Here is a 138009-nt window from a genome sequence, read left to right as displayed (position 1 = left end):
AGATTTGAACAAGGTGCAATCGGCAATGGCAATGTACTACAATATGTCTATTGAGGAATGTAATGGTAAATTGCAATTTGTTATAAAATTAGATGAAGGTGAGGTCGTCAAAGGAGTAAAGCTTGAAAGAGTTAGTGTAAATCTGATGAATAGAGCTTTACAATTCGACAAGAACAACCCAGGGAACTTTAGTGTTCAATCTGAGCGCCATGTGTGGTGGCTCGCTGCATTTGAAGTTCTTAAGGAAACATTTGAGGTGTTGCAGCTATTCTTTATGCACACAAGCATTCCAAGCATCATCGATTGTTAGGAACATGGTGAGATGCTCTCGGTTGAAGGGTATGGTCAATACTTGGTTGAATGGCGTCTTGTAGGAGACTTGAAAACTTTAAAATGCATGTGTGGAATCTCCAATAGTGCAAATACAAAGAATCCATGCCTATATTTCTTGACAGAGAGGGTGGAAGGAAAGGATGGAAAGAAGAACTGGCGAAAGGTGACAAGTGCTGCATCGACGCGCAATAGAGAAGATCCCACTTGGAAGCCCATCTTCAACATTCCCTTGGATCGTATTCACATTTGTTCATTGCATTCTTTTGTCAGAATCATGAAGAAACTTGTATATGAAGAATCATTTCTAACCAATTTATTTATGTAGCTGAAGACTGCTAGGTATTCACTTTTGTCGGTTTAATTGTATTATTTTTTTAATAATTGTGAATGCTTCAGTTGATGTGTAGAGAAAGCAGCGGTGGCATTGGGAAGCATTGGAGAATAGAGTGTATCCAAATTATCGTCAATTTTTGATGGGCGCATATCTTAGGCATGGCGCCTGTATTTTGTCACGCTTATTTATTAAAGCGCGTGATATTTATTTATTATTTTTGTATGCGCATGGGCATACGATTTAAATACTTGTATTGGACATTGTATTTGTGTACCGCTTGACTTCTTGGGCGCCCATTAGCTTTAATTATTTATTGGCACAAAAGCAAACTCAAAAGCTAAAGCGTGCTATTTTGTAAACTGGGCTATTATTTGAGCTTGAAGATGAATAATATATTAAATACATGCTTTGTGGAGCGCTCACACAAGGCATGGGGGGAGATTGCACCCAATTGGTCTCTTGTTCATGTCGTGCAAGCTTTCTTCATTGGTTTTTGTGTAAAAAGTAGAGTTTTTTTGTCCTTGGGGACCTTCTGACGCTCACTACGCGCGCATATGGCGACCGATCTGTGCACCAGTTATGGATTTACGATCACATGATGGACAGTGTGTATGAAGCTGCATTAACTCGGTTTTGAGGTTTAAATGGGTTAAAAGTTCATTCTTCTTCTCATTTTCACATCTTGATTTCTTTGTTTCCTCCATTTTCACATCCCCAACCTCTGTCTCTTCTCCTCTTGCCCTCCTTGAGCTTGCAGGGCAAGCACCAAGCAAGCATGTTGCCGTTTTGGCCCCAGAAAGACATCATGCCAAGGCCTACCACTTGGAGCACAAGGTGGAGCCTCCTCGAGTGCAGCAACATGTGCTCCCCGTAGAGCACAAGGACCACCACAGAAGAAGAGGAGATGGAAATCGGGCACTGTCGCCCTTCAAGAGATAAGGAGAATCCAATGCGGATACGAGCTTCTCATCCCGAAAAGTTCTTTTCATAAAGTTGTTCGAGAAGTCATGCAAGACTTGGAGTTGAAAGGGATGGGAAGATTTTGCGCATGAGTGCGGGATAGCCTACTAGCAGGAAGATGGACTGCTGTAGCCATGGAGGCCCTACAAACAGCTGCAAAGGGGTTTCTCATCGACTTGTTCGATGATACACAGCTTGCGGCCATCCATGCAAAGCGTGTCACAATCACAGATAATGACATGAACTTTATCATTCGGCTTCAACATGGCAAGGGGACTCTGCCATAGTTTACTAGATTAATGATGCAAGGTTTATAATGAGTGTTACAGTGCCATGACATCTTGAAAGCCCAAAAAAGTTTGTATCCTCTGCCACATTGGAATATTTATATATATATATATATAATATCTCATGCAATGTGTACTGAATTCACGTACCACACATTATCGTCACACTTATATGAACCACACATTTATTTAATAAATATTTATTTGTAGGGACAAAGTAAACTATCTTATATTCATCAAGTAAAATACTTGTGATGGCTGTTAGTGATGGTAGATACAAAAAGCCGATAGCCAACAAGAACTCTCAATTGTTCCTTGACTTTTTCATCGGTGGAGAGGAGGGGCCACCTTCCCATGAAAATATAAGTTCCTTCTTTGCTTCAAAAATGATGCGCTCCCCCTTCAGCTCTTTCTCTAGGAGAAGCGGATCTGACACTTTAGCGAGGTCGCCTAATGTTGCAAGCACACACATTGCTCCACCACGCGTTTGGTCAAACAAGTAAAGAAGCTTTGATCGCTTGATTCGCACCACCTTCTCCAAGCTAGATGTCACAGGTATCGCTTGAAAAGGTCCAAACTTGGTCAATCAAACTTGGTCAAAGCTCGCATTTTCATGATTATTTCTTGCCCTCTTGGTGAGCACTTCTTATGGAAGACCACCAAATCTGCAACAAGGTTACTGATATACTCCTTAAGAGCTGAATCCTTGCGTCGATCCGCATGTCGAGCTCCTCCTTGCATTGATGCAAACTCATCTATATATAGTATGTCCTGAATGACAAAGTCAAATCAAATAATATATTTAGCAACTAACCTAGAGTTATCGGAAAGCGATGAAACTTGATGGTAGGGTGTGTCGAGTCCCCTGGAGTCCATCGGTGAAATATTGGCAAAAAATGATGCCTGCAGCTGTCCTGTTCGAAGTCTGCTGTCCGAAGTCTGGCATCTGGGGCCACTTGCTGCGGGGGACCCAATGCACTATACCATCAAGTTTCATTGCATAAAAATATATGGTAGTTAGAAATCTCACCTTCTCCAGATCATCTTGTATCTTCATTTCCTCGTGTGTCAGGGAGGCACCTCTTTGGGCAGAGGGATCTACAAACTCCTTGGTAGGAAGTTGGGGCGTTGGTCTGAACAAATCATGCTGTAGTGCTTCAAATTCAACATTGGGCACAAGGTAATCTTTTTCAACCGAGGTAATATGCTGCTGTGTTGCTATGATCGCACTCACAATATCTAAGATTGTGCCATCATATCTTCCAATCTCTGCTGCCATTGTTGGATACACATCCATGTAATCATAATCGATCAGGTCTTCCATTGAATCCTTGACTAGGATAGAAAAAAACTCTTCCTCTTTCATTTCCAAGTATTGTAGTACATCTGATAGAAGCAAGTATTGTACACCATCTATTTCAATGGGTGTTAAGGAGGCAAGGTTGGGTTTGTCAACTTGTGGCTGTTCTGAAGAAGATGGCACCATGAGAGCCAACCCTTACTCTGCCACCACTCAATGTTCCTCTTCAACATTTATGAGCTCTTCAATCGGTTCTTCTCCTGTGTATGTGATAGAAACAACCAGTGGAGTTGTATCTTCATCGCTATCCTCCTCTAGGGGTGTATCCAATGCAAGGAGGTAAATTGCCAATGCGCAATCACACTCCACGAGATCCAAAGGTGATGTACCTGGTGCACTTTCCATGGGAACAGTGCATACTCTATGCAAAGGATCCACAGGGCCAGACACCTATTCACTACTTTTTGGTGATTCTTTCCTGCCTGAAATATCATGGTACCCAAGTCATGTTGGATCCCTCGATGGAGTATGTGCATGTAGCAATGGTGCTCACAAAGTCTTCCAAAACTTGAAGGGAGGGATCCAGCGATGAGAGCACGCTTTCAAGGTTGAAGTTCTTAGAGAAAACCTGGAATATCTCGTCACCCTGGTTGGCAAAGATAGTCTCGTGGATCCACTCATCAAAGTGTGCGCGAGCATCCATCGTAGTAGGTAGGAGGGATGTGGTGGATATAAAGAGATGAAGAGAGAAAGTATGAAATGAAACAATGAAACAAGAACTAAACTAGTTCTACATTAAAAACCTTAAGTTTTAAATCATTAAGGGTTGTTCGCATACAATATTTAGTTATAGCTTTACTTACATCTTTGTAAAGTTTACATGCATATGTAAATGTGTTGATGTGGAAAGTGTATAACAAGTGTATGATTTTGCATAAATACCATAATTTTTAAATATTGCAAGTTTGTAAGTGAAAATATTCTATTGGCCAAAAAAATAAAAAAATTTACAGGTGTTGGATATTACAACTTGTGGTGTTGGGATTTTTAGGGAGACTCTATAATTTATAAAATATGTGGAGCCATACACTTTCCGCTGGTAACAGTATGCTCAGCTCGTCTTCGAATTTTCCTACCATCTAGTTTAAAATAGAAGCTAACAGGTGGATTCTGCATTAACATTGTAATTTCTTGGCGCATTATACTCAAGGGTCAATCATCCTCCATTTGCAACTCTTGGGGCTCGCGGCCCTCACAAATGACAATAACATCCACAACTGCACTTTCACGCATGTCTTGATCAAGACAACCATTTACCCTTGAGTATCCTCCATCTACGATACTTGAACACTAGGCATAAAGTTTGTCGTGTGACAAAGTACCTATAATTGGAAAGGAAAGTTAGCCGATTCATCCCAAAGTAAGATAATAGTCAACTAAGAGAGAAATTTTTTACCTGAAAGCCATGTCCCTTGTTGTGACTCGACACTCCACTGTGTTAGGACTGTGAGTTATTTTTGATGTCCAAGTTTTGCCTAGAATCCTTGTTACATAATCCTCTGATGTATTTTTTATGACGTACGTGCTTTTCATACGTCTCCAACCCTTACATTCCTTGAACATGTGTGCAAAAATTGCAATCGGTATGAACCAGCTTAGATGTACATTCTTTGAGCCGGTGCTTGGCTTCATAGAATTCAATATGTTTGTTGAAATTTTTGTGCTACACATGTACAAAATGTCGCTACTACACAATGGCCATTCTATGCTATTGAGATTCAATATGTGTATAGACTCAAGGGTTCCATATTCTCGACTCCCCTTGGGTAATATGTACTCAGAGTCATAAAAAAAAACAAGGTCCTCTGCGAGTTGCTTAGCTGTACTCCCCTCAAAGAGCAATCTACCAATTTCGAGGTGGTAACACTTAAAATAACCAGTGAAACTCTCAACATTTTACCACTCATAGCAATCCGAAGGGTTTACTTTTGTAAATACGAGACAAGTTGTTACATAGGTATCATGAAATTTCTCATTCTCAATGAGTTGCAAATACTTACTATTTGCAATGTTTTGTTGAAAGGGCACAATGGGCGCAATATGCATTTGTTTTTGCATGAATACATGTTATACAAACGCCTCTGTTACAAGGTGAGAATCAACATTCCTTTATTTGAGAGCTAAAATTTTACCCTTCCAGTGTTTTGATACATCTACGATTGCAGATGCTTTTACCCTGAAAGCTCCCTTCATACTTGGATGCATATGTACCCAAGACGAGCAATGATATGTATCAGTGATCCAATTCCCTTCTTCATCTTTTTTGTTACGTGCTTCTATCGAGAGAATGCTTGTTCTTCTCTCAAGCATTATAACCTATGCATTAGATGTAAAGAATTATGTATTAACCCCTAAATAATAAGCATTTTAAGTTTGTCCAGTAATCACCAATATGCCATACAAATCAACATGGCATTAAGAGATGTTTACACTTTTGTAAATAGACATAAACATCGATATCGGAACGCATGTGGATATATACATCAACACAAAGTAAAGATTTAATTTCAAGACATCACTTCAATCATACCATTTACATGAAATATAATGAAAAGAATAGCACAAGAACACTCAGAGAATTTCGCCCAAAATAATTTTTATTATAATGAAGAGGAGTCTGATTTGACCCAATACATTGTATGAAATGTGGGTATTATAGAGTAGTTGTTACAAGGATAGCAACCACATGGCATGCAAATCTTAATAGGCACATTGGATTGACACGTGAGATATTCTAAGACTCAATACATTATGTGTTATATGGATGATATGATACAAGAGTTTCATGGATCATTGCCAATTGGCATGGAGATCCAAATTGGACACATAGGACCAATAAAGCAGAGGATTTTTGAACCATCGAAATCAGCAGATCCATATCATCCAACACAAAGGAATCACTCACCACATCAAAATAGTTGATTGAGAATTATATGCTTCACCTAAACCTTGTACAATACCTGCATGTACAAAAAAACATCTGCATGAATCTCTTTTAATAAAAATACTTGCATGAATCCCTTTTAACAAAAAATATCTAGATAACTACATGAATAGAAGCAATACAAAACAGGGCCAATTTTACATATAAGCTGATCTGCTGAAGATAAGATTGAATCATTGCTAATCAAAGCCCATTGTAAATAATGGACATAAGAAAACATCAATCCCATCAAACATAAAAGTCACTAATTAAATGAATAAATTTTGGCACCACAAAATATGGCAAATTTACCTGTAAATTGAGCTATAGAATCTCTACTCTACCTTGTGTGTTAAGTGCTGCAACAACAATTGATCCTTAAGTTAGAACTAGCATCAAACCCTATTGTAAAGATAGTAGAAAAGGGATAATGCAGAGAGAAAGAAAGAGAGAGTGTGTGAGTACTAGGGAGAGAGAAAGAAATGATCACCTATCCAATCTTGCTCAAATTGATCTCTGCAAAAGACAATTTTGCAAGAGTTAGTATTTACATGAAGGTATACTGAAAAAACAATAGAAAAGAGGAAACATAGAGAGAGAAAGAGAGAGGGAGAGAGAGATCTCTGCAATAAAACAACAACAAGGGTTAGAACTAACATTGTGTTGTATTGAAAAGATATTAGCAAAAAAAAAAACCCAAACAGAGAGAGAGATTAACACCTTTGTCTCTTGCTCCAAATAAACTCTGCAAGAAAACAACAATTAGAACCAACATCAAATTCTATTGAAAACACAACATAAAAGAGAAACAACACATAGAGAGAGGGGGGAAAGAAAGAAGAGAGAGATACACCTCTGTCTCCTGCCCCAAACAACCTCTGCAATAAAACAACAATAGCAGTAAGAAATGATATCAAACCCTATTGAAAAAATAGCAAACAAGAGAAAATGCAAAGAGAGATGGGCACCTGTGTTTTGCCCAAAATCTGGAGCTACGTGGAGAAGAAAGTGCAGAGGTAAGCAGAATGCTCAAAACCCTAATTACTCTTAGCAGGGAGCTTCAATGGAGACAAAAATTCATGAGTATAGAGAAGAGAGGGAAAATGGTATTTTGCTCAACTTTTGGGTCAAACTGATTTCATGAGAGGGAAAAAAACCGAAACTGAAAATTCTCCAAAAAAAGGGGGGAAGAGGTGAGAGAAACTCAAATTTTGTGTACTATTCATTCTCCCATTTTTTAATCCCCCACTACCCCTTTTTTTAATAAAAAACCCAAGATTTGGAGAGAGAAGATTCACCCTCCATGGATGTCAACATCTAGCCTTTCTATTGGACAATCCAAAAGGCCCACATCTTAAACTATATTATTTTTAAGGGCCCATTTGTGAGTTCATTTTTTTCCTAATGAGAGAGAGAGAGAGAGAGAGAGAGAGAGAGAGAGAGAGAGAGAGAGAGAGAGAGAGAGAGAGAGAGAGAGAGAGAGAGAGAGAGAGAGATCTCCTCCCTTATCCTTATCTTCTATCTTCTTCTTCTTCTTCAGCTCCTTCTTCTTTCTACTCAACTTCTCCTACTATCTTGTCTTCCTAATTCACTCTCTTCTTTTTCTTTTCTTCTACCTTCTCTTCTTTCTATACCTCTTCTTACACTTATCTTCTCCTTCTTCTTCACTCCATCTTATTCTCTTCTTCTACCTTCTTCTTCTTCTCTCTTTCTCCTTCTACTCCTTTCTCCTCTTTCTTCTTCTTCTCTTCTTCCTTCTCCTTCCTACTCTTCTACTTCTTTTTCTACCTCTTCTCGTTCTTATTTTCCCCTTCACTTCCTATCTAGGATTTATGCCCTCTTTGAGCATCCTACCCACATTGTGGGATCTAGGCCAATCAATCCCCATAGCATGCTTATACCTTAGTCTAAATTGACAAAGTCTATACTAATCCAATCACAAATACATGTGCACAACCCACACAACACTTGCGATTGTGAAAAATACAACTCTGGGGGTGATAAATACAACATGCGCAGGAGTGACCTTGATTCTCACAAAATAATAAATACATGATAACCTGATATCCATGAAGTACAAAAATAATACACAAGTGCCCATAATAATACAATGAAGCTCCATAAAATTATAATCCTTTCAAAAAACAGTATTCGACACTTGCACTGTGACTTTGCTTTGATCTTAGCCTTCACAAAATATCGTTAACATCCACTTTTCTCTAAAATTAGTTGTTTGAAAGTAAGAGAGAGTGTATGTTATTGATTGATTTTCTATGAGAAAATATTGGGAGGAAAAAAGTCAAATTTTGAGGACAAAAGTAGTACTCAATGTTGCTGATATGCTACTTTTGGGAGAAGTAGTGGATCATCGAGTATTCATGTAACTCTCTCCATGGACGTGAAGTATGTATGGACTATGAAAAAGATAACTTAGTTTGGAGTCTCTATAGTATGAAACTGAGTAAAAAATGTGATTGTATTGATATGCAATGCCATTACATAAGATTTTGGATTTAAAAAATATTTTTAATGAGAAATAAACAAGAATTCATTTTCTAGGATAAAAATAAACCTACCCTATTGATTTGATACTTTTAAGAGGGTACCGAGCACTACATGTGTGGAGCATAAAGTGGTTAGGTAATTGCCTTTGGAGGATCCCAATCACACCAGACATGTAGAGATTAAGAAAGGTAAGTTGCTTTAGATATATTGTAGTGCAAATAGAGAATACAAAATGGGGATTTTAATTGGGAATACAATTGGATAGATAAATAAATTTTAGGAATAAAGTAAATAAAACTTGTTGATATGGCACTTTTGGAAGAGTGGTAGATCCCATCTTAGAGAGGAGAAGGGTTGTTACTAAGGTGAAAAGAAAGGAAGTTTCCCGTCAATTTAAGTCGGATTTACCACAAAAAGTAGAGTGGAGTCCAAGAATCAAGGGGAGCTAGGGGATTAAAAAATATGCAATAATGACCATGAAAAAGGAATTAAGTTTAAGGTTTCCTAAAATTAAGTCCTTGCGAGGCTATTTTTGAGTCCATATTCTCCCTATTGAAGCTATTGTTAGTATAAGTGTGGTTGGCTCGAGCCACAATTTTGAGTAATTCTATAACTAGTAGCTCTATATTATGGTTTTTTACCTATACAGAGGACATTTATTTTTGCATATGATAGAGGATGAAAATTATAGGTGGAGTGTGCGACTTTAGTCAAAACGTGGGTGGAGGGAATCACATCTCCCCTTCTAAGGAGGTCACCCATCCCAATATTGTCCATGACAATGCACAATGAATTAGAAGTTTTCCATAATTGGATTAGCCATCTTGGCCCCAAAATCTTAATTTGATGGATGAGCTTTGGCTAATCCAATTATGAAAATCGTTTTTTATTTGGCCTAGGATTAAAATCCAATCTCAATACATCATCATTGCATTGGTAGTGAGTTGGTTTTCTCTAACAAGTATGGATTGGATTTTCAACACATCCCCCTTTCCCCTATAGAAATTACACAATGCAAGACATAATTTGAGTAAGGAGAATATATAGAAAATATGAAAAGAATAAATATTGCAATAATTTCAAATGAGCTATGGTGGCTTTGTCCACCCGTGCACTTCCACTATGAAGCTTAAATGACAATCTAAACAAATGATAGATGAAGAGCTTAAGGCTAGCTGGAAGAACTTTGACTATGTGAAATATAGATTGATGATGGCTTTGAAAGGGTCTTCATTTTATAGCCACGAGAGGTAGTTTGGTCTGTATGTTTGACCATATTATGAACCTTCCCTAGTCAGCCAAAGAATATGCCCTTTATTGTCGAGCCAAGGGCATTGCGAGGCCACTATTCTTCTTGAGTTTCCCTAGCTAGTGGCCACTTCTATAGGCCTCAAACCCTAAAATAGGGGTCTAGGATAACTCCCATACCTTGCAATTCGATACATTGTGCCCTTGAATTACTATCAAAATAACTACTTTATCTAACCCAAAGGCTAGATCCAAAAATGTCACTTTTTGCCATTTGGTCACATAGACTTCATCTAACTTACAAGTCAGGACCCAACTCGGGCTCACATAGGGCTTCTCCTCATAATGGGGCCTTATAACTTAGAGCACCATGGGTCATTGATGGTATCTTACGAGGGTGGGGCATTGAACATATTTAACACCCCCCCTTAATGTCCCACTCATAGGTTCAATGCCGAGTCTCTAAAGATGAACTTGAAGCAAATCCTTTGCACGAGCTTCAGTGAAGGTATCTACTTCATTCTCCTTGGTTGGACTGAGCTCTACTATCCCATCCTCCATCAAGTCGTGCACATAGTGATACTAGATCTTAATGTGTTTGATGCATACATGAAAAATTGGATTTTTGGTCATGGTGATGCAACTTTGATTTTCACATCTTAGTATTGTTGGATCTTTATCTTGTCCTATTATATGCCATAGGGTACTCCTTAATCATACTATTTCACATGCAACAAAACAAGTTATCTTGTACTTTACAGTGGTAGAAGATAGTATCCTAGTTGACTGCTTCTTATTGATCCAAGAGAAGATTCTTAAACCCAAAGAGTCAAGGGTTGAAATGACTTGTTTTTTGCCTTTTTAAAAATTGTTTTCTAGTGCTAAATGGTTGCTTGATTGATTTTTGGATGGTTTAGAAGCATACTTTTGTGTTAGATTGAGTAGGTTTGAGAAGCTCATGATGGTTTTTAATTGAGTTATGATATGCTTTTTGGTTCTATTATGTTTGTTTGGTTCTAATGGGTTTGTTTTGCTCCTATTTTAATATGTTTTCTTTTTTTATGAGAGGTAATGATTGAGAATGAGTGGTTTGAAGAATGATTGAGAGTGTATAGGATGATTTTTGATGTATTGGATTAGTTTTGATTTGAGCTATATAGTTTTTATGCTTTTTGTTGGGTTGATGGTTTGTTAAGCTTCTGTCGCTCTTTTGTTGTATTCTGTATACTTCTATGAGTGTTCTATTTGATGGATGTTTAGCTTGGGGAAGTTTTCTAATCTTAGAAATGGAATAACATTAGCTTAAAAGAGTTTGAAAAAGTGAAGATGTAGCTAATGAAGACTTTAAGTGAAGATTGAAGTGATAGTGATAGTAGCAAGCCTTGAGAGGTCACTATAGTGTCTCTAGTGTCTCCTTATATTAGACATATCTCTTGGGAGATGGATCCACAACCAAGAGAGGATTATTGAGAGTTATTCTTTGTTATTCTCATGTATTATTAAGAGAGAGCATATGGGAGAGAGATAGTGTATGAGAGATAGCCAATTTCTATGAAAAAACATTGTATCTACATGAGAGAGATGAAGAGAAAGACTATGAATATGATGAAATATAAATACTATGTGATGAATTCCATTCAAAATTGAGAATTTAATTGTGTTCTTTTAGTTATTTTGTGGTTTCTATGAAGAATATGTTAAAAACTTGTAGTGATAAATTTGTGGGAGATTCACTATATGATACTGCGTGAAGATTTGTTGTTCTTAGTGTCCTTTTTCTTCCTATGGTTGATTAAAGTATAAAGAACAAGCTTGTTACTGTGACAATATAGATTTTCTTGTAGTAGTTTCCATGTTATCTTGGTGTTCCTCTTGGAGCTCCATGTTTTCGGTGTGCAGCTCTTGTGAAAATTGCCATTAACAAGCACCTATAGCAAGCTAGAAATGAAGGAAACGTCACTATTAAAGAGGAAAAGAGCTATAATAGGTTGTAAGATTCCAAGCACTACAAAAGAATTGGTGGCATCCATAGGTAAAGCCACTTTCTTCAAGATATTCATTCCCTAATGGTGAGAGCATAATGCTATCTTGATGTGGGCCTTGTGTGATATGGAATGTTTCCCCTCTCTATTAAAGCAATAGAGACGTGCATTTTTGAGTCAACTTATTTAGGAGAAAACTAAAGAAATAGAAATAGAAATAGAAAGAATGAGCATCAATGGAAGATTTGAAGTTCATTGAAGAAATTATAAACATAATCAAGTGGGAGATTTTAAAAAAGCTTCAGGAGTCATAGTCAATAGAGATTCACAAGAATAAGAGGGAAAAGAGCTGGGACTTGTTCGTAAATGCACAATAGTAAGATACACGGGACACTTAGTACATAGATAATCTTCTGTTTTTTCAATTGGCAACTCACTCGAAGTTGGTAGATAGAGTGTTCTTTACAATATAAACTATGGAGACACTCCGGAGTTGATACTATTAAGACATTGTCACTATGACAATCCTTAGAAGAATAAAATTTAATACCTTAACCGAATATCTTCCTCTCTGGTGGCATGAAAGAAGAATTTAGAGGCATTGAAAAGAAAGAAGTAGAAGAAATATTGGCGAGAGAGTCCTCTAGAGACTGAAGCCCTTTGATTTCCTTGTGTTGAGCACATACAAAATAGATGGAGCTAGCTCCCTGATGAGTGATGCGATAAAAAGGCAAGCACGTCTATAATGAATCTAGAGATATGTGATAAGAAAAAAGGCAAAAGTTAAAGCTAAGAATGAGATAGTAACAAAAGTGTCCTTTAACGCCCTTTTGACACTCTTTACAAAAGTCCCAATGGTGAACCAAGGTCCTCTATCAAGCTAGATCCATCGTGGAAATATTGATGACAAGCCAACGAATGTATTTCCGTTGCTAATTTTTAAGGAGAATACAATGAAGACCTTGATCTCCATGCATCAGAATTCATGGTAGCATGTGTGGCCAACAATGCTAAAACCCTTGAGCATTGGTTGACAATATTCCCCACCACTTTCAAAGGTGGGAATTTCAATGGTATGAGAGATAAGTAGTAGGAACTTTTGACACATGGGACGACTTGAAAGTGGCCTTTCTCACCAAATTCAGGCATGAGGGTTTTGAAGAGTAGATGTGAGAGTTCATGACTTTGAATCAGTCCTCTAGAGAATGGGTGGAAGCATACATCTTTGATTAATGGAGTACATATTGAAGTGATGGACCGACCATAACTTAGATGAAGGCATCAAGAAGGGAGTAATAATAAATGTTATTATTATAATGTATTATCATATATTATATATTTATTATTGTATTCTGATTAAAATCATTGCCAAACAAAATAAGGTAATGCTATTCCTTATATTACTATAAAAATTTTTGGCCCAAAACTATAGACGAGAGGATGAGAAATAATAAAAATCTCACAATCACACATATGCACATAAGGTAAGACAAGCAACCCCTTCATCTTTCTTTGTATACCATGTTCAATCAACAACTATTATATCATGTGGGTCTTAAAACATAACCTTGCTTGAATACACTTTGTAATGCTTGAATGCACATAAGGTAAGACAAGCAACCCCTTCATCTTTCTTTGTGTACCATGTTCAATCAACAACTATTATATCATGTGGGTCTTAAAACATAACCTTGCTTTAATACACTTTGTAATGCTTGATATTTTGAGTTGTAATTGTAGAATCATGGAGCCTATTTCTATTACACATATCTTGCAAAATTTTGCTTTGGTGTAGTTTGTTTTCTATTACTTTGTTGCAACACACACACACACACACACACACACTCTCTCTCTCTCTCTCTCTCTCTCTATGTGTGTGTCTATTGTGTGTGTGTGTGTGAATATATAATGTGTGCTTGAATTTCTAGCACATTAAAATATGTTTAGTTGTAGAGTGTGTATATAGTAGAAATCTCATCTTTAGAATGACACCTTGCAAGGTTATGACAAATACTAACATTGAGAAGCATTTGGATAACCTAGCCATGGAGCACGTGATAGATTGTTATTGAAGTGGCTACGTATAGCAACACATCAAGGCTCCCTTCTTATTACCACCTATTTAATTCTCAAGTGGTTACAAGCATCATTTATGTACTATTTAATGCTCGAGGTCTAAAGGTTCAGCTATTCACATCCTTTCCATGCCCCTTTGAAGACTAAATCAAAAGGAAGTAGAAACAACGAGTGAGAAGAATGGCAACAAATTTGGAATTTTGACTTTTTCATTTTTTGTCACTTAAAAGTTGTCCATGTCTCCCTTTCGGTTTGTGAACTTTTCACAATTGAATTAAAGAGAGCTAAGAAGGCTATTGAATTTTAATGTGTTAGACAAAGATTTCTTAGGCCATGCTCATGGTTTATTATTGATCAACTGGCTATTTCACATCAAGGCTCCTTTCTTATTACTTTTTCCAATTCATCAAATCTCGAGTGGTCACAAACACAATTTACCTAGATGTCTTACAAGTTCATTTCTTCACATCCTTTCCAGACCCCTTTGAACACCGATGTAAAAGCAACTCGAAACAATAAGCAAGAAAAATGGCAACAAAATTAGTATGCTTGACTTTTTTACTTTTTGTCTCTTATATGTTGTCCACGTGTCTCTTTCGGTCCATGACTTTTTCCCAACAACTGAATTAAAACATGGAGAGGACAATACTAACTCTCTTTCAATTTTTCTTTCTATGTGTTATGAGTCAAGACTCAATCAACATTTTGACTCATGCTAGAGAGAGAGAGAGAGAGAGAGAGAGAGAGAGAGAGAGAGAGAGAGAGAGAGAGAGAGAGAGAGAGAGAGAGAGAGAGAGAGAGAGAGAGAGAGAGAGAGAGAGAGAGAGAGAGAGAGAGAGAGAGAGAGAGAGAGAGAGAGAGAGAGAGAGAGAGAGCAAAAAGATTTCAAACGACACATCCCAAACACCACAACACTGGGGTCCTTGGTAAAACTAAGGGTGGGAATTCCAACGCGTCTCAACACCATAATAAGTGTGTGTAGTGTTAGAATCGGTTGAGTACAACAACTAGCGTATGACTAGATTAGGGTGGTTGATCAATTTAGCGGTTGTGCCTTAAATGACTACTTCATATCTATCCTCAATTGTGCATGAGATAAGATAACTGCACAAGAAGAGGCAATTAAATTATAGAGTAAATATTGAAGTAGTTGCCTAAGGTAGTGGATGACCATGACCAAGGTGGGCAAACCCACCCGGGTGCGAAAAACTCTACCCTTCAAAGGAAGACTTCGTACGTCTGCAGACAAGTTGTTATGGGTTTGAACTTTGAAGACCTTTTGAATCCTTCTTAAGGGACAAAAAGTGAAAAGGTCAAGAAGTTCAAATTTTTTGCCATTATTCTCATTTGTCTGTTCTACTTGCTTTTGATTTAGACTTCAAAAGGGAATGGAAAGGATGTGAAGAAAGGATCTTATAAGACCTCGAAGGATCTTGTAAGACCCCGAGAATTAAATAGTTGGTAAATTACGCTTGTAACCACTCAAGATTTAAAGAGTTGGTAATAAGAAAGGAGCCTTCATGTGTTACAATACATAGCCACTTGAAAAACAATCTACTAGATGCTCCATGCCTAGATTCTCTTATTACTTCACACCAGTATCAATATTTGTCATGCTCTTGCAAGGTGAAATTGTAAAGATGAGATTAACCCTATGTACACACTCTATACCTAAATGTCTTTTAATGTGATAGATGTTCAAGTACACATGATATATTCATGAGAGAGAGAGGAGTGTGTGTATGTGTGTGTGTATGTGTGTTTTACTACAAAGTAGAAGAGAACAAACCACACCAAAGTAAAGATTTACATGCTATGTATATAGAAATGGGTTCCACACTTCTACTATTACATTTCAAACTATTGAGCATTACAATGAGTGTACAGGTAGGGTTGTGGATTAAGACCCATAAGGTTTAATAGTTGTTGATTGAACATGCTACAAAAAAAGAGATGAAGGGGTTGCACTTGGTATCGTGTGCATGAGTGAGTGACTTTATGTGTGTATGTGCGATTTCAAGGATTTTAATATTTCTCATCATCTCATCTATAGTTTTGGGCTAGAGAACTTTTATAATTTAATTACACAAGAAAATAGCATCAAGAGAACTATTTGAAAAAGTGATGGAGGGCACATGGTTTGCTAGACAAGAGAGCCATTGTATCCATACATGCACTTACAATTTGTGAGAGGCAAGAGGGAAATAATGGCACATCTCTGTAGGAAAAAAACCTATTGATAATTGATAGAAATGATATTTTAGGCTAGTGCTCTACACCAGTTTTAGGTCAATGCTTCACATCAATGTGCTTACTCAAGGTTTTAATAGTTGTCCCATCTAGATCTACCAATTTGCTACCAAGATTACTGATCACATGGCAAGAAAAAATGAAAGAGAATTGTCTATTGTCCTCTTATTTCAATTCAATTGAGAAAAGTTATAGACCGAAATAGAGACATGTGCAACATATCAAAGACAAAAAGTGAAAAAGTCAAGTATTCCTATTTAGTTGACACTTTTCTTGCCTTTTAATTTCCCCTTGCTTTTAATTGTGTGTTCAAAAGCATTTGGAAAGGATGTGATGAAAGGAACATCTAGGTGAACTATGTTCATAGCCACTCGAGAATTGATGAGTTGGAAAAATGTTAAAAAAAATGAACATTGATAGGTTGTTACATAATATCTAGTTTAATAACAAACCATGAGCATTACCCAAGCAATCTTTGTCTAACATATCAAAACTTACTAACATTCTTAGCTCTCTTCATTCAATTGTGAAAAGTTCACAAATAGAAAGGGATACATGGACTACTTTTAAGCGACAAAAAGTGAAAAACTCAAGAAGTCCAATTGTTGCCATTCTTCTTAGTGTTTGTTCTTACTTGCTTTTGATTTAGTATTGAAAGGCACATGGAAAATAAGTGAAGAAAGAAGCTTGTAAGACCTCTAGAATTAAAGAGTTTGCACAATGATACTCCTAACCACTAAAGAATTAAATAGTTGGTAATAATAAGGGAGCCTTGATATATTGCTACACATAGCCACTTCAATAGCAATCTCCTAAATGCTCCATGCCTAGATTCTCTCAGTGCTTCACACCAATGTTAGTATTTGTCACACTCTTGCAAGGTGACATTCCAAAGATTAACCCAATGCACACACTCTACACCTAAACATACTATAATGTGATGGATGTTCAAGTGCACAAACGCACACACACACACACGCACACAGAGAGAGAGAGAGAGAGAGAGAGAGAGAGAGAGAGAGAGAGAGAGAGAGAGAGAGAGAGAGAGAGAGAGAGAGAGAGAGAGAGAGAGAGAGAGAGAGAGAGAGAGAGAGAGAGAGAGAGAGAGAGAGAGAGAGAGAGAGAGAGAGAGAGAGTGTGTGTGTGTGTGTGTGCATGTGTGTGCGTACTTTACAACAAAGCAGAAGAGAACAAACTATACCAAAGCAAAATTTTGCAAGGCCTACATAATAAAAATGGATTTCATGCTTCTACTATTAAATCTCAAAATATAAAGTATTACAAGGTGTATAGAAGCACGATCATGAATTAAGACCCAAAAAATTTAATAGTTGTTGATTGAACATAATACATAAAAGCATATGAAGGGGTTGTACCTCATACCTTCTGTGTGAGTGAGTAACTCTGTGTATGCGTGTATGCGTGTGTGTGTGTGTGTGTTGTTTATTATTTTTCATAATCTTGTCTATAGTTTTGGGCCAAAAAACTTTTATATAAGGTAATAGCATTATCTTATTATGTTTTACAAGATTTTAATAAGAATAAAGTAATACATATATAATACATAATAATAAATAATAATGATAAACTTTACTAGTATAGTAAGATTGAACAAATAGAGAACTCTGATAAAAACCTATTAAAATTTATTTGTTGAATGTATGTGACAAAAAGAGAGAGAATTATTTGAAACATTGATCACTAGAGGACAACCAGTAGGTGGGAGGGCCATGCCATGAATATGCATGCCTACATTTTGTGAGAGGAGAGAGGCAAACACATGGCACATCTTTCCTAGAAAAATAACATTTCACTAATACATAGAAAGTATATTTTAGGCTCGTCCTCTGAACCAATTTTAAGTTGATAGTTTGCATTGATACTTTGACTCAAAGCCCTTTATAGTTGTAACATCCACATAGTCGTAAGAGATTGCAAAAAAAAGGGGAAAGAAATTTTACTATTTTCCTCTCATTTCAATTCAATCTCAAAAAATTTGTAGACCAAAATAGAGCCATGGACAACATATAAGTGACAAAAAATGAAAAAGTCAAGCAATCCTATTTATTTACCATTTTTTTGGCTTATCATTTCTAGTTGCTTTTAATTCAATGTTCAAAAGGGTGTGGAAAGGATGTGAAGAAAGAAACTTGTAAGACATTTGGGTAAATTATGTTTGTATCTACTTGAGAATTGATCACTTGGAAAAAAGTAATAAGAATGGAGCCTTGATATGTTGTTGTAGAATATCTAGCTAAATAACAAACCATTAGCATGACCCAAACAATCTTTGTCTAACACATTAAAAAATACTAGCCTTTGTAGCTCTATTTAATTATTCATTATAAAAAGTTTGCAGACCGAAAGAGAGACATGGACAACTATGAAGGGACAAAAAGTGAAAAATTCTTCGTATTTATGACTCATTAAAGTGAATTAAGATAATTAAAGTAGATCACTAAATTTGTTGAATACAAGTACCCTCTTTAATAGAGAAATTCTAATTGTTATTAATTAAATCATAATTATTATTTATGAGATTTGTTGAATACAAGTACCCTCTTTAATAGAGAAAATCTAATTTTTATTAATTAAATCATACTTATTATTTATGAGTCTAGTGATTATCTTAATTCACTTTACATGACTCATATAATTTTTAAATACCAATAGTTTTTTTTAAATATTTACATGATTTGTAAATGCTAAGACATATTTCTCTATGTTTATATACTTTATAAATGTCGGGATCATCTAGATGCTTTGATGATAATATGCATTAGAACTCCACCAAAGGTAGGTATTGTATCCACCACTTAGGTTTCCTACAACAGTAAGCTCTAATTATTTCTTCAATGACTTGGTTAACCCGTTCAGTTCTTGTAGTTGGTTTTAACTAGCATAAGGTGAGCAACCCTAGTTAGCATATCTAGAATAACTAAGATTAAATTGAATTCTCCTTGGACACAAGGTAATCCAACTACAAAATCCATATGATAAATTCCCACTTCATTTCCCAAATATCAAGTGGTTGAAGCTTTCCTGGCATCTTAACATGCTCAACCTTTAGTGGTTGGCAGTTTAGGCACTCAATGAAATATTTAAGCACACCTCCTTTAATCTTTTTCCAATGGAATGTTCTTCTTATAAAATTTAGTCTTTGCATAGGCAGGATGTCATCAAAGAAGACAAGGAAAAAGTCATCAAGATAGGACCAAAAGATGTCTCACATTAGTATGTTAAAGATTGCAAGTGCATTGGTTAATCTAAAAGCCATCCCAATGAATTCTTAATGGTCATATCTTGTGTTAAATGCAATTTTTGGAATGTCTTCTTCTTTGATCATTATTTGATAATAGCTTGATCTTAGATCAATCTTTGAGAATATATTTGCACCTTAAGACGGTTAAGTAATTCATCTATTCTTGGAATTGGAAACTTATTCTTGATTGTCATCTGGTTTAGTCCACGGTAGTTGATGTAGAGATGAAGGGTTCTATCCTTCTTCTTTTGGTTGGAACAACACCGAGGCTCCCCATGGTGAATGACTTGGTCTGATGTGCCATTGGTCCCAAAGTTGCTTGAGTTGTTCTTTCAACTCAATGACTTCTAGAATGTACATATGATAGGGTCGCTTTGCTACTGGAGCAGCTCTTGGTGTTAGCTTAATGTCATGATCAACTTCTCTTGGTGGGGGAAGTTCTGTCACCTCTTTAGGGAATATATCTATGTATTCCTTTAACCAAGATGCTTCTTCTTTAGCTTCCTTTCCTTTCTTAATCTTATTAAATTTGATTAGGTAGATAGGTATAGTCCTTTCTTAGCCTCTTCACAAGTTGAGGAGCTTTTGCTAGTTGGATTCTAGGGTTTTGCAGCTTCTCCCTGAGTGGTTACTAACTCTCCTTTTTGACCTTGGAATATGATTTGACATTTTGTGCAATGAATATGAGTGTCATTGGGGATTATCCAATCCATCCCTATCAAATACTCATAAGCTCTTGGATTCATAACCAACAATTCATAAGCTCGTGGAGTTGAGAAGGCCAATTAACTTGCAAGCCGTAGTGGAAGATGCGAGATTGTATGATGAAGTTGAAGCAAGGCTGTTCTGATGACCTCAAGAAGAGGAGTCTTACCTCTTCCTATGCGAGGAATGGTATAACCACCAAATGTAGTCACGAGGATTGTTCCCTACCCCTACCCTCAGATGCAAATAATACGGCACTATAGTGTATCGAATCCATAGTGGCACCGTAGATTGCACTACCTCAAATGATGGTTCAACCACAAGAACAATGGTCTCAAATAGTTCCCTCAATGGCAATGCAACAACATTGGAATCTTACTAACTGGAACCAACCACCAATCTTAACAGGAGCTCTAAATCAGAATCAAAATAAGAGACCTCTCGACCAACTCAACTAGTCTATGCAGTGATTACAAAGATTTTCCAAAACCCTATTGCAAGTACTCTAGGATGAGAAAATTTGAAGGACTATTTATCCAATTCAGTTGTAAGTATTAAGAAAGAGTTGATGGATGTGATTACAAAACCGTTGCAGACACACTGAAGGTGAATACTGCCAACATATCCAGTCCTGTAGGAGGTGAAAGAGATGTGATACAATGTAATACATGGTTGTGTGAAAAGTTCCATCAGGCGGAATATTTAGCCACTGAATATATTCGAAAACCAACTATCCCTGGAGCCTTATATTCATACTATTTAAGGAAGAATCACATAGAGGATACATGCTCTCTGAAGGAGATGCATGAAGCAAGGAAGAAATATAAGCAAGATTGAACCTATTGGAATCCAAGATGACTACCCAAATATCGGATCAAAGCCTAGAGAGTTCGGTCCTAATTTCGGCCCAAGGAGGTTTCCCTCTCAAAGTTACAAAGGACGACAGTTTGGCGGTGGCTAGAGATCAGAAGTGGAGTGTTATAGATGTGGAGAAAAGGGACATGTCTCTCCAAATTGTCGAAAAGCTAGATGATCCATGGACTATAAGCATTTATGTAGTTGATGCAAGGGAGAAGGCCACACTGCAAAAGATTGTCCCAGTCTGGATCTTGCGAAAGCCAATACCACTGATAATCAATAGAAGACCCAAGAACCTGCCTCCAACTTGGTGAAATTGAAAGTTGCCACAATAACATGTGCCAAGGAAAGATAACCCAAGAACTTGTCTCCAGCTTGGTGAAATTGAAAGTTGCCACAATAACATGTGCCAAGAAAAGAGAACCCACAGTTCCAAAAGAGAACGTTCTCTCAACCAAAACTATGAAGTTCAATCTTCCAAAAGAGAGGCAGAACAGTACAGAAAAAAACAATCCAGTGCTACAAAAGGATACAAAGACACTTACAGGATTAGAACTAGAGGTCCAGGAGATAGAGGATGCATGACCCCTAGTAATAGAAGAAAGTGGGTGTTACCCCATTCCCTAGCCGGCTCAAGAAGCCCATAGATTCCATATGAGAGTATGACTTGGTCAAAGACCTAGACATCTTCAAACCAAACATAACATTTTGACAGCTGCTAATGTTATTTCTCAGCTCTATCAAAAGAAATTCAAAAGCATACTGACAAGAAGACGTGGCCTAAGGATTGCACCTACAAGTGCCACTAAGTCTAATAAAGCCCCAGAGCTTGTGAAAGAAGTAGATGTGGCTAATGCCTTCTTGGATCCGAATACCCTAGAGATTGGCATTTGGATTGAAGGATGTCTTATTATAGATACATGATTTGATGGAGGCTCATTAGTAAACATAATGACGGATGTGATAATGAAGGATCTAGGTCTACAAGACATGCAACCTACACATTGGCTTACTAGACTAGTAGACTAAAACAAAATTAAGCCTTTAGCATTCTCCCATATATGAAGACAACTCTCGCTAGAATAGACTATTGGCTGACCTATCTAGTGGTGAAACCAAATTCCAATGGGACCTCATATCCTCTGCTACTAGAAAGACCATGGTTCTTTGAAGCAAGAGCACAAACATATTGGTTCAAGGGAACCTTGACCTTGGGCAGCAGAGGACCCAACAAGGTGGTAGTAAAGTTATATGGCTTGCAAAAAGGTAATGAATCCACCTCCATCAAAGTCTTAATAGACTAGCATACAAAGAAGCTATTAAACAAATCTTTTCCAAGAAAACATAGGCATGGTCCTTGACAATGGGTGCTATAGGCTAACTTCCAAAAGAAGAAAAGTTATTGTTGATGGGTAAATACTTGTTGCCTGAATTAGAAATGAATTTTAAAATTACCTCCAATAGTGAGATAGAGGTATGGATGTACTGTTCTCCTTATTACATGGCCACAACACACCTAGAGACAAAAGTAGAGACAGAGACAGACACAGTAGTAGAGCTAGAGACAGAAGCAAAAGCTGAAGATACAACAGAGAGTTTGTTTTTCTCCTAGAGAGGTAGAGCTAGCATTAGGGGAGTTTTGAGGTCTTGAAAATGCCTTTTAGGAGATAGAGATAGAGAGAGCTCTAGATCAATAGGAGCAAAGCTATCGTGGTAATAAATGTTTTATTTTAAAAATACAAAAAATCATATATATATATATATATATATATATATATATATATATATATATATATATATATATATATATATATATATATATAATATCATGACTTTGTATTATCAATATCTATTTTTAGCCTCTTATAGTCGTGATTATGACATTCTTTGTATTAATGATATATAGTCTTGACCATTTTTATTTAATGATATGTTTGAATTAATGATAATGACATGTTTAATCTAAATTCAAATTGATAAAAATCTTGGCACTTTATTTTTTCCTCCTTTCTTTTATCCCTCTTGTGTTTTTCCCTCCTTTGTGGTAGCCTAATCCTCACACACACACACACACACACACACACACACACACACACATACACACACACACACACACACACACACACACACACACACTCTCTCTCTCTCTCTCTCTCTCTCTCTCTCTCTCTCTCTCTCTCTCTCTCTCTCTCTCTCTCTCTCTCTCTCTGTGCCATGGATATAGAAATTTGACCTTCAACAAGGTGTTCAAGCTCCCAAATCACATCCAGATTAGTGTTTAACTTATTCCAAAAAGATGGAAGATGGACTTCTACAATCATTAGCAAAGGTAGTTGGATCACTATGCAAAGGTAGTTCATTTCTTCACATCCTTTCCACGCCCCTTTGAACACCGATGTAAAAGCAACTCGAAACAATAAGTAAGAATAATGGCAACAAAATTAGTATGCTTGACTTTTTTACTTTTTGTCTCTTATATGTTGTCAACGTGTCTCTTTCGGTCCATGACTTTTTCCCAACAACTGAATTAAAACATGGAGAGGACAATACTAACTCTCTTTCAATTTTTCTTTCTATGTGTTAAGAGTCAAGACTCAATCAACATTTTGACTCATGGCGAGAGAGAGAGAGAGAGAGAGAGAGAGAGAGAGAGAGAGAGAGAGCAAAAAGATTTCAAACGACACATCCTAAACACCGCAACACTAGAGTCCTTGGTAAAACTAAGGGTGGGAATTCCAACGCGTCTCAACACCATAATAAGTGTGTGTAGTGTTAGAATCGGTTGAGTACAACAACTAGCGTATGACTAGATTAGGGTGGTTGATCAATTTAGCGGTTGTGCCTTAAATGACTACTTCATATCTATCCTCAATTGTGCATGAGATAAGATAACTGCACAAGAAGAGGCAATTTAATTATAGAGTAAATATTGAAGTAGTTGCCTAAGGTAGTGGATGACCATGACCAAGGTGGGCAAACCCACCCAGGTGCGAAAAACTCTACCTTTCAAAAGAAGACTTCGTACGTTATGGGTTTGGACTTTGAAGACCTTTTGAATCCTTCTTAAGGGATTTTACTGCTTAACATGGGAAGGGCGGGGCGATTCGACACTGCGAACCCGGCCCCAGCTTGTATATATAAATGAGTGTAACGCAGCTAGTATCATCAGCAGCCATAACCATACCTCGGCCACCCTGTAACACAGAGTATGGCTTACTCAGTCTTTATTTGAGTACTTGATGTGTCTGCAGCCTTCGCCGCCTTACTAGCTTCTTAGCAGCCCCTCAGATCACCACCGGCGTGCCCTAATTGCTCTATAGATCATCGACCAATCAATTATCGATAGCTGATTCGACGTTTTGCCATTGGCTTGCTTACCAGCTCTTGTTTCTTGCGCACAGCAGACTTAGCACAGAAACTAATTATATCAGCCAGACATTGCCTAGTTGATTCTTATTCCCTCAAATAAAGCCCTGATCATCAACGCTGTACTAATCCTTAATTGGCTGCACTCGAGACCATGATGAATATGCAGGCGAAGCAGGAGAACGGCTCCAGGATCACTGCAGTATGGCAATTTGTTAATGCCATGATGTTGCTGCTGGCCGTGTGCCTAAACGTAGCTGATCAAGGTGCCTTCCGTTTTCCTTTTTGACATCATTCGTGGCCGCTGATATTAATGTTTCTTGAACTTAAATCGAAATAGTTGTCTGCTAGATCATTCTTGCTTATCATGATTAATTACTATAAAATTTTTTCCCCTCCATCTCCCTCCCGCATCAGGAACTTTTGCACCCAATTGCTCCAATATATTGATCACTCTCTGATTATGTTGGGTATGGCATGAAACCCAACGTCAAACCAATTGCTTGAATACATTGATCACTCTGTACTCATTCTGTTGGAAATGTCCTGAAACCTAACAGACTTGAGGCCAGTTGGTTACCATGAATTCCTTTTCCCTCTTTATATTAAGATCCTGAATCCTATATTATTAAGTACTGTGCTCTCGGATTTGAGGATCAATGTAAGGGCATTATTGATCTTTTGCATGCCTCTACAGACCTAAACTCCATGATATTGTCATTCAAGAATAAGTCAACAGATTTCTCAATTGATTACACGCAGCTCTGATCAGCTCATCTGGCAAGTTTCAATCAGGCCTGAGCTTCTGTTCATGTCCCAAAAGCATGCACAATATTGGAATATACGTGAGGTTGTATACTTTAATTTCGTCCTACTCGCAGAATTTCGTCTGCTTAGATAATTCTTCTTCCTTTGTGGCCCATTTTTGATGATACCCATATAAGTCACTATGCAATACTATTCTTCCTTTGCGGTACATTTTAGATGTTATCCCATGTTATAAGTCACTATACAATACTAAAAATAAATCATCCTTTGTGAGTTGTAATCCATGTCGAATATGATCCACATTAAGATGATGATGGCTCGTAGCTTGTATGGTGATTGGAATCATGCCAAAATTTGTGCATCTTGCCTATTCTCATTTCCTTGGAGAATTTCAAAGAGAGCCTAGTCCTTTTCAATGAATCATTCTAGTTCTGGATGTGTGTAATTGGTGTCACAGTACTAACCGTAAACATTGTTCGTGTCACAACTACTGTTGTAGTTTTAGTTATTCAAATTTGCTTTATATGATTGGAAGATATGGAACACTTGCAATCACATGTCTTCCTACGTACTGCAAGCAACCTCCTAGGCTAATTCAATGTGTGTACTTGATGTCCTTGAATTGATCAGCATCTGCGGTAGGAGTGGCGTATGGTGGGATGCGTGACAACCTTCCCTCGCCCCAACAAGTGGTGACACTTCTACAATCCAATGGCTTCAAGGATGTGATGATCTATGACACAGACTCGTAGGTCCTTCAAGCCTTCATGGACTCAGGCAATGGCATCAGTCTGATTGTGCAGGCAACCAACCCAGAGCTGCAGGGCCTTGCAGCAAGCTAGGACACGGCAACCCAATGGGTGCAAGGCAGGATTGTGCCATATTTCTCCATCATCAAGTACATCTCAGTGGGCAATGAGGTCCTGACAGGGAGCCCAAGCAACTCCCAGTACCTTTGCTGCCAGCCATGAACAACATAAATCAGGCCCTGGCATCTGCAGGCCTACAAGGGAGCATCAAGGTCTCGACCACGCACTCGTTCGGTGTGGTGAGCGTGTCGTACCCTCCATCGCAGGGGCAATTCGGAGGCTCGGTGCAGGCAGATATGGCATCTATTCTGCAGTTCTTGAGGGTGAATGGGGCGCCATTCATGGCAAATGTGTACCCCTTTCTAGCCTACATAGGGAGTAGTGATATAGAACTGGGATATGCATTGGGTAATCCAGGAAGCACCACAGTGCAAGACAATGGGCTGCAGTACAAAAGTCTATTCGATGCGCAGGTGGACGCGCTCGTGAGAACCATGGCGGCCTTAGGCGGGTATGGCGATATAAGCATAATGGTGATATAGAGTGGGTGGCCCTCCACGGGGGACGCCGCTGCAACCGTGGAGAATGCGAAGACCTACATTGGCAACCTCATAGCCCACCAGGGCACCCCCAAGAGACCTAGTCCCCCACTCCAGGCCTACATCTTTGCTCTCTTCAATGAGGATCAGAAGACTGGCACCGAGTATGAGCGCCACTTTGGCCTCTTTAATCCTGATCAAACCAAGGTCTATGACTTTACCATCGGCTAACATCATTATCGAGATTGGGAGTTGTCTTAACACGAGCTCGTGTATCTATCCAATCATAATAAGAATAAGGTATTGACTCATGTTGTATTAATCCAATAATCATATTGTATTATCACCATCTAGATCAATCCAATCATCATAATTGTAAGGACCATATTGAGTTAGCCATTTAGGCCTCTTGCCTCCTCTAGTTGGATGATCGACTGTCATTATTAGAGTTTGATTGGGTTGTATTATCATAGGCTGTATCGATCTAATAATCATCTTGCATTGTGATGTGTATGGTGTTCTTGGTTTGGACTTGTTAGATGCAACTCTTGCTATTACTATAAGTACAACCACCCACTCCCAAGGTAATTTGGTTCCTCTCTCTCTCTCTCTCTCTCTCTCTCTACCATTTTGGGCACATTAGGGAGGGTTCATCAAACATTTCCAAACACGCACTTCATGTAGGAGTGTGTGTCTGACATGTCAAAACTAGATTTGCAATGCAAAAGGTGGACATACATAAAACTTGTTCGTCACTCTTAAGATAATAATCACTTGGGCACACTTGCACACCTATATGACTGAAGGTGATATATCTTTCAACTAGCTAATGATAAATCATTGAAAGATAACATGAAAAAGAGTTATTAATATATGTTCGCCAGTGTGTGCACCTAAGGAGAACGGACATGCTTTTTGCAAATATTTTCACTCCTTGATTCTTGCCATCTTCTGTTCTCTCTAAAACCATGGCATGGTAAATCGATAGCTCCCTCTCTTACTCAACCCACCCATGAAACCTTGAGCTCGAGATGCCATAGTTTGTAAATACAATTTTCTCCATGCTTGTCCAAGGAAGACAAAATGGCAAACCCTCCTTTTGCTATAGTAGACCTATTTTGCGGTAGCCATCTCCATCTTGTTGCACTTTTGGATGGGATTCCTCTATATCCTCACTATCAGTGTGCATGTTTGCTCACCCACTGCTGCTATGCTTTTCTATTCATGCTCTCTACCTTGGTCATATTCTTAAAGTCCGATGCTAGTTCTATTGTAGGCTTTCTCCTTTCTTATTGCTTCATTGGCTACGTCCCAAGCATGAATGTTTCCAAGCATAGATTGAAGTTTCTTTTCTTGCCCAAAAGAATGAAAATCTTGAAGATGTGCTAGTCACAATAGTAATGCATACATGTCCCAAAGTCTACAAGCCCTTAGCAAACTCATTGCTATGGAGCAACAAGGCATTAGATGCCCTGAATCGGATTGAAAAGGATGCAACGAATTATAGAACTTTTACCCCATGCTTGCACCATGTTTTTATAGAAGCTACATACAACATCAATAAATTCTTGATTGTCTCCAATTGTCAATGCACAAAGAACATTAACTGAGCTGGAAAACTTAATAAAGTGTGATGTTGCCAAGAACCCTCTTCCATTTGGTGTAGCTCATCCAATGACCTAGTATGTCACCAATTATATAAGAATGCTTTCTTACTTCCCAAGCACACTCTTTGAGATTATAGGAGAATAGAGGACACTTGCATCAAGATGTAAAAATGGTAGGAACCCTTTGAATTCTGTGGGTGAAAAAATACGGGCGCTTGAAGCTGAATCACCTCTTCCAGTCCAAACACTCACTTTGCCAGATTGACTTGAAGGTAACATAAAAGGAAGAGCACGACTTTACAAGGTTTTTTCTTCTTTGTATTAGAGTTCTAAATCTGTGTACAAGGCTGCACGCTGTCCAAAAGACCCCATCTACTCTAAAACACACATATTTTCTTCCATGAATTTCTATGATGCAAAAAAGGAATATAACATGCTATTAGAGCCTTGCCCTATTATCTTTCTAGTCACAAAAAATGTTCCAAATCCTATAGCAAATATTACAATTATCCTATATCTAAGATAGATAACTCACAAACAGGAAATGAAACTTTTGAGCAACTAGAAATGCTACTAATGAAAGAAGTAAAGTAAAAATCAGTAAGCATCATGCCACCTTCATTTTCAAGCAAATACTTACACTAATCCACTTCTTGGGAATGATGTGTGACAAAATAATAATGTCATTGAGATCTAGCCACTACAAGCTCATGAAGTCTACTTCAAATTGTCAAATATATTGGGATAGCGACCTAGTATATTTCCAACCTTGGGATGCTTGCCATGCTTAGAAGTGATTTGTGCAAATGGATTAGGCACCATATTTTGCCACACATCTAAATTCAGCATGTTGTTGGACCCTTTCAGTCGTGTTCAAGTTGTTTCAGACCCCAAGTTGAGTAATTTGAGATCATACAATGTAATGGCCTTTCCCCCACATGAGGCATTGGAAGTGATCAAGTCGAAATTGTGTCCAAGTTCAAAGTAAAAAAGACATCCATCTTTTTTCCCTTAAGAGGAGAGGTGACATGTATGGTGTTCTTGGTGTGGACCCCTTAGATGCAATTGGTTCTATCACTATAAGTAAAACCACCCACTCACAGTTGAGGGAAACTCAAATTGCTCTCTCTCTCTCTCTCTCTCTCTCTCTCTCTCTCCCATTTTGTGCACATTACAGTATTTTGAATCACTTGTTCAACCTCTCAAAATCATATAATTCAAACTAAAATGTTACTTATATCATTGCATAACCACTATTTGATAATTAAACATCATCATTAATTGGAGGTATATAACTACCCATCAATGCAATCAACATTAGGGTCATTGAATCAGCCATTTTGGCATCATAATGACCCCTCTTCAAATCAAGCTGGTCTAGCTATATGATTGCACTAATTGATCATAAAACAATATGGTTAATTCAACAACTAAAAATTGACAATAGTCATTGAAATAATGATCAATTTTGGCTGCTTTTATCATATTCAAACTTCGAACCAAAATTTGAATTTTCCACCTACTTAGGAAATGCCACAAATTGGAGCTGTAAAAGTCCCATATTTATAAGAATTCCAAAAGCCAACAATTTCTTTATTGTATTTTGGATCCTCATGACTCATGACTTAGGAGTCTCCATAGCTTTCACCTTATCAAACACGTTGATGTTGCATAAAGGACTAAGTGGCATAATAATAGCTTGTCTATCAATACCAAGTCTCAATGCTCATGGAAATGCTAAGTTGTATTAAATAAAAATACATTTATATATCTCAAACCTTCTTTTAAAAGAATATCTAACCTTGGCCGTATCTAGCATAGTCTTAGACCTTATATAACTTATCATCGAGGCTCTACATATAGGAGTAAAAAAATATTTATTTCCACATTAGCTAAGTATAGCTCTTTGGTGTAGACTATTGAAGATTTCTATGTGTGGAGAAGCAAAGACTTTTTTCGAAAAGGCTTCCCTTCTCTCCATATACACCTTCTCTCTTGGTGGGCTTGAAACTTCTTAAATTCCTAGTTTTCTTCATCATCTTGATCTCCCTTTGTTTCCTTCTTCATCTTCTTCTCTTTCGTTGTGATCTTGTTCTCTCTTCACCTCCACTAACTTAACATGCATCAAAAGCTTAGAATTAAAAATATGTAATAGATTAATAATAACCCATTGACTTTTGTCACATTGCTCTTATAGATCCAAACATTCAGGATATAAATACTTCTTAGCCAATTCCATATAGGGGGAGGAATTCGACACATTTCCTATAACAAAAGTTCCTTCTAGGATATTGTTCTTGGGTGAAAGGGGAAAATTAAAACTTGCAAAGTGTTAGTATATTAGTGTTTTCTTGGTAGTTCAAAAACATATGAGGAATTGTTTCTACCTCTTTCTCACACCTTGGATAGAGATTATTACCGATCCCAAATTTTTGTGCTATTTTATAGAGACCTTCTTATACTATTTGCAAAAGGTAGGATGCTTTAGGTTGGATACTATTGCTTCATATCAGTTGAAATTAATAGACCATTGTTTGTGATTCTAGTTTAGTTTCCACCTAGTTTTGAGCTTATTGATTAGACAAATTATTGACTACCATCACATATCCCCTATCGTTTAGCTCCTTTTGCATCCCCGTGTTCCATAGCCCTTGGCCATTATAAAACTAACTATGCTCAATCATCATTGGCATTGATAATAACACATTGATTGATACCATGGTATTAAATAGCTCATAGGGCAAAATGATACTAGGATTCATACATAATTAAACCACTATCATGCAATGATGACCAAACCATAGCAAGTGTATTGAAAAAGAATATTTATTGTATAAGTATTAATAAATAGTATTACATGTCTAGAAAAATGACTTTAGTTCCATTCATCCCTTACAGACCCAAGGATTTTCATATCCCCATGCATAGTGGCTACACCCCTGGCATAGATTACACAAAGAGATGTATCTTCGAAGAAAGAAACTAAGTAAGCTTTGGCTACTTCTTAGACGGCCTCTAGAGTTTATTCATTTCTCTCATCCATACTTCTGATCTTGTGGTGCAAGCAAAAGGTGTCCATTGAATCAATAGATCCATGCGCTTTCCATACTTCATCTCTCATAGAGAAAATACATGGTCGTTTCTTCTACTTCAAATACTTTGCTTATGAACATGCATTGTCGGAGGCCATTATTGCTAAGAGGCTTGCTATAGATGTGTGTTAGAACCCTAACTCTATGCAGAATGCATAACATGATTGCATTGTTGTATGAGGAAATATAGTAAACTCCTACAAGCATTACGGTAAACCACCATTCTTATTCAAGAAATCAGCATAGAAATCAAAGAGAACACCGTAGAATCATAAGGAAATACTACATAATGACTATGACAATAGTAGGAAACAAATAAAGTGAGGATATTACTAAAGTGAAGCATTGAGATAAGGAAAAATTAGGGCACAATCTATTATGGCTGTATTCCATCATCAAAATCTCATCCTTTATAACAACATGATTATCAAGATAGAAGAAGCATAATGCCCTTTTAGGCCACGCATGATCAAAATTTCCTAAACTACAAATCACATGATCTTTTAAGTCCATTTACATGAAAGACTACATAAACTAAAGTAAAGACTAAGGCTATTACAAAATACTAATCTCATAGTTAAATATGATGTGTCAAACCTTGGCTAACACTTGGCATAGTCCAGTGGTTCACTATAGCCAAGAGCCAAACCCTTACTCGAATAACTTATCCAAAATTTGGACAAATATAGAGAGATATAGTTATACCTCACCCAAAGCCTTGCACTTGAATGTGAGCCACCCAGAGAAATCATGGACATAGCCTCTCTAGTAGGATATTCATAACCCTCTAATGCACTTGTGTAACCCACTCTAAAAATAGCCATCAAAACCAAAGGTATACATATGTGATGATGAACTAAACAATAATTATCCAAGCATTTCATGAGCTAGAATGCTCATGAACACCATGAGAATCAGAAACCAAACACGTATGAGGCTGCTCATCTACATGTACCTCATGAGCAACCAATGGTGCACCATCCATATCATTTATTTTTTAAGGAGTAAGATCCCTTATCTTTACTTGTTGATTGATATCCATCAATACCTGATCAATATCTAATATATAACATATTTAAGCATCCAATAAAACTTTTGATTCATATCTAATATAGAACATATATTAAGCATCAATATCCACTTCTCTAATGTACCAATGATTCAATCCTAGCATCCAATAAAACTCTATCTGCCCTTAAGTGAGCATTGTCCTAAGCCACCAATTGAATTTCCTATTGAAAATTATATTGCACATTACTCATCCATTATTCAAAGACACTTGAGGATACCTTGCATTTTTGAAGCATGGATCCATATTCATCAACTTGTATTTTGAGAGCGTTAATTTTAGTCTTATGCACTTCTTTCATATTTTTCATATCCATAAGCAATGCATCCCTTTTTACCCTTTCTTCATTGAGTTGTTGTGGCACAATTTGGACCACATCTAGTTTGACTACCCCACTTATCTACAAATCAACAAGAAATGTGTGAAGACCATCAACCCATCTACATGTTGCATCCAAACTACTAGGCATATGAAATAGATGGCTTTCCCCCCTTTAAGGACACTTGTCAAAACATCCATAAACTTATCCTTCTTAGCATGGTAGCATCCAACTTTGCCTTGGAAAAGCGAACTTTTTTTTGCATTCCAAGAATCAACACACCTTGTTTTTCAACCTATTTAGGTTCCATGTTTAGCCACTCTATGAAATCCAAATGCATAGAGCTATCCAAATCCTCATGAGAAGCATTATGAGCTTCAAGACTCATATTAAAACAAGTAAGCTACTTTTGTGCATCATCTCCTTCATGACCCAAACATTCATCCTACATTGACCTTGTCACAACTTATAATATGCATTGAGAGACAAACCATCAATGTTCTTAAGTTTCTTAGAAGGATTATGCATAATAACCTTTGACTTATCCAATAAAGAACTCTTAATATTTGGGCATACATTAAGAAAATGGGCATACAAAGTTGCGAACATCAGGCCAATCTTGCTCTTTTGCTCCATCTTGGTATTGTGAGTACATAACTTTCTTCCATTACCACATTGTACAACTTGCATGCCCAATTTGGTTCTGCATTATTCTTTGCATACCACAATAGCTTATACATGTCACGTGTGATTGAGTTCATATTTATGAATAATAAAAATATTTCCTCAAACCACTTTGGGTGGTGTCTCCATGGTGGATCTACCTAATGAAGCATATATTGCTTCATGTACCTGTGGGGTTTCCAAACTTAGCTTGGTTGGCTTCCTCAATACATCTCCAATGCTTTACATCGTCATTACAAAAACACCTCAAAAACAAGAGAAGGAGTAAATTCAAGGCGGCCTTCAACTTTGCCTATCTTTCTAATAAACTCAATTTTCATATTAGCATGAAAGTTGTTTTCCCCCATGGCAACTCACAAACTTCAAGAGTCTAGTTTGTGAAAGCCATCCTCTTATATTGGCATTGTTGGTATCCAAATGCAAAAGAGAATACATAAATAGTGTGGGTTTCTCACCTTCTCCTTGTGACACTTTGTTGGGCAATTTTGGTGTTGACACATCTCTTCTACATGGCATAGCATTAGGGGGTTTATTCAACCACATAGGATCATCATCATCTTCCCCAACTAGACATTGACTAGTACTCACCTTCAAGTGATGTTCAGTACCATATGTATCCACAAAAGTTAATTGCTTTTCCCCTTCCACTTTGCGAATGAAGGTCCTACGGACTATTTTTTGGCATAGATTTGACTACTTCAAGGGAGTGGCATCCTCATCTGATGCTTTGCTAGAAGCGACATCATCTTTCCATGGGGACTTGGCTAGCTCCTTGGAATGCTGAAATGGTATCATGGATGTTTCAAGTTTTACAAGAGAGTTCATTATCTCTTGACGTGAAGACTCATCCTTTGAGGATGCCTCTAGGAATGTCACATAACATGAACCATCTAAGTTTTTTTGGGCTATAAAACTCGTGTTTGTTGGCAAGGTGCATTGTCGTCATCCTCTCTTGAGAAGGGTAAATTAGGGTGACAAGATCCACTACTAAAAGAGGGCTTATTTTTCTAATCCATTTCTTAAAGAGGTTTTGCATATGATGTGATTCATTTACTAGGTTAAAGGGTATTAGAGTCATTCTATCCCACAACATGGGATCTTCAGCTTCAAAAGCTTTTGGGAGTTCCTCCTAATTAGTATCCTCTTCAGGCTAGATAGATTCTTCCATGTCACTTTCATTATATGTATCTTGACTTTCATTATCATCCTCTTCAAACTTAGGCTTTACCTCTATAGGGGCTGTATAGGAGAAAAAAAAACTCTCTATTGTATCTTCTACTTCTGCTTCTACTTTTGCTTCTACTTCTGCCTCTAGCTCTATTTCTACCTCTACCTCTGTCTCTGCTTCTGCCTTTGGCTCTCTTGCTGTAGCCATGTAACAAGGAGAATAGTATATCCATGCCTCTATCTCAATGTTAGAGGTAATTTTGGAATTCATTTTTAATTTGGGCATTAGGTATTCACCCATCGACAATAACTTTACTTCTTTTGGGAGTTGTTCTATAGTGCCCATGTCAGGAACCATGCCTCTATTTTCTTCCCTTGGAGGAGTTTGTTAAGACTTTGATGGAGGTGGATCCATTACCTTTTTGCGAGCCATATAACTTTACTACCACCTTGTTGGATCCTTTTCCTAGGGTTAGGATTCCTTTGAACCAATGTGTTCATGCTCTTGGTTAATTTTTCTTTGGTCTGCTAGTCTAATAAGTCACTATGTAGGTCACATGCCTTGTAGGCCTAAATCCTTCATTATCACACATCCGTCATGATGTTTACTGATGAGCCTCCATCAATCAATGCATTTGCAATAAAACATCATTAAATCCAAATGCCAATCTTTGGGGTGTCGAGATAATGTGTTAGCCGCATCCGCTTCTTTCATAAGCTTTAGGGCTTTATTGGACTTAATGGCAATAGTGGGAGCAATCCTTAGGCCACATGTTCTTGTCAATATGCTTTTAAATTTCTTTTAGTAGTAGCTGGGGGATAACATTAGCAACTGTTAGAATGTTAGGTTTGGTTTGAAGATGTCTATGTCTTTGACCAAGTCATACTCTCTGATGGGATCCACAGGCTTCTCCAGCCGGCTAGGGAACGGGGCAACACCCACTTTCATCTTTCATCTTTCCTCTTTCTTCTAGAAGTGGCAACACTTGAACATCTTCTATTACTGGAGGTCATTTTGCATCCTCTATCTCTTGGATCTCTAGTTTTGATTCTATAACTCTCTTTGTATCCTCTCGTGGCAGTCGACTGTTTTGTTCTATACTATTCTGCCTCTCTTTTGAAAGATTGAACTTCATAGTTTTGGCTGAGTGAACGTTCTCTTTTAGAATTGTGGATCTCTCTCTTGGCACAAGTTATTGTGGCAAGTTTTAACTCCACCAAGTTGAAGGTAGGTTCTTGATTATCAGTGGTGTTGGCTTTCACAAGAGCTCATTTCTAGGATAATATTTTGCAATGTGACCTTCTCCCTTACATTGACTGCATAAGTGCTTGTAGTCCATGGACCACCTCTCCATATTGGTAACACTCTACTTTTAATCTCTAGCCACGGCTAGACTATCATCCTTTGTAACTTTAAGAAGGAAACCTCATTGGGCTGAAATTAGGCCCGAACTCTCTAGGCTTTGGTCCAATATCTTGGATAGTTATCTTGGATTCCAATATGTTGAATCTTGCTTCCTCATATTTCTTCCTTCTTTTGTGTATCTCCTTTAGAGAGCAGATATCATCTGCGAGGTTCTTCCTTAAATAGTATGAATATAAGGCTCTTAAACATTTGGTTATCAGTGCACCAAGCATCCCATGTATTTTGCTATTGAGCATCCATAGATAAATTCCAACTCTTTTCCTTCTTATTCTTGTGAACTTATATTGACCAGGACTCCTGAAGCTTCTTCACAATCTTCCACTTGATGATGTTTGGAAATTCTTAAACGAAGGCCAAATCTCCCATAGATGGTCATTCCCTCTATTTCTACTTTGCTTTTTAGTTTTGTGGGAAACAATTGGCTATAGTGATCCAACTTTCCGTGGCTTCAAAAGATAGTGGGACCAGTATATCACGTATAACCGGCATCTAGATAGTGACATGCTTTTGCCATTGAGAGGAATGCCCTTCTTGTAGAAAGTGGCTTTGGTAATTAAGATCTCCAATTCTTTAATAGTGGAAATATTTGAAAGGTGAGAAGGATTGAAGCTTGCTTGGAAGAGCTATGGCGGGAGAGCAAGAGCAAGAAAGAGAGAGAGAGAGCAAATGGGAACTTCAATAGTCACAATGTAAGACTACGCCTTCCTTTATTCAAACTGTCACTAAAAGAATAAAGAATAAAGTGACGGTGACGCGCGCCCGCCACCTACAATGTGTAGTGGCGGGTACTATTAGTATAGTAATACATGGGCAACTAGATAGAGGTGCCTTTACCCCCAGCACCTCCAGCATACGTGAATACATAGTCGGAAGTGGACTTCCTCCTATCTGCATGTCCTACATTATCGGAGTCTGTGTAGCCCAAAACTCTTATATCCTAGCTGCCATAGCAAATACACATATCTATTGTGCCCTTCAGGTATCGCATGATACCCTTCACGACATCCCAATGTTTCTTGCCATGAGTAGCCATATAGCGTGCCACAACACCAACTGCAAAGGCAATATCTAGACAAGTGGCTATCATGGCATATATCAAACTGCCCACGGCTGATGCATATGGGATCTTGGCCATCTCGGTCCTCTGCTCATCTGTCTGTGGACAATCGGCCTGTGAGACATTCACATAAGAAGGTAATAGATAGCCAATAGGGTTTACGTCTTGCATGTGAAAATACTCAAGGACTTTATGAATGTACTCCCTCTATGAGAGGTAAAGTAGTCCCTGATGCCTGTCGTGCTTAATGCACATACTAAGAATGTGAGAGGCATGTCCCAAATCCTTCATCTCAAAGCTCTTCTTCAGCTAAGATTTAAGAGCATCCAGCTCAGCATGAGCTTTCCTTGCTATCAGCATATCATCCACATAGAGTACCAAAATAAGCAATGAGCCATCACGGACGTTCTTTGTATAAAGACATGGATTTATAGCACTCCTGCTATAGCCCTGTGACTGAAAAAAGGCATCAAACTTATGATACCATTCCCCAGGAGCTTGCTTCAAGCCATAAAGACTTTTCTTCAACTTGCACACTAGGTGCTCCCTGCTAGGTTATGCAAAGCCCTTAGGCTGCTCCATGTATATCTCATCATGCAAATCCCCATGCAAGAATGTAGTCTTGACATCCATTTGATACATGTCCAAGTCAAGCTGTGCGACTAAGGCCAAAACCAAGCGTAGGGTGGTCATCATGATCACATGAGAAAATACTTCATCAAAGTCAACTCCATGCTTCTGTTTAAAACCCTTAGCAACAAGTCTTGCCTTATAAGATGTCTTGGGGTTTCTAGGGGTACTTTTCAGCTTGTACACCCATTTTCACGGCAAAGCCTTCTTGCCCTGAGGCAATGCAACCAAATTCCAAGTCATATTCTTATGCAAGGAGTCCATCTCAGACTGCATAGCCCTCTCCCACTAGGGGTGACTATCACCCCTGCGTATAGCCCTTTCCCACCAGGAGTGACTATCACCCCTGCGCATAGCCTGATCATAGGTGAGAGGCTCTCCTGCATCTATAACCAAGACATAATGCATCGTGTGCTCAAATCTATCAGGTGGATGTCTAGCTCTAGTAGACTGTCTCACTGCAGGCTCTGTTGCATGTCTAGCATCTTGTCGAACACCCTGGCCATGTGTATCAACTGTTGCTACTGCAGGTTGTCCAACTGGTTGTGTAGGAGCATAAGGCGAGAAGGATCGAAGCTTGGACTCGAGAGCTATGGCGGGAGAGCAAGAGCAAGAAAGAGAGAGACAAGAAATGGGAACTCCAACAATCACAATGTGTAACCGGGCCTTCCTTTATTCAAACTGTCACTAAAAGAATAAAGAATAAAGTGATGGTGATGGGCACCCGCCACCTGCAGTGTGCAGTGGTGGTGACTGTTAGTGTAGTAATACACAGGCGGCTAGGCGGACGCGGCTTTACCCCCAACAACCTCCCACTTAAAGGAGAATCTGCCCTAGTGAGGAGTGAAAAGCAAAAGAGAAAAGACAGTACAACATGTACACATGTACAACAGGATGAGGAAATTCATCATCTTATCCCACGCCCATGAACCTCTTGAGGAAGGCAAAGGGCTCTGTAGAGAGGCTTTTCATGAGAAGATCTGTAGGATTCTGGTCAGTGGAGATCTTGACAAGATCAATAGACTTGTCCTCAACGACCCCACGTATGAAGTGATACCTCACCTCAATGTGTTTCATCTTCGCATGGAAGACCAGATTCTTGGCTAACTGAATAGCACTCATAGAATCCGAATGCAGTGCATGGATAGCATCAATACCAATCTCAGCAAAAGCGACCCAACCAAATGGCCTCCTTGCAAGCCTCAGTGCTGCAACATACTCGGCCTCTATGTAGTAGAAAGGGTCATGCATTTCTATACCCTGGACATCCAAGAAACAACACCTCTAGCATATGTGAATACATAGCCGGAAGTGGACTTCCTACTATCTGCATGTCTTGGATAATTAGAGTCAGTGTACCCCATGACTCTTGTATCCTGGCTGCCATATCATATGCCCATATCTATAGTGCCCTTCAGGTACCTCATGATACCCTTCACGATATCCCAATGCTTCTTGCCAGGTGTATCCATATAGCATGCCACAACACCAACTACAAAGGCAATATCTGGACGAGTGGCTATCATGGCATACATAAGACTGCCCACGGTGGGATGGGTGACAACCTTCCCTCGCCCCAACAAGTGGTGACACTTCTACAATCCAATGGCTTCAAGGATGTGATGATCTATGACATAGAATCGCAGGTCCTTCAAGCCTTCATGGACTCAAGCAATGGCATCAGCCTGATTGTGCAGGCAACCAACCCAGAGCTGCAGGGCCTTGCAGCAAGCCAGGACACGGCAACCCAATGGGTGCAAGGCAGGATTGTGCCATATTCCTCCATCATCAAGTACATCTCAGCGGGCAATGAGGTCCTGACAGGGAGCCTAGACAACTCCCAGTACCTGCTACCAGCCATGAACAACATAAATCAGGCCCTGGCATCTGCAGGCCTACAAGGGAGCATCAAGGTCTCGACCACGCACTCGTTCGATGTGGTGAGCGTGTCGTACCCTCCATCGCAGGGGCAATTCGGAGGCTCGGTGCAGGCAGATATGGCATCTATTCTGCAGTTCTCAAGGGCGAATGGGGCCCCATTCATGGCAAATGTGTACCCCTTTCTAGCCTACATAGGGAGCAGTGATATAGACCTTGGATATGCATTGGGTAATCCAGGCAGCACCACAATGCAAGACAATGGGCTGCAGTACAAAAGTCTATTCGATGCGTGGGTGGACGCGCTCGTGAGCGCCATGGAGGCCTTAGGCGGGTATGGCGATATAAGCATAATGGTGACAGAGAGTGGGTGGCCCTCCGTGGGGGACACCGTTGCAACCGTGGAGAATGCGAAGACCTACATTGGCAACCTCATAGCGCACCAGGGCACCCCCAAGAGACCCAGTCCCCCACTCTAGGCCTACATCTTTGCTCTCTTCAATGAGGATAAGAAGACTGGTGCCGAGTATGAGCGCCACTTTGGCCTCTTTAATCCTGATCGAACCAAGGTCTATGACTTTACCATCGGCTAACATCATTATCGAGATTGGGAGTTGTCTTAACACGAGCTCGTGTATCTATCCAATCATAATAAGAATAAGGTATTGACACCTGCTGTATCAATCCAATAATCATATTGTATTATCACCATCTAGATCAATCCAATCATAATAATTGTAAGGACCATATTGAGTTAGCCATTTAGGCCTATTGCCTCCTCTAGTTGGATGATCGACTGTCATTATTAGAGTTTGATCGGGTTGTATTATCATAGGCTGTATCAATCTAACAATCATCTTGCATTGTGATGTGTATGGTGTTCTTGGTTTGGACTTGTTAGATGCAACTCTTGCTATTACTATAAGTACAACCACCCACTCCCAAGGTAATTTGGTTCCTCTCTCTCTCTCTCTCTCTCTCTCTCTCTACCATTTTGGCCAAGCACATTAGGGAGGGCTCATCAAACATTTCCAAACATGCACTTCATGTAGGAGTGTGTGTTTGACATGTCAAAACTAGATTTGCAATGCAAAAGGTGGACATACATAAAACTTGTTCGTCACTCTTAAGATAATAATCACTTGGGCACACTTGCACACCTATATGACTGAAGGTGATATATCTTTCAACTAGCTAATGATAAATCATTGAAAGATAACATGCAAAAGAGTTATTAATATATGTTCGCCAGTGTGTGCACCTAAGCAGAACGGACATGCCTTTTGCAAATATTTTCACTCCTCAATTCTTGACTTCTTCTGTTCTCTCTAAAACCATGGCATGGTTCATCTTCGAGACACAAAATAGTCTAAATCAGTAGCTCCCTCTCTTACTCAACCCACCCATGAATCCTTGAGCTCGAGATGCCATAGTTTGTAAATACCTCTTTTCTCCATGCTTGTCCAAGGAAGACAAAATAGCAAACCCTCCTTTTGCTATAGTAGACCTATTTTGCGGTAGCCATCTCCATCTCGTTGCACTTTTGGATGGGATTCCTCTATATCCTCACTATCAGTGTGCATGTTTGCTCACCCACTACTGCTATGCTTTTCTATTCATGCTCTCTACCTTGGTCATATTCTTAAAGTCCGATGCTAGTTCTATTGTAGGATTTCTCCTTTCTTATTGCTTCATTGGCTAATGTTGCCAAGCATAGTTGAAGTTTCTTTTCTTGCCCAAAAGAATGAAAATCATGAAGATGTGCTAGTCACAATAGTAATGCATACGTCCCAAAGTATACAAGCCCTTAGCAAACTCATTGCTATGGAGCAACAAGGCATTAGATTCTCTGAATCAGATTGAAAAGGATGCAACGAGTTATAGAACTTTTACCCCATGCTTGCACCATGTTTTTATAGAAGCTACATACAACATCAATAAATTCTTGCTTGTCTCCAATTGTCAATGCACAAAGAACATTAACTGAGCTGGAAAACTTAATAAAGTGTGATGTTGCCAAGAACCCTCTTCCATTTGGTGTAGCTCATCCAATGACCTAGTATGTCACCAATTATATAAGAATTCTTTCTTACTTCCCAAGCACACTCTTTGAGATTATAGGAGAATAGAGGACACTTGCATCAAGATGTAAAAATGGTAGGAACCCTTTGAATTCTGTGGGTGAAACAGTACGAGCGCATGAAGATGAATCACCTCTTTGAGTCCAAACACTCACTTTGCTAGATTGTCTTGAAGGTAATATAAAAGGAAGAGCACGACTTTACAAGGTTTTTTCTTCTTTGTATCAGAGTTCTAAATCTTTGTACAAGACTGCCCGCTGTCCAAAAGACCCCATCTACTCTAAAACACACATATTTTCTTCCATGAATTTCTATGATGCAAAAAAGGAATATAACATGCTATCAAAGCCTTGCCCTATCATCTTTCTAGTCACAAGAAATGTTCCAAATCCTATAGCAAACATTACAATTATCCTATACCTAAGATAGCTAACTCACAAATAGGAAATGAAACTTTTGAGCAACTAGAAATGCTACTAATGAAAGAAGTAAAGTAAAAATCAGTAAGCATCATGCCACCGTCATTTTCAAGCAAATGCATTGTTGATGCATGAATAAAAGCCCAATACTTACACTAATCCACTTCTTGGGAATGATGTGTGACAAAATAATAATGTCATTGAGATCTAGCCACTACAAGCTCATGAAGTCTACTTCAAATTGTCAAATGTATTGGGATAACGACCTAGTATATTTCCAACCTTAGGATGCTTGCCATGCTTAGAAGTGATTTTTGCAAATGGATTAGGCACCATATTTTTCCACACATCTAAATTCAGCATGTTTTAGACCCTTTCAGCTGTGTTCAAGTTGTTTCAGACCCCAAATTGAGTAATTTGAGCTCATACAATGCAATGGCCTTTCCCCCACATGAGGCATTGGAAGTGATCAAGTCGAAATTGTGTCCAAGTTCAAAGTAAAAAAGACATCTATATTTTTTCCCTTAAGAGAGGTGACATGTATGGTGTTCTTGGTGTGGACCCCTTAGATGCAATTGGTTCTATCACTATAAGTAAAACCACCCACTCACAGTTGAGGGAAACTCAAATTGCTCTCTCTCTCTCCCATTTTGGGCACATTACAGTATTTTGAATCACTTGTTCAACCTCTCAAAATCATATAATTCAAACTAAAATGTTACTTATATCATTGCATAACCACTATTTGATAATTAAACATCATCATTAATTGGAGATATATAACTACCCATCAATCCAATCGACATTAGGGTCATTGAATCAGTCATTTTGGCATCATAATGATCCCGTCTTCAAATCAAGCTGGTCTAGCTATATGATTGCACTAATTGATCATAAAACAATATGGTTAATTCAACAACTAAAAATTGACAATAGTCATTGAAATAATGATCAATTTTGGCTGCTTTTATCATATTCAAACTTCGAACCAAAATTTGAATTTTCCACCTACTCAGGAAATGCCACAAATTTGAGTTGTAAAAGTCCCATATTTATAAACATTCCAAAAGCCAACAATTTCTTTATTGTATTTTGAATCCTCACGACTCATGACTTAGGAGTCTCCATAGCTTTCACCTTATCAAACATGTTGATGTTGCATAAAGGACGAAGTGGCATAATAATAGCTTGTCTATCCATACCAAGCCTCAATGCTCATGGAAATGCTAAGTTGTATTAAATAAAAATACATTTATATATCTCGAACCTTCTTTTAAAATAATATCTAACCTTGGGCGTATCTAGCATAGTCTTAGACGTTATATAACTTATCATCGAGGTTCTACATATAGGAGTGAAAAAAGCTTTATTTCCACATTAGCTAAGTATAGCTCTTTGGTGTAGACTACTGAAGATTTCTATGCGTGGAGAAGCAAAGAATTTTTTCGAAAAGGCTTCCCTTCTCTCCATATACACCTTCTCTCTTGGTGGGCTTGAAACTTCTTAAATTCCTAGTTTTCTTCATCATCTTTATCTCCATTTGTTTCCTTCTTCTTCTTCTCTCTGGTTGTGATCTTGTTCTCTCTTCACCTCCACTAACTTAACATGCATCCAAGGATTAGAATTAGAAATACGTAATAGATTAATAATAACCCATTGACTTTTTCACCTTGCTCCTATAGATCCAAACATTCAGGATATAAATACTTCTTAGGCAATTCCATATAGGGGGAGGAATTCGACACATTTTCTATAACAAAAGTTCCTTCTAGGATATTGTTCTTGGGTGAAAGGGGAAAACTAAAACTTGCAAAGTGTTAGTATATTAGTGTTTTCTTGGTAGTTCAAAAACATATGAGGAATTGTTTCTACCTCTTTCTCACACCTTGGATAGAGATTATTACCGATCCCAAATTTTTGTGCTATTTTATAGAGAACTTTTAATAGTATTAATAAATAGTATCACATGTATAGAAAAATGACTTTAGTTCCATTCATCCCTTACAGACCCAATGATTTTCATATCCCCATGCATAATGGCTACACCCTTGGCGTAGATTACACAAAGAGATGTATCTTCAAAGAAAGAAACTAAGTAAGCTTTGGCTACTTCTTAGACGGCCTCTAGAGTTTATTCATTTCTCACATCCATACTTCTGCTTTTGTGGTGCAAGAAAAAGGTGTCCATTGAATCAATAGATCCATGCTCTTTCCATACTTCATCTCTCATAGAGAAAATACATGGTCGTTTCTTCGACTTCAAATACTTTGCTTATGAACATGCATTGTCAGAGGCCATTATTGCTAAGAGGCTTGCTATAGATGTGTGTTACAACCTTGACTCTATGCAGAATGTATAACAAGATTGCATTGTTGTATGAGGAAATATAGTAAACTCATGCAAGCATTATGGTAAACAACCATTCTTATTCAAGAAATCAGCATAGAAATCAAAGAGAACACCGTAGAATCATAAGGAAATACTACATAATGACTATGATGATAGTAGGAAACAAATAAAGTGAGGATATTACTAAAGTGAAGCATTGAGATAAGAAAAAATTAGGGCACAATCTATTATGGCTGTATTCCATCATCAAAATCTCATCCTTTATAACAACATGATTATAAAGATAGAAGAAGCATAGTGCCCTTTTAGGCCATCCATGATCAAAATTTCCTAAACTACAAATCACATGATCTTTTAAGTCCATTTACATGAAATACTACATAAACTAAAGTAAAGACTAAGGCTATTACAAAATACTATGATGTGTCAAACCTTGGCTAACACTTGGCATAGCCCAGTGGTTCACTATAGCCAAGAGCCAAACCCTTACTCGAATAACTTATCCAAAATTTGGACAAATATAGAGAGATATAGTTATACCTCACCCAAAGCCTTGCATTTGAATGTGAGCCACCCAGAGAAATCATGGACATAGCCTCTCTAGTAGGATATTCATAACCCTCTAATGCACTTGTGTAACCCACTCTAAAGATAGCCATCAAAACCAAAGGTACACATATGTGATGATGAACTAAACAATCATTATCCAAGCATTTCATGAGCTAGAATGCTCATGAACACCATGAGAATCAGAAATCAAACATGTATGAGGCTGTTCATCTACATGTACCTCATGAGCAACCAATGGTGCACCATCCATATCATTTATTTTTTAAGGAATAAGATCCCTTATCTTTACTTGCTGATTGATATCCATCAATACCTCATCAATATCTAATATAGAACATATTTAAGCATCCAATAAAACTTTTGATTCATATCTAATATAGAACATATATTAAGCATCAATATCTACTTCTCTAATGTACCAATGGTTCAATCCTAGCATCCAATAAAACTCTATCTGCCCTTAAGTGAGCATTGTCCTAAGCCACCAATTGAATTTCCTATTGAAAATTATATTGCACATTACTCATCCATTATTCAAAGACACTTGAGGATACCTTGCATTTTTGAAGCATGGATCCATATTCATCAACTTGTATTTTGAGAGCATTAATTTTAGTATTATGAACTTCTTGCATATTTTCCATATCGATAAGCAATGCATCCCTTTTTACCCTTTCTTCATTGAGTTGTTGTGGCACAATTTGGACCACATCTAGTTTGACTACCCCACTTATCTACAAATCAATAAGAAATGTGTGAAGACCATCAACCCATCTACATGTTACATCCAAACTACTAGGCATATGAAATAGATGTCTTTTCCCCCTTTAGGCACAGTTGTCAAAACATCCATAAACTTATCCTTCTTAGCATGGTAGCATCCAACTTTGCCTTCGAAAAGCCAACTTTTGTCTGCATTCCAAGAATTAACACACCTTGTTTTTCAACCTATTTAGGTTCCATGTTTAGCCACTCTATGAAATCCAAATGCATAGAGCTATCCAAATCCTCATGAGAAGCATTATGAGCTTCAAGACTCATATTAAAACAAGTAAGCTACTTTCGTGCATCATCTCCTTCATGACCCAAGCATTCATCCTACATTGACCTTGTGCACAACTTATAATATGCATTTAGAGGCAAACCATGAATGTTCTTAAGTTTCTAATTAGAAGCATTATGCAAAATAACCTTTGACTTATCCAACAAAGAACTCTTAATATTTGGGCATACATTAAGAAAATGGGCATACAAAGTTGCGAACATCAGGCCAATCTTGCTCTTTTGCTCCATCTTGGTATTGTGAGTACATAACTTTCTTCCATTACCACATTGTACAACTTGCATGCCCAATTTGGTTCTGCATTATTCTTTGCATACCACAATAGCTTATACATGTCACGTGTGATTGAGTTCATATTTATGAATAATAAAAATATTTCCTCAAACCACTTTGGGTGGTGTCTCCATGGTGGATCTACCTAATGAAGCATATATTGCTTCATGTACCTGTGGGGTTTCCAAACTTAGCTTGGTTGGCTTCCTCAATACATCTCCAATGCTTTACATCGTCATTACAAAAACACCTAAAAAACAAGAGAAGGAGTAAATTCAAGGCGGCCTTCAACTTTTCCTATCTTTCTAATAAACTCAATTTTTACTAGACATTGTCTAGTACTCACCTTCAAGTGATGTTCAATACCATATGTATCCACAAAAGTTAATTGCTTTTCCCCTTCCACTTTGCGAATGAAGGTCCTATCGATTGTTTTTTGGCATAGATTTGACTACTTCAAGGGAGTGGCATCCTCATCTGATGCTTTGCTAGAAGCGACTTCATCTTTCCATGGGGACTTGGCTAGCTCCTTGGAATGCTAAAATGGTATCATGGATGTTTCAACTTTTACAAGAGAGTTCATTATCTCTTGACTTGAAGACTTATCTTTTGAGGATGCCTCTAGGAATGTCACATAACATGAACCATCTAAGTTTTTTTGGGCTATAAAACTGGTGTTTGTTGGCAAGGTGCATTGTCGTCATCCTCTCTTGAGAAGGGTAAATTAGGGTGATAAGATCCACTACTAAAAGAGGGCTTATTTTTCTTAATCCATTTCTTAAAGAGGTTTTGCATATGATGTGATTCATTTACTAGGTTAAAGGGTATTAGAGTCATTCTATCCCACAACATGGGATCTTTAGCGTGAAAAGCTTTTGGGAGCTCCTCCTAATTAGTATCCTCTTCAGGCTAGATAGATTCTTCCATGTCTGTATCTTGACTTTCATCATCATCCTCTTCAAACTCAGGCTTTACCTCTGTAGGGGCTCTATAGGAGAAAAAAAAACTCTCTATTGTATCTTCTACTTCTGCTTCTACTTTTGCTTCTACTTCTGCCTCTAGCTCTACTTCTACCTCTATCTCTGTCTCTGCTTCTGCCTTTGGCTCTCTTCATGTAGCCATGTAACAAGGAGAATAGTATATCCATGCCTCTATCTCAATGTTAGAGGTAATTTTAGAATTCATTTTCAATTTAGGCAGTAGGTATTCACCCATAGACAATAACTTTACTTCTTTTGCGAGTTGTTCTATAGTGCCCATGTCAGGGACCATGCCTCTGTTTTCTTCCCTTGGAAAAATTTGTTAAGACTTCGATGGAGGTGGATCCATTACCTTTTTGCGAGCCATATAACTTTACTACCACCTTGTTTGATCCTTTTCCTAGGGTCAGGATTCCTTTGAACCAATTTGTTCATGCTCTTGGTTAATTTTTCTTTGGTCTGCTAGTCTAATAAGTCACTATGTAGGCCGCATGCCTTGTAGGCCTAAATCCTTCATTATCACATCCGTCATTATGTTTACTGATGAGCCTCCATCAATCAATGCATTTGCAATAAAACATCATTAAATCCAAATGCCAATCTTTGGGGTGTCGAGATCTAGGAATGTGTTAGCCGTATCCACTTCTTTCATAAGATCTAGGGCTTTATTGGACTTAATGGCAATAGTGGGAGCAATCCTTAGGCCACATCTTCTTATCAATATGCTTTTAAATTTCTTTTAGTAGTAGCTGGGGGATAACATTAGCAACTATCAAAATGTTAGGTTTGTTTTAAATATGTCTATGTCTTTGACCAAGTCATACTCTCTGATGGGATCCACAGGCTTCTCCAGACGGCTAGGGAACGGGGCAATACCCACTTTCATCTTTTATCTTTCCTCTTTCTTCTAGAAGTGGCAACACTTGAACATATTCTATTACTGGGGGTCATTTTGCATCCTCTATCTCTTGGATCTCTAGTTTTGATTCTGTAACTCTCTTTGTATCCTCTGGTGGCAGTTGACTGTTTTGTTTTATACTATTCTGCCTCTCTTTTGAAAGATTGAACTTCATAGTTTTGGCTGAGGGAACGTTCTCTTTTAGAAATTTGGATCTCTCTTCTTGGCACAAGTTATTGTGGCAACTTTTAATTCCACCAAGTTGAAGGTAGATTCTTGATTATTAGTGGTGTTGGCTTTCACAAGAGCTCATATCTAGGATAATATTTTGCAATGTGACCTTCTCCCTTACATTGACTGCATAAGTGCTTGTAGTCCATGGACCGTCTACTATGGAAAACTTGGTGAGATACGTCTTTTTCTCCACATTGGTAACACTCCACTTTTAATCTCTGGCCACTGCTAGACTATCATCCTTTGTAACTTTAAGAGGGAAACCTCATTGGGCTGAAATTAGGACCGAACTCTCTAGGCTTTGGTCCAATATCTTGGGTAGTTATCTTGGATTCCAATATGTTGAATCTTGCTTCCTCATATTTCTTCATTCTTTTGTGCATCTCGTTTAGAGAGCAGATATCATCTGCGAGGTTCTTCCTTAAATAGTATGAATATAAGGCTCTTAAACATTTGGTTATCAGTGCACCAAGCATCCCATGTATCTTGCTATTGAGCATCCATGGATAAATTCCAATTCTTTTCCTTCTTATTCTTGTGAACTTATATTAACCATGACTCTTGAAGCTTCTTCACAATCTTCCACTTGATGATGTTTGGAAATTCTTAAACGAAGGCCAAATCTCCCATACATGGTCATTCCCTCTATTTCTACTTTGCTTTTTAGTTTTGTGGAAAACAATTGGCTATAGTGATCCAACTTTCTGTGGCTTCAAAAGATAGTGGGATCAGTATATCACGTATAGCCCGCATGGAGATAGTGACATGTTTTTGCCATTGAGAGGAATGCCCTTCTTGTAGAAAGTAGCTTTGGTAATTAAGATCTCCAATTCTTCAATAGTGGCAAGAATTGAAAGGTGAGAAGGATCAAACCTTGCTTGGAAGAGCTATGGTGGGAGAGCAAGAGCAAGAAAGAGAGAGAGAGAGAGCAAATGGGAACTTCAACAGTCACAATGTGTGACTACGCCTTTCTTTATTCAAACTGTCACTAAAAGAATAAAGAATAAAGTGACGGTGACGCATGCCCACCACCTGCAGTGTGTAGTGGTGGGTACTGTTAGTGTAGTAATACACGGGTGGCTAGATAGAGGTGCCTTTACCCCTAGCACCTCCAGCATAGGTGAATACATAGCTGGAAGTGGACTTCCTCCTATCTGCATGTCCTACATAATCGAAGTCTATGTAGCCCAAAACTCTTGTATCCTAGCTATTATAGCAAATACACATATCTGCTGTGCCCTTTAGGTATCGCATGATACCCTTCATGACATCCCAATGTTTCTTGCCAGGAGTTGCCATATAGCATGCCACAACACCAACTGCAAAGGAAATATCTGGACAACTGGCTATAATGGCATACATCGAAGTGCCCACGGCTGATGCATAAGGGATCTTGGCCATCTCGGCCCTCTACTCATCTGTCTATGGACAATCGGCCTGTGAGACGTTCACATAAGAAGGTAATGGACAACCAATAGGCTTTACGTCTTGCATGTGAAAATACTCAAGGAGTTTATGAATGTACTCCCTCTATGAGAGGTAAAGTAGTCCCTGATGCCTGTCGCGCTTAATGCGCATACTAAGAATGTGAGAGGCATGTCCCAAATCCTTCATCTCAAAGCTCTTTTTTAGCTGAGATTTAAGAGCATCCAGCTCATCATGAGCTTTCCTTGCTATCAGCATATCATCCACATAGAGTACCAAAATAAGCAATGAGTCATCACGGGCGTTCTTTGTATAAAGACATGGATTTATAGCACTCCTGCTATAGCTCAGTGACTGCAAAAAGGCATCAAACTTATGATACCATTCCCCAGGTGCTTGCTTCAAGCCATAAAGACTTTTCTTTAACTTACACACTAGGTGCTCCCTGCCAGGTTCTGCAAAGCCCTTAGGCTGCTCCATGTATATCTCATCATGCAAATCCCCATGCAAGAATGTAGTCTTGACATCCATTTGATATATGTCCAAGTCAAGCTGTGCGACTAAGGCCAAAACCAAGCGTAGGGTGGTCATCTTGATCACATGAGAAAAGACTTCATCAAATTCAACTCCATGCTTCTGTTAAAAACCCTTAGCAACAAGTCTTGCCTTATAAGAAGTCTTGGGGTTTCAGGGGGTACTTTTCATCTTGTACACCTATTTTCACGGCAAAGCCTTCTTGCCTTGAGGCAATGCAACCAAATCCCAAGTCATATTCTTATGCAAGGAGTCCATCTCAGACTGCATAGCCCTCTCCCACCAAGAGTGACTATCACCCCTGCACATAGCTTGATCATAGGTGAGAGGCTCTCCTGCATCTGTAACCAAGAAATAATGCATCGTGGGCTCAAATCTATCAGGTGGATGTCTAGCTCTAGTAGACTGTCTCACTGCAGGCTCTGTTGCATGTCTAGCATCTTGTCCAACACCCTGGCCATGTGTATCAACTATTGCTATTGCAGGTTGTCCAACTGGTTGTGTAGGAGCATGAGGTGAGAAGGATCGAAGCTTGGACTCGAGAGCTATGGTGGGAGAGCAAGAGCAAGAAAGAGAGAGACAAGAAATGGGAACTCCAACAATCACAATGTGTGACCGGGCCTTCCTTTATTCAAACTGTCACTAAAAGAATAAAGAATAAAGTGATGGTGACCACCGGCACCCGCCATCTGCAGTGTGCAGTGGTGGTGACTGTCAGTGTAGTAATACACAAGCAGCTAGGCGGAGGCGCCTTTACCCCCAACAACCTCCCACTTAAAGGAGAATCTGCCCTAGTAAGGAGTGAAAAGCAAAAGAGAAAAAACAGTACAACATGTACACATATACAACAGGATGAGGAAAGACATCATCTCATCCCATGCCCATCAACCTCCTGAGGAAGACAAAGCACTTTGTAGAGAGGCTTTTCATGAGCAGATCTGTAGGATTTTGGTCAGTTGAGATCTTAACAAGATCAATATACTTGTCCTCAACGACCCCACGTATGAAGTGATACCTCACCTCAATGTGTTTCGTCTTCGCATGCAAGACCAGATTCTTGGCTAACTGAATAGCACTCATAGAATCCGAATGCAGTGCAGGGATAGCATCAATACCAAGGTCAGTAACCAAATGACCCAACCAAATGGCCTCCTTGCAAGCCTCAGTGGCTGCAACATACTCGGGCTCTGTGTAGTAGAAAGGGCCATGCATTTCTGTACCGTGGACATCCAAGAAACAACACCTCCAACATATGTGAATACATAGCCGGAAGTGGACTTCCTATTATCTACATGTCCTGCATAATTAGAGTCAGTGTACCCCACGACTCCTATATCCTGGCTGCCATATCATATGCACATATCTGTAGTGCCCTTCAGGTACGTCATGATACCCTTCACGGCATCCCAATGCATCTTGCTAGGTGTAGCCATATAGCATGCCACAACACCAACTGCAAAGGCAATATCTGGACGAGTGGCTATCATGGCATACATAAGATTGCCCACTGTGGATGCATAGGGGATCTTGGCCATCTCTGCCCTCTGCTCATCTGTCTATGGACAATCAGCCTGTGATATCTTCACATAAGAAGGCAATGGACAGCCAATAGGCTTTATGTCTTGCATACGGAAGCGCTCAAGGACTTTATGAATGTACTCCCTCTGTGACAAGTAGAGAAGTCCCTAATGTTTGTCGTTGCATCTAATGTGCATACCAAGTATGTGAGCCTGTGATATCTTCACATAAGAAGGCAATGGACAGCCAATAGGCTTTACGTCTTGCATACGGAAGCACTCAAGGACTTTATGAATGTACTCCCTCTGTGACAAGTAGAGGAGTCCCTGATGTTTGTCGTTGCATCTAATGTGCATACCAAGTATGTGAGCCTGTGATATCTTCACATAAGAAGGCAATGGATAGCCAATAGGCTTTACGTCTTGCATGCAGAAGCACTCAAGGACTTTATGAATGTACTCCCTCTGTGACAAGTAGAGGAGTCCTTGATGTTTGTCATCGCATCTAATGTGCATACCAAGTATATGAGTGGCATGTCCCAGATCTTTCATCTCAAAGCTCTTCTTGAGCTGAGCATTAAGAGCATCTAGCTCATCATGAGCTTTCCCTGCTATCAGCATATCATCCACATAGAGGACCAAAATCAATAAAGAACCATCACGGGATTTCTTCTTGTAAAGACACGGATCCATAGCACTCCTACTGTAGCCCTATGGCTGCATAAAGGCATCAAACTTATGATACCACTCCTTAAGTGCCTGTTTCAAGCCATAAATACTTTTCTTCAATTTGCACACTAGGTGCTCCCTGCCAGGTTTTGCAAAGCCGTTAGGCTGCTCCATATAAATTTCATCATGCAAGTCCCCATGTAAGAAAGCCATCTTGACATCCAAGCTGAGCAACCAAAGCCAAGACTAAGCGCAGGTTGGTCATCTTAACCATAAGAGAAAAGACCTCATCAAAGTCCACACCATGCTCTTGCTTAAAACCCTTTGCTACCAATCTAGCCTTGTATGCTGGCTTGGGGTGTCCAAGGGTACTTTTAAGCTTGTACACCCATTTGCATGGCAAAGCCTTCTTGCCCGTAGGCAAGGAAACCAAATCCCAAGTGTCATTCTTATGCAAGGACTCTATCTCAGAATGCATAGCCCTCTCCCAGGAGTGACTGTCACCCCCTGTGCATAGCCTTATCATAAGTGAAAGGCTCTCCTACATCTGTAACCAAGACATAATGCATTGAGGGCTGAAATTTATTAGGTGGATGTTTGTCTCTAGTAGACGGTCTCACGGCAGGCTCTGCTGCTTGCCCAACTAGCTGCCCAACACCCTGACCATGAGCATCTGCTGCAGCCGTAGGCTGTCCAACTGGCTGTGTGGGAGCTCTCAGCCCCTCTTGAAATATGACCCTGCGGATCTCAACAACTCTCTCAGGATGCCGATTCATTTTGTCTTCATGGAAGACTACATCATGACTATGGATGACTTTCCGCGCCTGCAGATCCTAGAGACGGTAACCCATCTTGCTTGCATCCCCATAACCAAGGAAAATGCATTTGACACTTTTAGGATCCAGCTTACTTCTCTTGTCCCTGGGCACATAGCAAAATGCCTCACATCCAAAGACACGGAGATGCGCATAAGAGGGAGGTTTTCCAGTCCATACCTCCTCTGCAACCTAGAAATCCAAATCACTAGAAGGTGATCTGTTTATGACATGCAGAGCTGTACTAACTGCCTCAACCCAAAAGCTTCGTGGTAGGCCTGCATGGCTAAGCATACTGCGTACACGCTCCTGGATGGTTCTATTCATCCGCTCAGCTAAACCATTCTAGGAGGGGGTGTAGGGGGCAATCAACTGACGCTTAATACCCCTCTCATCACAAAATTGCTCAAAAGCACGTGAGACATACTCACCCCATTATCAGTCCTTAGGTATTTTAGCCTATACCCAGACTGGTTCTCAACCAATGCAAGCCATCTCTGAAACATAGCCAAGACATCGGATTTCAGCTTAATGGGATAAGCCCAAACTTTCCGTGAAAAATCGTCTATGAACGTAACAAAATACTTTGCACCACCCATAGACTGATAAGGCATGGGCCGACAAATATCCGAATGTACCAATGCCAAGGGCTCACTCATGCGTGGCCTACCAGACTTCTTATGCGTAGACCTAGTCTGCCTACCATAAAGACAATGCTCACATGAATCAAAATATGCATAAAGTACTGCAAACCAGAAAGAATTTTCATTCCCTTCAAAGACATATGGCCCAAATGGGCATGCCAAAGAGATACACGGGATAGAACCCACATACAAAACATGATCAAGGGAAGAAGTTGATACAATCAAGGGATAGAGGCTGCCAGTCTTGGCAGCTCTCGCAATCACAAGTCTGCCACGAGTGATCTTCCATGCAGAGTCTCCAAAACATACATGATATCATGCATCATCAAGTTGTAAAGCTGACATGAGACTGTGTATCAAGGCAGGTACATGACGTACATCGTGCATAACAAAACTGCTGCCAGAAGGAAACTGCAGCCTAACATCACCAATGCCCACAATATCAAGAGAGCTGTCATCACCCAAGTGCACAGAACCCAAAACAGTATGGTAGGAATGAAACCACTCTCGGCAAGGTGTCACATGAAAGGATGCACCTAAGTCCAAGAGCCAACACTGTGCATACATAGAGTATATCTCTGTCATCTGCGAAGCACTAGAAGAAGCTGCTAGGATATAATCATCATCATCAACATCCTCAGGCTGCATAACATTGATCTCTTCAATTTTAACATTGGACTTTACAGGCACTATGCTGCAATCAGAAGAATTATCCTACACTTTGTCTTTCCCCTTATCTTTGAGCCTTTCATTGCACAATTCATGGCATTGTGGCCTAATATGGTCCTTTTTCCCACAATGGTGACAAGTAACATCTGCATTCTTGCCACGGGATTTGCTACGTGACTTCTCACGAGACTTGGATCGAGATTTCTGAGAATCCCATCCACGGCCATTGCCACTGCCATGCTTTCCATATCCATCATTCTTGCCTCTAATTGTCATAGCATGCAACACACGAGAGGCATCCAAATTATTACGGTTAACCTCTTCCTATAGAAGAGCACTCTCAACATCAGATAATTGCAAGGTAGCAGTAGAGGCACTTAATGTAGTGCAGAATACATCCCATGACTCATTAAGAGTACCAAACAAGAAAAGATGAGTGACATCCTCTACAAAATTGATGTCCTGTGAAGTGAAGTTCTTGAGAATAGCATGGAACTGGCTCAAGTGAGCAGACATAGTCACATTCTCCTTCATGCACAGATCCATAAGCTACTTCAGCATACATCTGACTTGCTGGACTTTTCTTGTCATAGAGATTCTTGATTTTATTCCACAACTTCCATGCACTCTGTTCTTCCTCAAAAACATTGTAGTGAACCTATTTTGTGAGAAATAATACAATAGTGGACTTGCATAACTCATCAAGCTCTTTCAAAAGCATCCGGAATGAAATCCAAGCTCAAAGTCGTACCCCAAAGATCAATACTTCATGGCATATATCCAAGACATAATCCAAAACCAATAGGCATAACCCAAAGCATGTAGAATACCTTCAGCCCGATTTTATTATAGAAGTGATTTACTATTCCAGTCTGAGTATTTGCAGGCCCAAATCATCACCAAAATGATGGCAAAGCATTACCATAACACCCAACAAGCATATGTAGTCATCTGATAGCATACATGCATTATGGGGTGTATGTATGAGCTTCAATGTACCTGTAGAAGTCTACCCAGACCTGTGAACAACAGGTCTTCTGTGTATTCTAGCAAAGAAGAGCTTGAAGATGAGTGCTTCTAGCCTTCCCAAGGGTTTAGAACATACCAAGCATCAAGAGTGTGCCCCTAAGTGTATAAGCCACCAATCATGAAGTATGGCTGTCAAATGCTGATAAAAAGGTCTGCACAGCTGGCACAAATAGTGTGAATGTTCCTGGAGGGGCTACTGCAAAACGTGGTAGCTAAGGGTTGAGGAGGGGCTTGAGTAAGGCCTATAGAAGGCCTATGTAGGGCCACAAGTAGCCACAAGGGATATAGAATGGCATATGAAGCATTAGAGCTTCAATGGTGGCTGCCCATTCCTCTTCTCAGACCTGCAAAGTGAAAACTGAAGTAAAACCCTTGTGGAGAATGAAGCAATACCTTTGATGTAATGCCTTGAAGGTGCCCAACAATGCCGGGAAGGTGCTCGGAAAGCTAGGGAGTGATGGGAGCTCGAAGGAGTCGGATATGGCTGCCAGGAAGGAGACCCAATGTGAGTGGGGAGTCGATGGGAAGCTGAGAATGCCACGAACCAAGCTCAAGAGTCGGGAAGTCGTGCTCTGATACCAGTTGAAAGGTGAGAAGGATCGAAGCTTGGACTCGAGAGCTATGACGGGAGAGTAAGAGTAAGAAAGAGAGAGACAAGAAATGGGAACTCCAACAGTCACAATGTGTGACCGCACCTTCCTTTATTCAAACTGTCACTAAAATAATAAATAATAAAGTGATGGTGATGGGCGCCTGCCACCTGCAGTGTGCAATGGCGGTGACTGTCAGTGTAGTAATACACAGGCGGCTAGGCGGAGGTGCCTTTACCTGCAACACCTCCTGGAATATAACCATGTGTATCTTGACCACCTTCTCAGGTTGCTTATGCATCTTGTCTTCATGGAAGACTATATCATGGCTGCGAATGACTTTCCACGCTTGCGGATCCCAGAGGTGATAACCCATCTTGCCTACATCTCCATAGCCAAGGAAAATGCATTTGACACTCTTAGGATCCAGCTGAATATATTTGTCTTTGAGCACATGGCAGAATGCCTCACATCCAAAGACACGTAGATGCGTATAAGATGGAGGTTTCCCAGTCCATACCTCCTCTGCAACCTGGAAATCCAAACCATTGGAAAGGTGATCTATTTATGACATGCACAGCTATACTAACTGCCTCAATCCAAAAGCTCTGTGGTGGTAGGCCTGCATGGCTAAGCATATTGTGTACACGCTCTTGGATGATTCTATTCATCTGCTCAGCCAAACCATTCTAGGGTGGGGTATAGGGGGCAGCCAACTGATGCTTAATACCCCTCTTGTCACATAGCTACTCAAAGGCACGTGACACATATTCTCCCCCATTGTCAGTCATAAGGCATTTCAGCCTATGCCCAATTTGGTTCTCAACCAATGCAAGCCATCTCTGAAACAAAACAAAGATATCTAACTTAAGCTTAATGGGGTAAGTCTAGATTTTACGCGAAAAATCGTCAATGAACGTCACAAAATACTTTGCACCACGCATAGACTGACAGGGCATGGGTCCAGAGATATCCGAATGTACAAATGTCAGGGGCTCACTCATGCATGTCCTATCAAAATTCTTATGGATATTCCTAGTATGTGTGGCATAAAGACAATGCTCACATGAATCAAAACATGCATAGTCAAGGGGTGGTAAGCATTGCAAAACTAGAAAGCATTTTCATTCCCTTCAAGTACATATGGCCCAAACGGGCATGCCAAAGAGATACATGTGGGATGGAATTGACTGACAAAACATGGTCAAGAGAGGACCGATCAACTACAAGAGGATAGAGGCTGTTAGCCTTAGCACCTCTAGCAAAAGCACAAGTCTGCCCCATGGGTGATCTTCCAGCTCTTTTTCTCTTTTATAGTGTCGTTTCCTTCGTTTTTAGCCTGTTATAGGTGCTTGTTAATTGCAATTTCTCGAGAGCTGCACATCAAAAACATGGAGCTCCAAGAGGAACACCGAGATAATAGGGAAAATACTATAAGAAAATATATCTTGTCACAGTAACAAGCTTGTTCTTCATACTTTAATCAACCATAAGAAGAAAAAGGACACTAAGAACAACAAATCTTCACGTAGTATCATATAGTGAATCTCCCACAAATTTATCACAACAAGTCTTTAACATATTCTTCATAGAAAATACCAAATAACTAAAAGAACACAAATAAATTCTCAACTTTGAATGAAATTCATCACATAGTATTTATATTTCATCATCTTCATAGTCTTTCTCCTAATCTCTCTCATGTAGATACAATGTTTCTTCATAGAATTGGCTATCTCTCATACACTATCGCTCTCCCATATGCTCTCTCTTAATAATACATGATAATAACAAATAATAAATCTCAATAATCCTCTCTTGGTTGTGGATCCATCTCCCAAAAGATATGTCTAATATAAAGAGACACCAGAGACACTACAGTGACTTGTCGAGGCTTGCTACTATCACTATCACTTCAATCTTCACTTGAAGTCTGAATCAACTACATCTTCACTTTTTCAAACTCTTTTAAGCCCAATATTATTCCATTTCTAATATTAGAAAACTTCCCCAAGCTAAACATCCATTAAATAGAACACTCATAGAAGTATACAGAATACAACAAAAGAGTGACAAAAGCTCAACAAAGCATCAACCCAACAATAGCACATAAGGGAGTACAGAATACATCCCATGACTCACTCAAAGTCCCAAGCAGAAATAATGGAGTAACCTCATCATTCAAGATAATGCCCTGCAAAGTTAAGTTCTTGAGAATAGCATGGAACTGGCTCAAGTGAGCAAACATCGTCATATTCTCCTTCATCCGCAAGACTATAAGTTGCTTCAACCAATACATTTGACTTGTTGGACTTTTCTTATCATAGAGGTTTTTGATCTTATCCCAAAGCTGCCAAGCACTTTGTGCTTCCTCAACTACATTGTAATGCACCTGTTCAGTGAGAGATAAGATGAGGGTAGACATGCATAACTCATTAAGCTCATCCCATTCATAATCAGTCATAGTTTCAAGCTGCTTGCCATGCATCCTTAGTGGTTTTATCTGCGATTTCTGCATTAGGCATAATTCATACCATCAAGCTTAGTGATGTTGAAGATAGCACTATCAATAGAAGAATATGCCATACTGTAGTCCAAAACGGTGCAGACAATTCAAAACTACTTGCTGTTTTCTGTTGTAAATAGCCAAAATACCACCAAAACCAAGGCAAAATGACTAGACTGATAGCTAATGATGCTGCCCACCAAGTACCATCAAAAGTACATAAAATCAGGATGATTCAACATGAAAATTGCATGCCACTCCATGCATAACTTCTTGCTGTAATAAATTACAGCCAGGTACAATGAGAGAAAACTGTAGGCAAAATGAATGCACCAAGTCAACAACTGACTGTCAAAGCATAACCAGCATCAAGCGGGCATAAATCGGCATGTGACAGTTATATGGACATCAAGCAAACACCCAAGCATGTCAAATGAACCCGTTAGTAAGCTGGCACACCCCTTGTGTAATGGGGCAAAGTACACACAACACTGATAAGACCTGACAAAAAGAGGTGTATGCTCAGGGAGTGCAAAGACCAAATTAGCCCAAGTACATCTGTGCGGACCACCACATATCAACCATGCAACATCCAAGTGAAGATCCCAGTCTCAAGTATGCAAATGCTCAAGTAGCATAAACCACCTGCTTAATTCCTGTCAAGCGTATCAAGATTCTCGCACTGGCACAAAAGCTATAAATATCAAGCAAAGAAGCTCAACAGCTAGAACATCCAAGATCAAGCATCAATAAGACCTCATGAGCATATAGGCCGTGTAGCATCCGTACATAGCATCCATAGACATCAGGTACATCCAAACTGTAACTTTGGCAAGCCGAGAAATAGCCAAAGTAAGCTCAGAGCAATCAAATGTCAAGCCAAAGCAAGGCTCAGTAGCATCCAACTCCAAACAATGTAACTGGCATGTAGTAGTGGCATAGGCCAAGCATGTCAAGACCGGTCAGACATAAGCAAAGTACATGCCATAAGTACATCAGAGATGAAGATCCAAATGCTATGCAAAGCAAGCTCAAGCTCAACCAATGATTCAAGAGCAAATCCAAGCTCTATGTTGATCCCCGAGAGTCACTACATCAATGTATACATCCAAGACATAGCTTCAATCCTAAATATTCCAGTAGCAAATAAATGTCCAAAACTGAGCAATCAGTGGCTCAATCCAAGCTCAAAACCATAGAAAAACAATAGGCATACTTTCCCATATGTATAGGCACCAACCGAGCATAATTGGGCATCAAATGACTATGTAGCATAAGCATAAAGTGTGATGACAGGGGGTAGCCCTATTTTGGGCTACCTATGGGCTGTGTAAAATAGTATAGGTACCGAATTCAAAAGATATTTCAGCTCATTGAAGCTTTTGTTAGCTATGGAGTCTCAAAAGAAAGCCTCTTTTTTAAGCCTATCTATCAATGGACCCACCACATGAGCATAATTCTTGATGAACCTCCTATAGAAAGTAGATAATCCAAGGAAGCCTCTCAAAGATGTCGCATTCATAGGCATTCATAGGAGTAGGCCATTCTTTGATACATTTCACTTTGTTGGGATCCACTCTAATGCTTTGCTCTCCCACCATATGACCTAAGTATTTCACTTGATCTTCCATGAATGAATACTTTGTCATCTTGGCAAAGAGTATTTGCCTTCTTAATGTGTCAAAGACCTCTCATACATGCTTTAAATGCTCATCCTTGGATTTTCTATAGATAAGGATATCATTGAAGAAAAAAAGGACTGTTTTGAACAATATGGGATATAATATTTTGTTCATGAGATCTTGAAAAGTAGCAGGTGCATTGGAAAGCCCAAATGGCATAACCAAGAAGTGGTATAACCCCCTTTCAATCCTGAATGCTGTTTTGAACTCATCTCCTTTCTTCATTAAAATTTGATGATAACTCGAACGAAGATCTATTTTGGTAAAGACCTTTGCATCTTTAAGTTTGTCCAAAAAAGATAATCAATTTGGAGAATAGGATACCTATTCTTGACAGTTGACTTCTTCAAATCCCTATAATCAATGCACATGCAAAATGATCCATCCTTCTTAACTAAGAGCACAGGAGAGGCAAATGGTGATTGACTTGCTGAATTAAGCCCATTTGTAGCAACTCTTTGACTTGTCACTCTATCTCTTCCCTCTCAAACTTGGACAAGCGATAGGCATGTTTGTTGGTGGGCTTTATATTGGACAACAAGTTAATAGGATTGTCAACCCCTCACGTTGGAGGCAATGGTAATGGTGGCTTAAACAAATCCTTGTATTCCTCCAATAGCTCTTCCAATCTTGGATCTCTTTTCTTTGGAGAAAAAGATGACTGATTTGGTGGATACTCTTCATCTACTCTCACAAGTAAAAGAGTGAAGATGCATGACTTGGCATTGATTTCTTTACGTAATTTCTTCATGGATATGAGCTCTATGTGTTTGTGGTCTATGCCTTTCAATTCAATGTGCTACCCTTGCCAATTAAATTTCATTTGCATTTGTTCCAAATCCAAAGTAAAATTTCCAAGGATTTTCAGCCAATTACAATGGATAACAATGCCAATCAGCCCCATATTCAAAGTGATCAAATTCACTTGTATTGTATAAGAGGACGATAGTTCAATTAGAGTACATAGGCATACTTTTTTACTAGACTCATATGCACCATTGGAAACATGTATTCGCAATGATAATTCCATGTCAATGGGTAGTAAATTCATTTTGCTCAAAGATTTGTGTCGACAAAGCTATGAGTGCTGCATGTATCTACTAGAATATGTGGAACCTTGCTATTAATAATACCTTTGATGTCTCAGTATACTTTTCTCTTCGCATCCCATTCATGCATCATCTAAAATAGCACATAAGGAAGAATAAGAATCATTGATACCACCCAGATAAAATGGAAACTCATCCATAGGATCATAGAATCCTTCATTAGTGGCATCCTCTTCTTCATGAATTTCTTTCACCATTGGATGAGTATGAATATGTAGTAAATTGCCCTCTTATTCCTCTTATTCTTCAATTTCCATATCTTGAGTGATTACCATATTGATTTTGAAATTTTTGGCTTTTCACTTCAGCTTATGGCTTTGGGACCACTTTTTCCCACATTTGAAACATAATCCTTTGGTGTGCATTTCTCTAAGCTTATCGTGAGGAAGAAAGTTGTTTTTAGAACTGTTTTGGGATAGCTTAGAAGTACTTTTAGCCCTTGAAAATTTATCTTTTGTCTCAGTCATATTTCTAAAATTTTACACTTGATTTTGTGCATAATTCCCACCCTATTTTGAGACATAAACAGTAGGAAAAGTTGGCACTTTGCTATTATAACTGTTATGACTATTGTAAGCCTTGCTTTCTTGCTTGAAAGTGTCTCTTGACTGGCTAAGAACTTGCCCATATTTTGTCGACTCATTGGAAAAGTTCTTGCCCGAACGCCTTTGTTGGAAATTTTTTACATCTCTATTGTACTTCAAAGAATACCTTTCAACCAATTGTATGCCCTCATGCAAGGTTTTTGGTTGTTGAGCTCCTACCTCCGATGATAATATAGGGTCAAGACCAAAAATATATTTTTTCAGCTTCTCAAAATCTGAAATACCTTTAACATATATAGAGAGATTCAAGTAGTTTTTTGAGTAGTCTCTAATGGACATCCCTCTTTGAGTACATGTATACCATCTTCTTTAAAGACTTTCTTTTTCCAAAGGAAAACCAAAAACATCAATCATTGCTTGCTTGAACTCCTCCCAAGTGAGAAAGTCTTGCCCAATCTTGCACATGCAACGCTACCAAGTATGGGTGTAACCTTTAAGATGAAGAGTCATAAGATAAAACTTGGCTTCATCTCACTTTGAGGATAAAGGGTGAAATACAATTCAAGCTTGTTGATCAATTCCTCCTATTTTGAAGGTGAAGCATTATCCCCCTTGAAATTATTGATGTTGATCTTTTCTTTATACTCCTTTTCATTGTGAAATGGCTGCCCATAAGAATGTTGCTTCCATAAATCTTTATTCCAAAAGTGTTTCCTAAAAGTAGGCTACCCAAAACTATGAGATGAGGGTTGACTGTTTGAAACATGCTCTTTATTTGAGAGATCATGGGATGATATCGTCCCATCATTCCTTCCACCTTCATAAACTTGATTGTCAACTACATTTTCTTTTTTCATATTAGAGCGCTAGTGGTAAAAAGACTTGTAGAAGGGGTTGCATCCATGATAATCATCATCCCATCTATTTTTATCTTATTCCCCTTCATGTCTAAGACAAACTTTTGGGCTATTGAACTAAGGCCTCATTGTATGATTGCCGTGAATTTGTGAAGAGTAGTAGTTACCCCTCATCCTTGATAGTTCACCTCTTTCAAAAGTATGCATAATTAGCAGAGAACTTTCTTTGTTTGGATGGGATAAATTGTCAACAAGAGGGATTGCATGTGGTTCTCCAATAGGTTGAGGTTCCCTTTGTGGATTACTGCCAATTTCTCTTATGGCTGAAATGAGCTCTCAAAATAAAGATTTGTTGCTTTTCTAAAGATTAGGTGATACCCTTATTTACTTGTGCCATGCCTTGCAAAAAATCTTGATTCATATGTATTAAAACTTCATTCAATGTCTTCAGATCCTTGGAAATACCATCATTCATATGTCCCAGCTCTTTAGCCATGAACAACATAAACCAGGCCTTGGCATCTGCAAGCCTACAAGGGAGCATCAAGGTCTCGACCACACACTCGTTCGGTGTGGTGACCGTGTCTACCCTCCATTGCAAGGGCAATTCGGAGGCTCGGTGCAGGCAGATATGGCATCTATTCTGCAGTTCTTGAGGGTGAATGGGGCGCCATTCATGGAAAATGTGTACCCCTTTCTAGCCTACATAGGGAGTAGTGATATAGACTTGGGATATGCATTGGGTAATCCAGGCAGCACCACAGTGCAAGACAATGAGCTGCAGTACAAAAGTCTATTCGATGCGCAAGTGGACACGCTCATGAGCGCCATGGAGGCCTTAGGCGGGTATGGCGATGTAAGCATAATAGTGACAGAGAGTGGGTGGCCCTCCGCGGGCGACGCCACTGCAACCGTGGAGAATGCGAAGACCTACATTGGCAACCTCATAGCCCACCAGGGCACCCCTAAGAGACCTAGTCCCCCACTCCAGGCCTACATCTTTGCTCTCTTCAATGAGGATCAGAAGACTGACGCCGAGTATGAGTGCCACTTTGGCCTCTTTAATCTTGATCAAACCAAGGTCTATGACTTTACCATCGGCTAACATCATTATCTAGATTGGGAGTTGTCTTAACACGAGCTCGTGTATCTATCCAATCATAATAAGAATAAGGTCCAATCTTGAATATTCAACCATTGATTCAGCTTGTTCATTGCTACCGGTCACATCATTGACTACCATCATTAGGTTGGAGTTGTATTGTCGCTTGTTGTATCAATCCAATAATCATATTGTATTATCACCATCTAGATCAATCCAATCATCATAATTGTAAGGACCATATTGAGTTAGCCATTTAGGCCTCTTGCCTCCTCTAGTTGGATGATTGACTGTCATTATTAGAGTTTGATCGGGTTGTATTATCATAGGCTGTATCAATCTAATAATCATCTTGCATTGTGATGTGTATGGTGTTCTTGGTTTGGACTTGTTAGATGCAACTCTTGCTATTACTATAAGTACAACCACCCAGTCCCAAGGTAGTTTGGTTCCTCTCTCTCTCTCTCTCTCTCTCTCTCTCTACCATTTTGGGCACATTAGGGAGGGTTCATCAAACATTTCCAAACATGCACTTCATGTAGAAGTGTGTGTCTGACATGTCAAAACTAGATTTGCAATGCAAAAGGTGGACATACATAAAACTTGTTCGTCACTCTTAAGATAATAATCACTTGGGCACACTTGCACACCTATATGACTGAAGGTGATATATCTTTCCAAGTAGCTAATGATAATTCATTGAAAGATAACATGCAAAAGAGTTATTAATATATGTTCACCAGTGTGTGCACCTAAGCAGAATGGACATGCTTTTTGCAAAGATTTTCACTCCTCAATTCTTGCCATCTTCTGTTCTCTCTAAAACCATGGCATGGTTCATCTTCGAGACACAAGATAGTCTAAATCCGTAGCTCCCTCTCTTACTCAACCACCCATGAATCCTTGAGCTCGAGATGCCATAGTTTGTAAATACCTCTTTTCCCCATGCTTGTCTAAGGAAGACAAAATGGCAAACCCTCCTTTTGCTATAGTAGACCTATTTTGCGGTAGCCATCTCCATCTTGTTGCACTTTTGGATGGGATTCCTCTATATCCTCACTATTAGTGTGCATGTTTGCTCACCCACTACTGCTATGCTTTTCTATTCATGCTCTCTCACTTGGTCATATTCTTAAAGTCCAATGCTAGTTCTATTGCAGGCTTTCTCCTTTCTTATTGCTTCATTGGCTTCTTCCCAAGCATGAATTTTGCCAAGCATAGATTGAAGTTTCGTTTCTTGCCCAAAAGAATGAAAATCATGAAGATGTGCTAGTCACAATAGTAATGCATACATGTCCCAAAGACTACAAGCCCTTAGCAAACTCATTGCTATGGAGCAAAAAGGCATTAGATGCCCTGAATCGGATTGAAAAGGATGCAACAAGTTATAGAACTTTTACCCCATGCTAGCACCATGTTTTTATAGAAGCTACATACAACATCAATAAATTCTTGATTGTCTCCAATTGTCAATGCACAAAGAACATTAACTGAGCTGGAAAACTTAATAAAGCGTGATGTTGCCAAGAACCCTCTTCCATTTGGTGTAGCTCATCCAATGACCTAGTATGTCACCAATTATATAAGAATGCTTTCTTACTTCCCAAGCACACTCTTTGAGATTATAGGAGAATAGAGGACACTTGCATCAAGATGTAAAAATGGTAGGAACCCTTTAAATTTTGTGGGTGAAAAAGTACGAGCGCATGAAGCTGAATCACCTCTTTGAGTCCAAACACTCACTTTGCTAGATTGACTTGAGGTAATATAAAAGGAAGAGCACGACTTTACAAGGTTTTTGCTTCTTTGTATCAGAGTTCTAAATCTTTGTACAAGGTTGCCCGCGCTGTCGAAGGGTTTTTGAAAGCAAAGTCGCATCTACAGAAGACCTTGACAAATTTCAAGATAGAAGATCAAACTATCGAGATCAGATTGAATTTAAAAGCTCAATTTCAGATAATATGAGACATACAGCCAGCTACATCTGATTGGGAGCAAAGTGAAGGCAGAGAGTTTACCTTCTCTTCTTACGAGTTTCTTTTGTATTTATCTTTCACAAAAGATATTCTTGCTTACAAGAGAAGATATATTGTCATTGATAAACATGAAGTGGGGTAATAGAAGTAATGGGTCTTCCAAATATGATCCCAATAGAGGTGTTTCATTTGAATACCTTTAGAATAAGGCTCACGATGTAAGAATTGCCATAATATTATAGATTAAGATATCAACCTCGTTATGTGCTCGTTTGAATTCCATCTTCTTAGTTCACCGCTGCAAGATGTTCATTAATAATGAGTATGAGCTGAATGATCATCCTTACTCGGCTAGCTTGCAATGGGTTTGTCATTGTTGCTGCCCTCTTCCGATTTCAGAATAACCCGCGACACGTCAAATACCACGTATAATCTTCGTTCGTCGTCGCTATCTTGCATCCTTCAGCAGATCAAATAAACGTTGCCAGTTTCTCTCCCACCCCTCAGCTACGTTGTATTTTGTGTGCCATCCTTCATATAATTCTTCAGTTCTCCTTCGTCGTCGTTTTAGGATACACACAAACCTAGTCTAAGGTAATATGGTTCAGTGCAGGCTCTCCAAGTTGGTGCAGTCGAAGATGCATCGGAGCCCTTCAATTGTCAGGCTATCAGATGCTAAGATCAGGTGTGCCTCATCGTTGATAGGCGACAGCTCGAATGCTCTGCTAAGGAAATTGTACGACCTGCCAGAACAAGGGCCCCCGGCAACATGCCTCTTAAATGCTAGATTTGGCACATGTTGGAGCACTGTCAAAGATGATACGGGCAAAGACGGAATGAGTGTTAGCCTTGTACTTCACCATTATAGATTCTCGAAGAACCTGGCATTTACGAATGGTGTCGTAGCCTAAATTCACAACAGTCTAGCTTGAACAACCTGCTGTCTTCTCTCTGGGCCTTTTCTAGAAAGCATTATCATCAATGCATTCACGATCAGATGATGGTGCCTATCTTCCTCTCTATCGCAGCAGCAATCGTTTTCTGCCTCGAGCTTTCATCCTCCTTGACCGCTTCTTCTGCTGCATCGCGGCCTTATCCTAGACTTCTATGTCCCCTTCCTCCCTCTCCTTGTCAACTCGCTGCCCACCATACATAGTTTTTCGTTCTTTTTCTGATTACGATTGCTTTCCGTGTTCTTCCCTACACAATACTCTAGAGTCTCTAAAAGACAAGGCGACGATTCCCCCCTCCTCCAGAATATCAACCTCCTTTTTCCGCACGAGGACCCGCAGCGTCCAAACAGGAACTCTCTGGATGTCCTGCTTTTTCTTCTCCAAGCCGGTAAAGCTCCTCTCCCTTTGCCCAGAAAAGCAGCCCCTCCCACGCTAATATTGCAGCGCATACCAGAACCTTATTAGGCCAATTGAAAATATTCTCTTTGTAAGGTTTCCGTCAGATCGGAACATGCCAGCATGGTGTATCCCAAATCCAGAGCTGAAAAGTTCACCCAGCTCACGATTTCTTGATTTCACAATTGTTTTTCTTATTGATCCCATATTGAGCATGATCTTCTGCAGTAAAATACCCAATCTCTCCATTCCTCTATGCCATTTCAACCAGTATGCAAGCAACCTTGCCAGTATCCTTTCTGGAGTGCACAAAGACCATTGCTTGTTTCTCACACTTTATTGAATCCAAAACCTTATTGTAGCACACTTCATTCATCAGAGTATTACGAGTCAAAAAATTTGTTTCAGTTATGCCAATGTACTGCTGAGTAAGTAGCACAGGTCTATAGCTACTATCAAAGAAGAAAAGCCCTTTGCCTTCAACAATGTCTCCCAATAGCATATTGCAGTTGTTTACCCATCACATAGATCTCCACATATCTCCAACTGTATAGCCTAACCAAATTTTCAACCTCATTTGAAGATGACTGGCTTTCTCAGACCATGTGGCTAGTTTAAGTAAACTCGCTATAATATGCTGCAAACCCATGTCAAGAGAGGTTTAGAAACCATGATTAACTCAGCTCGTATCATGCATTTAGCACTTGATTTTGAAAAACATCCCAACTTGATAAAAATGCCAAGGGAGTAAAATGTGGAGATCCATTCCTTCTTTTCACCCAGGAATTGGAAGCCAAGAAAAGCCATAGAAGACATCGCATGCCCATCATTGTTGAAGAAGGATCTATTAGGTGTAACCCCAGTTGAAAGAAAATGCATCAAAAGACCCCTCTCTCTACTATACTGCCCATGCAAAACAAAATGCAAACACAACAACTAAGAATATACAAAGTAACAAATGTCACACACACAACTTTTTGGTGGAGTTCACACCTCGGATGCGCAGCAGTACGACATCCACTCCCTCTAATCCCGCGCATCCTCCGGATGGGCCAACTACCTATGATCATTGTCGTCAAGATCCACGAATAGATCAAACTCTTCATTAACTATTTTCGGTATATCAGCAAGGTTATCTGTCATATCATCAGTCTCTTTTATTGGAGTTTCTTCTCGTTGCTCTTCTCTTGGAAATTCTTCCAATGCATAATCCTCATCATCTTTTTTTTGGTTGAAAATCTTGATTCTTTTTCCTGCAATAGGCACTCTAAGCACTGTCCCATCCAATTCTGTCAGCTCATATGTTACATTGTCAAAGACATGTCTGACTATGTACAGCCCAAACCATCTTTTCACCATCTTCCAAAAAATCTGCAAAAACTTTCTCGATTTTTGCATGACTCTAGTGTGGCTCTCATCCCAAAAAACTTTCTGCCCCTTTCAAAACAGCTCATATAAACAATCTGCTATGTGTGCAAAATGGGGTATCCAAATCATGTAAAACACACAAGCTCCAATGAATCTCTATACCTCTGAAGTGATAGAACAATACTCTGTAATCTTGCCTATAGAATCCACATTCTTATCCACAGTCTTATATTTCGTGTCAACCCTGGCTTCATTATGATCCTGTGCATTACTCAAATCTTGCTGTAAATCAACAATTCTGCACTCTGGTGGGGCTGAATATCCTCAGCCCTCTGCTCTATGGACTGCATAGGAATAGCCCTAAACTCTGAATGCTGAAATATTTCAACAGTAAACTCTGTTGACTGAAATTTTTCAGCCCTCTGTGCCTCTGTAAGCTGATCATAATCAGCCGGAAACTTTGTTTGCTGAATTTCTTCAGCACTCAATACTTTTTGCTGAGTCACCTCAGCCTCTAACTCTATTTGTGACAAAAAATCTGCAATGTCATGAAACATGTCCAGGGATTGCACTGATACATTACTGTGACAACTCTGCATATAAGTTTTCAGCATATTTTCCATCTCTATCATCATATCTGCACAAATCATACTATCATACATTCCATCTATATGCTCATAATCCTCTAAAATACATGCATTTTTTAAATTTTTCACCTTCCTGCATATGTATTGCCTGGCATCTCTAGGCAACTTAGAAATCTTCTGATAGCTCATCGAACTGTTTGCTGAAATCCCAACAAAACTGGAGGAAAAAACACTGTTGCCAGGAGGCGAGAACTCCAATCTCCTGTACCACCATCGTCTCGCGAAACAGCGGTACCTAATGAAAACCCGAATCCCTCACAGTGGGCAAAGGTGCATCTCTAAGAGTATCCCTGTTTCTAACATGGTTCATACACACAGTCATAAACTGAACTGCTCTCATGCCATCTTTACTGCGAATCCATGCATAAGCAGATCCATCATCCATTACCTTTTTTTCCATGCGCATCTCTGTGATGAATGACTGTCCAAGAATTATGGGATAAGAGCATGAATCCTGCACAAAGAAATGGAAATCTTCCTCTACATCTCCAATAGAAACCCTGACACTGGGACAAGCAGCATACAAACCACCTGCAGTGTTATTGGCGGCTCTCATACGCCACCCATGCTCTACATCCATAGGCCATCTATTACTTTCATAAACTCCACGAACTATGAGATTAATCTCTGAACCATGATCCACTAAAGCAACATAAGGCACCTGTTTCTCTCCAATTTTTACCATCGTTTCTGTAGTTGCCCTAGCCCAATGACTCCGCGAAAAGTGACTACGCGGTATCAAGAAAGGCTCATCAGTTTCAGCATAATGCATAGGCTGAACCCTCTTCTCTATCTATGGAAAAACAGAAGCATTCTCAACCATAACCTCATCCTCATCCTCATCCAACTCCCCAATCAAAACTCCTGTGTATCAGTAGTAGGCAATGCATGTCTTTTCCTCTTCAGGACCTCTTGAAACTGATCTTGAAACTCTCTTTTCAAGATGCCCAAAACCTCAGAAATAGTAAAAGTCACCTCACTGCCAAGTATCTTGTCATTAAAGATTTTCTTCATGTCCGTAGATGTCTCAATATCGGACATCAATCTAAACCCTGGCTGCTTTCTCTCTCTAGGTTCTTGCCTCTTTTTTTTTCTTTTGAGCATCTTCCATCTGTCGTTCTGGCCCTGGTCTCAAAGACGGTCCTGCAGTAGGTGGAGTAACAAACTCACCCCCTCTAGTCTTTTTAGTTGCACTTGGATTTTCTTCATCCCTCTTACGCTTCTCCTCAACAAGTACATCTGCTCCCTGAGACTTAGCCAAGTAGGCATAAATAGTGTACCTGGGCGAATCCCAACCTGTCTCAGATCTGATGCTAGAGCCTGCACTAGTCCAAACAGTTTGCTGAATTTTTCCCTTGTTTGTCGTCTCCATAGCATAAGTCCATAATGCTGATTGATTCTCTGATTCTTTCTCAATATGAACTCCATATGCAGAAGCATCTCCTCTAGTTGCCATATAAGAAGTACGCGTAGCCATGTCATCCACTAACTTCTTCATTCCGCCTTTCCCAAAATTGGTAGCAAGCGGAGCTCCTGTTTTAGTCAACCAAATCTTACCATCTAGTCCCCAAAATACCAAATTCTTCCTCCTTGCATCCTGAAAAGATTCACAATCCCTGCAATGCTAATGGTCTGTACTATCACACCAAATACATCTTCGATCTCTCCTAGGTGCACTAGGAGCATTCTTAGGTGCAATAGGAGCACTAGAAAAAATAGTAGGCGCAGCCGAAGCAAACTGCTCTTTCAATTTTCCCACCAATTCTGCTTTAACTGACTCTAGTGTCAAATCCGTTATGCCGTTGATTATATCATCAAGAGAGGAAGGCACCAACGGAGTAGATGGTTTTGGAGCAGAAGGAGCCGTCATCGGTCTTGGAGCAAGAGGAGTAGAAACAGTAGGCACTGGCATAGGCCAAGAAACTGGCTGAGGAAAAGAAGAAATAACAGGGATAGAAGTAGGCATAGGAGCAGAAGATGGCGTCGGTGTCATAGAACCATTTTGTAGGCGGGTCTTCCATATCCTCCTCTTGGTCAAAGTCGAGACTGCATCCTGGGCATCTTGCCAATCCATTTTAAGATCCATAGGCTTCGTGCGATCCTCAAGAAGCTCTCCTAATTCTTCCTGAAGAGCAGGATCTACAGCTTGCAAGAAAAGCTCAACTTTCTCAACATCCAATGCTCTTTGTTCAATGGCATCAAGCTGACTATACCTCTCTTCAAATTCTCGTATCAACTCTGAAGCAGTTAGACCTTTGTTTGGCATATAGACCCACTCTCGGAATGACCGCCGTGTAGCCATCCCAAAGTCCTCAAGGAAATAGTCTTCTTTCAGGGCCTTCTTAAAATCTTGCCAATGCGAATTTTGAATAAAAAGATCAGTCACTTTTGCCCTCAAGGCGGGTGTGACAAGACGAAGGAAATACTTACTCATAAGTCCAGCTGGTACTCCAAAAAATCCCATCTTGATCTCATACGTCTTCAAGTAAGCTGAAACATTACGGCCATCAAATAGCTTCTTCTCATTCTCAACTGCTTCAATTGCCTTAGTCGCGCTGATTGCATTCTCCTGCTCCGAATATAGTTGCCTTTCCTGAGACAACTGTTGTTGATGCAATTGTTGCTGCTGCTGCATATACAATTGTGTCTGCTGATTTTGAAGCTGCATATACATAGACATATTCTGTAAAATTTGCTTTAAATCATCCGTTGAAGTACTTGAAGCAGCAATCAATGATGGAGCTGAAGTAGAGGACACAACATGAATCGTAGAAGAGGCTGAAATGGATGCTGAAGTATCTCCCATCCTGAAATTTATGCGACACTTTCACGTCGGGTTCACCAAAGATGTCGAAGGGTTTTCGAAAGCAAAGTCGCATCTACAGAAGACCTTGACAAATTTCAAGATAGAAGATCAAACTATCGAGATCAGATTCAATTTAAAAGCTCAATTTTAGATAATATGAGACATACAGCCAGCTACATCTGATTGGGAGCAAAGTGAAGGCAGAGAGTTCACCTTTTCTTCTTACGAGTTTCTTTTGTATTTATCTTTCACAAAAGATATTCTTGCTTACAAGAGAAGATATATTGTCATTGATAAACATGAAGTGGGGTAATAGAAGTAATGGGTCTTCCAAATATGATCCCAATAGAGGTGTTTCATTTGAATACCTTTAGAATAAGGCTCACGATGTAAGAATTGCCATAATATTATAGATTAAGATATCAACCTCGTTATGTGATCCTTTGAATTCCGTCTTCTTAGTTCACCGCTGCGAGATGTTCATTAATAATGAGTATGAGTTGAATGATCATCCTTACTTGGCTAGCTTGCAATGGGTTTGTCATTGTTGCTGCCCTCTTCCGATTTCAGAATAACCCGCGACACGTCAAATACCACATATAATCTTCGTTCGTCGTCGCTATCTTGCATCCTTTAGCAAATTAGATAAACGTTGCCAGTTTCTCTCCCACCCCTCAGCTACGTTGTATTTTGTGTGCCATCCTTCATATAATTCTTCAGCTCTCCTTTGTTGTCGTTTTAGGATACACACAAACCTAGTCTAAGGTAATATGGTTCAGTGCAGGCTCTCCAAGTTGGTGCAGTCGAAGATGCATCGGAGCCCTTCAATTGTCAGGCTATCAGATGCTAAGATCAGGTGTGCCTCATCGTTGATAGGCGACAACTCGAATGCTCTGCTAAGGCAATTGTACGACCTGTCAGAACAAGGGCCCCCGGCAACATGCCTCTTAAATGCTGGATTTGGCACATGTTGGAGCATTGTCAAAGATGATACGGGAAAAGACGGAATGAGTGTTAGCCTTGTACTTCACCATTAGAGCTTCTCGAAGAACTTGGCATTTACGAATAATGTCGTAGCCTAAATTCACAACAGTCTATCTTTAACAACCTGCTGTCTTCTCTCTGGGCCTTTTCTAGAAAGCATTATCATCAATGCATTCACGATCAGATGATGGTGCCTATCTTCCTCTCTATCGCAGCAGCAATCGTTTTCTGCCTCGAGCTTTCATCCTCCTTGACCGCTTCTTCTGCTGCATCGCGGCCTTATCCTAGACTTCTGTGTCCCCTTCCTCTCTCTCCTTGTCAACCTCGCTCCCCACCATACATAGTTTTTCGTTCTTTTTCTGATTACGATTGCTTTCCGTGTTCTTCCCTACACAATACTCTAGAGTCTCTAAAAGACAAGGCGACGATTCCCCCCTCCTCCAGAATATCAACCTGCTTTTTCCCACGAGGACCTGCAGCGTCCAAACAGGAACTCTCTGGATGTCCTGCTTTTTCTTCTCCAGGCCGGTAAAGCTCCTCTCTCTCTGCCTAGAAAAGCAGCCCCTCCCATGCTAATATTGTAGCGCATACCAGAACCTTATTAGGCCAATTGAAAATATTCTCTTTGTAAGGTTTCCGTCAGATCGTAACATGCTAGCATGGTGTATCCCAAATCCAGAGCTGAAAAGTTCACCCAGCTCATGATTTCTTGATTTCACAATTTTTTTTCTTATAGATCCCATACTGAGCATGATCTTCTGCAGTAAAATACCCAATCTCTCCATTCCTCTATGCCATTTCAACCAGTATGCAAGCAACCTTGCCAGTATCCTTTCTGGAGTGCACAAAGACCATTGCTTGTTTCTCACGCTTTATTGAATCCAAAATCTTATTATAGCACACTTCATTCATCAGAGTATTACGAGCCAAAAAATTTGTTTCAGTTATGCCAATGTACTGCTGAGTAAGTAGCACAGGTCTATAGCTACTATCAAAGAAGAAAAGCCCTTTGCCTTCAACAATGTCTCCCAATAGCATATTGCAGTTGTTTACCCATCACATAGATCTCCACATATCTCCAACTGTACAGCCTAACCAAATTTTCAACCTCATTTGAAGATGACTGGCTTTCTTAGACCATGTGGCTAGTTTAAGTAAACTGGCTATAATATGGTGCAAACCCATGTCAGGAGAGGTTTAGAAACCATGATTAACTCAGCTCGTATCATGCATTTAGGACTTGATTTTGAAAAACATCCCAACTTGATAAAAATGCCAAGGGAGTAAAATGTGGAGATCCATTCCTTCTTTTCACCCAGGAATTGGAAGCCAAGAAAAGCCATAGAAGACATCGCATGCCCATCATTGTTGAAGAAGGATCTATTAGGTGTAACCCCAGTTGAAAGAAAATGCAGCAAAAGACCCCTCTCTCTACTATACTGCCCACGCAAAACAAAATGCAAACACAACAACTAAGAATATACAAAGTAACAAATGTCACACACAACTTTTTGTTGGATTTCACACCTCAGATGCGCAGGACTACGACACCACTGTCCAAAAGACCCCATCTACTCTAAAACACACATGTTTTCTTCCATGAATTTCTATGATGCAAAAAAGGAATATAACATGCTATCAGAGCCTTTTAAGCATCATGCCACCTTCATTTTAAAGAAAATGCATTGTTGATGCATGAATAAAAGCCCAATACTTACACTAATCCACTTCTTGGGAATGATGTGTGACAAAATAATAATGTCATTGAGATCTAGCCACTACAAGCTCATGAAGTCTACTTCAAATTGTCAAATATATTGGGATAGCGACCTAGTATATTTCCAACCTTGGGATGCTTGCCATGCTTAGAAGTGATTTGTGCAAATGGATTAGGCACCATATTTTGCCACACATCTAAATTCAGCATGTTGTTGGACCCTTTCAGTCGTGTTCAAGTTGTTTCAGACCCCAAGTTGAGTAATTTGAGATCATACAATGTAATGGCCTTTCCCCCACATGAGGCATTGGAAGTGATCAAGTCAAAATTGTGTCCAAGTTCAAAGTAAAAAAGATTTCCATCTTTTTTCCCTTGAGAGGAGAGGTGACATGTATGGTGTTCTTGGTGTGAACCCCTTAGATGCGATTGGTTCTATCACTATAAGTAAAACCACCCACTCATAGTTGAGGGAAACTCAAATTGCTCTCTCTCTCTCTCTCTCTCTCTCTCTCTCTCTCTCTCTCTCTCTCTCTCTCTCTCTCTCTCTCTCTCTCTCTCTCTCTCTCTCTCTCCCATTTTGGGCACATTACAGTATTTTGAATCACTTGTTCAACCTCTCAAAATCATATAATTCAAACTAAAATGTTACTTATATCATTCCATAACCACTATTTGATAATTAAACATCATCATTAATTGGAGGTGTATAACTACCCATCAATCCAATCGACATTAGGGTCATTGAATCAGTCATTTTGGCATAATAATGACCCCTCTTCAAATGAAGCTAGTCTAGCTATATGATTGCACTAATTGATCATAAAACAATATGGTTAATTCAACGACTTAAAATTGACAATAGTCATTGAAATAATGATCAATTTTGGCTGCTTTTATCATATTCAAACTTCGAACCAAAGCTTGAATTTTCCACCTACTCGGGAAATGCCACAAATTGGAGTTGTAAAAGTCCCATATTTATAAACATTCCAAAATCCAACAATTTCTTTATTGTATTTTGAATCCTCATGACTCATGACTTAGGAGTCTCCATAGCTTTCACCTTATCAAACATGTTGATGTTGCATAAAGGACTAAGTGGCATAATAATAGCTTGTCTATCAATACCAAGCCTCAATGCTCATGGAAATTCTAAGTTTTATTAAATAAAAATACATTTATATATCTTGAACCTTCTTTTAAAAGAATATCTAACCTTGGCCATATCTAGCATAGTCTTAGACTTTATATAACTTATCATCGAGGGTCTACATATAGGAGTGAAAAAAGCTTTATTTCCACATTAGCTAAGTATAGATCTTTGGTGTAGACTATTGAAGATTTCTATGTGTGGAGAAGCAAAGAATTTTTTCGAAAAGGCTTCCCTTCTCTCCATATACACCTTCTCTCTTCGTGGGCTTGAAACTTCTTAAATTCCTAGTTTTCTTCATCATCTTTATCTCCCTTTGTTTCCTTCTTCTTCTTCTCTCTAGTTGTGATCTTGCTCTCTCTTCACCTCCACTAACTTAACATGCATCAAAAGCTTAGAATTAAAAATATGTAATAGATTAATAATAACCCATTGACTATTGTCACCTTGCTCCTATAGATCCAAACATTCAAGATATAAATACTTCTTAGCCAATTCCATATAGGGGGAGGAATTCCACACATTTCCTATAACAAAAGTTCCTTCTAGGATATTGTTCTTGGGTGAAAGGGGAAAATTAAAACTTGCAAAATTTTAGTATATTAGTGTTTTCTTGGTAGTTCAAAAACATATGAGGAATTGTTTCTACCTCTTTCTCACACCTTGGATAGAGATTATTACCGATCCCAAACTTTTGTGCTATTTTATAGAGACCTTTTAATAATATTTGCAAAAGGTAGGATGCTTTAGGTTGGATACTATTGCTTCATATCAGTTGCAATTAATAGACCATTGTTTGTGATTCTAGTTTAGTTTCCATCTAGTTTTGAGCTTACTGATTAGACAAATTATTGACTACTATCACATATCCCCTATCTTTTAGCTCCTTTTGCTCCCCCATCTTCCATAGCCCTTGGCCATCATAAAACTAACTATGCTTAATCATCATTGGCATTGATAATAACACATTGATTGATACCATGATATTAAATAGCTCATAGGGCAAAATGATACTCGAATTCATACATAATTAAACCGCGATCATGCAATGATGACCAAACCATAGAAAGTGTATTGAAAAAGAATATTTAGTGTATAAGTATTAATAAATAGTATTACATGTATAGAAAAATGACTTTAGTTCCTTTCATCCCTGATAGACCTAATGAGTTTCATATCCCCATGCATAATGGCTACACCCTTGGCATAGATTACACAAAGAGATGTATCTTCGAAGAAAGAAACTAAGTAAGCTTTGGCTACTTCTTAGACGGCCTCTAGAGTTTATTCATTTCTCACATCCATACTTCTGCTTTTGTGGTGCAAGCAAAAGGTGTCCATTGAATCAATAGATCCATGCTCTTTCCATACTTCATTTCTCATAGAGAAAATACATGGTCATTTCTTCTACTTCAAATACTTTGCTTATGAACATGCATTGTCGGAGGCCATTATTGCTAAGAGTCTTGCTATAGATGTGTGTTACAACCCTGACTCTATGCAGAATGCATAATAGGAGTGCATTGTTGTATGAGGAAATATAGTAAACTCCTGCAAGCATTGTGGTAAATCACCATTCTTATTCAGGAAATCAGCATAGAAATCAAAGAGAACACCGTAGAATCATAAGGAAATACTACATAATGACTATGACAATAGTAGGAAACAAATAAAGTGAGGATATTACTAAAGTGAAGCATTGATATAATAAAAAATTAGGACACAATCTTTTATGGTTGTATTCCATCATCAAAATCTCATCCTTTATAACAGCATGATTATCATGATAGAAGAAGCATAATGCCCTTTTAGGCCATGCATGATCAAAATTTCCTAAAGTACAAATCACACGATCTTTTAAGTCCATTTACATGAAAGACTACATAAACTAAAGTAAAGACTAAGGCTATTACAAAATACTAATCTCATAGTTGAATATTATGTGTCAAACCTTGGCTAACACTTGGCATAGCCCAGTGGTTCACTATAGCCAAGAGCCAAACCCTTACTCGAATAACTTATCCAAAATTTGGACAAATATAGAGAGATATAGTTATACCTCACTCAAAGCCTTGCACTTCAGTGTGAGCCACCCAGAGAAATCATGGACATAGCCTCTCTAGTAGGATATTCATAACCCTCTAATGCACTTGTGTAACCCACTCTAAAGATAGCCATCAAAACCAAAGGTATACATATGTGATGATGAACTAAACAATCATTATCCAAGCATTTCATGAGCTAGAATGCTCATGAACACCATGAGAATCAGAAACCAAACATGTATGAGGCTGCTCATCTACATGTACCTCATGAGCAACCAATGGTGCACCGTCCATATCATTTATTTTTTAAGGAATAAGATCCCTTATCTTTACTTGCTGATTGATATCCATCAATAACTCATCAATATCTAATATAGAGCATATTTAAGCATCCAATAAAACTTTTGATTCATGTCTAATATAGAACATATATTAAGCATCAATATCTACTTCTCTAATGTACCAATGATTCAATCCTAGCATCCAATAAAACTCTATCTGCCCTTAAGCGAGCATTGTCCTAAGCCACCAATTGAATTTCCTATTGAAACTTATCTTGCCCATTACTCATCTATTATTCAAAGACACTTGAGGATACCTTGCGTTTTTGAAGCATGGGATCCATATTCATCAACTTGTATTTTGAGAGCATTAATTTTAGTCTTATGCACTTCTTTCATATTTTTGATATCCATAAGCAATGCATCCCTTTTTACCCTTTCTTCATTGAGTTGTTGTGGCAAAATTTGGACCACATCTAGTTTGACTACCCCACTTATCTACAAATCAACAAGAAATGTGTGAAGACCATCAACCCATCTACATGTTGCATCCAAACTACTAGGCATATGAAATAGATGGCTTTCCCCCCTTTAAGGACACTTGTCAAAACATCCATAAACTCATCCTTCTTAAGCATGGTAGCATCCAACTTTGCCTTGGAAAGCCAACTTTTTTCTGCATTCCAAGAATCAACATACCTTGTTTTTCAATCTATTTAGGTTCCATGTTTAGCCACTCTATGAAATCCAAATGCATAGAGCTATCCAAATCCTCATGAAAAGCATTATGAGCTTCAAGACTCATATTAAAACAAGTAAGCTACTTTCTGCATCATCTCCTTCATGACCCAAACATTCATCCTACATTGACCTTGTGCATAGATTATAATATGCATTGAGAGACAAACCATGAATGTTCTTAAGTTTCTTAGAAGCATTATGCATAATAACCTTTGACTTATCCCACAAAGAACTCTCAATATTTGGGCATACATTAAGAAAATGGGCGTACAAAGTTGCCAACATCATGCCAATCTTGCTCTTTCGCTCCATCTTGGTATTGTGAGTACATAACTTTCTTCCATTACGACATTGTACAGCTTGCATGCCCAATTTTGTTCTGCATTATTCTCTGCATACCACAATATCTTATACATATCACGTGTGATTGAGTTCATATTTATAAATAATAAAAATATTTCCTCAAACCACTTGAGGTGGTGTCTCCATAGTGGATCTACCTAATGAAGCATATATTGCTTCATGTACCTGTGGGGTTTCCAAACTTAGCTCGGTTGGCTTCCTCAATACATCTCCAATGCTTTACATCGTCATTACAAAAACACCTAAAAAACAAGAGAAGGAGTAAATTCAAGGCGGCCTTCAACTTTGCCTATCTTTCTAATAGAATCAATTTTCATATTAGCATGAAAGTTGTTTGCCCCCATGGCAACTCACAAACTTCAAGAGTCTAGTTTGTGAAAGCCATCCTCTTGTATTGGCATTGTTGGTATCCAAATGCAAAAGAGAATACATAAATAGTGTGGGTTTCTCACCTTCTCCTTGTGATAGTTTGTTGGGCAATTTTGGTGTTGACACATCTCTTCTACATGGCATAGCATTAGGGGGTTTATTCAACTACATAGGATCATCACCATCTTCCCCAACTAGACATTGACTGGTACTCACCTTCAAGTGACGTTCAATACCATATGTATCCACAAAAGTTAATTGCTTTTCCCCTTCCACTTTGTGACTGAAGGTCCTACGGACTGTTTTTTGGCATAGATTTGACTACTTCAAGGGAGTGGCATCCTCATCTGATGCTTTGCTAGAAGCGACTTCATCTTTCCATGGGGACTTGGCTAGCTCCTTGGAATGCTAAAATGGTATCATGGATGTTTCAACTTTTATAAGAGAGTTCATTATCTCTTGACTGGAAGACTCATCTTTTGAGGATGCCTCTAGGAATGTCACATAACATGAACCATCTAAGTTTTTTTTGGGCTATAAAACTGGTGTTTGTTGGCAAGGTGCATTGTTGTCATCCTCTCTTGAGAAGGGTAAATTAGGGTGACAAGATCCACTACTAAAAGAGGGCTTATTTTTCTTAATCCATTTCTTAAAGAGGTTTTGCATATGATGTGATTCATTTACTAGGTTAAAGGGTATTAGAGTCATTCTATCCCACAACATGGGATCTTTAGCTTCAAAAGCTTTTGGGAGTTCCTCCTAATTAGTATCCTCTTCAGGCTAGATAGATTCTTCCATGTCACTTTCATTATCTGTATCTTGACTTTCATCACCATCCTCTTCAAACTCAGGCTTTACCTCTGTAGGGGCTCTATAGGAGAAAAAAAACTCTCTATTGTATCTTCTACTTCTGCTTCTACTTTTGCTTCTACTTCTGCCTCTAGCTCTACTTCTACCTCTATCTCTGTCTCTGCTTCTGCCTTTGGCTCTCTTCATGTAGCCATGTAACAAGGAGAATAGTATATCCATGCCTCTATCTCAATGTTAGAGGTAATTTTAGAATTCATTTTTAATTTAGGAAGTAGGTATTCACCCATCGACAAGAACTTTACTTCTTTTGGGAGTTGTTCTATAGTGTCCATGTCAGGGACCATGCCTCTGTTTTCTTCCCTTGGAGGAGTTTTGTTAAGACTTCGATGGAGGTGGATCCATTACCTTTTTGCGAGCCATATAACTTTACTACCACCTTGTTGGATCCTTTTCCTAGGGTCAGGATTCCCTTGAACCAATCTGTTCATGCTCTTGCTTAATTTTGCTTTGGTCTACTAGTCTAATAAGCCACTATGTAGGCCGCATGCCTTGTTGGCCTAGATCCTTCATTATCACATCTGTCATTATGTTTACTGATGATCCTCCATCAATCAATGCAATTGCAATAAAACATCATTAAATCCAAAAGCCAATCTTTGGGGTCTCGAGATCCAGGAATGCATTAGCTGCATCCGCTTCTTTCATAAGCTCTAGGGCTTTATTGGACTTAATGGTAGTAGTGGGAGCAATCCTTAGGCCACATCTTCTTGTCACATTAGGGCCAAAAAAGCTTCAAAAATGGCACTTGTAAGAAAGTGATTAAGTTTCTAATTAGTTGAGGTTTAGGAAGAATAAAACCTCCAAATTTGGTTGTCCAAATGTGATTAATGAGAGAATATTTGGTTCATTGAATAGGTCGGCCATTAATTGCCCTCATCTTTTAATCTGGGTCAGGGGTCACCTTTTCGGCTGTTTTTCTCTTGGAACTCGAGAGATTTTGTATTTTTGAGATTTTTGTACGAAATTCGCATTCGTGTGCTCCCGTGTTTTCTTTCTACACACTATTCTCTTTTGCCATTCTTTTTGTTGCACTTGCTTCCTATCACTGTGAGATTCTTACTCGGTTCATTTGCTAGAATGTCTAGCAATACCTCTTCAAATAACACAGGCGCAAGCACACGTAAATACAAGCTAACTGTTCAGCTAGATCCGATTTACACATCTTGGAGAAGTATACATCATCGAGTATTGATAGATGAGATCGAAGCCAACAGGTTGCGAACACAAGGAATGAAGCATATAGATTTGTGGGTGGGTGGACGAAAACATTTATCCCAGGGATCCTTCTACAGGTAAATCACCTCCTTTTTTTAATGTCCATGACTATATAAGATATGTTGGAGAAGGTTACAATGGGATGCTTGGCTACTGTATGAGGTTATACTCTGCATCTTACATATATATAGCTCAAATGCACGAAATGAAAAAAGCACTAGAAACTACACAAACAAATATTTTAGAGTTGACAAGTCAGATTGATGTTTTAAAAAATGTTAACAAGTCATTGCAAGATAAGCTAACACGCTTGAGAGAAACTCCAGTAGGATTTAGAGAGAGGAAAAGACCATTAAAAAATATAACCAACTTGTGTGAGAGAGCAAAGAAAAGGAGACTAAATCTTACAAAGAAATATGTCTCTAACATATTAGGTATCAATATTCAAGAGAATGAGGAAAGAATCGAACTTTTGAAGGAAACCATGAATAAGAAAGATATTTTGAGGATTCTTAAGTCACCTGAAAATGCGGATTTGAGAGGTCCAACTCTCAAAGAGTTAGTGAAGGACTTAAAAGGCATGGTGAAAGCAAATGAAATTGTAGAGACATGTGATACTGTGGGTATAAGTCGAAAAGGTTATCATGCTATCTCTGGATTATGGTTTAAAAGTCTTAAACGCAATAGGGTAACTATATTTGGATTGCCCCGAGCCCTTGTAGTTTCGACTGCAAGAATTGCCATGAATCGCAAGATTCCACATGTTTTTGGAGATTACATTCACATCGAAAGGTCTATGTCCTATGAAAAACAAAAAAAAAGGCAATTTTTGATTACAATGCGTTTAACAATATATGGGTTGATCTAAAAAAGGTGTAAATTGCAATGGTTCACATGTATAAAATCACAGTAGAAGAAAGTTATGGTGTTCTAAAGTTTGCCTTGAAGTTGGATGAAGCATAGATTCAAAAGGGACAAAAGATGGAAAGAATTAGCATTTGCCTCATGAACATGGCATTGGACCATAACAATGGTGAGGGCCAAGCTCCATTGCATAAGATCCAATCCGAGATGGAGATTTGGTGGATTGGTGCAGCCGAGGTACCAATTGAAAATCATCAAACGTTGAAATAGTTGTTCAACCATACAGGTATTCCAAATATCATTAAGTCTCAAAGTGAAGGCGAAATGTTGGTAGTTGATGGGGTTGATAATTTTAATGATGAATGGCATATGAGTGCTGATTTAAAAACTATCAAATGTATGCTTGGAATATGTAATGGTGCAAATGCAAAATATCCTTGCATTTATTGCATGGAAAGTATTGGATCCAAAGATTGGAGTAGTTTGCGACCAGTAAGAAGAGCCCCAAATAGAGACTCTATAGATTTGCGTAAATTTAAAAACATAGAAGACATCTGGGATCCCATTCTTTCAATTTCTCTTAAGAATGTTCATATTTGTACTTTGCATGCAAAGATTAGAATAATCGATAAGATTCTCAGGTTGCATCTTGACTACGCATATTCCATTAATCCATTATCTTTATCAGATGAGTGTGCATTACTATCGAAAATGGGATGTCATGGGGGCCAAGTTCACTTGAGAAAGGATCCAATACTTTCAAGAAAAACAAGAGACATCTTGGCCGATGTCTCTATGGGAGGCTCAAAAGCTAGACGATTCTTAGGAAACCATTCAGGAAAGTAGGTGAATGCGGCTTGGGAGTGTTGGAGAGAGCTATGTGAGATCACAACAAATGTTGCAAGCACACCAAGGCTTGCATTTCTTAGAATGAAGGTCTGGATACACCTTGATGTTTTTCTGAAACTCCTCAGGCAACATAAGACAACATATACATATGTGGAAGAGTTCAAAAGATCAATCACAAATCTTGTTCAGTTAATAAAAGAGGCATGGGGAGAAAAAGATATCACTTTTTATCTGGTAAAGTAACAATTATTTAATATGGTTTTATTTTGATAGGTTTTTCAATTGGTATAAAATTAGTGTTACTTTGTATTGCAGCATATTCTTTATATTCATGGGCCTTACTTTGTGGAGGAGCATGGCCCCTTAGCAACTTATACTAACCAAGGCATGGAAAAATCCCACTATCAAGCACGCACAAGTTATTTTCGAAGCACAAGGCATGGGGAGGAGTTACAAAAAGCAATGCTTTGGAGGAGCTATTCAATTGGTTTTTTCGACGACAACTTCAAAGAATGCAGATAAAAGACGGCAATGACACATGAGCAGTCGGACTTTTATATATAAGAAAGAATATATACAAAGCTAGCTTTCCAAAACTCTCACATTCTCTTCCTCCTCAGGAATCTTTCCTCTATAATGTAGAAATTTTTTTCTCTTATAGCCAGCTATAGATTTTACATCAGTTCGGTTTGCAGCCAAGGCGTAGGATGTGAATGCCAAAAAGTATCCTGCTCTAGAAGCAGAGTAACCTGGACTGTAGCCAAAAATCCTAATTGATGCAGTCTTTTCCAAAAACATTACTTTGTGGGTATTATATTGTAATCCTGAGAAACCTAGAAGCCTTGTAAGAGCTTTAATACAAAGTATGGGCCATGCTGCATCCTCTGAGAAACTACTATGAAGTACTAAAAAGGAATCATGGTCAATCCTAGCTAAGTAGTGGCCGAGTGCAATGTCTTTCAATGTACTACCACCAGCTCTCGATCCTTTGCCACGTCCCAAGAAGTTATCTGAATCAGAATCTCCAACTGCAAATAAAACCTACCAATGTGTAAAAGCAAATTCAAAATTATCTTACCACTTGGTTTTCATCGTACTCCAATTTAACTGGATTCCATAAATTTATTGATGATGATGTCTCATTGGTGTTAATCAATTCTTTAACATATTCAGACTCCTCTATTCCAAAATTGGAAATCCCAAGTTGGCTTTGAATGCGATTGAAGTCCTCATCAGTAATACTCAACTCTTTCTCAGCTTCTTTGGCCTTTTCAAAACAAAGAGAGAGGGCCTCACTAGCATCAATAAACTTATTGTCTAGAGTTTCTTTATCAAGTTTGAGTATCTCTTCCTTTAATTCATTATATGTGTCAATTATCCCATTTGCAGCATCAGAAGCCTTTGTAATAATTGCTAGACAATAATATTCCCTAAGATTGAAAAGTTTTTGAATATCTGACAGTAAAGTGTAATCCTTCTCCTTGAAAGGTATAGATGGTAGAGAAGGAACAGTATGGTGAGAACTCTCATCAGTTGTAGGGTTTGTATCTCCTTGGCTCTTCTCAATGATAGTCTCAGCTTTGAAGTGAGCAACATCCAACTTCTCAGCAATAGAAGCCTCAAAATCTGCATCTACAACCTCCTCTGCTTCCTTTTCATCTGCCAAATCATCTAACATGCAAAAGCTAGCAGACTTTGCTCCTTCCAGTTGTTGCTCATCAGCTTTCAGAGGATATTTGACAAGGGTGAAAACAATAAAAGCAGCTGATTTTGTCACCATCTTGCAGTTCTTGGAATGAGTGGAGCACAATATATCTCTCGCATAAAACCTGTCCAGAGAGTGGGCACCACACTTCTTAGTAAATACTGACTTTTCATTTCTTGTTGACCCAATGGGAACATGGACATATTCATTTGTACCAACTTCAATAGAAGGACCTGCTAGATTTTCAAACTCCAAAAAGTCCTCCAAAGTATATTTTTTACAATATTTCAAAACACTGTCAAGGTCCCAATCAGGATTAAAGACATTCTTCACAACTCCATAGAAAGAGAGATCCATGCCATTCTGAAGGATAAAATCAAGAAGCCTCTCTGATGGAGTTACATCAGTAAGCTCTGATACTCCAAGACCCCTCATTACCAACTTTCACTTCCCTGGAGATGTGCTTGGCATTCTAACATTGGTGGCAGAGCATGGAGAAGAAACATAATGCATAGGCTCATCACATGTTGAAGCCCTTGAGCCTTTTGAAAGCCTTCTTCTTTTCCTAGTTCCTGGCAAAACCTTGGAGCCTAGAAAATCTGTGGGTTTAGACATTTTTCCAACTTGTGCTTGATACGGTGCGATAAAACTCAAACGCTAGACACGGATGTTCGTAATTGCGCCGTATTGGTAATACAAACCAGCAACCTTATGCAAAGGGCCGTAACCGTAACGACACAAGAAGGCAGAGCCAAAATCAGTGATCACGCACCCTTGCGCACTATTAGGTTAGGAGGCAAGCCGAAGGAAGACTCTAAAGAACAAGGAAGCCCAAAACAACGCGAACAGGAGAAAGCGCAAAAGACGAACACTCGCTCTTGCGCCGTATCAGGAGAAGAAACAGAGGTCCACAAAGAAAGCAAAAAAAGCCGTACGGATCAGGGACACCCCCTTATGTAGGCGTGCGATAATGCCACCTGGCACTAGCCATTGGGCTTCGACACGTGGCAGTAGCCATTGGGCTTCGACAAACACGTGGCAAACACGTGGACCGATCGTTAGTCGACACGTGGTATATGGACGATAGGTGGACACGTGGCACAATCAGTGTGAGACACGTGTCTGACACGTGTCATGGTTGATGAGGATATATAAGGGGTTATTTTGCTTACGTGCACACTTTACATTTCTCGAGCTCTTGCACCTTGCTTGCCAATACGGTGCAATTCCAGTGTTGTGTCTACTGCGTTCCTGTCCTCTCGCGTCGTATTGGTTCCCGTCCTCGATTCAGAGCGAGTGTGCCTCCTTGCTGATTTCCTCACTTTGGTGGTCTTCAGTCGGTGTGCCGATATGGAGTGAGGGCATCCTTCCGTAGTCTTCACAATCTCCATCTCGCGCCATATCAGCCTTCTTGTCCTCGTCTTCGATATGGAGCGAGGGCGTCCTCCCCTAGTCTTCACAATCTCCATCTCGCGCCATATCGACATTTTTGTTCTCGTCTCCGATACGGCGCGAACGTGACGATTCGTTTGTTTTGTTTGTTCCTTCTCGCGCCGTATTGGGCCTGCTGCGTTGTTAGATTTTCGAGAAAGTTCCTATATCACTTTTTGTATTTCTGGCTCTTCTATTTTCTCCTCTGTATGGCAAGAACAAAGAAAACTGCAAGAAGAGTGTATGTGGATAGGAAGGACAGTGGGGGTAGAAGAAAGTTGCGAAAAAAGCTTAAATTGTACGTCAAGGTTAAGTCATATTTTATTAAAGAAAATCATATGGGCATCTAACAAGAACATATGGGATAAAAAATCATGAAAGCTTTATGCTAAACATGAACCAAAATGAATGCCCTATAAAGCCATTTGCCAAGATATAATCCTTTCTGATCGGATAGTGCGACCTGTTCACAGCGCATTGCAATACTTATCAGTCAAATAGTTAGAAAGTTGGCCTGCTATGATTTAACAGTGCTAACCAAGTGGAAGAGCTGTCACTCTTAGGATAAGAGTGACTCTGTGGGATAATAAGCTGATCAAAACATCTTAGGGAAGGTTTTTTGATTGGGTACTAAAGGTCCTATGATCGCCAATTGGGGATTTAGTTTACCCTTGGATTTCGCTTTTTTTAAACCAGGTAACAAACAAGCATGTGCGTTTTTAAAAAGCCCACATTATGCAAATGGGTTGGCTAGAGCCCTCTTCAAATATTGTTGAAGTTGGGCCATTAGAGGCCCCAGAGCATTTTGCCACAGAAATCCCCCCTACACTAGGTGTTGGCCTTACATCTTCCATGGAGTTAAAGCATTTCAGTGCAGTGAATGTTTCTTCTCCTGAAGTTGAAGAAGCAAAGGGTGAGACTTGCCCTGTGAAGGATGCATCCCCTTCAATTGCACCTGAGCCTACATTTACTGAAGCCATTGAGCCTCCCAAGCCACAAAAGAGAAAGAGGAAGTCCCGGTTCTTCTATATGCAGAGGTGTTTCAGTGAGATTAGAAAAGCCCAGAGAGCTACAGAGCACGTGATTCCAAAGGCTGCTTTCATAAGAGTTGTTAAAGAGATCTCTGATAGATTGTCTCAAGTGGCAACTGTCTCTGGTCTAAATAAGAAGTAGCAACTCTCAGCCATTCTTGCTCTACAAGAGGCCACAGAAGATTTTGTTATTGATTTCATGAACGGTGCTTACATTGCTGCTGCGCATGCTTATAGAATTACCCTTATGAATAAAGATTTCAGCATCATCATCAGAATCAAGTATAGGTTCGATAAAGTGTTGAGGCCCTTACCTTCCAACGATCAAAAAGCCCTTGAAATCCTTAACATTCCTCCCAAAATTGTCCAGGAAAGGGAAAAAGCTAAAGGTTGAGGATGTAACTCACCTTTACTCTACAAGGGGTGCCACCTAGCAGGAGTCTATCTTGAGTGAAAAAATTCAGGAGGTGTTGGAAACTGAAGACGAAGTTTACAAGAGGAAAGCCGCATCACTTGCTCCCGTCAACAACGAGAGGATGGGTAAAGTGTATGGGCAAATACTTGTGAATGTTTCTACGGAACCTAAGGAGGAACACCTTAGTATATCTCTCGAGGACAAGCCCATGTTGGAGAAAAGGGATGTCCAACTATTTGACTCCGTTGTTTTTTGTTGCATAAGGTAAGGCTTTTTTTTTTTGCATAAGGTAAAGCTTATAGGTTCAAGTATATTTTATATGTAATTTGTATTGATTTTGATTGATTTAAATAGCTTTTGCTATTGACTGCAGGGCATTCGTCTCCTCTCTCACTCTCGATATCCGTAGAACCATATATATTGTTGATGCACTTCTCTCTGTGGAACTATTTGCAAGATTTGGGTCTAATATTGCACCATTCTTTCATACTTTTGATAGTGTGACAAATTACCACATCTTTTTTCCTTATGTAGAAAAGTATTTTTCTTTTCTATAGAGGAAAATTTATATTCATTTGCTTTCACCTTCTGCTCACCTCTATTTTGAATTTGTAGAGGGCATTGGAGTCTCATCTATATTAACTATCTTACTAGAGAAATTATCTTTATGAACTCTCTTAGCGGTGTTCACGGCCAAGCACGAATGTATGTTGAAAGAAAATTACTTGCTTTGATTATATTTACAAAAAATATTTTGAACTTACAAAGCTTCCTTTTGCAGTGTTGGTAGACTTGTTTCTACATTTTTGGATACTACATATGAGGATCTTGCTGATCCTCAAAAGCCTTATATGTTTCTTCTATAAGAAGTTCCATTGCAAAGCAATGCACATTCTTGTGGATAGAGAGTTATATCAAATATTTGCAGAACAGTGGATTCAAAGTTGTTACAAATAGAAGGAGTGAATGTAAGTTAATTTCATTTGATTTTTGTGTAACCCTTATCATGATTTCTTTTCACTAACTTATAACATTTATACTTATAGTGTAGAGACTATCCTAATTCATATGTTTGGTGGATAAGGGAAAGATGCATTGAGCTGATTTTGGACAAGGCAATCACACCATATGATCCTGACTCCCCTCTTCCTCCCAAAACTTCAATGGCCAAGGGCACAAGCAAGGGAAAGGGCAAGGGTAAAGGCAATGGTAAGGGCAAGGGCAAGGGCAAGGGCAAGGGCAAGGGCAAGGGCAAGGGCAAGGGCAAGGGAAAGGGCAAGGGCAAGGGAAAGGGCAAGGGCAAAGGCAATGGCAATGGGACCACTGCTGTAGAGTCTAAAAAAAAAAGGAATGCCAATGCTTTCTCCTCTGAAATTCGATCCATCCCCTCTTAAACCCCAAGAAAAGAGAGTAGCTGTAAAGGTGAAATTCTTTCAACAATCAAAGAAATGCCCTGTGAGAAAAAACATATTTGAAGAAATCGATAAAGAAGCCACAAAACCAACAAAGGAGAAGGCAGCAGATAAAGAATCAAAAGAGCAAACATAAGCATACACAAGCCTTATTATTTTGGCTTTGTACATTTATATGACATTTTTGTACCTCATGATGTAATGAACTTTTTCACTTATAAATCGAATGTAATGTACATTTTATTTATATACATTCGAAAGGCAACTTGCTTCATGATAGCTTATGAGTTCCTACTAAAAAATATCTTAAGGATAGTCTATTAAGATAAATTCCTGCAAAGTTTTTATTCTCAAGGCTCAAAACTCACAATTGTGGGAGACAAACAACTCGTACAAGAGAAAGAGCACTCGGCTCTTTTACCAATTGTTACGCCATTCACTTTGAGCTTATATCTAGGGGATGTATTGTCTAGCAATTCCAAGGTATTCCTCACATCTTTCAGACTCCAATTGGAAGTAACATTCACCTTCTTTACTTCTTCATGTGGCAAAACGTGCACCGCAAGTTTATATGGTGTGCAATTTGTATCAGAATCCAAGGGAACCCAAATACCCAATCTTAGTTTGTATCTCCTGTAATCAAAGCCCAAAGCAAGAGTTTGGTGAGAGCGTCCCTATAGTGTTGTCCAAATCCTCTTCCGAAAAGTTTCTAGTTAGCCAAGATACCTTCATTCTTTGTAAATTTGCTGTTTTGAAGCAAGCCATGAAGATATGGAGGGGTACAAACCATGATAAACGTATTCTTCTTGAGATCCTTCCAAGTGTCATGGACTTTTGAATATCTTGAGATATTTTGAATTTGAAACTCTGCATCGTTACCTTGTCAGGAATCTCCCAGTTTAGAGATGAAAGGCTTGGCAATGGCAAATCTTTGATATTCCCATACCTATCCGCTTTAGAGGGAACCACATACTGTGCATAATATATAAAAACCTTGCATTCACTAAAAAAAGACACAGTTTGATCGGCATAAATAATGTCTGCCAATACCTTATGAATGGCATGGAAAGTCCCACTTAGGCTTTCCACAGGTCGCCATTTAATACTTGTTGCTGATGGAAAGATATCTACAATGACAAACCGGTTGTTAGAACTTGCCTAAATGGAAAAGAATTATATACATTATTCAACTAATAACTTACAATGTGTTTGTTGGGGAATACATTTGTTTGGAGGCAAGTGCATATCCTTGGCCATGTTGCACCTTGACAAACCACCCTTCGGGCATAATTTTGAAGGCAATGATACGCCCCTTCCAATGATGTTTTATATCATCTCGTTTTCTTCTTTTCACCTTATGAGAGCCCTTGCAAGATGGCAGCATGGTAACCCAATCGTTTACAGTAAAGGTTTTGGGCTCCCAATTTCCATCTGCTCCATGGCTATAGATTGTGCAAGAGTGTATTAAACAAGAAGGGCACCTAGAGGTAGCCATGAAAATAATGAAAGCGCAGAGAAAGAAGCTCAAAGAGGGGTGAATGAACTAAAGAATTGTGGATCTCTCTTCTTGACACAAGTTATTGTGGCAACTTTTAGTTCCACCAAGTTGAAGGTAGGTTCTTGATTATCAGTGGTGTTGGCTTTCACAAGAGCTCATCTCTAGGATAATATTTTGCAATGTGACCTTCTCTCTTACATTGGCTGCATAAGTGCTTGTGGTCCATGGACTGTCTACTATGGAAAATTTGGTGAGATATGTCTTTTTTCTCCACATTGGTAACACTCCACTTTTAATTTCTGGCCATTGCTAGACTATGGTCCTTTGTAACTTTAAGAGGGAAACGTCATTGGGCTGAAATTAGGACCTAAAATTAGGACCGAACTCTCTAGGCTTTGGTCCAATAACTTGGGTAGTTATCTTGGATTCCAATATGTTGAATCTTGCTTCCTCATATTTCTTCCTTCTTTTGTGCATCTCCTTTAGAGAGCAGATATCATATGTGAGGTTCTTCCTTAAATAGTACAAATATAAGGATCTTAAACATTTGGTTATCAATGCACCAAGCATCCCATGTATCTTGCTATTGAGCATCCATGGATAAATCCCAACTCTTTTCCTTCTTATTCTTGTGAACTTATATTGACCATGACTCCTGAAGCTTCTTCACAATCTTCCACTTGATGATGTTTGGAAATTCTTAAATGAAGGCCAAATCTCCCATAGATGGTCATTCCCTCTATTTCTAATTTGCTTTTTAGTTTTGTGGGAAACAATTGGCTATAGTGATCCAACTTTCTGTGGCTTCAAAAGATAGTGGGATCAGTATATCACCTATAGTCCGCATCGAGATAGTGACATGTTTTTGCCATTGAGAGGAATGCCCTTCTTGTAGAAAGTGGCTTTGGTAATCAAGATCTCCAATTCTTCAATAATGGCAAGAATTGAAAGGTGAGAAGGATCGAAGCTTGCTTGGAAGAGCTATGGCGGGAGAGCAAGAGCAAGAAAGAGAGAGAGAGAGTGCAAATGGGAACTCCAACAGTCACAATGTGTGACTACACCTTCCATTATTCAAATTGTCACTAAAAGAATAAAGAATAAAGTGACGGTGACAGGTACCTGCCACCTGCAGTTTGTAGTGGCGGGTACTGTTAGTGTAGTAATACACGGGCGGCTAGATAGAGGTGCCTTTACCCCTAGCACCTCCAGCATAGGTGAATACATAGCCAAAAGTGGACTTCCTCCTATCTGCATGTCCTACATAATTGGAGTTGGTGTAGCCCAAAACTCCTGTATCCTGGTTGCCATAGCAAATACACATATCTACTGTGCCCTTCAGGTATCGCATGATACCCTTCACGGCATCCCAATGTTTCTTGCCAGGAGTAGCCATATAGCGTGCCACAATACCAATTGTAAAGGCAATATCTGGACGAGTGGCTATCATGACATACATCAAACTGCCCACGGCTGATGCATAAGGAATCTTGACCATCTCGGCCCTCTACTCATCTGTCTATGGACAATCGGCCTGTGAGATGTTTGTATAAGAAGGTAATGAAAAGCCAATAGGCTTTACGTCTTGCATGCGAAAATGCTCAAGGACTTTATGAATGTACTCCCTCTGTGAGAGGTAAAGTAGTCCCTGATGCCTGTCGTGCTTAATGCGCATACTAAGAATGTGAGAGGCATGTCCCAAATCCTTCATCTCAAAGCTCTTCTTCAGCTGAGATTTAAGAGCATCCAGCTCATCATGAGCTTTCCTTGCTATCAACATATCATCCACATAGAGTACCAAAATAAGCAATGAGCCATCACGGGCGTTCTTCATATAAAGACATGGATTTATAGTACTCCTGCTATAGCCCTGTGACTGCAAAAAGACATCAAACTTATGATACCATTCCCTAGGTGCTTGCTTCAAGCCATAAAGACTTTTCTTCAACTTGCACACTAGGTGCTCCCTGCCACGTTCTACAAAGCCCTTAGGCTGCTCCATGTATATCTCATCATGCAAATCCCCATGCAAGAATGTAGTCTTGACATCCATTTGATACATGTCCAAGTCAAGCTGCATGACTAAGGCCAAAACCAAGCGTAGGGTGGTCATCTTGATCACAGGAGAAAAGACTTCATCAAAGTCAACTCTATGCTTTTGTTTAAAACCCTTAGCAACAAGTCTTGACTTATAAGACGTCTTGGGGTTTCCAAGGGTACTTTTCAGCTTGTACACCCATTTTCACGACAAAGCCTTCTTGCCCTGAGGCAATGCAACCAAATACCAAGTCATATTCTTATGCAGGGAGTCCATCTCAGATTGCATAGCCCTCTCCCACCAGGAGTGACTATCACCCCTGCGCATAGCCTGATAATAGGCGAGAGGCTCTCCTGCATCTATAACCAAGACATAATGCATCGTGGGCTCAAATCTATCAGGTGGATGCCTAGCTCTAGTAGACTGTTTCACTGCAGGCTCTGCTGCATGTCTAGCATCCTATCCAACACCCTGGCCATGTGTATCAACTGCTGCTACTGCAGGTTGTCCAACTGGTTGTGTTGAAGCACGGGGCTCCTCCTGAAAGGTGAGAAGGATCGAAGCTTGGAGTTGAGAGTGGGAGAGCAAGATCAAGAAAGAGAGACAAGAAATGGGAACTTCAATAGTCACAATGTGTGATCGGGCCTTTCTTTATTCAAACTGTCACTAAAAGAATAAAGAATAAATTGACGATGACGGGCACCTGCCACCTGCAGTGTGCAGTGGCGGTGACTATCAGTGTAGTAATACACGGGCGGCTAGGCAGAGGCACCTTTATCCCCAACAACCTCCCACTTAAAGGTGAATCTTCCCTAGTGAGGAGTGAAAATCAAAAGAGAAAAGACAGTACAACATGTACACATGTACAATAGGATGAGGAAAGACGTCATCTCATCCCACGCCCATCAACCTCCTGAGGAAGGCAAAGCGCTTTGTAGAGAGGCTTTTCGTGAGCAGATCTACAGGATTCTGGTCAGGCGAGATCTTGACAAGATCAACAGACTTGTCCTCAATGCCCCCATGTATAAAGTGATACCTCACCTCAATGTGTTTCGTCTTCGCATGGAAGACTGGATTCTTGGCTAACTAAATAACACTCAGCACGGCCCTCTGCTCATCTGTCTGCAGACAATCAGCCTGTGATACCTTCACATAAGAAGGCAATGGACAGCCAATAGGCTTTACGTCCTACATGCGGAAGCACTCAAGGACTTTATGAATGTATTCCCTCTGTGACAAGTAGAGGAGTCCCTGATACCTGTCACGTCTAATGCGCATACGAAGTATGTGAGCAGCCTGTCCCAGATCTTTCATCTCAAAGCTCTTCTTGAGATGAGCATTAAGAGCATCTAGCTCATCATGAGCTTTCCCTGCTATCAACATATCATTCACATAGAGGACCAAAATCAATAAAGAACCATCAGAGGCTTTCTTCGTGTAAAGACACAGATCCATAGAACTCCTACTATAGCCCTGTGAGACTGCATAAAGGCATCAAACTTGAATGTAAATAATATTCATAGATCAAATTATTAGTTGAGGAAAAATATACCCCAAAGTTTACACATAGTTACTATGATACCACTCCCTAGGTGCCTGTTTCGAGCCATAAGGACTTTTCTTCAGTTTGCACACTAGGTGCTCCCTACCAGATTCTGCAAAGCCCTTAGGCTGCTCCATATAAATTTCATCATGCAAGTCCCCATGTAAGAAAGCCATCTTGACATCCATCTAGTATAAATCCAAGTCAAGCTGAGCAACCAAAGCCAAGACTAAGCGCAGGGTGGTCATCTTAACCATAGGAGAAAAGACCTCATCAAAGTCCACACCATTCTCCTGCTTAAAACCCTACCAATCTAGCCTTGTATGCTGGCTTGGGGTGTTTAGGGGTACTTTTCAGCTTGTACACCCACTTGCATGGCAAAGCCTTCTTGCTTGTAGGCAAGGAAACCAAATCCCAAGTGTCATTCTTATGCAAGGAGTCTATCTCAGAATGCATAGTCCTCTCCCAGGAGTGACTGTCACCCCTGCACATAGTCTCATCATAAATGAAAGGCTCTCCTGCATCTGTAACCAAGAAATAATGCATCGAGGTCTGAAATCTATCAGGTGGACATATGTCTCTAGTAGACCGCCATCTCACGGCATGCTCTGCTGCCTGCCCAATACCTTGACCATGAGCATCTGCTACAACTGTAGGTTGTCCAACTGGCTGTGCGGGAGCTCTCCGCTCCTTCTGAAATATGACCCTGCGGATGTCAACAAATCTCTCAGGCTGCCGATTCATTTTGTCTTCATGGAAGACTACATCATGACTGCGGATAACTTTCCACGCCTGCGGATCCTAGAGACGGTAACCCATCTCGCCTGCATCCCCATAAACAAGGAAAATGCATTTGACACTTTTAGGATCCATCTTACTTCTCTTGTCCCTGGGCACATGGCAAAATACCTTACATCCAAAGACATGGAGATGCGCATAAAATGGAGGTTTTCCAATCCATACCTCCTTTGCAACTTGGAAATCCAAACCACTAGAAGGTGATCTGTTTATGACATGCACAGCTGTACTAACTGCCTCAGCCCAAAAGCTCTATGGTAGGCCTGCGTGGCTAAGCATACTATGTACACACTCTTGGATGGTTCTATTCATTCGCTCAGCCAAACCATTCTTAAGAGGGATGTAGGGGGTGGTCAACTGACGCTAAATACCCCTCTCATCACATAACTGCTCAAAAGCACGTGAGACATACTCACCCCCATTATCTATACTTAGGCATTTTAGCCTATACCCAGACTGGTTCTCAACCAATGCAAGCCATCTGTGAAACATAGCCAAGACGCCGGATTTTGCCAAGACATCGGATTTCAGCTTAATGGGATAAGCCCAAACTTTTCATGAAAAATCATCTATGAACGTAACAAAATACTTTGCACCACCCATAGACTGACAAGGCATGGGCCCACAGACATCCGAATGTACCAATGCCAAGGGCTCACTCATGCGTGGCCTACCAGACTTCTTATGCATAGACCTAGTCTGTCTGCCATAAAAACAATGCTCACATGAATCAAAATATGCATAATCAAGGCGCGGTAAGTACTGCAAACCAGAAAGAATTTTCATTCCCTTCAAAGACATATGGCCCAAACGGGCATGCCAAAGAGATACATGGGATAGAACCCACATAAAAAACATGATCAAGGGAAGAAGCTGATACAATAAAGGGATAGAGGCTACAAGCCTTAGCATCTCTCGCAATCACAAGTCTGCCACGAGTGATCTTCCATGGAGAGTCTCCAAAACATACATGATATCCTGCGTCATCAAGCTGTCCATCTGACATGAGACTGCGTGTCAAGGCAGGTACATGACGTACATCCTGCATAACAAAACTGTTGCCAGAAGGAAACTGCAGCCTAACATCACCAATGCCAACAATATCAAGAGAGCTGTCATCACCCAAGCGCACAGAACGCAAAATAGTATGGTAGGAATGAAACCACTCTCGGCAAGGTGTCACATGAAAGGATGCATGTGAGTCCAAGAGCCAACACTCTGCATACATAGAGTGTATCTCTGTCATCTGCGAAGCACTAGAAGAAGCTGCCAGGATATAATCATCATCATCAACATCCTTAGGATGCATAACATTGATCTCTTCAATTTTAACATTGAACTTTGCAGGCACTATGCTGCGATCAGAAGACTTATCCTAGACTTTGTCTTTCCCCTTATCTTTGCACCTTTCATTGCACAATTCATGGCATTGTTCCCTAATATGGTCATTTTTCCCACAATGGTGACAAGTATTATCTGCATTCCTACAACAGGATTTGCTACGTGACTTCCCACGAGACTTGGACCGAGATTTCTCAGAATCCCGTCCACGGCCACTGCCACTGCCATGCTTTCCATATCCATCATTCCTGCCTCTAACTGTCATAGCATGCGACACATGAGAGGCATCCCAATTCTTATGGTTAACCTCTTCTTGTAGAAGAGCACTCTCAACATTAGATAATTTCAAGGTAGCAATAGAGGCACATAATGTAGTGCGGAATACATCCCATGACTCATTAAGAGTACCAAGCAAGAAAAGAGGAGTGACATCCACTGCAAAAGTGATGTCCTGCGAAGTCAAGTTCTTGAGAATAGCATGGAACTGGCTCAAGTGAGCAGACATAGTCACATTCTCCTTCATGCATAGATCCATAAGCTGCTTCAGCCAATACATCTGACTTGCTGGAATTTTCTTGTGATAGAGATTCTTGATTTATCCCACAATTGCCATGCACTCTATTCTTCCTCAGAAACATTGTAGTGAACGTGTTCTGTGAGAGATAATACAATAGTGGACTTGCATAACTCATCAAGCTCTTCCAAAAGCATCCGGAATGAAATCCAAGCTTGAAGTCGTACCTTGAAGATCAATACTTCATGGCATATATCCAAGACATAATCCGGAACCAATAGGCATAACCCAAAGCATGTAGAATAACTTCAGCCCGCTTTTATTATAGAAGTGATTTACTATTCGAGTCTGAGTATTTATAGGCCCAAATCATCAGCAAAATGATGGCAAAGCATTACCATAACATCCAACAAGCATATGTAGTCATCTGATAGCATACATGCATTATGGGGTGTATGTATGAGCTTCAATGTACCTACAGAAGTCTACCCAGACCTGTGAACAACAGGTCTGTTGTGTATTCTAGCAAAGAAGAGCTTGAAGATGAGGCCAGCCTTAAGAAAGAATTTGTCAAATGGATCAAGATTAAAGAATATAAGGCCAGCCTTAAGAAAGAATTTGTCCCATGATGATTGCTTCCATGCAACTTAAGCTTCAAATCATAAATATTACTCTAATGAATCAAGAGAATGAGCACATGCTTGAGAGGGTAGCAAGTAAAGAAGCCTACAGCTTTCTGGATGGTTTCTCGGGCTATAATCAAGTGCAAGTGCACCCCGACGATGCTTGAGTAGAGGTCCACAATGATTGTTGGAGAAGGTCCTTTGAGCTTTGAAGAATCCAAATTCTTGATAGAATCAATAATTTTAAGAATTTCCAAACATTTCCATACTCAAGAGGATGAAAGTACTATCAATATTGATGGAATGCTTCAATGTAAGATGATCCTTAATGAAATAGCTTCAATGGAGCCCCAAAAGGAACACAAAGAAAATGAGAAATCTACTACAAGAAAATCTATCCTGTATCATCAACAAGCATGTTCTTTATATTTTATATGATCACAATAAGGAAAAGAACATTAGGAACAAGAAATCTTTATGCAGCTTCATAGAAACAATTCTCCCATGGCTTTAATGTGAACAAATTTGATTATGCTCTTCATATTCTTCATAGAATTCATCAAGACTCCACAAAGACACAAGAGAATATACCACTTTTATCACACATATATAGTATTCCTCTTTAAAGGTTTCATAGCTTTCTCTTGCAATCTCTCACTCATAGATACATTGTTTTGCATAGATTTTGCTATCTCTCACACTGACTCACTCACTCTCATACATACTCTCTCTCAAACGTACAATCAAATAATCAAGAATAATCCTTCATGACCCCTCTTTGGTCATGGATATCCCCTCCAAGAGATATATTCTGATATGAGAGGTCACTTGAGCCACTATAGTGTCTCTTCATAGCTCAACAATGTCACTATCACATCAATCTTTACTTGAGTCTTCAGTAGCTACTTCCACTTCTTTGAGATAATTTGAACCTATAATCATATCTTTCCAAGATTGGAAAACTTTCCCAATCTACATATTCATCCATCATCACACTTACAGAGGTATTCAAAATAGAATAGAACAAAGATAGAGGCTCTACAGAAGCTCAACAAAGGGACTACATAACCATATAGAAGGTTATCAGAAAATACTTTAGCTCCACTTAGATAATTCAAAACCATCAAGAATCAATCACTAAGCTTCCAAACATTCTCAAACTTTATCAATCATTATTTCATCCTCTCATATAGAAGGAAAACAGAACAAAACAGAAGCTCAACACACTTAATCAGAACCAATTAGACACTATCAAGTTATTAACAGAACATGTAAGAACATCATATTTCTACTATAAACCATCATGAGCTTCTCAAACCTAATCAACCTCATCTAAAACACTCCCAAAAACTTCCAAACTAACTAATCACCAAACAAAATCCATTAAAAATCAACCATTCAATCCACAAAAATAATAAAAATTAGCCCAAAAAATGAATTAATCTCAACCCTCAACATATCCCCACACTTAATTAGGGAGTGCCCTCACGACCTTGGAAAAAGAGAAATATAAGTTCAAAATAATAGCTCAACTTTATCTTCTTCAATATCTTCAAGAAACACCATTCAAGCACGACCAACTCATAACTTGTATCGAATAAATAATTGCAATGAAATGAAAACACCTTTATTCATTATCACAACTTTGAAAGATAAAATAATGAAAAAATTTTAAAGGATATAAGAGGTTCGGCATCTTTAGCGACATGAGCTATCCATCTATCATCATCACCACGAAACTTCGAAAAGATAGCTTATTGAACAATGTTGAATCTCCAACCACCACGACCCCATCATAGAATAAAATAACAATTACACACACTTAACACAAAACAACCATCTGAATCGCACCTCCAAAAGAGAGATATAATTATGAATCATAAAAAATTACATTCATGGGTATCAATGAAGATGATCCCTCTTGAAGGCTTGGTGATTATGAAAGCGATCCATAGATAAAGATTCATCTACAAAAGTTTTGGGAGGATTTTGGAAAAATTGCAAACAACACATCCTCTCCACCAAGTCAAGATATCTATTGGGCAAACAAAGGGCATGAAAGTACAAGATATCCAGCTATTGAGGATCAATAGTCACATTCACATTCGTGGACAACTTTGGTATCCACTTTTGATCATTATGTGAATGCCGGTGCATATATGACAGATACTAAGCAAAGTGAGCAGTCAATCTCACTAAAGGATTTGAAGATTGTGAATACTGCTAAGAAAAATATAGATAGTTTTGAAAAGCTTGGCTAGAAATCGTCCATTCTCCGAGAATCAATGGCCAATTGATCTAAGGTTCAGTAAGTGAATCTCCTGAATCCCATCCTTATCGTCTAGGAATATTATGATCAAAATCTGTATAGCTAGTAACCAATTGTGGGGGATGAGGGATAGAAGTGGTAGGAGAGAGAAGAGGAACTAGTGAAAGAGGATGAAGAGATGGGTAAGAAAAATCATAAAAGGAAAAATGAGCTAAAGAGGGATTAGCTAAGAACTTAGGGGAATCTGTTAAAAAGGATGTTAATAAATAGGCTGGAAAAGCGAAAGGAATAGTTATGGATGATGAAGGACAAGACGGAGGAGGGAAAAATACATGATCCTCAATATGAAAATAGAAATTTGAGGAGCACCTTGAGGTTGAAATAAAAGAGATAAAATAACAGGTGAGTTAGGTTTATAAAGGAAAAGATAAGCATCATATCTATGGGCCATGTTTTGATAATAAGGCAAACCAGAAACTAATGGATCAACAATGATAGGCATCAAAGAAAGATGAATCGAAAGAAGGTTGTTTGGAAAGATAGGCTAAAAGGTCCACCCTCACTTGGTTAGTGTTCTGCATATGAACATAAGCTTTGTTTTGGTATTGATTCAGGATCAGTGAGTCAATCATTGTATGCCAAGAAGTTTTAGGGCAATCAGGCACTTTAGATGAATATGTCTAAAACATTTGATCAATCTGCAACTCCAAATATCTGACATACAATGTACCTTGTAATACCACATCCCCTATATACCAAGCCAAGCCTTCATCATCAAGGATTAATAAATCACCTTGCAAGTATATATAAGACATCAGCATGGTATTTATAGTTACAAAGTCTTCAAAAACCATTCTAGCCACTTCAATCAATAAATCAGCAGACTAAGATCCACTCCAACCATCCTCTGGAAGATGCAAATCCATCCTTGAAAGCTTGATAAAGAATGCCAAGTTGTGTTGCTGATAATGAATAAAGAAAGAGTGGTTTAGAGGAACAAACTCTTGAAACTGCTTAGATAAAGACCACAACAAATCCATTCTAGACTAAAGCCTTTCTACTTGGCTTGGAATAAGGGGCAAAAGGTAGCATTCCTTTGAAGGACTGCTAAATCCATAGGGGATAAGGAAAGAACTGGTTGCACAGTAGGACTGTGTAAAGTAGAACTGGACTGAGCTAGTTGTTCCTTAAGTTGTAGAATCTAAGTGTTTCTCTATTCTAGGATGGTAATAGTTGATTGAAGCTCTTCTATTTGGGTAGCTATCAAAGCTTTTAGCTCTTGAGACTCTTGCAACAATCTATCCCTCTCCTCAATCACAGTAACCACTTGGGATTTAGTTTCACTCAATTAAGTTTGCAAACTAGAAATGGGGTGGATGTATGCATATTTAGTAAAATAGATCTTAAATCTGGTTATCATCAGGTGAGATTAGATAAATCTGACATATTCAAGTCTGCATTTAGAACACAATTTGGTCATTATGAATTTCTAGTGATGCCTTTTGGATTGACTAACGCACCTGCTACATTTAGTAGAATGATGAATCGCATATTTTTGAAATACCGGCATTGTATTATAGTATTCTTTGATGATATCTTGGTATTCAGTAAAAATGAGAAAGAACATTATGAACATCTATCTTTGGTTTTCAAGTTGTTGAAAGATAATCAATTGTATGCTAATCCGAAAAAGAGTGAGTTCTTTCAAAAAGAAATTGAATATCTAGGTCATAATGTGTCATCAGAAGGTATTAAGGTTGACCCTAAGAAGATAGAAGTAATATTGAACTAGCCTATACCCAAAAATGTGCATGAATTACTTTTCTTTTCTAGGTCTTGCTAGTTTTTACAGGAAGTTTGTGCAAAATTTTTCATTACTTGCTTTGCCTTTGACTAAACTTTTAAAGAAAGGTATTGTTTATCATTGGTTTGATAATCAACAGAAATCTTTTGATTTATTGAAACATGCATTAACCCATGCTCCTGTATTACAACCACCTGATTTTAATAGACCATTCTTTTTAGTAGTTACTGATGCTAGCGGATCTAGAATAGGAGCCATACTTATGCAAGATAATCATCCTATAGCCTATTCTAGCTGTAAATTGAAACCCTCTGAACTTAAATATTCCACATATGATAAAGAATTGTTAGTTGTTGTACAAGCTTTAAAACAATGGAAACATTACTTAATGGGTTCTGAGTTTATGATTAAGACTGATCAACAAAGTATTAGACATCTCCTTAGTCAACCCCAAATATCTGACCGACATATCAAATGGGCAGCTTTTATTCAAAGTTTTCATCCTCTTATTCAATATCAACCAGGCAAAGAAAATGTAGTAGCCGATGCATTAAGTAGAAGACCGACCATTCATAATATCTCTGTTATATCATTTGATTCTCTAACCCCTATGAAAGATACTTATCATCAGGACATTACTTTTCAAGCTGATTGGAATAAATTAGTTGGAAATAACTAGATTCCTATTGATTCACTGTCTTATAATGATGGATTCATGTTTTATGAAAAGAGATTATGTGTTACAGTACCATTTAGATCTTTTGTTTTGAATGAGATTCATTGTCATCCATATCAGGGTCATAGAGGTATTATATCTACTTTGCGTACATTGATTGAAGATTTTTATTGGCCACATATGGACACTGATGTATCTAACTTTGTTTCTGAATGTTTGGTTTGTCAAAGAGTTAAGAGAGATCATGGTAAACAGTATGGATTACTTATGCCTTTATCTATTCCATCAAGACCATGGGAACAGATTTCTATGGATTTTATTACTGGTTTACCTAGTACTAAAGCTAACCATGACATGATTTGGACTATTGTAGACAGGTTTAGTAAACAAGCATATTTCATTGCATGTAAGAAAACTTTAACAGCATCTCAGATAGCACAATTGTTTTTGAAAACTGTTTTCACTAATCATGGATTACCAAAAGTTATTATTTCTGACCATGATTCTAGATTTTCTAATAATTTTTGGATTACTTTGTTTGCTAACTTAGGAACAAAGATTGATTTCTCATCTACATTTCATCCTGAAACTAATGGACAAACAAAAGCCACTAACAGTACTATTTTAGATCTTTTACGTGCTTACACTATTTCTAAACCACAGACATGGGACAACATTTACATTTACTGCAGTTTGCATATAATAATACACCACACACAGCTACAAAGAAAGCACCGTTTGAAGTGATTTATGGTTATAGATTGTCTACACTTGTTGTATCTTTATCAAATAGAATTCAGAGTGCTGATGATATTGCTAACATGCACACTACTATTTTTGATGAAGTTAAAGACACGATTGCCAAAGCCCATCAATCATATACAAAACAAGCCAATAAGAAAAGACAAGCCATGAATTTCAAAGTTGATGACTATGTTTGGTTAATAATAGAGAAACACAGATTACAAAGTGTAGAAAAACACCCAGTTGTGAAATTAGCACCTAGATTCTATGGACCATTTAAGATCATTCACAAAATTAATGACAATGCATTTAAGTTAGAACTACCATCTCACTGGAAAATTCACAACACATTTCACATTAGTTTATTACGACCCTTTAGAGGCCAATTACCTGTACACCCTGTTTATGAAAACCCAGCTTTGTTAGATGAAGAGACTGAAATCGTTGAGCCTGAAGCTATCATAGATACTGACTTTATGACCACTAGAACTGGCAATAGATATTCTAGATATTTGGTAAAGTTTGAAAACCATCTTGTTGAGGAAGCCCAATGGATGCACGCCAGAGACTTAAATGCTTTCCCCACTCTGTTAGCTCCACATTGAGCTAATAGCAATTGAGGACAATTGCTATCCCACCCCGGGGGTATGATGCCAGGAGGCATATTTCACGGTGGATTACGTGAGGTTTTACGGTGAATTCCGTAAACTTTGTTGACCGGGGCTCATACACAAAGTGGATTCTTTGTGCGAGAAGTTGATGGGGATGCCTATTCTTTTCGGGCGTTTCATTAATTTAGTGTGTACATGGGTGATTCCATAGCGGGTGATTTCGCAAAATACATATTAAATTAGTAAACGTTTATGAGTTTAGAGTGCGCACTCATGACAAATTAAGGTTGGGATTGATTTCTAACCAGTTGATTTATTTATGTAGCTGAAGACTACTAGGTATTCACTTTTGTCGGTTTAATTGTATTATTTTACTAACGATTGTGAATGCTTCAGTTGATGTGTAGTGACAACATCAGTGGCAGAGGAAAGCATTGGAGGATAGCGTGTATTCGGCTTATCACTTATATTTTGATGGGCGCATACTTTAGGCATGGCGCCTATATTTTGTCGCGCCTATTTATTAAGACGTTGGATATTTATTTATTATTTTGTATGCGCATGGGCGCACGATTATGATATTTGTATTTGGACATTGTATTGGGTATGCCTGACTCTTTGGGCGTCCGCCCATTAGCTTTATTTCTATTTTGTGCTAAAGCAAACTCAAAAGCCAAAAGTGTGCTATTTTGTAATTTGGGCTATTATTTGAGCTTGAAGATGATTAATACATAAAATGCATGCTTTGTGGAGCGCTCACACAAGGCATGGGGGAGATTGTACCCAATTGGTCTCTTGTTCAGGTCGTGCATGCTTTCTACCTTGAGTTTTGTGCAAAAAGTAGAGTTCTTTTGTTCTTGGGGACCTTCCGGCGTTCACTACGTGAGCATACAACATCCGATCTGCACACTAGGCTCCAAGTTCTTCATGCGAATCTTTTCATTTAGCAAATCCATTAGCTTTGGCAAGTAAGCTTTAGGCACTGGAATAGGCCTCAAGTTCCATGGTACATGTGGCACCGAATGAACAGGACTCCCACTGCACCAATACATGGCATGACTCCAGAGGAGAGGTATACTGGTAGGAAACTAGATATTTCTCATTTGAAAATTTTTGGTTGCATTGCCTATGTTCATGTGCCAGATGAGTTGAGATCCAAGTTGGATCCAAAAGCTGAGAAGTGCATCGTTATTAGTTACTCTCTGCAACAAAAAGGGTATAGATGCTATAACCCTTCTACTCGTAAGTTTACAGTGAGCAGAGATGTTGTTTTTGATGAGACGAGTAGCTGATATAAACCAGTAAATGTGATTGATAATGTAGATGCACAGAATGGTAATGCTGCACAGAATTCACAGTAGCAGTCACAAGATATTAGTGGACCTGGAGCGTCCTCTAGTAGTGGTTCACATTCTTCGCCATGGACAGGCAGATTGAGATCAAGAGAATCTTCTCAAAGCAATGCAGATAGTGGTATGCAGGTATCACGAAAAGGAAAAGAGAAGGTAGATCAGCCCATGTTTGATGTGAATGCAGGTCACTCTTATGTGGATGGTGAATCCAGTGGCTCAGAATAGAGCATTGATGATGAGTTGGGTATTCCTTCTATTGTTACACCTGGAGTAAGGAAGACCAGGGATGTTTTGAGAGCACCTGGGAGTGAACCTACTTTGCGCAGGTCTACCAGAGCTAGGTATCCAGTGGATAGGCTGAAATTGGATTTACAGCCATTCACTATGCCTATATGGTCAAAGTGATACATGAACGAGAACCCACTTCTTTTGAGCAAACCATGGGAAAAGAAAAATGGGAGAAATCCATGGATGAAGAAATGGATGCCTTGGAAGCAAATGCTACATGGGAATTGGTACCTTTGCCTAAAGATAAGAATGCAATTGGTTGTAAGTGGGTTTATAATGTGAAACACAATGCAGATGGTTTTGTGAATAGATACAAGGCAAGATTAGTAGTCAAGGGGTATGCACAAACATATGGCATTGATTATGAAGAAACATTCAGTCCGGTTGCAAGGATGGCAACCGTAAGAGTAGTCATTGCTATGGCTGCATCAAAGGGATGGTCTTTACATCAGATGGATGTAAAGAATGCCTTCTTGCATGGTGATTTGCAAGAAGAGATCTATATGGAGCATGGTCTGACAAGATAGGACAGTTTGTTTGCAGGTTGAAGAAAGCCTTGTATGGCTTGAAGCAAGCACCTAGAGCATGGTCTGACAAGATAGGAAAGTGTCTTGTCACTATTGGCTTTCAGATTTCCAAGGCAGATTTCTCACTTTATGTGAGAAAAACAGAGAAATGTATTATGCTACTTGTCATTTATGTTGATGATTTGATTATGATAGGTGACAGTGATGAAGATATCCTTCATGTGAAAATGCTATTGAAGCAGAAGTTTGAGATGAAGGATTTGGGAGAGCTGCGTTATTTCTTGGGCATTGAGGTGATTAGATCACTAAGTGGGATACGGCTCTTGCAGAGGCAGTATGGATTGGACATGCTATCCAAATATGGGATGACAGGCTGTAAGCCTATTTCAGTTCCTTTGGAGAAGAATGTGAAGCTGAGCGCAGATGCATGTGAGCTTCTAGAAGACCCTACTATGTACATACGCATAGTAGGAAGTTTGATTTATATGACTATTACTAGGCCAGATTTGAGCTATGCTATTGGATTGGTAAGTCAGTTTATGTAGGCTCCAAGGAAACCGCATTTGGATGCGGCTAGACACATACTCAGGTATGTGAAGTCCACATTGCAGTATGGACTACTTTATGAGACTGGGGTTCAGATATAGTTGCATGGATACACTGATGCTAATTGGGCTGGTAGTATTTCTGATAGACGATCTACCAGTGGATATGTGTTCTCTTTTGGGAGTGCTGCAGTCACTTGGAGCAGCAAGAAACAGCCTACAATTGCCTTGTCGAGCACAGAGGCTGAGTACAGGGGCACAGCAATGGCTGCATGTGAGGTAGCTTGGTTGCATAAGCTACTTTATGATATGCATCAGCCCCTACAGATGGGACAGTTGTCATTTATTGTGACAACATGAGTAGTATACACTTGGCAAATAACCCAGTCTATCATGCTAGAACAAAGCACATTGAGGTGCATTATCACTATGTGCGGGAGAAGGTTTTACTAGGTCTTATTGATCTAGTTTATGTCAGCACAAAGGATTAGGTAGCTGACATATTTATGAAGGCATTGGGCACAGAGAAGGTGCGTAAGTTCAGAGACCTGCTTGGTGTGCAGGAATTGGGATTGAGCTCGAGGGGGAGTGTTGAGATATCGAGCTCCACTCGTGATATGCTAGGGTGACCATTGAGCATTTATGTCACCGACTTGCCAGTTTTGCAGATGCGGTTGGTACACTGCCCATGAATAATAGCTAGATGACAGCTATCCTTATCTGCTCTAGTTCGTGGCTCAGTTAGTATGCCACCTTAGTTAGTTGAGTTTGGTTTGAGACCCATATATAGGGTTCTTCTATTTCTATGTACTTGAGTTCTTTTGGCTTACACAACTAAGAAGAGGAAAACTGCTTTCAGCCTCCACCTTTGTGTGTATTCCCCTATTGTGCAAGCAAGAAAGCTACAAGTGAGACTCCTTCCTTCTCTCCCACAATCTTGACACTGAAAACAATCATATTTCAATAATTTAACAAAACAAAATCTCATAAAATCTAACGAAATATCAAATTACTTAATTTTCATTGTATGGAATTAGAAGAACCTCCAAAGTTTCAAAGTCAATTGGATTGAACCAATGATTAAATGCACTTGCATCAATCTCACTCTTTATATAGTATGAGATAGATGGATTAAGAACCTCAAATTTTTATTGTATATAAAGGGGATCTCATGCATTACACACCTAGCAAAGGAATGGAAATAGTGAGCATTAGTATGAAAGTTTATTGCTAGAAAAATATAGTGAGTAGTTTTTTTTTGATATACTATACCTTATCCCAGCAAGAACAATAGAGTCATTTACTTCTATCATTTTATTCTTGAGGATTTGAATACAGTTTGAGTAAAAAAAGTGTCATATTAGATCTTTTGTTAATATCACTAAGTAAAAAGCAACAAACATTGAAGCCCTTAGAGTCAACCCTTTCAAGAAGGGTAGATAGCTCTTCTTTAAAAGATGGGAGTTGCTTTGCTTTGCTTTCTTTTCTTCTTGCTTCTTCCTTTTATACTCCCTCCATTTATCTACATGCTATTCTGTGGCCTTTTCCTCTTTCTCATGTAGTCTTGTGTCCTTTTCAAGGGTGACATCTTCAATCTTAGAACCTAGATCACCTTTATTTTTTCTATATGGAGGCACATATAAAATATTGAAAGCCTTTACATAAGAAAGGGGAATTGGCTCAAGGACATTTGAAAATCTATATCTCAACCTCCTAAGAATTATCATGTCTTTATATATAAGTATCACCTTATGTGTATGAGCAACTGACATATTTAAGAATCTTGAAAAAACTCAATCAAAAAAAATTATGCAGTCTACTAAATACAATTGAGAGTTTCCCTAGTCCATCTAAAACTATCAAGACTATGCTTGTCATAAATTTCTCTGAAAAGCCTTTGAAAAGGAAATTTTGGAGTTGCATTGTCAAGAGCCTTCATTGCACTTCTAATCTCCTTTAGGCATCTAACGTGCTGTGAAAACCTTCTCCTTGGCTTTGATTTCCTTGTAAGTTTGGAAGGCTTAGAGGATTGGTGAATCTTTGAAGCAAGACCTCTAGGATCAACTTTATACTTCCTTGTAGTGGCCTTAGTTCTAGCCATCTGAAATATCTAGAAAAAACAAAAAACAACTCAAAATTAGGACAAATCTCCAAATCTGTGATATAATGTGATTTGCAATCACTTAGTGGTAAACAAACATTTCTCAGATAGTCTCAATCCCACACCAATTATATATTCACTATTTGACAATAGGCTATCTTATCAAATGATAAAATTGAATTTCAATGATTCATTAGAGTCATGCTACATTTAATCTTAAATTTCTATCAAACAATGCAGCCCCATGACGTATGAAATGCAAATGGGGTCTTCTAGACAAGGGAAAGCTACACCTTTCCGCATTTCTTCATATGCTACTTTTTTTTATACAAATTTGATCAAAACCCATTTATATTGAATGTGTGCATTCAGTCACAAAAAAAATTGATACAAGAGACACAAGAAATGTAAGAGTCATGAAGTTTTACAAGTCTAACAATAGAATAATGGTCATTTAGTAGATCTTAAATCTTATTCTTAATGAGATCAACCCTTGAGAGAAGATCTATCTGAATGTTGACATCAATACTTGAATCTTATCTTCAGTGGAATCAAATCTTGTGGGACTTTCAAACTGACATATGAAATGCAAACTGGGTCTTCCACACAAGGGAAAGCTATGCCTTTTTGTGTTTCATACGTCTTTTTTTGTTTAAATTTCGTTAAAACCCATTTACATTGAATGTGTGCATTGAGTCACAAAAAATTTTGATACATAATACACAAGAAATGTAAGAGTCATGGAGTTTTACAAGTCTTATAATAGTACAATGGTCATCTAGTTAGATCCTAAATCTTATTCTTAATGAGATCAACCCTGAAAAGAAGATCTATTTGAATGTTGACACCAATAGTATTCGAATCTTATCCTCAATGAAATAAAATCTTGTGGGACTTTCAATTTGAATGTCGACATCAATATCTAAACATTAAACTGAATAATCCCATTACTAATATAGTTGATACACTCATAATGGTTATCGTCATCAGTAGAAGCAAAATTCTCCTTCTGTGTGATAACATTATCATGACTCAGGTGTCCTACAATAATCTAGCTTTGTTGATCCATACCTTTTCTTGAGAAAACTTGGATTCCTCTTGACATATGAAAAGTGAGATGACTACTATCCATGGGGGAGAACCATGACTAATCGCCTTTCATACATCAAACTCTTTTGGGGAACATTTGGCAAGATTCCTTCCATCGATATTGAGATAACTCAAGGTTGTCAAAAAATTTAATTTCTAAGGCTTTAGCACGTATGCTAGGTGATGAAGTCTTACCCAAGTCACCTTGTGTTGCATAATAAATTTGAGTTGTGACCAAGTTGCCTTGTGTTGGTGTTGTGGAGCAGAGAAAGAGCTTTGTCTTTGAAAAAAGGCTTTTGCGATTCAAAAATTGGGTTCAAAAGGATGTTTGTTTGCACATGTGGCTACTATAATGTGTAGTTAACTTGATACGTATGGTGTGTAGCTAGTTTTTACCTCGAAACTTGTGCCACGTGTCACTAACATTTTTGGACATGATGGCGCTTTTATGGCATAACTTTTTGAGTGTAAAAGAGAATTTTTAGCCTCTTCTTTTTCATTTAAACACAGCTCTTTTGAAAGAGTGAGTGGTACTTCTATGAACAAAAAAATGGTGACCATTGGCATATATATACAACAACTCAGGGTTGGGTTTATGTAAAATTTTCTTCCATGCATTTTGTTTTTTCTTCCACAACCCATTTATCTCATGTGTAGTGCAAGCCCAAACTACGTGTATTCTTCTCAAACCCATTTATTCTCAGGAAGCAATACAATTTCCAAGTAATAAACTTTTGTTTATCACTTTTTATTCTCAAGAAGCAATACAATTCTTAGGTAACAATCACTTTTTTCATCATTCATTGAAATCATCCATGTCTTGTGTGTCTAAAGTATTTTGTTCGTGCTTGATAATGTGAAATTTCCATGCCTTGGGTTAACCAGATAGATAGAGATCCATATTTCTTGATAAAATATGGAGCATGGTTGTATAAAATATGTTTCATAGCTAACAAATAAAGAAATTCAATTAAAAAAACCTCATATGAGTTAGACAATAAAGAGACATACATATGCAAACTTCTTAACATATAGTGAGTGAAGTGTTAATTAACCCAAGCTTGTGTTATTGTCTTTTTAAAAAGGTTCAGTTGGTTGTTGAAGTCTTTACAATCATCATCATTCCACTTAGTTTTATCACAATAAAAGAATACTTTGTCTAGTGTTTCCTAAACATTGGCTTTTCTATTCCAAACTTGTGCATTATCAACATGATCGTTAACTGCATTATGTAGGGACTTCCACTGATTGTATCTAATAGTTGAGTCGCCATTCCTAGAGTTTATCTTACCAAGTCTCCTATGAAAGCCTAGGAACCTTCTAGCCTTCACTCCACTAATAGATGGCTTTTTGGGGACACAATTGCCATCCTTACACTTTTGAAGAAATGGTTCAATAACAACATTGCCACCATGTAGACCAATTGCAGATAAGACTTTCTCAATCTTTGTTATAGCATCTGTTACAACTGATAATGGCTTTAGCTTCCATGCAAATCCTATATAAAGATGAACAAGCTTTTCAATTATCCTGCAAAATGCATAAAGTGTACAGATATGAGCATTCACTAAAGGAATATCTAGGACTGGCTTAAATTGTGGATTCTTGTTGTGCTTAGAGGAAGCTCTATTCCAATTGCTTGAGTTCAACTCTATGGCTAGGGACATGCAGTATAGGCAAGGAGATCTAGAGTTTTGGTTCCCTTTGATACAGTGTACATACATTTGAGTGTCTTTAAGTCACCAACTATGTGTCACTCAATCTTATAGTTCCCAAATCCTTCAACAAATAGCTCTTCTCTTGCTTGTTGTCTCTTAATAATATTAGGTATTGGTGTTTGATAAAAACCCAATACAATATATCAAAATCCTATGTATCTTCTTCGAATGCCCCTAGCCACTAGATGTTGTATTCCGATTGAATACTAAATGACATTCAGTGATTACAGTGATATGATGAAAGTGTTCTATTCATCAAGGTAATAGAGACCCTCTCCAATTTTGTGCATTTCAAAATCTCACTTTCATCAAGTTTAACCACAAATCTAGTCACTCCTTGTGCCTCTTCTAGTGACAAGTTATAGAATTTGATCATTAAACATTGTAGGGTGGACAAGTCAAGGAAAATATTACTAAATTTATTGAATACAACTTCATTTTTCTTACCTTGAAAGCTAGCATTGATATGGAAAGGCTCACCCAAAATCTCCATCACTTTCTTATTCACTCTCTGTCGTCTGATAGTTCTAACAACATATGGCCTTGGAAGTATGCAATTATGTACTTGTCCTGACTTCATATTTGATTATAAAAGCTAAAAATTTTGTATATAAGCATCTCAAGTAATACCAATACTATCTAATGTCTTCTGCACTAACTTAATATCCAAAGAATGATATTTTATAAATGACTCCAAACATTGTTTCTTTGCCTTTTTAAATTTCTTCTTCTCCAAAATATCTTTTGAAACTACTGAAGGAAGAAGATGATAATAAAATTGAGATGCTTTTAATGAATCTCATTCACTTACATTCAGTTGAAAAAAAGTCCTAAACAAAATCAACATCACAAATCAATACAATTAATTATAAATAAAAATATATTTAGTATTTTTAAAGTGAAAAAAATGTATATTGTTGCTTGGATTATTTTACTACAACCCCCTCCTCCTTGTTTGAGATTCACAATATTTTAAAGAGCCTTTTGTCGATTTGGAAGGCCTAAAATAATTTACTTTTGTTGATAAGATTTGATACGTTTCTCCAATGAATGAATCCTGTGTTGAGAGTGCTCTAGCTTTTGCAATAACTCATTGCTATGTTTTGATAAAAGGTGGTTCTCCAATATCTAGGGATATCCTTTTCTGCAACCAAGTTAAGTGTATAACATAGAAACCCATTGTAATGAACACTGATTAACCTCATTAATGAAGAGCTATTATAGAAAGACAGAGTGCTATTTTTGATAGGATCTTTGGGATAAATCCTACCATCTAATCGAGATTCTTCTTTCTTTCAAACCTGAGTATATGCTTTGTAGACTCTGTAATAGTAATGGGTTTTGTTCTCATCCTTATTGGTTCATACTCACTATCCAACTCAATATGAAGATGATAGAGAGGTCTTTTACTAGAGTTACAGATATCATAGGATGATTGATCCATAGTTAAGGATGTGATTAGAAGATTGGATTGAAAAATTATGCGAATTAGAAACAAGAAGGAAAATGAAGAAGAAACTAGTAAGGATGGGAAAGAAAGAAGAGAGTGAGAATGGAGGGAAGTAATCAAACATTGAACAAAATTCAAATTGAATATTAGTTTTCACTTTAATAGGGATAAGTAAGATCTTCATTATGACAATCTTTGTCTCTCTATGCGGCCTAGATATTTAGATTTGATGTGACCATGAGAATATCATGACAATGACTTATTACCAAATTTTGATATATTTACTTATCAAAATATAATTTTTTTAAAAAATCCAAAAAATGATTTTATTTCTTAAAATGTTTTCTCTCTCTAGGATCACTTACAGGGCATTTTTGAGACCTCAAAACTCCCCCAATGAGTTTGAATAGGACGATGATGAAAGTTAAGAAGCAAATAATGAAGGTGACATGAAAGAAGCTATCCAACCTAAAGAGGATACTAACGAGGAGGAACTCCTAGAAGCTTTTGAAGTTGAAGATCCCATGTTGTGGGATAGAATGACTCTAATACCATTTGGACTAGTAAATGAATCACATCATATGCAAAACCTCTTTAAGAAATGGATTAAGAAAAATAAGCTCTCCTTTAGCAATGGATATTATTGTTGTAATTTATCCTTCTCAAGAGAGAACGATGATGATGCACCTTGCCAACATACACTAGTTCTATAGTTCAAACAAAACTCAGATGGTTTCTATTATATGACATTTGTGGAGGCATCCTTAGAAGATAAGTATTTGAGTTAAGAGATAACGAACTCTCTTGTAAAAGTAGGAATAGCCATGATACCGCTGAGTCCCCATGGAAAGATGAAGTCACTTCTAGCGGAGCATTAGACGAGGAGGCCACTCCCTTGAAGGAGTCAAATCTATGCCTAGAAAAATAGTCCGTAGGACCTTCATCCATGAAGTGGAAGGGGAAAAGAAATTAACTTTTTTGGATACAGATGGTGCTGAATGTCACTTGAAGGTGAGTACAAGTCTTCTAGAAAAGGAACTGTTAGTCCTACATGGCCTAATAAATGAGAACTTGGACGTGTTTGCATGGTCGTATAAAGCTCTAAAGGAGATTGGTCCCATGATGTGTTAGCATCACATCGATCGAGAGCCCAATGGTGGGCCAATAAGGCAAAGATAGAGACACATGAATCCAAATTACTCAGCTCTAGTGAAAGCATAGTTATTAGAGCTCCTTGAAGCTCACTGGTTCTTGGGGTTTTTGGGGAGGTGGGTAATGTTGGGCATACTCTGTGAAGTAAGTTTGGTAGATTTCCGATGGAAAAGATAGATGATTGGTTGAAGGCCTTTGTAGGTGTTGGTTTGCCACACCACGTACAATGTTCTTGAAAAGAAAAAGAGTGCACTTCGTGAGGGGTTGTTTCTACCTTATTAAGCAATGTGTTATGCAAGTGATGGTGGAATTGGGAGATGGGTCGAGCCTAAAGTGTTGTCCCATAATTGAGGTCCTCATTCATGTAAATGGAGGTGCTGTGCATGTATTAGGGAGCTAGGTCTATCAATCATGTCGTGTCCTTGATATGCCTTAACTGATGATGTGCAGTGCTTGTGATGCTCATAGAGTACACATGGGCTAATTTCATTGTCGTGTTTCTTTTCTTTCCACTTCTTACCTTCTTATCCTTTTATTTTTTATTTTTTATTTTTTATTTTCTTTTTTCTCACTTTTTTTTGAATTATAAAGGGAGCACACTAAGAAGTATTCCATTCGTGAGCAAGGGCCAAGCTGTGTGGAGGCTTGATGGCTTTTCTTAGGAAGGCTTTGCTCTTTAGATACCCCTTCAATCTAGCTCTTACATCGAGTGGAGTAGATGATAAAACGGGTGGTTACACTTAGTGAATCTACTGTTACTCATGTCTTCTAAGAGGTTCCTACAAAATGCTAGCAAGAGGGCGGCTCTCATCATGAGATGCACCATTGTATATCTACTAATCCCAACGTTGATATAAAAAAAGAGGGGCGATAGCCGCTCTTCCTCTCCAATAGGCTTTTATTTTAATAATATTCACAACAGGCAGAGATAGTTACATGTGGTGATGAAGATGAGATCGAGGCATGAGGAGAAGTCTTTGCAAAAACCTGCTATGGATGGGTGGAGGTCCCTTTCGATAAAGATTAGAATTTCTTTAGGGGTTGAGGCATTTACATTGTAGACCAAAGGGAATTTGTACCTACCATGCACCTCTCGATTAAAGTCAACTCCAATCCTTCTTGGGTAGGGCATGTAGGTAGGGTCATCTCATTCATGTGGTAGGTGCTGCAGAAAGCCATCTAGGTCTCTAAGTTAGAGTCCTAGATGTTTCTGCACCACCTAGGCTGAGCTTCATATCCCTCCATCCTCCAAGGTACCTCCACCACCTTATCTTCCTAGTAATCTGTAGGTTCCTACTGTTGCCACCTCATGGGATGTCTCATCTATTCTTCTAGCCATCTCCTTCCTAGCATTACTGAAATCTTAATGACATCCTCCACCACCCTTGGAGATAATACCCTATCCAATGTATGAGGGAAGGTGAAAGAGAACTCGAACATGTAGTTATGGTTTTCCCACTTCTCCCACACTACTACAAGTTCCTAGCCCCAATTCATAGGGTCGCACTCCTCACTTTGAGGGATGGCCACCTATGGAACTTGCAGTGTCTTGGCTTGGAGCTTCCTATAGGTGATTTCCACTTGTTCTCTACATTTGTGCCTCATCTCCACCATCCGTCCACATACCGCAACTTCCTCCCCTTGCTCTTCTAGCTGTGCTTGTGACTGTAGAGGGGGGCTAGGTACCTGCACTTGTTCTTTCTCTTGTTGGTCTTGTTCAACATCGGGTCCTTCTTTTTGAATAGGCTCATTTGGCTCTTGTTTTGAGGTGGCTACACTTGCTGCTTTGGCTCCCCAAGCCCTAGCAAGGCAAGTTCTTATGAGGTTAAGACAATTGAGATTAGATGGGCATGTTGCTCCTCTACTCCCAAGTTGGTGCTAGGCTCAGGTGCCTTGGCATGGAGTCCATGTTGCGATGCCCTCCTTGCCAGTTCTAGTTTTCTTATTGCTTTTTTCAATGTTTCTTCTCCACCTGACGTGATATTCAACACTGTGCTAAAAACTGTGCGTTGTTGCTCCAACATTTCTGTCTTGACAACCGAGGCTTTGCTTTTAGCCATGAGGCATTCACTCGCAGAATGGGCTAGATTGTAAGCTAAGCCTTTGACTCTATCTTCATTCTGGACTACCCATTCCTTTGCTTTCTCCTTTCATCTACTCTAGCCCTTGATTTTGGTAGTGGGCTAGGGTGGCGATCACCTGCTCCTCTTCCCGCCCACAATGAGTGCACTTGTTTCTGCTCCTGATTTTTATGTTCTACTTATTCTCTCAGTATGGCTTGATTGTGGAGAGTTTCTTGGAGTTGGTTGTGTAGCTCTGCCAACTTCTTTGTGGTCTCCTCATCTCTTTGGGTCCTTGCCACCTAGCTTTTTCCTTGCCTCTTCTCTTTGCCTCTTCAACTCATTTATTTTGAGCTCTAGACACCTGTTTTCCCTGGACTTGAATGTGCACATGTTTTCTAGGGAAGTGAGGTTCTCTCTTTCTTCATTATACAAATCCTTTAGGCTCTCTTCTCCTTCCCTTGCTTTTAAGGCCTCTCTCAATGCAATCATTTCCCTATTGATGATGGTTATTACCCTTGTTTTTTCCACCCTGTAGGCTGTAAAGGTGATCTTGTCCTCTTCTAGCTCTACAAGCACGACCTTTTTCTCCTATGTTATCTTGTCGAGTTGGCTTTGAATCTCTTTTACCAATTTACCTGATCTTTAGTATTGTGTATGGTTGAAGGCATCAAAGTAGTTGACACTTCTAAGCGGGGTACCTTTGACCCTTTTTGTGATTCTGTGTTGGCTGCTGTTGTCCTGTTTGTTCCTACAAGGGGGGCTTCTTTGCTAGGTGCTTATACTTTGCTTACTAAGTGTTGCACCTAGGCCTTGATATTGCTTTCATTGAACGCCCCTTCAGAAATTTCTTGTCTTGGGGTGATTGTAGGGTTGGCCATGACTAGTGGGGTTGGGTGTAGAGGGGCTTTATCCCTGCCTTCCACCATTGATCCTTCTCTCCTACATCTTCAATTGCTGCTATTGTGCTCATTCTTGGCAAGTCATCTCGTGCTGGGCTCATCATTGCCAATTCTTGAGATTAGGAGGGTTGCTCCACTGATCTTTGAATGGCCCGGGTGATCTCCTTCTCTTGTTGTCTCAGTCATTGGTGCCCTAAGAGGAACACCAAGAAAACATGGAATCTACCTCAAGAAAATGTATCTTATATCATCAACAAGCTTGTTCTTCATTTTTTAATCAACCACAAGAAGAAAAACAATACCAATCTTCACACAACATCATATAATAATTCTCCCACGGATTTATCACAACAAAAATTCAACACGTTGTTCATATTCTTTATCCAATCCATAAAAAGAATAAGAGAACACAAAGGAATGCTCCATTTGAATGGAATTTCATCACATAGATTTTATCTTTTATTATCTTCATAATCTTCATAGTCTTTCTCATGTAGATACAATGTTTCTCATAGAAAACCAGGTATATCTCTCTCACACACACACTCTCACATATGCTCTCTCTCAATAGTACATTAGAATAATGAAGAATAACCTCTCTTTGGTCGTGGATGCCCCTCCCAAGAGGTATGTCTTATATGAAGGGTCACTAGAGCTACTATAGTGTCCTTTCTTAGCTCAACAGTGTCATTGTCACTTCAATCTTCACTTAAGTCTTCAACAACTACTTTTTCCACTTCTTTGAGCTATTTTGAACTTTTATTAATCTCTTCCAAAGATTAGAAAACTTTCCCAAGCTAACATTCATCCGTAGAACACTTATAGAGCAAAAACAAAACAGAGACACAGGCTCTACAGAAGGTCACCAAAAAGCATTCAACTCAACTAAAACCATTCAAAACCATCAAGAATCATTAAATAAGATTCCAAAAACTCATAAAAACCATCAGTCATCATTCTAATCTCTCATTTACAAAGAAATTAGAACAAAATAGAAGCTAAACAAACTAATCAGAAGTTATCAGGCACTCAATAGAACCTTTCAGCACATCATATTTGCACTAAAAAATATCATGAGCTTCTCAAACCTATTCAAAATTATCCAAAACTATCTAAAACACTTCCAAACTAATAAATCATCCTTCAAATCATACAAAAATCACCCAAAAATCCAAGACAAAACAACAAAGAACATAGTCATATCAACCCTCAACATATCCCCACACTTAATCAAAGAGCATCCTCGTGACCTTAGAAAAAGTTATTAAAAGTTCAAAATAATAGCTCATCACTTTATCTTCAAATATCCAATCAGAAAACCAAGAAGGTCTCTAGCTTCATCTCCAAAAAAGAAAACTTGAGAGTTTCTTCATCTGCATTTGTCCATCTATCATCACCGCGAGTCTCCAAAAAGGTATCTTCTCAAATAGTTTGAATATCCAATCATGACCCCATCATACAAATAATACACTAAATACATACACTAAACACAAAACAACCATCTCAATGGCAAATCCAAAAGAGAGATATCACATTATAAATCATCAAAATACATCCAAGAATATCAATGAAGGTGATCCCTCTTAAAAGCTTGGTGGTTTCGGAAATGATCCATGGATAGAGATTCATTTACAAAACTCTTGGGAGGACTTTGGAAAGATTGCAAGCAACACAACCTCTCCACCAATACAAGATACTAGCTAGGTAAGCAAAGGGCATGAAAGTACAAAATGTCCAATTGTTTGGTGGGGATCAATATCATTCACATTCATACAAAATTTTAGGATTGACTTCTGATCATTATGCGAAGGCCAGTGCATGTATGCAAGATACCAAGCAAAGTGAGCTGTCACTCTCACTCAAGGATTTGACGACTGAGAATATTTTTGAGTGAAGTGCATATAATTTTGAAGAGGTTGGCTAGCAATTATCCATTCTCCTGAAATTAGGCCAATTTATTTGAGGTCCTATTAAAGAATCTCCTGAACTCCATCCTCGATGTGTAAGGATCTTGAGATTACAGCCTGTGTAACCACTAACCAACTGAGGGGTTTGAGGGATAAAGTGGTAGGAGATGGAAGAGAAATAAGCAAGAGAGAGTGAGGGTATGAACAAGCAAAATCATAAAAGTAGAAATGGGTTAAAGAAGGATAGTCTCTTAATTTAAAGAAATTAGCTAAAAAGGTTGTTAACAAGTATGCTAAAAAAGTGGAAAGAATAGTTGTGGACGGGGAAGGAGGAGAAGGAGGAGGGGAAAAGACATGATCCTCAATAAAAGAACAACGGGTGAAACTAGGAATCTGAGGGGCATCTTTGGGTTGAAAAAGAAGGGGTAGAATAACCTATGGAGTAGATTGATACATACAAAGGTAGGCTTCATATCTATAGGCCATCTACTAATAATAAGATAGACAAGGCACTGATGGTCCTATCACATATCTGTGATGATAGGCATCAAAGAAAGAGGAACCAAATGGAGGTTTTTTGGAAAGGTGGTCTAAGAGATCCACCCTCAGTTGGTTAGTGTTTTGCACATGAGTAGAGGCTTTGTTTTGATGTTGATTCAAAAACACAGAATCAATCATTATATGCCAAGAAGTTTCAAGACAATTAGCTGCTTTGGAAGAATATGTCTAGAATATCTGATCTATCTACAACTCCAAATTTCTGATATATAAAATAACTTGCAATACCACATCTCCAATATACCAAGAAAAATCTTCATCATTTGGGATAAAAAAAACACCTCACAAGTACATGTATGACATAAGCATGGTATCTAGAGTCATTGAATCTTCAAAAACCATTCTAACCACCCTAGTCAATAAATCAAAAGACCAAGCTCCACTCGAGCTATCCTCTAGAGGAGATAAATCCATGATGTAAAGCTTAATATAAAATGCCAGCTTATGTTGCTATGCTGATAGTGCACAAAGGAGTGATCCGAAGGAACTAATTCTTGGAACTACTCAAAACAAGTCCATTCTTAACTAAAGCCTTTCCACCTTGGCTTAGAATAATAGACATACTATCGCATTTCCTTGAAGAACAACTAAATTTGCAGGGGATAAGAAAGGAATCTGGCTGCACAAAAGGACTCTGAGAGGCAGAAAGAGACTAAGCCAATTGTTTCTTAAGTAATAAAATTTGAGTAATATTTTGGTCTATGATAGTATTGGCTGATTTGAGCTCTTCCCTTTGGATAGTTATTAAATCTTTCAACTCTTAGGCTCCCTTCAACAACCTATCCCTTTCCTAAGTCACATTAACAACTTTAGATTTGGTATCTGTCAACTAAACTTGCAAAGTAGACATATCTTCTTTTTGGGCATCAATGACCTTAGTCTATTGCTCCACTTGTGTACAGAGGTTAAAAAAATTTTCGACGGCAAAGGCTAGCTCAATATTAGCCTTGTTCAACTCCTCCTTAGACTGCTATATCTCCTCATAAAAAGAAGAATAGAGTTGATGAATACAAACAATAACTGAGAGTTCAATAGAGCTTTGAATGTCTTTGCACAGAAATGGAATTGCATCTCCTATCTACACATTGCACAGAAGGAATTGAAATATCAAGAGTACCATCTCTATGTGCTCTGAAAAGATTGGGCGTTGTAAGGAAAGTAGGCAACTGATTGCAAGATTTAACGGGAATTGAAACTGAACGAGTGAAAACTAGTACTAATTCAGCCACTTGCTTAAGATGTTTCCTTTGAATGACCAAAGGAGGAGGATAGGTATTCGCAATAATGACATTAGGGTCTTCAGTAGGAGGAGGAATCATTAGGGGATCAATAGGTAGTGAGGGAATTTCCTTCATAGGGGCAGCATACATCAAGAAAACATAAAGGTAGGAACCAAATGTGACATTAGTCACATTACCCCTCATGATTCAAATAAAATACTGATCCATTTTAGTAAGGAGATATGAACTCCAATCAATAAGTGATACACTTTAGCACCATGCGGGAAGCTGTAAACAATTCCTTCGAAAGATAATTAGAAGGGATTTTGGTAGGCACGAATCTATCCTAGGAAGTGGCACAATTGTTTCCATAAAGGGTTAAAAATCTTGGATAGACTAAAGCCCGAAGTAGTAATGATCCGCTTAGGATCCAATACATTTGTGGTTTGCTTCTGCAAAAGCTTCAAAATGTCCTCATTTGAGAAAAGTTGATAGGCAGTAGGAAAAGGTTCTCCATGATGGTAGGATAAAGAAAGAGCATTATCCAGGCTCTTAGGATGAGAATAACTGTGTCATGAACAAAGCCAGATCTCTTGTTGTAAAAAGTTAAGAACTGATCACACATGTCAGAATCATTAGGGACAAGTGGTAGTGGAAGGGCCACAAATTTGGATAACCTAGTCTTAGAAATAAGTTCCGATTCTAGCAACTATGAATAATCATGAGAAACCAATGGAACATATTACACTAGGGGAGGAGCACAAGGCACCATTCAGATGGATCACATACACCACACACACACTGACAATCATAAGAAATGCCTACAAAATGGCAAAACAGCAACAAATAAGATATCAACAAAAAAAAGACTCACTTGGACATGATTGACTCACCACCCTAGGCAATCCACATCTGCTGAAAACTTTTGGCATGATCTCTCCACTTATGCAATCAAAAGCTTCATGTTGTGCAAACAAACATGCACCTAATATTCTTGTAATTAGGTAAATAATAATAATAGTACACACCGTACCCAGACTCAAATCAAATGACCAAAGAAAAATGGACTAAACCAAACCACAATACACTGATAACAAGACTATTCCTAACTCAAACAATCAACAGGGACTTAGATTGATAACCACATCACCCACCCCACGTAACGCTTCATTTAGAAAGGGGTATTGTGCAATGTGAAGGGAATGGAAAATTTAGTTGAGTATAAATTTGAATAATTAATTAACAATGGGTGAGTTTTATTAAGTGATAAACCTTAGCAAGAAAACAATGTTTCATTTTATCCATTAGTTAAAATTTGTTAAGTTCCACAGTACTTTAACATTTCCCTAACATTGTTCTTAACTCAATGTCTCTAGATGCAAGTTCATTTTTAGAAATTTAATGTGTGTGTAGTGCTTTCTTTTTAGCGCATGTATTTGTGAGGGCGGGTTTATTTTATTACAAATTAAAAATATATATTTAGCACACAAAGCGGGTGCTACGTGAATGGTTGGTTCATTTTATTAAATTATATGTGTGTATATAGCATGGATGTACATGAAAAATGTGGTCAATGGGTTCCTTTAGCAATTACTTGTGATGTTTGGTGCAAAAAAGAAAATAAGGAAAGGAACGGGGTACATAGAGGGGGTGTGAATGCAAGTGTATCTAAATGCGCACAAAAATCAAGTGATGAGAAAGGATCATGACCACAATTGAATGCTAGCTGAAATTTTTTTTGGCAGGAGAAAAAATACAAAAAAACCACGTGTATCTTGTTTGATTTAGTTTCGATTTTTCTTTAAATTAAATTTTTATTTGGATGTGTTTGGTTTGGATTTTTTTTCAACTTATATATATATATATATATATATATATAATTATATAATTTGGATTTATTTTGGCTTGGACTGTTATGAGATTTTTAAAAATTTGAACCAATTTTTTGTATTTTTAGCTAATATATATAATATATATATTTTAAAAAAGTTTAAATTTATTTTGCTATTTTTGTATATTTTATGATTTTTTAATTTTATTTATATTTTTAATATTTTAAATATCTTTCGTAATTTTAAAAAAAGAAAATGCATATACCCTCCAGGGTGAGACTACATATGAACAGCAACCATCCCGCAAGCGCACTGACTAAATCACACGCACATCCTCGCAAGTGAATGACCGCTTAAAGAATCCTGAACTATGTTCCACGTGTGAAGGACCACAAGTGGATTCGAAGGTGGGGAAAGGGCAACCTTTTTTACTTGGATACTTGGAAGGGGGTGGGAAGTGGGGTGTTTATATGTGTGTGTGTGTGTGTGTGTGTGTGTGTTTGGTCAATGGTTTTGTTGGGTAGGGGGACTTGGGTTTTTTCTGAAAGGGGGAAGGGGGTCAAGAGGGGAACATGCAACCAAAAGGGGGAGAAAAGGGGAGTGGAAGGGTGGAAATGGGGGGGGACAAAAGGGGGGTTGGGCAAGCAGGAAAGGAGGCAAGGGGGGGACCAAAGGGGGCAAGGGGGGACAAAGAGGGGGGTTGGGCAAGGGGGGGGGAGTTTGGGTGAGCGAGGAAGGGGGCAAGGGGGGACAAAGAGGGGGGTTGGGCAAGGGGGGGGGGGGAGTTTGGGTGAGCGAGGAAGGGGGCAAGGGGGGGACCAAAGGGAGGACAAAGAGGGGGGCAAGGGGGGGGGGGGGGGTGGGACAAGGAAAACGGGCATGCAAAAAGGGGGAAAAGGTGGGTGGGAGGCCAAGGGAGTGGCAGGGGGGAGGGAGAGGGGAGGCAGGGGAGAGGGAGGTGGAGGTGGTAGTGACCCGACGACGACAGAGGCGCTGCAACAATGGCGATGACGCCCTTTGCGACGGTAGCAGCAATGGCTACTACTAGGGGCAATGGTGACCGATGAGCCACGCTGGATAAGGAGGGGAGCTGAGGAGGAGAGGGAAGGGAGGAAGGAAGAGGGGGACATGAAAGTGAAAGAAGAGGGGAAAGAGGCGAGAGAAGAAGGAGAATAGAGAAAAAAAGGAGGAGGGAGGAGAAGAAGGAAGAGGAGGAGAAGAGAGAAGGAGAGGATGGGAGAATAGGGAACCACAGAGAGGGGGAGGGTAGGAGAGAGAAAGAGAGAGGGAAGAGAGAGAAGGAGATAGAGGGCAAGAATTTACTTTTTTAATTTTTTTTTTAAATTTTTCTTTAAAATAAAGAAGTGTACCCCTGTCTCGCATACTAACGCAGGCGGGCGGAAAAAAATTTGCACTGATAGGAATGGACAGGATCAGGGGAGAATCTGGCGCAACCAAGGACGTCACGTCCAATGCCTGACACACATTACGAGGTGAAAACCGGCTGTGCACATGACACACGGGGGGCAAGAGAATAAAAAATTTAGGAAAAACCTAATTTGAAGAGATCCTAGCATCCGATGTGAACACACCATAAAAAGCAAAACTAGACAAGGCAACTGGAGGAATGGCACGAATAATGCGTATGGCAAAATTGACAACAAATAGAGGGATTCACATAGAAATATATGAAAAAGCAGGCACAAAAAATCACACGAAAATTAAGTTTTGAAAATCCATAAGTCAGAATGAAGCGTGAAAAGATAGAATAATGTCCAGAATGAGGTGTCAGATAGGCCTGTCATGTCAAAATGCAGTTTTGATGAGAACAAAACCTGTTCGTGTGGAAAAAATAGAAAAATAAAACCCAAAAATAGAATTAGAAATTAAAAACAAAAATATAAAAAGTCAGAATGGAATGTAGCAAGAAGGAAAAATGTTTGGGTTGATGAGTTGGATAAGGGTATCCAGTCAAAACATGGTTTCGTAGGCAAAGGGGGTGGTTTACATGGAAAAAATGATAAAAATACACCTAAAAATCGGAACATAAATTAATTCTAGAAATCTGTAAGACAGAACAAGAAACAACAAAAAGAAAAAATGTTTGAGGAATGGTAATCAATAGGTATATCTAGTCATAATGCGATTTTGACAGAAGAAAGGTGCATTCACATGGAAAAAACAAAAAAACGTATAAAAATAAATCCGTAAATACAAAAAAATAAATAACGTCCAACCCATGTATCGAAAAGACAGACTGTAAAAATGAAAAGAATCCAAGAAAAGAGGAAGATTAGGACTACCACATCAAACTATAGTTTCGATGTGGAAAAGGTGCATTCGCATGGAAACACGTCTTAACTATGTAAAATTCTTTAAAAATTAGTAACTCATGAATTATTGCTTAGTATTGAGGGCCATAAAAAGAAAAAGTTGTCAAATCAAAGGGACAAACAAGTTTGGAGGGTCAGCTTGCAAGTTCGGTAAACATAGGGTGCGTTCACATGAAGGAGCAACAAAATAATATAACAACTAAAAGGGCAAGAGAAGATCACAAGAACGGGATAAAATAATTCAAGTGGGGAAGGAAGGGACCCCACTAGGACATAAAGAAAATAGGATATCGTGTAAGGATCAATCAATAGGATGTTCATGAATGCATACAACCAAGACGTGTAGGAACACATCCCCAACTTAAAATGTGTGAGCGATTTGGCTAATCATCAAGGGCCTAACACTCAGCCATAACCCATATCCATAGGTTTCCACACTTGAAACATAACATACACCTAAATGAATGCAAGAGGTAGGATTAGAAACACTTGGCCCATTCAGTTGATTGATGTAGATTATTGACACTCACTAGGAAGTCGAACTCATCCACCACAAGAGGTCCCAAGGCTTGCCACAATATGCTTTTATCATGGTAGGGACCATGCAGTAGCACCCAGGGAGGTAGTGTTGTCGATGAAGATCATCGGTTAAGGTGTCAAGAACGAAGAATGCAACACGCAATCTCGACAATTACTCATGTTGGGATGATAGATTTGTCACTCATCCCATAACTCATGTCACTTAAGGAGAGGAGCAAAACCCATATCTCACACCCATTGAGAGATCCACAAGAGGGATGGTTCAAAATGAGTATGTCAACATGCACAGTTAATGGTGCATCAGTGTGTCCCAACCCATGTAGCATAGGTGCAAGAAGGAAGGCCAGGGAGCCTTATAGTACAATGCATCGAACAGAGTGATGCGTGTGTAGTGATGGCAGAGGCCTATCCCATGTATATATAGAGAAACAAAAATGTACTTGATGCTAGTTGTCATAACATCTCTTAATCCTCACCCCTCAATTGATGAAAGGGAAATCAATCGTGCTTAGCCCCCCCTCAGTCTCATGCTCTATTGATAGATACAAGAGGGCAATGAGTTCCTCACACCCATTGATTTAATTCTCACTGCCACTTGTGCTATGAAGGTTGTATACCTTGTGCGCAATTGATGGTGTAGTAGTGCATCCCACCTTGTGCTAGCATATAGTGCTAGAAGGAAGGCCAGGGAGCCTTATAGTGCCATACACAGGAATAGAGTGTGCTTTGTGCATTGAGAGGGCAGCCCGTGCATGTAATACTCCATTCACACATCTCACCTCTCTTTTGTATTTAAAGGGCAAGGACTGGTTGATCACCCTACCCTTTGTCTCACACTCTTCTGATAAATATAAAAGGAAGTCCATATGCGCATTCCCATCCAGTTAGGATGAAAGCTCATGTCATTTGAGAAGTTATCGTCGTCTATTTGATGATGTCAACTTGTATTGGTTGATGAAAATGTGTACCTAGGGAGGTAGCCAATAGCTTTGGAACTTCGATTGCATGTGAGAAATGTCATCTACTATAGGAGTCAAATGCACTGATGGAGTTATAGGATACAACACACCAAGGGAGGTGGCTCTGCAGAACGGCATCCTAAAAGGTCCATTGAGGAATTGGCTGATCTGTACTGCGGGGTGTTGCCACCTTTTCCACAACTAGCTTCTTGTCCAAGGGTGTTTACCACCTTTTCTTAGAACAAGGCCTCTTATGACAATGAATTTCCTTCTTTTCTCCCATAATAGTTTTGTTTTTTTAAAATTGATTTTTTTTTCTACTCCCGAGGGTGTTTCCACCTTTTCTCGAAGAATAGGTCGCCATGATAGGGATGAAGTCCTTTCTTCTCCCATGATTGATATATATTTATATAGTTTTTTTTCTCTTTTTTCTTTTTTTTTTCAAAGAGGAGAATGTATGAGAACCATCCTCACCACCTTTGCCAGATTAGATGAGAAGGGAGAAAAATAGGAGTGGGAGGTGGCTATGAAGGGCTAGAAGAACAAGGCCACCTCATTAGGATGAGCATGATGGACATCAATAGTACCATAAGGTTTACAGCATGACGCTCAAAAGGGAAAGAGTCAATCGCCTGTGACTATCACGATCCCCAAGGAGGGTAATACTTCTTTAGGTGATAGTTGTTAATGAGGAAGGGATTATCAGAAGCATCAATGGTCTGCACTTGGATAGAGCCATTAGGGTTGACAGCAAGTACCTTTTAGGGACCCATCCAGTGTTGTTAAAGCTTTCCTAGGAACTTGCCAAATCTCAAATCATAGGTGAGGACTAGGTCATATTCTTTGAATCCCTTATGCTTGATGAAGCTATCATGATAGGCCTTTCGTCGAGCTTGGGTAGCTTCCATACACTGTCAAATCATCCTCTTACAAGTCTTGTCTAGACATTCCAAGTGTAGGAGATGGCACTGTAGGGACTCACTATCGCCTAGATATTCTTTGATAGCCACTCGTAGAGAGGGTAGCTCTAACTCAACAGGGAAGATGGATTTTGTACCATACATCAATTAGAAGGGTGTTTGTCCTATAGTAGCCTTATGGGAGGTTCTGTACGCCCAAAGGGCCTCTGTAAGTCGATCGTCCCAATCACGATGATATGCAGTAAAATTATCATTGGATCAAGCAAAGGATGCAATTGGTAACTTTGACTTGGCTGTTGGCTCTGGGATAGTAGGGTGTGGACTTACGATGGCATATCCTTTACAGCTATGTCAATTCTTCCATAATCTTGTTGAGAAAGTGAGTGCCTATGTCACTAACTAGCTCTAAGGGACTATGCGTGATGATGTTTTCATATAAGAACAACGCCATGCAGTTGCCATCATCCAACTTCAGAGCTTTGGCTTCACACCACTTTGTGACATAATCTATATAAACCAAAATATATATGTTCTGATTCCTTTTGCTTGGCAGATTGATGAAGTCAATGCCCCACTTCTTGAATGGCTTTAGTGGAAGAATGGGCTATAGGGGCATAGGGCTAGTTTTGGTAGGCTTTTCCATCCACTAACAAGCATCACAACGTTTGCAATAGTCATAGATATCCTTGTGGAGGGTTGGCCACCACCAGTAGGCTAACAAGTAGAGCCTTTCTAGTTGTCACTTCTCCTACAAATTTTCCTCCATAGGGCTTGTCATGGCATGCTTTTAGCGCTATCCCAATCTCATCTCTTGTAATACATCTATGCAACACTTTATCTTTGCCTCTCTTATATAGAGCACCACCTACTAACAGGGTGTAAGGGGTTGATTCCAATAGAAGCTTCTTCTTCTCATAGCTAGAGATATTAGGAGGATACTATTGAGTAGCCAAGAGGTTGTCTATATCTACATACCATGGGGTTACAATTTCAACCTGAAAGAGGGAAGCATCAGGGAGGTCTGGGTCATTCTACTCCTCTTTGTTTCTTTGAGGGATTCAGGACAAATGATCAACCAAGACATGGAAGTGACCGAGTTTGGTCACCACTTCAAAATTGAACTCCTGGAACAAAAGGAGCCATCTCATCATCCAGTCTTTCACATATTCTTTGTTCATCAAGAAGGATAGTGCCTCATGAATTTGAAATGCATCGACAGTAAGTAGTGTTGGAATTTCTCTAAGGCAAATACCATTGCGAGACATTGGAGCTCCTTCACTATGTAGTTTCTTTCTCGATTGATTACTTTTCAGTTTTCATAGTAGATAGGTTGATCTACCTTTGAGCCTTCTTGACGTAGGACCACACCTAATCCTTCTATTGATGCATCGGTGTGCATATAGAATTCCTTCGTCTAATCAAGAGGTTGCAAGATGGGTGCTTCAATAAAATACTACTTTAGGGTGTTGGATGCTTTGGCACAATCACAACAGTCTACGTAAACTCTGCATCTTTCCTAAGAAGATTATGCAAAGGGGTTTCCTTTGTTGCAAAGTGTGCTATCAACCATTTGTAATAGCCCACATGGCCAAGGAATCCCCTCAATTGTTTGAGGTTGGTTGGTGCTATTAGAGTTGAAATCTTCTTGATCTTTGGAGGGTATATGTTGCTATCCCTTGTGGCCCATGAGAAATCCTGAAGAGACTCTAAAGACACATTTGTTGGGGTTGAGAGAGATCCCATACTCTCAAATATCTATCAAAGCACTGCTCCTCCAGGTGTCCCCAATGCTCACTAATTAAACTATAGACACAAAAGTCATCCACGTATACCTTAATAAAATCATATAAATGATTTTGGAATGTGACTATCATCACTCTTTGAAAGGTAGCAAGAGTGTTATAGAGCCCAAACGGCATCACTTTGTAAGCATAGGTTCCCCATTCTGTTGTGAAGGTTATTTTGGATTGATATTCTTCTACTATCTGGACTTGGTTATATCTATTGAATCCATCCAAGAGGGAATAGAGTTCATATCTAGCCACTATGTCCAATAGTTGGTCTCTGAAAGAGATAGGGAAATGATCTTTCTTTGTCCTGGAGTTCAGCAACTTTGGGAAGTCCAACATATTCGCAGTTTTCCATTCTTCTTGGATACTACCTCAATGGGTGAAACCCATTCACTATTGGCCACTGGATAGATAAACCTAGCTTCAAGAAGCTTTAGAAATTTGGCTTTTACCAGGGATGAGTAATTTGGATTCATATGTCTCTCTCTTTTCCTCACAAGTTTAGCATTAGGCTCGAGGTCAATGTAATGATGGCACACCATGAGATCAATCCCCTTTAAATCTTTGTACAACCATGCAAACATGTCCAAGTTCTCCATTAATAGGTCATGCATGATCGATAGCTCCTCTTCTAGAAGATTGATACCCATCTTCAGGTGACGTTTAATACCATTTGCATCCACAAAAGTTATTTTCTTTTCACCTTCCACTTCGTGGATGAAGGTCCCACTGACTACTTTCGACTCCTTCAAGGGAATGGTCTCCTCTTCTGATGCTCCATTGGAACAACCAACTTCTTCTTTCAATGAGGATTCTGATTGCTCCTTGGGATGTTGAAAGGGTATCAAGGCTATTTGAGATTTTATGGGAGGGTTCGTTATCTCTAAACTCGAGGACTCATCTTTTGAGGATGCCTCCAAGAATGTCACATAACAGGAACCTTTGGAGTTCCACTTGGGCTGCCATAGTGGTGGCTATTGTAGGTGCATCGTCATCGTTCTTTCTTGAGAAGGGTAGATTCGGACTACAAGAGCCACTAGTAAAGGAAGGCTTATTTTGCTAAATCCATTTTTAATGGATATTTTGCATATGATGTGACTCATTGACCAATACAAAGGGTACTAGAGTCATTCTGTCTAACACAATGGGTTCTTCAGCTTCGGTAGTCTTTAGAACTTCCTCCTCATTAGTATTCTCCTCTAGTTATACAAATTCTTCCATGTCACTTTTGTTGTTTTCATCGACTTTCATCCTCATCTTTGATACTCTCTGTCTTAGCCTCTATACAGGCTCTGTAGAAGAAAAACAGACTCTCTATTGTATTCTTTATTTCTGCCTCTTCAGCTCTCTGGCTCTAGTCCTATGTCTTGACTCTGTCTCTGCTTTTGTCTCTAGCTCTGCTTTAGTTATGTAATAGGGAGAGTGGTACATCCATGCCTTTATCTCACTGTTAGATGTGATGTCAAAAGTCATTCTTGGTTCAGATAGTAGGTATTCATCCATCAACATGGACTTTACTTCTTTTGGGAGTTGGCTTACAGTGCCCACTATCAAGGATTGTGCCTCTATTTTCTTGGGAAAAATCTATTTGACAGCTTCTTTGTCTTCTAATGTGTCATCTATTACTTCATTGGAGAAGTCTGTTAAGACTTTGATGGAGGTGGATCCATTACCTTTTTGCAAGCCATACAACTTCAACACCACTTTGTTGGGTCCTCTGCCTAGGATTAGGGTTCATTTGAATCAATATATTCGTGCTCTTACTTCAAAAAGCCATGGTCTTTCCGGTAGCAAAGGATATGAGGTCCTGTAGGAATTTGGTTTTACCGCCAAATAGGCCAGCCAATAGTCTTTTCCTGCCAGGTTTGTCTTTACATAAATGGAAGAATGCCCAAAGGCTTAATTCTGCTTTGGTCTACAAGTCTAATAAGCCAGTATGTAGGCTGCATCCCTTGCAAGCCTAAATCCTTCATTGTCACATCCGTTATTATGTTCATTGATGAACCCTCCATCAATCAATGCACTGACAATAAAATAACCTTCAATTCACACACGAATATCTGGGGTACCAAGATCTAGGAAGGCATGTCCACTTCTCTTATAGGATCTAGGGCTTTATTGGACTTAGGGATAGTTGTAATAGCAATCCTTAAGCCTCATCTTCTTGTCAATATGCTTTTGAATTTATTTCGATGACTAGGGGACAACATCAACAACTGTCACAATGTTAGGTTTGGTTTAAATATATCTAGGTCTTTGACCAAGTCATACTCTTTAATAGGATTTACGGACTTGTCCAATCAACTAGGGAATGGGGAAACACCCTCTTTTATCTTTTATTTTTCTTCTAGAAGCGACAACATCTACACTTCTTCTATCACTGGGGGTACTTCTTTGTCCTCTATCTCTTGGATCTCTAGTCTTATCTCTGTATCTTTCTGAACTACTGGACTGCTCTGTACTGTACCATTTTGTTCTATGCTATTCTATTTTTCTTTTGGAAGATTAAGCTTCAATGTTTTGATAGAGGGCACGTTCTCTTTTGGAACTGTGGGTTCTCTTTTCTTGGCATACATTATTGTGGTAACTTCCAATCCACCAAGTTGGAGACAAGCTCTTGGGTCTTCTATTGGTTATCAATGGTATTGGATTTCAGAGGAGCTGGATTGGGATAACCTTTTGTAGTGTGGCCTTCTTCTTTGCATCAATTGCATAAGGGTTTATATTCCATGGATCTTCGAGTATTTGGAGAGTTTTGTGAGATATGTCCCTTTTCTCCACATTTGAAACACTCGACTTGTGATCTCTGGCCACCACCGACTGTCGTCCTCTGTAACTTTGAGAGAGGGAAACCCCTTTGGGCCAAAATTAGGACCGAAGTCTCTCGGCTTTGGTCCAATATCTTAAGTTATCATCTTGAATTCTAACAAGTTAAATCTTGCTTCTTCATCTTTCTTCCTTCATTCATGCATCTCCTTTAGAGAGTAGATATCCTCTATATGGTTCTTCCTTAAATAATGCAAACAAAAGGCTTCAGGGATAGTTGGTTTTCGAGTACATTCAATGGCTAAATGTCTTGCTTGATGGCACTTTTTGTACCATATATTAGATCACATCACATCTCTTCCTCCTCGTGCTGAGCTAGATATGTTAGTGGTATTCACCTTCAGCATCTGTCAGTTGTTTTGTAATCACATCCATCAATGCCTTGATGCTTGCAACTGAATTAGAAAAATAGTCATTCAAATTTTCTCCTCTTGAAGTAGTCATAGTAGGATTTTGGGAAGCTTCCGTAATCACTGTATAGATTGGTTGGGCTGATCCAGAGGGTCCTTGATTCTGATTCAGAGCTCCTACTGAGATTGGTGGTTGTTGGTTCTAGTTGGTAGGGTTCCATTGTTGTTATTGAGTTGCCATTGGAGGAATTCTTAGAGGCCACTATTGTTGTGGTTGAACCATCATTTGAGGTATTGCTTTCTGTGGTGCCAGTATGGATTTGGTGCACTGTATTCTGGCTCTATTTGCATCTGAGGATAGGGGTAGGGAATAGTCCATGGGACTGCATTTGGTGGATATACCATTCCTAATATGGGAGGAGGTAAGAATCCTCTTCATGAGGTCATTGACAGCCTTGCTTCAACTTCATCATACAATCTTGCACCTTTCATTGCACCCGCCAGGTTGACTAGTCTTCTAAATTCCACAAACTTTTGAACTTTTGGTTGTAGGCTTCTAAGAAAAACTCCCTTCTGGATATCTTTATCCAAGTGATGGTTGGTCCATCTCTTTAGTATGGATTCCATTCTAGAGAGATATGCTTCCACCTGTTCACCAGAGGACTGACTTAAGTTCATGAACTCCTCTTGTATCCGTTCTTGAAAACCTTCATGTGTGAATTTAGTGAGGAAGACCATGTCCCATGTGCCAAAAGTTTCTGTTGTTGCTTGTCTCTCATACCACTGAAATGCTATGCCTTTGGCAAGGAATATCACCAATCAATGCTCAGGGGTTTTTGCATTGTTGGCTATACATGCTACCATGAACTAAGCTACATAAGGATCAGGGTCTTCATTGTACTCTCCCTTAAAGTTGGGCAACATGACTATATTTTCTGTCCTATCATATATCCATATTTCCAAGAAAAATCTCACCAAGAAGGGGACCTTGAGTCGTGATGTAAAATTTTGTAAAGAGTGCCGCAAGGGTGTAAAAGGAGGCTTTTGCTCCTAGCTTATTCTCAGCTTTAATTTTACCTTCTGTCTTCTTACATACCTCTAGAATCATTCTAGTGCTTGCCTCTTGATCGTGTCATTCATCAAGGAGTTAGCTCTACCTAATTTGTCTATATTGAATAGAACATAATTAGAAGGGCTTCAGTCTTCTCTAGAGGATTCTCTAGCCAATATTTTTTCTACTTCCTTCTTTCCAACATCTCTGAATTCAACTTTCATTCCACTATAGAGGGAAAGATATTCAGTTCTGAAAGACAATGGAATCAGACTGTCACATAGAGACCCCATCAAGATAGTGACATGCTTCCGCCATTGAGGGATGCAGTTCTTGTAGAAAGTGGCTTTGGCAATGAAGATCTCCAGTTCTTCAACAGTTTTGCAGGGATTCTCCAATCTTCCATTGCTTTTCTTCTTCTTCATCAATGCCACTTTTCAGCCTCGGTTGGTGCTTATTGATGGTAGCTTTTCTTGACTGTGTACTAAAAACATAGAGCCCCAAGAGGAATACCAAGAAAACAGGGAATCGACTTCAAGAAAATCTATCTTATATCATCAAGAAGCTTGTTCTTCATATATTAATCAACCACAAGAAGAAAAACAACACCAATCTTCACCTAGCATCATATAGTCATTTTCCCATGGATTTATCACAATAAAACTTCAACACATTGTTCATATTCTTGATCCAATCCATAAAAAGAACAAGAGAACACAAAAGAATGATCCATTTTGAATGGAATTTCATCACATAGATTTTATATTTCATCATCTTCATAGTCTTTCTCATGTAGATACAATGTTTCTCATAGAAAATTGGCTATCTCTCATAGACACTCTCTCACATATGGTCTCTCAATAGTACATTGGAATAATGAAGAATAATCAACCATAATCCCTCTTTAGTCATGATACCTCTCCCAAGAGGTATGTCTCGTTTTAAGGGTCACTAGAGCCACTACAATGTCCTTTTGTAGCTCAATAGTGTCACTATCACTTCAATCTTCACTTAAGTCTTCAATAGCTACTTTTTTCGCTTCTTTGAGCTATTTTGAACTTGTATTCATCTCTTCTAAGATGAGAAAACTTATCCAAGCTAACATTCATCCCACAAAACACTTACAGAGGCATATAGAGCAAAAAAAAAAGAGACATAGGCTCTATAGAAGGTCTACAATATCATACACAAAAGGTCATCAAAAAGTATTTAGCTAAACTAAAACCATTCAAAACCATAAAAAATCATTCATTAAGCTTTAAACACTCTTAAAAACCATCAATCATCATTCTTACCTCTCATGCAAAAAAAAAGAGATAACAGCAAAAGCTAAATAGAACCAATCAAAATCTATCAGGCACTCAACAGAACCTTTCAACACATCATATCTCCACTAGCTAAAACCATTCAACACCATCAAGAATCATTCAATAAGCTTCCAAACACTCTTAAATACCACAAAACAATCATTATTCCAACTTCTCATTCAAAAAGAAATCAGAATAAAACAAAAGCTAAACAAAACCAATCAAAACCTATTAGGCACTCAATAGTACCTTTCAATACATCATATCTCCATTGAAAAACATCCTGAGCTTCTTAAATCTATTCAACCTCAGTCTAAAACTCTCTAAAACACTACCAAAATAATCAATAATCATTTAAATCATACAAAAATCACCCAAAAATCCAACAAAAACAACAAAAAAACATAGTCATATCAACCCTCAATAGTCATTCTTCCTTCTCTTCTTGTTTCTTCCTACGCTCTTCTTCAAGCCTTTTCCATTCCTCCACCCTTCGCACTCTCTGTTTTCTTTAGAGGTGGACTAGTTTCTCTTATGGGGATTTTAAAAGTGATATTTTTTCTCCCTCCTTGGCTTGACAACTATGAACCCTGCTGCTCGTCACACTAAAACTGTCCTCTTGCTTGAGGTTTCTTGCTATTGAGAGGGTCTGTCAGTCTCTTTTTCATTAATAATTCTATCTGTATTGTCCTGTTGTTCCTTATGGAATTCCTCCTCCCCTATTCTCTTGTTGAAAGTGAGACAATTGAGCTTGTTGTGTTGAGGAGTGATGCTTCTCTTAGATAGGTGACGGCTCTCGAGTTTCCTCTACTACTTCTCTTTCCACCTCCCCTAAAGGTTCCTAAATGATGGATGTTAGAAGCAGACCTACATGAACCCATACATGTCCTATGATGAGGAAGGCAATCTAGTCCTGATGGACTACCGACCAGTACCGGTGATGGCGCTAGGTAGAGGAAGAGGCAGAGGCTTTGGAGGACCAAAGCCAAGATCCAATCTCATGCTGGACTTGTGGTCATCCAGGCCATATTTCATCACGCTGCCTGGAAAGGGAACAGGCAAACAAGGACAAAGCTGACCTTCGATGCACTGAGTCTGGAATCACACACCTATTTCCTAACTATTCTAGACGGAAGCCATCAACTAGTTCTGCCAATGTGCCCTCAATACCCTTGGGGCTGTTCGGTGTGGAGACCTTTGGCAATGAGGACACGCCCATCCCACTACATGTCATGACGCGAGCATGGACAAAACAAACATGCATCTCATTGCATGGGCCAAGTAACCTGGATGCAGCCTCGTTGGGAAAGAAAAGTCAGAGGAGAAGGAGAAAGAGAACGAAGGCAAAGATTGCCCTTAAGACTAAGGAAGCTACAACGCTAGTGATGGGAAAGAGGGTCAGTGATGCAGAGGCATAGACCTCAACTCCTAAGACAACAGAACTAGGGAGTGCCAAGATAGGGGAATACCCCCACCCCAGACGGCAACTCAAGGCTATAGCCAAAGTCAAGGAGTGGATCAAGGACGCCCAAGAACACCTTAAGGAAATAGAGCCCATATTGGAAGACCAAATTGAAGACCTCTCAGTTAGAATATCAAGCTCCTTCATGTGTGTTTGATCAACATGAGCTGGACAAAGCTAGTCTGGCTAGATCAGTTAGGTGAATTAAATAAGTCGGTTCTACTTTTGGTGTGAATGGTCTTTATGACCTTAGGTTGTATATGCATTAAAGTGTGTGTTGAAGATATAATGAGATGAATGGAGAGAGGAAGTATGTAGCTTCACTCTATGTTTCTCTCTATCTGCATCCCTGAAAGCTAACATGGTATTAGAGCCATGAATGGGCTCACTAGTGGAATGCACTGGAAAAGAAGGCTTGAAGCTTGAAGACAGAGTGTATCTATGAAGTAGCAAGGCTGCCATTGTTACTCTATCAAGGTATGTGTCAAGGTCTATGCATTCTATCTATGCAAGAGCTTGTCATAGCTTGTTGGGTAGTCTCTCAGGGCATCATTAAGCACTAGAGTGTGCTCTATAGTCATCATTGTCATCGAATGTTGCTGCTGCACACTCCAGACTAGTCTGCTGTTTGCGCCTGCTGTGGCTGAAAGCATATCTCACTGCAACACAAGGCATTGGGAGCTCATCAAGCAATCTGCAGCTTGCTTATACACCTTGGAAGGTGGTTGAAGGTCTTGGCATGCTATTACTTGGATGTGTGCTCAGTTATGAGCTACATATCTAATCTAGAGATCTGAAATAGCAGCAGTTCAGCTGTAAACAGTGATAGGGCAGCTTGTATCTGATCTTGGTTGAGCTTGAAGCTCTCTGACATGCTTTATGGACCTCATTGGAGCCTAGGAGCACTCTGGAAGACATATGTATCAGTTCTCATGCCTTTGAGCTGAAATTTCTTGAAGGAAGTACTCAAATCTGGAAGTGTAAACAGGCTGGAAACCTATCTCAAAACAGTGGGCATCAAGCATTAGCTTGCATTGAAGCATTACATAACACTTGGCTGGCATTTATCATATGTATGACATTGGATATATCTGCTGGAGGTTTATGGATTGAGTTGAGCATTAAGTGATCATGGAAGTTGAAGTCTAAGGCTGGTAATTACTGCAGTGACATTGTCTTAGTGGTTGCAAGTAGTAAATGCAATCTATGAATTGGATTCATGAAGTCAGGATGCCTATAGTTACCCGAATGCTCATGCATTGAACCTAACACTTCAAAGTGAATGTCTGACATGAGTTGAGGCTGTTTTGGAGCTGGATAGACTTTGGTTTATTGAGAAGTTGCTGATTGCAATCTGTAAGCAGAAGGTTTGATACTTATACGTGCTATCTATGCACTGACTTGTGCCCCGTTGGTTATGGTTGGATTGCTACATGTACTAGCAGATGTCTATGAAGGTTTGGGACATGTATGACATGTATATCACTCAGTTTTGGGCTTGAAATCATTGCTGGTCATTCACAGAATTATAGTTTTCAGACTGCATGTATGTATCTTGGCAATGAGGTTGGAAGAGGTTCAACTGAAGTAAATACATTGCATCTGTATTGACTGTTTTGCCTACAGGTTAGGCCACTTGGTTGTGGGCTGTTTTGGATTGTCAGTGGGCTG

General features: G+C 39.0%; 1 protein-coding gene and 2 pseudogenes across 1 annotated transcript; all 3 read left to right on the top strand.

The window, feature by feature from the left end:
• Positions 1–24177: 24177 nt before the first annotated feature.
• LOC148014006 (glucan endo-1,3-beta-glucosidase-like) lies at positions 24178–26184 on the top strand. The gene is made up of 2 exons (XM_087666481.1): positions 24178–24715; positions 25848–26184. Exons 1-2 carry the CDS (start codon positions 24604–24606, stop codon positions 25967–25969), a joined length of 234 nt encoding a protein of 77 aa, XP_087522607.1. The 5' UTR covers positions 24178–24603; the 3' UTR covers positions 25970–26184.
• On the top strand, positions 25985–40087 carry LOC148014005 (glucan endo-1,3-beta-glucosidase, acidic isoform-like; annotated as a pseudogene).
• Positions 40088–63447: 23360 nt separating this feature from the next.
• On the top strand, positions 63448–64058 carry LOC148014004 (glucan endo-1,3-beta-glucosidase, acidic isoform-like; annotated as a pseudogene).
• The last annotated feature ends 73951 nt before the right edge of the window (positions 64059–138009 follow it).

The sequence above is a fragment of the Lygodium microphyllum genome, chromosome 25 (assembly GCF_053477565.2).
Source record: "Lygodium microphyllum isolate KBCC chromosome 25, Lygodium_microphyllum_v1.1.10, whole genome shotgun sequence".
NCBI classification, from domain to species: domain Eukaryota; kingdom Viridiplantae; phylum Streptophyta; class Polypodiopsida; order Schizaeales; family Lygodiaceae; genus Lygodium; species Lygodium microphyllum.
Note: the sequence above shows the minus strand (reverse complement) of the source record. Positions and strands in the feature narration are given on the sequence as shown.

Coding starts and splice junctions, on each gene's coding strand:
- LOC148014006 (XM_087666481.1), top strand. CDS start 24,604: ATGATGAATATGCAGGCGAAGCAGGAGAACGGCTCCAGGATCACTGCA. Junction 24,716..25,847: donor CCTAAACGTAGCTGATCAAG/GTGCCTTCCGTT, acceptor TGAATTGATCAG/CATCTGCGGTAGGAGTGGCG.